The 137,100-nt window shown below is 51.3% G+C and overlaps 6 protein-coding genes across 10 annotated transcripts; 3 read left to right on the top strand and 3 right to left on the bottom strand.

Moving 5' to 3' along the window:
* Positions 1–40,170: 40,170 nt before the first annotated feature.
* LOC311157968 (fibronectin type-III domain-containing protein 3a-like) lies at positions 40,171–79,060 on the top strand. Of its 2 annotated transcripts, XM_084213049.1 has the most exons (27): positions 40,171–40,223; positions 44,809–44,899; positions 56,299–56,434; positions 59,537–59,612; positions 60,466–60,542; positions 62,057–62,294; positions 63,253–63,525; positions 64,371–64,426; positions 65,521–65,675; positions 65,936–65,995; positions 67,023–67,161; positions 68,000–68,053; positions 68,725–68,846; positions 68,936–69,110; positions 69,444–69,530; positions 69,856–69,994; positions 70,507–70,575; positions 70,877–70,995; positions 71,096–71,201; positions 71,757–71,932; positions 72,434–72,547; positions 73,071–73,220; positions 73,566–73,846; positions 74,342–74,554; positions 75,071–75,237; positions 75,856–75,977; positions 76,593–79,060. In XM_084213049.1, the coding sequence occupies exons 3-27, from the start codon at positions 56,339–56,341 to the stop codon at positions 76,908–76,910; spliced, it is 3,582 nt and encodes a 1,193-aa protein (XP_084069175.1). In that variant the 5' UTR covers positions 40,171–40,223; positions 44,809–44,899; positions 56,299–56,338; the 3' UTR covers positions 76,911–79,060. The 2 variants fall into 2 exon arrangements, with proteins under 2 accessions (XP_084069175.1, XP_084069176.1); XM_084213050.1 differs by lacking the exon at positions 44,809–44,899 and having other exon boundaries at positions 40,200–40,223.
* Positions 79,061–82,208: 3,148 nt separating this feature from the next.
* On the top strand, positions 82,209–85,935 carry TAF9B (TATA-box binding protein associated factor 9b). Its single transcript, XM_084213082.1, has 7 exons — positions 82,209–82,266; positions 82,353–82,434; positions 82,944–83,080; positions 83,643–83,777; positions 84,418–84,499; positions 85,075–85,188; positions 85,623–85,935. The coding sequence occupies exons 1-7, from the start codon at positions 82,216–82,218 to the stop codon at positions 85,781–85,783; spliced, it is 762 nt and encodes a 253-aa protein (XP_084069208.1). The 5' UTR covers positions 82,209–82,215; the 3' UTR covers positions 85,784–85,935.
* A 1,707-nt stretch (positions 85,936–87,642) lies between these two features.
* Positions 87,643–104,567, bottom strand: KIF4A (kinesin family member 4A; the record flags this gene model as incomplete). Its single annotated transcript, XM_084212914.1, has 30 exons — positions 87,643–87,819; positions 88,307–88,429; positions 89,057–89,173; positions 89,954–90,103; positions 90,755–90,856; positions 90,940–91,017; positions 91,204–91,311; positions 91,669–91,839; positions 92,509–92,638; positions 93,677–93,771; positions 94,325–94,480; positions 94,647–94,760; positions 95,412–95,495; positions 95,960–96,070; positions 96,499–96,643; positions 96,831–96,934; positions 97,306–97,488; positions 97,771–97,836; positions 98,479–98,584; positions 98,750–98,808; positions 99,249–99,384; positions 100,046–100,107; positions 100,608–100,783; positions 101,825–101,944; positions 102,120–102,214; positions 102,380–102,546; positions 103,091–103,180; positions 103,422–103,612; positions 104,253–104,367; positions 104,445–104,567. 30 exons carry the CDS (start codon positions 104,565–104,567, stop codon positions 87,643–87,645), a joined length of 3,654 nt encoding a protein of 1,217 aa, XP_084069040.1.
* Positions 104,568–105,141: 574 nt separating this feature from the next.
* On the top strand, positions 105,142–107,815 carry PDZD11 (PDZ domain containing 11). The gene is made up of 6 exons (XM_084213023.1): positions 105,142–105,255; positions 105,372–105,455; positions 105,924–105,980; positions 106,182–106,280; positions 106,366–106,426; positions 107,087–107,815. Exons 1-6 carry the CDS (start codon positions 105,169–105,171, stop codon positions 107,119–107,121), a joined length of 423 nt encoding a protein of 140 aa, XP_084069149.1. The 5' UTR covers positions 105,142–105,168; the 3' UTR covers positions 107,122–107,815.
* Positions 107,816–109,587: 1,772 nt separating this feature from the next.
* RAB41 (RAB41, member RAS oncogene family) lies at positions 109,588–125,372 on the bottom strand. 4 transcript variants are annotated; one of them, XM_084212857.1, is made up of 9 exons: positions 125,212–125,352; positions 123,770–123,828; positions 122,080–122,133; positions 119,973–120,072; positions 117,076–117,184; positions 116,253–116,364; positions 113,405–113,498; positions 112,278–112,344; positions 109,588–111,466 (listed from the first exon to the last, which is right to left on the bottom strand). In XM_084212857.1, exons 2-9 carry the CDS (start codon positions 123,793–123,795, stop codon positions 111,402–111,404), a joined length of 627 nt encoding a protein of 208 aa, XP_084068983.1. In that variant the 5' UTR covers positions 123,796–123,828; positions 125,212–125,352; the 3' UTR covers positions 109,588–111,401. The 4 variants fall into 4 exon arrangements, with proteins under 4 accessions (XP_084068983.1, XP_084068984.1, XP_084068985.1 ...); XM_084212858.1 differs by having other exon boundaries at positions 117,076–117,181; XM_084212856.1 differs by lacking the exon at positions 119,973–120,072 and having other exon boundaries at positions 109,589–111,466; positions 117,076–117,181; positions 125,212–125,372.
* Positions 125,373–126,233: 861 nt separating this feature from the next.
* Positions 126,234–132,296, bottom strand: ARR3 (arrestin 3; the record flags this gene model as incomplete). The annotated part of the gene is made up of 16 exons (XM_084212962.1): positions 126,234–126,333; positions 127,453–127,462; positions 127,858–127,910; positions 127,989–128,012; positions 128,272–128,355; positions 128,708–128,845; positions 129,352–129,424; positions 129,532–129,616; positions 129,697–129,832; positions 130,118–130,185; positions 130,422–130,481; positions 130,591–130,790; positions 131,069–131,113; positions 131,457–131,517; positions 131,847–131,877; positions 132,280–132,296. The coding sequence occupies 16 exons, from the start codon at positions 132,294–132,296 to the stop codon at positions 126,234–126,236; spliced, it is 1,185 nt and encodes a 394-aa protein (XP_084069088.1).
* Positions 132,297–137,100: the final 4,804 nt, after the last annotated feature.

Genomic DNA, 137,100 nt, shown 5'->3' with positions numbered 1-137,100 from the left:
CGCTAACCCTAGGCGTAACCCTAACCCTAACCCTAGGCAGGAAAAGCAGGCCTGGCCCAGGGCTGCTTCCAAGGAAAAAGCCGTGGAGGCAGGCATGTTGTGGCAGTTTTGCGCTACCCTTGGGATGCCTTTCGCAGCTGCAGCGTGCCTGGAGCTCTGGGCTTTGTGGTTTCCGAGACGCTAACCCTAGGCGTAACCCTAACCCTAACCCTAACCCTAGGCAGGAAAAGCATGCCTGGCCCAGGGCTGCTTCCAAGGAAAAAGCCGTGGAGGCAGGCATGTTGTGGCAGTTTTGCGCTCCCCTTGGGATGCCTTTCGCAGCTGCAGCGTGCCTGGAGCTCTGGGCTTTGTGGTTTCCGAGACGCTGACCCTAGGCGTAACCCTAACCCTAACCCTAACCCTAACCCTAGGCAGAAAAGCAGGCCTGGCCCAGGGCTGCTTCCAAGGAAAAAGCCGTGGAGGCAGGCATGTTGTGGCAGTTTTGCGCTCCCCTTGGGATGCCTTTCGCAGCTGCAGCGTGCCTGGAGCGCTGGGCTTTGTGGTTTCCGAGACGCTAACCCTAGGCGTAACCCTAACCCTAACCCTAACCCTAACCCTAACCCTAGGCAGGAAAAGCAGGCCTGGCCCAGGGCTGCTTCCAAGGAAAAAGCCGTGGAGGCAGGCATGTTGTGGCAGTTTTGCGCTCCCCTTGGGATGCCTTTCGCAGCTGCAGCATGCCTGGAGCTCTGGGCTTTGTGGTTTCCGAGACGCTAACCCTAGGCGTAACCCTAACCCTAACCCTAGGCAGGAAAAGCAGGCCTGGCCCAGGGCTGCTTCCAAGGAAAAAGCTGTGGAGGCAGGCATGTTGTGGCAGTTTTGCGCTCCCCTTCGGATGCCTTTCGCAGCTGCAGTGTGCCTGGAGCTCTGGGCTTTGTGGTTTCCGAGACGCTAACCCTAGGCGTAACCCTAACCCTAACCCTAACCCTAGGCAGGAAAAGCAGGCCTGGCCCAGGGCTGCTTCCAAGGAAAAAGCCGTGGAGGCAGGCATGTTGTGGCAGTTTTGCGCTCCCCTTGGGATGCCTTTCGCAGCTGCAGCGTGCCTGGAGCTCTGGGCTTTGTGGTTTCCGAGACGCTAACCCTAGGCGTAACCCTAACCCTAGGCAGGAAAAGCAGGCCTGGCCCAGGGCTGCTTCCAAGGAAAAAGCCGTGGAGGCAGGCATGTTGTGGCAGTTTTGCGCTCCCCTTGGGATGCCTTTCGCAGCTGCAGCGTGCCTGGAGCTCTGGGCTTTGTGGTTTCCGAGACGCTAACCCTAGGCGTAACCCTAACCCTAACCCTAGGCAGGAAAAGCAGGCCTGGCCCAGGGCTGCTTCCAAGGAAAAAGCCGTGGAGGCAGGCATGTTGTGGCAGTTTTGCGCTCCCCTTGGGATGCCTTTCGCAGCTGCAGCGTGCCTGGAGCTCTGGGCTTTGTGGTTTCCGAGACGCTAACCCTAGGCGTAACCCTAACCCTAACCCTAGGCAGGAAAAGCAGGCCTGGCCCAGGGCTGCTTCCAAGGAAAAAGCCGTGGAGGCAGGCATGTTGTGGCAGTTTTGCGCTCCCCTTGGGATGCCTTTCGCAGCTGCAGCGTGCCTGGAGCTCTGGGCTTTGTGGTTTCCGAGACGCTAACCCTAGGCGTAACCCTAACCCTAACCCTAGGCAGGAAAAGCAGGCCTGGCCCAGGGCTGCTTCCAAGGAAAAAGCTGTGGAGGCAGGCATGTTGTGGCAGTTTTGCGCTCCCCTTCGGATGCCTTTCGCAGCTGCAGTGTGCCTGGAGCTCTGGGCTTTGTGGTTTCCGAGACGCTAACCCTAGGCGTAACCCTAACCCTAACCCTAACCCTAGGCAGGAAAAGCAGGCCTGGCCCAGGGCTGCTTCCAAGGAAAAAGCCGTGGAGGCAGGCATGTTGTGGCAGTTTTGCGCTCCCCTTGGGATGCCTTTCGCAGCTGCAGCGTGCCTGGAGCTCTGGGCTTTGTGGTTTCCGAGACGCTAACCCTAGGCGTAACCCTAACCCTAGGCAGGAAAAGCAGGCCTGGCCCAGGGCTGCTTCCAAGGAAAAAGCCGTGGAGGCAGGCATGTTGTGGCAGTTTTGCGCTCCCCTTGGGATGCCTTTCGCAGCTGCAGCGTGCCTGGAGCTCTGGGCTTTGTGGTTTCCGAGACGCTAACCCTAGGCGTAACCCTAACCCTAACCCTAGGCAGGAAAAGCAGGCCTGGCCCAGGGCTGCTTCCAAGGAAAAAGCCGTGGAGGCAGGCATGTTGTGGCAGTTTTGCGCTCCCCTTGGGATGCCTTTCGCAGCTGCAGCGTGCCTGGAGCTCTGGGCTTTGTGGTTTCCGAGACGCTAACCCTAGGCGTAACCCTAACCCTAACCCTAACCCTAACCCTAGGCAGGAAAAGCAGGCCTGGCCCAGGGCTGCTTCCAAGGAAAAAGCCGTGGAGGCAGGCATGTTGTGGCAGTTTTGCGCTCCCCTTGGGATGCCTTTCGCAGCTGCAGCGAGCCTGGAGCGCTGGGCTTTGTGGTTTCCGAGACGCTAACCCTAGGCGTAACCCTAACCCTAACCCTAACCCTAACCCTAGGCAGGAAAAGCAGGCCTGGCCCAGGGCTGCTTCCAAGGAAAAAGCCGTGGAGGCAGGCATGTTGTGGCAGTTTTGCGCTCCCCTTGGGATGCCTTTCGCAGCTGCAGCGTGCCTGGAGCTCTGGGCTTTGTGGTTTCCAAGACGCTAACCCTAGGCGTAACCCTAACCCTAACCCTAACCCTAACCCTAGGCAGGAAAAGCAGGCCTGGCCCAGGGCTGCTTCCAAGGAAAAAGCCGTGGAGGCAGGCATGTTGTGGCAGTTTTGCGCTCCCCTTGGGATGCCTTTCGCAGCTGCAGCGTGCCTGGAGCTCTGGGCTTTGTGGTTTCCGAGACGCTAACCCTAGGCGTAACCCTAACCCTAACCCTAACCCTAACCCTAGGCAGGAAAAGCAGGCCTGGCCCAGGGCTGCTTCCAAGGAAAAAGCCGTGAAGGCAGGCATGTTGTGGCAGTTTTGCGCTCCCCTTGGGATGCCTTTCGCAGCTGCAGCGTGCCTGGAGCTCTGGGCTTTGTGGTTTCCGAGACGCTAACCCTAGGCGTAACCCTAACCCTAACCCTAACCCTAACCCTAACCCTAGGCAGGAAAAGCAGGCCTGGCCCAGGGCTGCTTCCAAGGAAAAAGCCGTGGAGGCAGGCATGTTGTGGCAGTTTTGCGCTCCCCTTGGGATGCCTTTCGCAGCTGCAGCGTGCCTGGAGCTCTGGGCTTTGTGGTTTCCGAGACGCTAACCCTAGGCGTAACCCTAACCCTAACCCTAGGCAGGAAAAGCATGCCTGGCCCAGGGCTGCTTCCAAGGAAAAAGCCGTGGAGGCAGGCATGTTGTGGCAGTTTTGCGCTCCCCTTGGGATGCCTTTCGCCGCTGCAGCGTGCCTGGAGCTCTGGGCTTTGTGGTTTCCGAGACGCTAACCCTAGGCGTAACCCTAACCCTAACCCTAACCCTAACCCTAGGCAGGAAAAGGAGGCCTGGCCCAGGGCTGCTTCCAAGGAAAAAGCCGTGGAGGCAGGCATGTTGTGGCAGTTTTGCGCTCCCCTTGGGATGCCTTTCGCAGCTGCAGCGTGCCTGGAGCGCTGGGCTTTGTGGTTTCCGAGACGCTAACCCTAGGCGTAACCCTAACCCTAACCCTAACCCTAGGCAGGAAAAGCAGGCCTTGCCCAGGGCTGCTTCCAAGGAAAAAGCCGTGGAGGCAGGCATGTTGTGGCAGTTTTGCACTCCCCTTGGGATGCCTTTCGCAGCTGCAGTGTGCCTGGAGCTCTGGGCTTTGTGGTTTCCGAGACGCTAACCCTAGGCGTAACCCTAACCCTAACCCTAACCCTAACCCTAGGCAGGAAAAGCAGGCCTGGCCCAGGGCTGCTTCCAAGGAAAAAGCCGTGGAGGCAGGCATGTTGTGGCAGTTTTGCGCTCCCCTTGGGATGCCTTTCGCAGCTGCAGCGTGCCTGGAGCTCTGGGCTTTGTGGTTTCCGAGACGCTAACCCTAGGCGTAACCCTAACCCTAACCCTAGGCAGGAAAAGCAGGCCTGGCCCAGGGCTGCTTCCAAGGAAAAAGCCGTGGAGGCAGGCATGTTGTGGCAGTTTTGCGCTCCCCTTGGGATGCCTTTCGCAGCTGCAGCGTGCCTGGAGCTCTGGGCTTTGTGGTTTCCGAGACGCTAACCCTAGGCGTAACCCTAACCCTAACCCTAGGCAGGAAAAGCAGGCCTGGCCCAGGGCTGCTTCCAAGGAAAAAGCCGTGGAGGCAGGCATGTTGTGGCAGTTTTGCGCTCCCCTTGGGATGCCTTTCGCAGCTGCAGCGTGCCTGGAGCTCTGGGCTTTGTGGTTTCCGAGACGCTAACCCTAGGCGTAACCCTAACCCTAACCCTAACCCTAACCCTAGGCAGGAAAAGCATGCCTGGCCCAGGGCTGCTTCCAAGGAAAAAGCCGTGGAGGCAGGCATGTTGTTGCAGTTTTGCGCTCCCCTTGGGATGCCTTTCGCAGCTGCAGCGTGCCTGGAGCGCTGGGCTTTGTGGTTTCCGAGACGCTAACCCTAGGCGTAACCCTAACCCTAACCCTAACCCTAACCCTAGGCAGGAAAAGCAGGCCTGGCCCAGGGCTGCTTCCAAGGAAAAAGCCGTGGAGGCAGGCATGTTGTGGCAGTTTTGCGCTCCCCTTGGGATGCCTTTCGCAGCTGCAGCGTGCCTGGAGCTCTGGGCTTTGTGGTTTCCGAGACGCTAACCCTAGGCGTAACCCTAACCCTAGGCAGGAAAAGCAGACCTGGCCCAGGGCTGCTTCCAAGGAAAAAGCCGTGGAGGCAGGCATGTTGTGGCAGTTTTGCGCTCCCCTTGGGATGCCTTTCGCAGCTGCAGCGTGCCTGGAGCTCTGGGCTTTGTGGTTTCCGAGACGCTAACCCTAGGCGTAACCCTAACCCTAACCCTAGGCAGGAAAAGCAGGCCTGGCCCAGGGCTGCTTCCAAGGAAAAAGCCGTGGAGGCAGGCATGTTGTGGCAGTTTTGCGCTCCCCTTGGGATGCCTTTCGCAGCTGCAGCGTGCCTGGAGCTCTGGGCTTTGTGGTTTCCGAGACGCTAACCCTAGGCGTAACCCTAACCCTAACCCTAGGCAGGAAAAGCAGGCCTGGCCCAGGGCTGCTTCCAAGGAAAAAGCCGTGGAGGCAGGCATGTTGTGGCAGTTTTGCGCTCCCCTTGGGATGCCTTTCGCAGCTGCCGGTGCCTGGAGCTCTGGGCTTTGTGGTTTCCGAGACGCTAACCCTAGGCGTAACCCTAACCCTAACCCTAACCCTAACCCTAGGCAGGAAAAGCAGGCCTGGCCCAGGGCTGCTTCCAAGGAAAAAGCCGTGGAGGCAGGCATGTTGTGGCAGTTTTGCGCTCCCCTTGGGATGCCTTTCGCAGCTGCAGCGTGCCTGGAGCTCTGGGCTTTGTGGTTTCCGAGACGCTAACCCTAGGCGTAACCCTAACCCTAACCCTAACCCTAGGCAGGAAAAGCAGGCCTGGCCCAGGGCTGCTTCCAAGGAAAAAGCCGTGGAAGCAGGCATGTTGTGGCAGTTTTGCGCTCCCCTTGGGATGCCTTTCGCAGCTGCAGCGTGCCTGGAGCTCTGGGCTTTGTGGTTTCCGAGACGCTAACCCTAGGCGTAACCCTAACCCTAACCCTAGGCAGGAAAAGCAGGCCTGGCCCAGGGCTGCTTCCAAGGAAAAAGCCGTGGAGGCAGGCATGTTGTGGCAGTTTTGCGCTCCCCTTGGGATGCCTTTCGCAGCTGCCGGTGCCTGGAGCTCTGGGCTTTGTGGTTTCCGAGACGCTAACCCTAGGCGTAACCCTAACCCTAACCCTAACCCTAACCCTAGGCAGGAAAAGCAGGCCTGGCCCAGGGCTGCTTCCAAGGAAAAAGCCGTGGAGGCAGGCATGTTGTGGCAGTTTTGCGCTCCCCTTGGGATGCCTTTCGCAGCTGCAGCATGCCTGGAGCTCTGGGCTTTGTGGTTTCCGAGACGCTAACCCTAGGCGTAACCCTAACCCTAACCCTAGGCAGGAAAAGCATGCCTGGCCCAGGGCTGCTTCCAAGGAAAAAGCCGTGGAGGCAGGCATGTTGTGGCAGTTTTGCGCTCCCCTTGGGATGCCTTTCGCCGCTGCAGCGTGCCTGGAGCTCTGGGCTTTGTGGTTTCCGAGACGCTAACCCTAGGCGTAACCCTAACCCTAGGCAGGAAAAGCAGGCCTGGCCCAGGGCTGCTTCCAAGGAAAAAGCCGTGGAGGCAGGCATGTTGTGGCAGTTTTGCGCTCCCCTTGGGATGCCTTTCGCAGCTGCAGCGTGCCTGGAGCTCTGGGCTTTGTGGTTTCCGAGACGCTAACCCTAGGCGTAACCCTAACCCTAACCCTAGGCAGGAAAAGCAGGCCTGGCCCAGGGCTGCTTCCAAGGAAAAAGCCGTGGAGGCAGGCATGTTGTGGCAGTTTTGCGCTCCCCTTGGGATGCCTTTCGCAGCTGCAGCGTGCCTGGAGCTCTGGGCTTTGTGGTTTCCGAGACGCTAACCCTAGGCGTAACCCTAACCCTAACCCTAGGCAGGAAAAGCAGGCCTGGCCCAGGGCTGCTTCCAAGGAAAAAGCCGTGGAGGCAGGCATGTTGTGGCAGTTTTGCGCTCCCCTTGGGATGCCTTTCGCAGCTGCCGGTGCCTGGAGCTCTGGGCTTTGTGGTTTCCGAGACGCTAACCCTAGGCGTAACCCTAACCCTAACCCTAACCCTAACCCTAGGCAGGAAAAGCAGGCCTGGCCCAGGGCTGCTTCCAAGGAAAAAGCCGTGGAGGCAGGCATGTTGTGGCAGTTTTGCGCTCCCCTTGGGATGCCTTTCGCAGCTGCAGCGTGCCTGGAGCTCTGGGCTTTGTGGTTTCCGAGACGCTAACCCTAGGCGTAACCCTAACCCTAACCCTAACCCTAGGCAGGAAAAGCAGGCCTGGCCCAGGGCTGCTTCCAAGGAAAAAGCCGTGGAAGCAGGCATGTTGTGGCAGTTTTGCGCTCCCCTTGGGATGCCTTTCGCAGCTGCAGCGTGCCTGGAGCTCTGGGCTTTGTGGTTTCCGAGACGCTAACCCTAGGCGTAACCCTAACCCTAACCCTAGGCAGGAAAAGCAGGCCTGGCCCAGGGCTGCTTCCAAGGAAAAAGCCGTGGAGGCAGGCATGTTGTGGCAGTTTTGCGCTCCCCTTGGGATGCCTTTCGCAGCTGCAGCGTGCCTGGAGCTCTGGGCTTTGTGGTTTCCGAGACGCTAACCCTAGGCGTAACCCTAACCCTAACCCTAACCCTAACCCTAGGCAGGAAAAGCAGGCCTGGCCCAGGGCTGCTTCCAAGGAAAAAGCCGTGGAGGCAGGCATGTTGTGGCAGTTTTGCGCTCCCCTTGGGATGCCTTTCGCAGCTGCAGCGTGCCTGGAGCTCTGGGCTTTGTGGTTTCCGAGACGCTAACCCTAGGCGTAACCCTAACCCTAACCCTAGGCAGGAAAAGCATGCCTGGCCCAGGGCTGCTTCCAAGGAAAAAGCCGTGGAGGCAGGCATGTTGTGGCAGTTTTGCGCTCCCCTTGGGATGCCTTTCGCCGCTGCAGCGTGCCTGGAGCTCTGGGCTTTGTGGTTTCCGAGACGCTAACCCTAGGCGTAACCCTAACCCTAACCCTAACCCTAACCCTAACCCTAGGCAGGAAAAGCAGGCCTGGCCCAGGGCTGCTTCCAAGGAAAAAGCCGTGGAGGCAGGCATGTTGTGGCAGTTTTGCGCTCCCCTTGGGATGCCTTTCGCAGCTGCAGCGTGCCTGGAGCGCTGGGCTTTGTGGTTTCCGAGACGCTAACCCTAGGCGTAACCCTAACCCTAACCCTAACCCTAACCCTAGGCAGGAAAAGCAGGCCTGGCCCAGGGCTGCTTCCAAGGAAAAAGCCGTGGAGGCAGGCATGTTGTGGCAGTTTTGCGCTCCCCTTGGGATGCCTTTCGCAGCTGCAGCGTGCCTGGAGCTCTGGGCTTTGTGGTTTCCGAGACGCTAACCCTAGGCGTAACCCTAACCCTAACCCTAACCCTAACCCTAGGCAGGAAAAGCAGGCCTGGCCCAGGGCTGCTTCCAAGGAAAAAGCCGTGGAGGCAGGCATGTTGTGGCAGTTTTGCGCTCCCCTTGGGATGCCTTTCGCAGCTGCAGCGTGCCTGGAGCTCTGGGCTTTGTGGTTTCCGAGACGCTAACCCTAGGCGTAACCCTAACCCTAACCCTAGGCAGGAAAAGCAGGCCTGGCCCAGGGCTGCTTCCAAGGAAAAAGCCGTGGAGGCAGGCATGTTGTGGCAGTTTTGCGCTCCCCTTGGGATGCCTTTCGCAGCTGCAGCGTGCCTGGAGCTCTGGGCTTTGTGGTTTCCGAGACGCTAACCCTAGGCGTAACCCTAACCCTAACCCTAGGCAGGAAAAGCAGGCCTGGCCCAGGGCTGCTTCCAAGGAAAAAGCCGTGGAGGCAGGCATGTTGTGGCAGTTTTGCGCTCCCCTTGGGATGCCTTTCGCAGCTGCAGCGTGCCTGGAGCTCTGGGCTTTGTGGTTTCCGAGACACTAACCCTAGGCGTAACCCTAACCCTAACCCTAACCCTAACCCTAGGCAGGAAAAGCAGGCCTGGCCCAGGGCTGCTTCCAAGGAAAAAGCCGTGGAGGCAGGCATGTTGTGGCAGTTTTGCGCTCCCCTTGGGATGCCTTTCGCAGCTGCAGCGTGCCTGGAGCTCTGGGCTTTGTGGTTTCCGAGACGCTAACCCTAGGCGTAACCCTAACCCTAACCCTAGGCAGGAAAAGCAGGCCTGGCCCAGGGCTGCTTCCAAGGAAAAAGCCGTGGAGGCAGGCATGTTGTGGCAGTTTTGCGCTCCCCTTGGGATGCCTTTCGCAGCTGCCGGTGCCTGGAGCTCTGGGCTTTGTGGTTTCCGAGACGCTAACCCTAGGCGTAACCCTAACCCTAACCCTAACCCTAACCCTAGGCAGGAAAAGCAGGCCTGGCCCAGGGCTGCTTCCAAGGAAAAAGCCGTGGAGGCAGGCATGTTGTGGCAGTTTTGCGCTCCCCTTGGGATGCCTTTCGCAGCTGCAGCGTGCCTGGAGCTCTGGGCTTTGTGGTTTCCGAGACGCTAACCCTAGGCGTAACCCTAACCCTAACCCTAACCCTAGGCAGGAAAAGCAGGCCTGGCCCAGGGCTGCTTCCAAGGAAAAAGCCGTGGAAGCAGGCATGTTGTGGCAGTTTTGCGCTCCCCTTGGGATGCCTTTCGCAGCTGCAGCGTGCCTGGAGCTCTGGGCTTTGTGGTTTCCGAGACGCTAACCCTAGGCGTAACCCTAACCCTAACCCTAGGCAGGAAAAGCAGGCCTGGCCCAGGGCTGCTTCCAAGGAAAAAGCCGTGGAGGCAGGCATGTTGTGGCAGTTTTGCGCTCCCCTTGGGATGCCTTTCGCAGCTGCCGGTGCCTGGAGCTCTGGGCTTTGTGGTTTCCGAGACGCTAACCCTAGGCGTAACCCTAACCCTAACCCTAACCCTAACCCTAGGCAGGAAAAGCAGGCCTGGCCCAGGGCTGCTTCCAAGGAAAAAGCCGTGGAGGCAGGCATGTTGTGGCAGTTTTGCGCTCCCCTTGGGATGCCTTTCGCAGCTGCAGCGTGCCTGGAGCTCTGGGCTTTGTGGTTTCCGAGACGCTAACCCTAGGCGTAACCCTAACCCTAACCCTAGGCAGGAAAAGCATGCCTGGCCCAGGGCTGCTTCCAAGGAAAAAGCCGTGGAGGCAGGCATGTTGTGGCAGTTTTGCGCTCCCCTTGGGATGCCTTTCGCCGCTGCAGCGTGCCTGGAGCTCTGGGCTTTGTGGTTTCCGAGACGCTAACCCTAGGCGTAACCCTAACCCTAACCCTAACCCTAACCCTAACCCTAGGCAGGAAAAGCAGGCCTGGCCCAGGGCTGCTTCCAAGGAAAAAGCCGTGGAGGCAGGCATGTTGTGGCAGTTTTGCGCTCCCCTTGGGATGCCTTTCGCAGCTGCAGCGTGCCTGGAGCGCTGGGCTTTGTGGTTTCCGAGACGCTAACCCTAGGCGTAACCCTAACCCTAACCCTAACCCTAACCCTAGGCAGGAAAAGCAGGCCTGGCCCAGGGCTGCTTCCAAGGAAAAAGCCGTGGAGGCAGGCATGTTGTGGCAGTTTTGCGCTCCCCTTGGGATGCCTTTCGCAGCTGCAGCGTGCCTGGAGCTCTGGGCTTTGTGGTTTCCGAGACGCTAACCCTAGGCGTAACCCTAACCCTAACCCTAACCCTAACCCTAGGCAGGAAAAGCAGGCCTGGCCCAGGGCTGCTTCCAAGGAAAAAGCCGTGGAGGCAGGCATGTTGTGGCAGTTTTGCGCTCCCCTTGGGATGCCTTTCGCAGCTGCAGCGTGCCTGGAGCTCTGGGCTTTGTGGTTTCCGAGACGCTAACCCTAGGCGTAACCCTAACCCTAACCCTAGGCAGGAAAAGCAGGCCTGGCCCAGGGCTGCTTCCAAGGAAAAAGCCGTGGAGGCAGGCATGTTGTGGCAGTTTTGCGCTCCCCTTGGGATGCCTTTCGCAGCTGCAGCGTGCCTGGAGCTCTGGGCTTTGTGGTTTCCGAGACGCTAACCCTAGGCGTAACCCTAACCCTAACCCTAGGCAGGAAAAGCAGGCCTGGCCCAGGGCTGCTTCCAAGGAAAAAGCCGTGGAGGCAGGCATGTTGTGGCAGTTTTGCGCTCCCCTTGGGATGCCTTTCGCAGCTGCAGCGTGCCTGGAGCTCTGGGCTTTGTGGTTTCCGAGACACTAACCCTAGGCGTAACCCTAACCCTAACCCTAACCCTAACCCTAGGCAGGAAAAGCAGGCCTGGCCCAGGGCTGCTTCCAAGGAAAAAGCCGTGGAGGCAGGCATGTTGTGGCAGTTTTGCGCTCCCCTTGGGATGCCTTTCGCAGCTGCAGCGTGCCTGGAGCTCTGGGCTTTGTGGTTTCCGAGACGCTAACCCTAGGCGTAACCCTAACCCTAACCCTAGGCAGGAAAAGCAGGCCTGGCCCAGGGCTGCTTCCAAGGAAAAAGCCGTGGAGGCAGGCATGTTGTGGCAGTTTTGCGCTCCCCTTGGGATGCCTTTCGCAGCTGCAGCGTGCCTGGAGCTCTGGGCTTTGTGGTTTCCGAGACGCTAACCCTAGGCGTAACCCTAACCCTAACCCTAGGCAGGAAAAGCAGGCCTGGCCCAGGGCTGCTTCCAAGGAAAAAGCCGTGGAGGCAGGCATGTTGTGGCAGTTTTGCGCTCCCCTTGGGATGCCTTTCGCAGCTGCAGCGTGCCTGGAGCTCTGGGCTTTGTGGTTTCCGAGACGCTAACCCTAGGCGTAACCCTAACCCTAACCCTAACCCTAACCCTAAGCAGGAAAAGCAGGCCTGGCCCAGGGCTGCTTCCAAGGAAAAAGCCGTGGAGGCAGGCATGTTGTGGCAGTTTTGCGCTCCCCTTGGGATGCCTTTCGCAGCTGCAGCGTGCCTGGAGCTCTGGGCTTTGTGGTTTCCGAGACGCTAACCCTAGGCGTAACCCTAACCCTAACCCTAACCCTAGGCAGGAAAAGCAGGCCTGGCCCAGGGCTGCTTCCAAGGAAAAAGCCGTGGAGGCAGGCATGTTGTGGCAGTTTTGCGCTCCCCTTGGGATGCCTTTCGCAGCTGCAGCATGCCTGGAGCTCTGGGCTTTGTGGTTTCCGAGACGCTAACCCTAGGCGTAACCCTAACCCTAACCCTAGGCAGGAAAAGCAGGCCTGGCCCAGGGCTGCTTCCAAGGAAAAAGCCGTGGAGGCAGGCATGTTGTGGCAGTTTTGCGCTCCCCTTGGAATGCCTTTCGCAGCTGCATCGTGCCCGGAGCGCTGGGCTTTGTGGTTTCCGAGACGCTAACCCTAGGCGTAACCCTAACCCTAACCCTAACCCTAACCCTAGGCAGGAAAAGCAGGCCTGGCCCAGGGCTGCTTCCAAGGAAAAAGCCGTGGAGGCAGGCATGTTGTGGCAGTTTTGCGCTCCCCTTGGGATGCCTTTCGCAGCTGCAGCGTGCCTGGAGCTCTGGGCTTTGTGGTTTCCGAGACGCTAACCCTAGGCATAACCCTAACCCTAACCCTAACCCTAACCCTAACCCTAGGCAGGAAAAGCAGGCCTGGCCCAGGGCTGCTTCCAAGGAAAAAGCCGTGGAGGCAGGCATGTTGTGGCAGTTTTGCGCTCCCCTTGGGATGCCTTTCGCAGCTGCAGCGTGCCTGGAGCGCTGGGCTTTGTGGTTTCCGAGACGCTAACCCTAGGCGTAACCCTAACCCTAACCCTAACCCTAACCCTAACTCTAGGCAGGAAAAGCAGGCCTGGCCCAGGGCTGCTTCCAAGGAAAAAGCCGTGGAGGCAGGCATGTTGTGGCAGTTTTGCGCTCCCCTTGGGATGCCTTTCGCAGCTGCAGCGTGCCTGGAGCGCTGGGCTTTGTGGTTTCCGAGACGCTAACCCTAGGCGTAACCCTAACCCTAACCCTAACCCTAACCCTAGGCAGGAAAAGCAGGCCTGGCCCAGGGCTGCTTCCAAGGAAAAAGCCGTGGAGGCAGGCATGTTGTGGCAGTTTTGCGCTCCCCTTGGGATGCCTTTCGCAGCTGCAGCGTGCCTGGAGCTCTGGGCTTTGTGGTTTCCGAGACGCTAACCCTAGGCGTAACCCTAACCCTAACCCTAACCCTAGGCAGGAAAAGCAGGCCTGGCCCAGGGCTGCTTCCAAGGAAAAAGCCGTGGAAGCAGGCATGTTGTGGCAGTTTTGCGCTCCCCTTGGGATGCCTTTCGCCGCTGCAGCGTGCCTGGAGCTCTGGGCTTTGTGGTTTCCGAGACGCTAACCCTAGGCGTAACCCTAACCCTAACCCTAACCCTAACCCTAGGCAGGAAAAGCAGGCCTGGCCCAGGGCTGCTTCCAAGGAAAAAGCCGTGGAGGCAGGCATGTTGTGGCAGTTTTGCGCTCCCCTTGGGATGCCTTTCGCAGCTGCAGCGTGCCTGGAGCGCTGGGCTTTGTGGTTTCCGAGACGCTAACCCTAGGCGTAACCCTAACCCTAACCCTAACCCTAACCCTAGGCAGGAAAAGCAGGCCTGGCCCAGGGCTGCTTCCAAGGAAAAAGCCGTGGAGGCAGGCATGTTGTGGCAGTTTTGCGCTCCCCTTGGGATGCCTTTCGCAGCTGCAGCGTGCCTGGAGCTCTGGGCTTTGTGGTTTCCGAGACGCTAACCCTAGGCGTAACCCTAACCCTAACCCTAACCCTAACCCTAGGCAGGAAAAGCAGGCCTGGCCCAGGGCTGCTTCCAAGGAAAAAGCCGTGGAGGCAGGCATGTTGTGGCAGTTTTGCGCTCCCCTTGGGATGCCTTTCGCAGCTGCAGCGTGCCTGGAGCTCTGGGCTTTGTGGTTTCCGAGACGCTAACCCTAGGCGTAACCCTAACCCTAACCCTAGGCAGGAAAAGCAGGCCTGGCCCAGGGCTGCTTCCAAGGAAAAAGCCGTGGAGGCAGGCATGTTGTGGCAGTTTTGCGCTCCCCTTGGGATGCCTTTCGCAGCTGCAGCGTGCCTGGAGCTCTGGGCTTTGTGGTTTCCGAGACGCTAACCCTAGGCGTAACCCTAACCCTAACCCTAGGCAGGAAAAGCAGGCCTGGCCCAGGGCTGCTTCCAAGGAAAAAGCCGTGGAGGCAGGCATGTTGTGGCAGTTTTGCGCTCCCCTTGGGATGCCTTTCGCAGCTGCAGCGTGCCTGGAGCTCTGGGCTTTGTGGTTTCCGAGACACTAACCCTAGGCGTAACCCTAACCCTAACCCTAACCCTAACCCTAGGCAGGAAAAGCAGGCCTGGCCCAGGGCTGCTTCCAAGGAAAAAGCCGTGGAGGCAGGCATGTTGTGGCAGTTTTGCGCTCCCCTTGGGATGCCTTTCGCAGCTGCAGCGTGCCTGGAGCTCTGGGCTTTGTGGTTTCCGAGACGCTAACCCTAGGCGTAACCCTAACCCTAACCCTAGGCAGGAAAAGCAGGCCTGGCCCAGGGCTGCTTCCAAGGAAAAAGCCGTGGAGGCAGGCATGTTGTGGCAGTTTTGCGCTCCCCTTGGGATGCCTTTCGCAGCTGCAGCGTGCCTGGAGCTCTGGGCTTTGTGGTTTCCGAGACGCTAACCCTAGGCGTAACCCTAACCCTAACCCTAGGCAGGAAAAGCAGGCCTGGCCCAGGGCTGCTTCCAAGGAAAAAGCCGTGGAGGCAGGCATGTTGTGGCAGTTTTGCGCTCCCCTTGGGATGCCTTTCGCAGCTGCAGCGTGCCCGGAGCGCTGGGCTTTGTGGTTTCCGAGACGCTAACCCTAGGCGTAACCCTAACCCTAACCCTAACCCTAACCCTAGGCAGGAAAAGCAGGCCTGGCCCAGGGCTGCTTCCAAGGAAAAAGCCGTGGAGGCAGGCATGTTGTGGCAGTTTTGCGCTCCCCTTGGGATGCCTTTCGCAGCTGCAGCATGCCTGGAGCTCTGGGCTTTGTGGTTTCCGAGACGCTAACCCTAGGCGTAACCCTAACCCTAACCCTAGGCAGGAAAAGCAGGCCTGGCCCAGGGCTGCTTCCAAGGAAAAAGCCGTGGAGGCAGGCATGTTGTGGCAGTTTTGCGCTCCCCTTGGAATGCCTTTCGCAGCTGCATCGTGCCCGGAGCGCTGGGCTTTGTGGTTTCCGAGACGCTAACCCTAGGCGTAACCCTAACCCTAACCCTAACCCTAACCCTAGGCAGGAAAAGCAGGCCTGGCCCAGGGCTGCTTCCAAGGAAAAAGCCGTGGAGGCAGGCATGTTGTGGCAGTTTTGCGCTCCCCTTGGGATGCCTTTCGCAGCTGCAGCGTGCCTGGAGCTCTGGGCTTTGTGGTTTCCGAGACGCTAACCCTAGGCATAACCCTAACCCTAACCCTAACCCTAACCCTAACCCTAGGCAGGAAAAGCAGGCCTGGCCCAGGGCTGCTTCCAAGGAAAAAGCCGTGGAGGCAGGCATGTTGTGGCAGTTTTGCGCTCCCCTTGGGATGCCTTTCGCAGCTGCAGCGTGCCTGGAGCTCTGGGCTTTGTGGTTTCCGAGACGCTAACCCTAGGCGTAACCCTAACCCTAACCCTAACCCTAACCCTAACTCTTGGCAGGAAAAGCAGGCCTGGCCCAGGGCTGCTTCCAAGGAAAAAGCCGTGGAGGCAGGCATGTTGTGGCAGTTTTGCGCTCCCCTTGGGATGCCTTTCGCAGCTGCAGCGTGCCTGGAGCGCTGGGCTTTGTGGTTTCCGAGACGCTAACCCTAGGCGTAACCCTAACCCTAACCCTAACCCTAACCCTAGGCAGGAAAAGCAGGCCTGGCCCAGGGCTGCTTCCAAGGAAAAAGCCGTGGAGGCAGGCATGTTGTGGCAGTTTTGCGCTCCCCTTGGGATGCCTTTCGCAGCTGCAGCGTGCCTGGAGCTCTGGGCTTTGTGGTTTCCGAGACGCTAACCCTAGGCGTAACCCTAACCCTAACCCTAGGCAGGAAAAGCAGGCCTGGCCCAGGGCTGCTTCCAAGGAAAAAGCCGTGGAGGCAGGCATGTTGTGGCAGTTTTGCGCTCCCCTTGGGATGCCTTTCGCAGCTGCAGCGTGCCTGGAGCTCTGGGCTTTGTGGTTTCCGAGACGCTAACCCTAGGCGTAACCCTAACCCTAACCCTAACCCTAGGCAGGAAAAGCAGGCCTGGCCCAGGGCTGCTTCCAAGGAAAAAGCCGTGGAGGCAGGCATGTTGTGGCAGTTTTGCGCTCCCCTTGGGATGCCTTTCGCAGCTGCAGCGTGCCTGGAGCTCTGGGCTTTGTGGTTTCCGAGACGCTAACCCTAGGCGTAACCCTAACCCTAACCCTAGGCAGGAAAAGCAGGCCTGGCCCAGGGCTGCTTCCAAGGAAAAAGCCGTGGAGGCAGGCATGTTGTGGCAGTTTTGCGCTCCCCTTAGGATGCCTTTCGCAGCTGCAGCGTGCCTGGAGCTCTGGGCTTTGTGGTTTCCGAGACGCTAACCCTAGGCGTAACCCTAACCCTAACCCTAACCCTAACCCTAGGCAGGAAAAGCAGGCCTGGCCCAGGGCTGCTTCCAAGGAAAAAGCCGTGGAGGCAGGCATGTTGTGGCAGTTTTGCGCTCCCCTTGGGATGCCTTTCGCAGTTGCAGTGTGCCTGGAGCTCTGGGCTTTGTGGTTTCCGAGACGCTAACCCTAGGCGTAACCCTAACCCTAACCCTAACCCTAGGCAGGAAAAGCAGGCCTGGCCCAGGGCTGCTTCCAAGGAAAAAGCCGTGGAGGCAGGCATGTTGTGGCAGTTTTGCGCTCCCCTTGGGATGCCTTTCGCAGCTGCAGCGTGCCTGGAGCTCTGGGCTTTGTGGTTTCCGAGACGCTAACCCTAGGCATAACCCTAACCCTAACCCTAACCCTAACCCTAACCCTAGGCAGGAAAAGCAGGCCTGGCCCAGGGCTGCTTCCAAGGAAAAAGCCGTGGAGGCAGGCATGTTGTGGCAGTTTTGCGCTCCCCTTGGGATGCCTTTCGCAGCTGCAGCGTGCCTGGAGCTCTGGGCTTTGTGGTTTCCGAGACGCTAACCCTAGGCGTAACCCTAACCCTAACCCTAACCCTAACCCTAACTCTTGGCAGGAAAAGCAGGCCTGGCCCAGGGCTGCTTCCAAGGAAAAAGCCGTGGAGGCAGGCATGTTGTGGCAGTTTTGCGCTCCCCTTGGGATGCCTTTCGCAGCTGCAGCGTGCCTGGAGCGCTGGGCTTTGTGGTTTCCGAGACGCTAACCCTAGGCGTAACCCTAACCCTAACCCTAACCCTAGGCAGGAAAAGCAGGCCTGGCCCAGGGCTGCTTCCAAGGAAAAAGCCGTGGAGGCAGGCATGTTGTGGCAGTTTTGCGCTCCCCTTGGGATGCCTTTCGCAGCTGCAGCGTGCCTGGAGCTCTGGGCTTTGTGGTTTCCGAGACGCTAACCCTAGGCGTAACCCTAACCCTAACCCTAGGCAGGAAAAGCAGGCCTGGCCCAGGGCTGCTTCCAAGGAAAAAGCCGTGGAGGCAGGCATGTTGTGGCAGTTTTGCGCTCCCCTTGGGATGCCTTTCGCAGCTGCAGCGTGCCTGGAGCTCTGGGCTTTGTGGTTTCCGAGACGCTAACCCTAGGCGTAACCCTAACCCTAACCCTAACCCTAGGCAGGAAAAGCAGGCCTGGCCCAGGGCTGCTTCCAAGGAAAAAGCCGTGGAGGCAGGCATGTTGTGGCAGTTTTGCGCTCCCCTTGGGATGCCTTTCGCAGCTGCAGCGTGCCTGGAGCTCTGGGCTTTGTGGTTTCCGAGACGCTAACCCTAGGCGTAACCCTAACCCTAACCCTAGGCAGGAAAAGCAGGCCTGGCCCAGGGCTGCTTCCAAGGAAAAAGCCGTGGAGGCAGGCATGTTGTGGCAGTTTTGCGCTCCCCTTAGGATGCCTTTCGCAGCTGCAGCGTGCCTGGAGCTCTGGGCTTTGTGGTTTCCGAGACGCTAACCCTAGGCGTAACCCTAACCCTAACCCTAACCCTAACCCTAGGCAGGAAAAGCAGGCCTGGCCCAGGGCTGCTTCCAAGGAAAAAGCCGTGGAGGCAGGCATGTTGTGGCAGTTTTGCGCTCCCCTTGGGATGCCTTTCGCAGCTGCAGCGTGCCTGGAGCTCTGGGCTTTGTGGTTTCCGAGACGCTAACCCTAGGCGTAACCCTAACCCTAACCCTAACCCTAACCCTAGGCAGGAAAAGCAGGCCTGGCCCAGGGCTGCTTCCAAGGAAAAAGCCGTGGAGGCAGGCATGTTGTGGCAGTTTTGCGCTCCCCTTGGGATGCCTTTCGCAGTTGCAGTGTGCCTGGAGCTCTGGGCTTTGTGGTTTCCGAGACGCTAACCCTAGGCGTAACCCTAACCCTAACCCTAACCCTAGGCAGGAAAAGCAGGCCTGGCCCAGGGCTGCTTCCAAGGAAAAAGCCGTGGAGGCAGGCATGTTGTGGCAGTTTTGCGCTCCCCTTGGGATGCCTTTCGCAGCTGCAGCGTGCCTGGAGCTCTGGGCTTTGTGGTTTCCGAGACGCTAACCCTAGGCGTAACCCTAACCCTAACCCTAGGCAGGAAAAGCAGGCCTGGCCCAGGGCTGCTTCCAAGGAAAAAGCCGTGGAGGCAGGCATGTTGTGGCAGTTTTGCGCTCCCCTTGGGATGCCTTTCGCAGCTGCAGCGTGCCTGGAGCTCTGGGCTTTGTGGTTTCCGAGACGCTAACCCTAGGCGTAACCCTAACCCTAACCCTAGGCAGGAAAAGCAGGCCTGGCCCAGGGCTGCTTCCAAGGAAAAAGCCGTGGAGGCAGGCATGTTGTGGCAGTTTTGCGCTCCCCTTGGGATGCCTTTCGCAGCTGCAGCGTGCCCGGAGCTCTGGGCTTTGTGGTTTCCGAGACGCTAACCCTAGGCGTAACCCTAACCCTAACCCTAGGCAGGAAAAGCAGGCCTGGCCCAGGGCTGCTTCCAAGGAAAAAGCCGTGGAGGCAGGCATGTTGTGGCAGTTTTGCGCTCCCCTTGGGATGCCTTTCGCAGCTGCAGCGTGCTTGGAGCTCTGGGCTTTGTGGTTTCCGAGACGCTAACCCTAGGCGTAACCCTAACCCTAACCCTAACCCTAACCCTAGGCAGGAAAAGCAGGCCTGGCCCAGGGCTGCTTCCAAGGAAAAAGCCGTGGAGGCAGGCATGTTGTGGCAGTTTTGCGCTCCCCTTGGGATGCCTTTCGCAGCTGCAGCGTGCCTGGAGCGCTGGGCTTTGTGGTTTCCGAGACGCTAACCCTAGGCGTAACCCTAACCCTAACCCTAACCCTAACCCTAACCCTAGGCAGGAAAAGCAGGCCTGGCCCAGGGCTGCTTCCAAGGAAAAAGCCGTGGAGGCAGGCATGTTGTGGCAGTTTTGCGCTCCCCTTGGGATGCCTTTCGCAGCTGCAGCGTGCCTGGAGCTCTGGGCTTTGTGGTTTCCGAGACGCTAACCCTAGGCGTAACCCTAACCCTAACCCTAACCCTAACCCTAGGCAGGAAAAGCAGGCCTGGTCCAGGGCTGCTTCCAAGGAAAAAGCCGTGGAGGCAGGCATGTTGTGGCAGTTTTGCGCTCCCCTTGGGATGCCTTTCGCAGCTGCAGTGTGCCTGGAGCTCTGGGCTTTGTGGTTTCCGAGACGCTAACCCTAGGCGTAACCCTAACCCTAACCCTAGGCAGGAAAAGCAGGCCTGGCCCAGGGCTGCTTCCAAGGAAAAAGCCGTGGAGGCAGGCATGTTGTGGCAGTTTTGCGCTCCCCTTGGGATGCCTTTCGCAGCTGCAGCGTGCCTGGAGCTCTGGGCTTTGTGGTTTCCGAGACGCTAACCCTAGGCGTAACCCTAACCCTAACCCTAACCCTAACCATAGGCAGGAAAAGCAGGCCTGGCCCAGGGCTGCTTCCAAGGAAAAAGCCGTGGAGGCAGGCATGTTGTGGCAGTTTTGCGCTCCCCTTGGGATGCCTTTCGCAGCTGCAGCGTGCCTGGAGCTCTGGGCTTTGTGGTTTCCGAGACGCTAACCCTAGGCGTAACCCTAACCCTAACCCTAACCCTAACCCTAACCCTAGGCAGGAAAAGCAGGCCTGGCCCAGGGCTGCTTCCAAGGAAAAAGCCGTGGAGGCAGGCATGTTGTGGCAGTTTTGCGCTCCCCTTGGGATGCCTTTCGCAGCTGCAGCGTGCCTGGAGCTCTGGGCTTTGTGGTTTCCGAGACGCTAACCCTAGGCGTAACCCTAACCCTAACCCTAGGCAGGAAAAGCAGGCCTGGCCCAGGGCTGCTTCCAAGGAAAAAGCCGTGGAGGCAGGCATGTTGTGGCAGTTTTGCGCTCCCCTTGGGATGCCTTTCGCAGCTGCAGCGTGCCTGGAGCTCTGGGCTTTGTGGTTTCCGAGACACTAACCCTAGGCGTAACCCTAACCCTAACCCTAACCCTAACCCTAGGCAGGAAAAGGAGGCCTGGCCCAGGGCTGCTTCCAAGGTAAAAGCTGTGGAGGCAGGCATGTTGTGGCAGTTTTGCACTCCCCTTGGGATGCCTTTCGCAGCTGCAGCGTGACTGGAGCTCTGGGCTTTGTGGTTTCCGAGACGCTAACCCTAGGCGTAACCCTAACCCTAACCCTAGGCGTAACCCTAACCCTAGGCAGGAAAAGCAGGCCTGGCCCAGGGCTGCTTCCAAGGAAAAAGCCGTGGAGGCAGGCATGTTGTGGCAGTTTTGCGCTCCCCTTGGGATGCCTTTCGCAGCTGCAGCGTGCCTGGAGCTCTGGGCTTTGTGGTTTCCGAGACGCTAACCCTAGGCGTAACCCTAACCCTAACCCTAACCCTAACCCTAACCCTAACCCTAACCCTAGGCAGGAAAAGCAGGCCTGGCCCAGGGCTGCTTCCAAGGAAAAAGCCGTGGAGGCAGGCATGTTGTGGCAGTTTTGCGCTCCCCTTGGGATGCCTTTCGCAGCTGCAGCGTGCCTGGAGCTCTGGGCTTTGTGGTTTCCGAGACGCTAACCCTAGGCGTAACCCTAACCCTAACCCTAACCCTAACCCTAGGCAGGAAAAGCAGGCCTGGCCCAGGGCTGCTTCCAAGGAAAAAGCCGTGGAGGCAGGCATGTTGTGGCAGTTTTGCGCTCCCCTTGGGATGCCTTTCGCAGCTGCAGCGTGCCTGGAGCGCTGGGCTTTGTGGTTTCCGAGACGCTAACCCTAGGCGTAACCCTAACCCTAACCCTAACCCTAACCCTAACCCTAGGCAGGAAAAGCAGGCCTGGCCCAGGGCTGCTTCCAAGGAAAAAGCCGTGGAGGCAGGCATGTTGTGGCAGTTTTGCGCTCCCCTTGGGATGCCTTTCGCAGCTGCAGCGTGCCTGGAGCTCTGGGCTTTGTGGTTTCCGAGACGCTAACCCTAGGCGTAACCCTAACCCTAACCCTAGGCAGGAAAAGCAGGCCTGGCCCAGGGCTGCTTCCAAGGAAAAAGCCGTGGAGGCAGGCATGTTGTGGCAGTTTTGCGCTCCCCTTGGGATGCCTTTCGCAGCTGCAGCGTGCCTGGAGCTCTGGGCTTTGTGGTTTCCGAGACGCTAACCCTAGGCGTAACCCTAACCCTAACCCTAGGCAGGAAAAGCAGGCCTGGCCCAGGGCTGCTTCCAAGGAAAAAGCCGTGGAGGCAGGCATGTTGTGGCAGTTTTGCGCTCCCCTTGGGATGCCTTTCGCAGCTGCAGCGTGCCCGGAGCTCTGGGCTTTGTGGTTTCCGAGACGCTAACCCTAGGCGTAACCCTAACCCTAACCCTAGGCAGGAAAAGCAGGCCTGGCCCAGGGCTGCTTCCAAGGAAAAAGCCGTGGAGGCAGGCATGTTGTGGCAGTTTTGCGCTCCCCTTGGGATGCCTTTCGCAGCTGCAGCGTGCCTGGAGCTCTGGGCTTTGTGGTTTCCGAGACGCTAACCCTAGGCGTAACCCTAACCCTAACCCTAACCCTAACCCTAGGCAGGAAAAGCAGGCCTGGCCCAGGGCTGCTTCCAAGGAAAAAGCCGTGGAGGCAGGCATGTTGTGGCAGTTTTGCGCTCCCCTTGGGATGCCTTTCGCAGCTGCAGCGTGCCTGGAGCTCTGGGCTTTGTGGTTTCCGAGACGCTAACCCTAGGCGTAACCCTAACCCTAACCCTAACCCTAACCCTAACCCTAACCCTAGGCAGGAAAAGCAGGCCTGGTCCAGGGCTGCTTCCAAGGAAAAAGCCGTGGAGGCAGGCATGTTGTGGCAGTTTTGCGCTCCCCTTGGGATGCCTTTCGCAGCTGCAGTGTGCCTGGAGCTCTGGGCTTTGTGGTTTCCGAGACGCTAACCCTAGGCGTAACCCTAACCCTAACCCTAGGCAGGAAAAGCAGGCCTGGCCCAGGGCTGCTTCCAAGGAAAAAGCCGTGGAGGCAGGCATGTTGTGGCAGTTTTGCGCTCCCCTTGGGATGCCTTTCGCAGCTGCAGCGTGCCTGGAGCTCTGGGCTTTGTGGTTTCCGAGACGCTAACCCTAGGCGTAACCCTAACCCTAACCCTAACCCTAACCCTAGGCAGGAAAAGCAGGCCTGGCCCAGGGCTGCTTCCAAGGAAAAAGCCGTGGAGGCAGGCATGTTGTGGCAGTTTTGCGCTCCCCTTGGGATGCCTTTCGCAGCTGCAGCGTGCCTGGAGCTCTGGGCTTTGTGGTTTCCGAGACGCTAACCCTAGGCGTAACCCTAACCCTAACCCTAACCCTAACCCTAACCCTAGGCAGGAAAAGCAGGCCTGGCCCAGGGCTGCTTCCAAGGAAAAAGCCGTGGAGGCAGGCATGTTGTGGCAGTTTTGCGCTCCCCTTGGGATGCCTTTCGCAGCTGCAGCGTGCCTGGAGCTCTGGGCTTTGTGGTTTCCGAGACGCTAACCCTAGGCGTAACCCTAACCCTAACCCTAGGCAGGAAAAGCAGGCCTGGCCCAGGGCTGCTTCCAAGGAAAAAGCCGTGGAGGCAGGCATGTTGTGGCAGTTTTGCGCTCCCCTTGGGATGCCTTTCGCAGCTGCAGCGTGCCTGGAGCTCTGGGCTTTGTGGTTTCCGAGACACTAAACCTAGGCGTAACCCTAACCCTAACCCTAACCCTAACCCTAGGCAGGAAAAGGAGGCCTGGCCCAGGGCTGCTTCCAAGGTAAAAGCTGTGGAGGCAGGCATGTTGTGGCAGTTTTGCACTCCCCTTGGGATGCCTTTCGCAGCTGCAGCGTGACTGGAGCTCTGGGCTTTGTGGTTTCCGAGACGCTAACCCTAGGCGTAACCCTAACCCTAACCCTAGGCGTAACCCTAACCCTAGGCAGGAAAAGCAGGCCTGGCCCAGGGCTGCTTCCAAGGAAAAAGCCGTGGAGGCAGGCATGTTGTGGCAGTTTTGCGCTCCCCTTGGGATGCCTTTCGCAGCTGCAGCGTGCCTGGAGCTCTGGGCTTTGTGGTTTCCGAGACGCTAACCCTAGGCGTAACCCTAACCCTAACCCTAACCCTAACCCTAACCCTAACCCTAACCCTAGGCAGGAAAAGCAGGCCTGGCCCAGGGCTGCTTCCAAGGAAAAAGCCGTGGAGGCAGGCATGTTGTGGCAGTTTTGCGCTCCCCTTGGGATGCCTTTCGCAGCTGCAGCGTGCCTGGAGCTCTGGGCTTTGTGGTTTCCGAGACGCTAACCCTAGGCGTAACCCTAACCCTAACCCTAACCCTAACCCTAGGCAGGAAAAGCAGGCCTGGCCCAGGGCTGCTTCCAAGGAAAAAGCCGTGGAGGCAGGCATGTTGTGGCAGTTTTGCGCTCCCCTTGGGATGCCTTTCGCAGCTGCAGCGTGCCTGGAGCTCTGGGCTTTGTGGTTTCCGAGACGCTAACCCTAGGCGTAACCCTAACCCTAACCCTAACCCTAACCCTAACCCTAGGCAGGAAAAGCAGGCCTGGCCCAGGGCTGCTTCCAAGGAAAAAGCCGTGGAGGCAGGCATGTTGTGGCAGTTTTGCGCTCCCCTTGGGATGCCTTTCGCAGCTGCAGCGTGCCTGGAGCTCTGGGCTTTGTGGTTTCCGAGACGCTAACCCTAGGCGTAACCCTAACCCTAACCCTAACCCTAACCCTAGGCAGGAAAAGCAGGCCTGGCCCAGGGCTGCTTCCAAGGAAAAAGCCGTGGAGGCAGGCATGTTGTGGCAGTTTTGCGCTCCCCTTGGGATGCCTTTCGCAGCTGCAGTGTGCCTGGAGCTCTGGGCTTTGTGGTTTCCGAGACGCTAACCCTAGGCGTAACCCTAACCCTAACCCTAACCCTAACCCTAGGCAGGAAAAGCAGGCCTGGCCCAGGGCTGCTTCCAAGGAAAAAGCCGTGGAGGCAGGCATGTTGTGGCAGTTTTGCGCTCCCCTTGGGATGCCTTTCGCAGCTGCAGCGTGCCTGGAGCTCTGGGCTTTGTGGTTTCCGAGACGCTAACCCTAGGCGTAACCCTAACCCTAACCCTAACCCTAACCCTAACCCTAGGCAGGAAAAGCAGGCCTGGCCCAGGGCTGCTTCCAAGGAAAAAGCCGTGGAGGCAGGCATGTTGTGGCAGTTTTGCGCTCCCCTTGGGATGCCTTTCGCAGCTGCAGCGTGCCTGGAGCTCTGGGCTTTGTGGTTTCCGAGACGCTAACCCTAGGCGTAACCCTACCCTAACCCTAGGCAGGAAAAGCAGGCCTGGCCCAGGGCTGCTTCCAAGGTAAAAGCTGTGGAGGCAGGCATGTTGTGGCAGTTTTGCACTCCCCTTGGGATGCCTTTCGCAGCTGCAGCGTGCCTGGAGCTCTGGGCTTTGTGGTTTCCGAGACGCTAACCCTAGGCGTAACCCTAACCCTAACCCTAACCCTAACCCTAACCCTAGGCAGGAAAAGCAGGCCTGGCCCAGGGCTGCTTCCAAGGAAAAAGCCGTGGAGGCAGGCATGTTGTGGCAGTTTTGCGCTCCCCTTGGGATGCCTTTCGCAGCTGCAGCGTGCCTGGAGCTCTGGGCTTTGTGGTTTCCGAGACGCTAACCCTAGGCGTAACCCTAACCCTAACCCTAACCCTAACCCTAGGCAGGAAAAGCAGGCCTGGCCCAGGGCTGCTTCCAAGGAAAAAGCCGTGGAGGCAGGCATGTTGTGGCAGTTTTGCGCTCCCCTTGGGATGCCTTTCGCAGCTGCAGCGTGCCTGGAGCGCTGGGCTTTGTGGTTTCCGAGACGCTAACCCTAGGCGTAACCCTAACCCTAACCCTAACCCTAACCCTAGGCAGGAAAAGCAGGCCTGGCCCAGGGCTGCTTCCAAGGAAAAAGCCGTGGAGGCAGGCATGTTGTGGCAGTTTTGCGCTCCCCTTGGGATGCCTTTCGCAGCTGCAGCGTGCCTGGAGCTCTGGGCTTTGTGGTTTCCGAGACGCTAACCCTAGGCGTAACCCTAACCCTAACCCTAACCCTAACCATAGGCAGGAAAAGCAGGCCTGGCCCAGGGCTGCTTCCAAGGAAAAAGCCGTGGAGGCAGGCATGTTGTGGCAGTTTTGCGCTCCCCTTGGGATGCCTTTCGCAGCTGCAGCGTGCCTGGAGCTCTGGGCTTTGTGGTTTCCGAGACGCTAACCCTAGGCGTAACCCTAACCCTAACCCTAACCCTAACCCTAACCCTAGGCAGGAAAAGCAGGCCTGGCCCAGGGCTGCTTCCAAGGAAAAAGCCGTGGAGGCAGGCATGTTGTGGCAGTTTTGCGCTCCCCTTGGGATGCCTTTCGCAGCTGCAGCGTGCCTGGAGCTCTGGGCTTTGTGGTTTCCGAGACGCTAACCCTAGGCGTAACCCTAACCCTAACCCTAGGCAGGAAAAGCAGGCCTGGCCCAGGGCTGCTTCCAAGGAAAAAGCCGTGGAGGCAGGCATGTTGTGGCAGTTTTGAGCTCCCCTTGGGATGCCTTTCGCAGCTGCAGCGTGCCTGGAGCTCTGGGCTTTGTGGTTTCCGAGACACTAACCCTAGGCGTAACCCTAACCCTAACCCTAACCCTAGGCAGGAAAAGGAGGCCTGGCCCAGGGCTGCTTCCAAGGAAAAAGCCGTGGAGGCAGGCATGTTGTGGCAGTTTTGCGCTCCCCTTGGGATGCCTTTCGCAGCTGCAGCGTGCCTGGAGCTCTGGGCTTTGTGGTTTCCGAGACGCTAACCCTAGGCGTAACCCTAACCCTAACCCTAACCCTAACCCTAACCCTAACCCTAGGCAGGAAAAGCAGGCCTGGCCCAGGGCTGCTTCCAAGGAAAAAGCCGTGGAGGCAGGCATGTTGTGGCAGTTTTGCGCTCCCCTTGGGATGCCTTTCGCAGCTGCAGCGTGCCTGGAGCTCTGGGCTTTGTGGTTTCCGAGACGCTAACCCTAGGCGTAACCCTAACCCTAACCCTAACCCTAACCCTAGGCAGGAAAAGCAGGCCTGGCCCAGGGCTGCTTCCAAGGAAAAAGCCGTGGAGGCAGGCATGTTGTGGCAGTTTTGCGCTCCCCTTGGGATGCCTTTCGCAGCTGCAGCGTGCCTGGAGCTCTGGGCTTTGTGGTTTCCGAGACGCTAACCCTAGGCGTAACCCTAACCCTAACCCTAACCCTAACCCTAACCCTAGGCAGGAAAAGCAGGCCTGGCCCAGGGCTGCTTCCAAGGAAAAAGCCGTGGAGGCAGGCATGTTGTGGCAGTTTTGCGCTCCCCTTGGGATGCCTTTCGCAGCTGCAGCGTGCCTGGAGCTCTGGGCTTTGTGGTTTCCGAGACGCTAACCCTAGGCGTAACCCTACCCTAACCCTAGGCAGGAAAAGCAGGCCTGGCCCAGGGCTGCTTCCAAGGTAAAAGCTGTGGAGGCAGGCATGTTGTGGCAGTTTTGCACTCCCCTTGGGATGCCTTTCGCAGCTGCAGCGTGCCTGGAGCTCTGGGCTTTGTGGTTTCCGAGACGCTAACCCTAGGCGTAACCCTAACCCTAACCCTAACCCTAACCCTAACCCTAGGCAGGAAAAGCAGGCCTGGCCCAGGGCTGCTTCCAAGGAAAAAGCCGTGGAGGCAGGCATGTTGTGGCAGTTTTGCGCTCCCCTTGGGATGCCTTTCGCAGCTGCAGCGTGCCTGGAGCTCTGGGCTTTGTGGTTTCCGAGACGCTAACCCTAGGCGTAACCCTAACCCTAACCCTAACCCTAACCCTAGGCAGGAAAAGCAGGCCTGGCCCAGGGCTGCTTCCAAGGAAAAAGCCGTGGAGGCAGGCATGTTGTGGCAGTTTTGCGCTCCCCTTGGGATGCCTTTCGCAGCTGCAGCGTGCCTGGAGCGCTGGGCTTTGTGGTTTCCGAGACGCTAACCCTAGGCGTAACCCTAACCCTAACCCTAACCCTAACCCTAGGCAGGAAAAGCAGGCCTGGCCCAGGGCTGCTTCCAAGGAAAAAGCCGTGGAGGCAGGCATGTTGTGGCAGTTTTGCGCTCCCCTTGGGATGCCTTTCGCAGCTGCAGCGTGCCTGGAGCTCTGGGCTTTGTGGTTTCCGAGACGCTAACCCTAGGCGTAACCCTAACCCTAACCCTAACCCTAACCATAGGCAGGAAAAGCAGGCCTGGCCCAGGGCTGCTTCCAAGGAAAAAGCCGTGGAGGCAGGCATGTTGTGGCAGTTTTGCGCTCCCCTTGGGATGCCTTTCGCAGCTGCAGCGTGCCTGGAGCTCTGGGCTTTGTGGTTTCCGAGACGCTAACCCTAGGCGTAACCCTAACCCTAACCCTAACCCTAACCCTAACCCTAGGCAGGAAAAGCAGGCCTGGCCCAGGGCTGCTTCCAAGGAAAAAGCCGTGGAGGCAGGCATGTTGTGGCAGTTTTGCGCTCCCCTTGGGATGCCTTTCGCAGCTGCAGCGTGCCTGGAGCGCTGGGCTTTGTGGTTTCCGAGACGCTAACCCTAGGCGTAACCCTAACCCTAACCCTAGGCAGGAAAAGCAGGCCTGGCCCAGGGCTGCTTCCAAGGAAAAAGCCGTGGAGGCAGGCATGTTGTGGCAGTTTTGAGCTCCCCTTGGGATGCCTTTCGCAGCTGCAGCGTGCCTGGAGCTCTGGGCTTTGTGGTTTCCGAGACACTAACCCTAGGCGTAACCCTAACCCTAACCCTAACCCTAGGCAGGAAAAGGAGGCCTGGCCCAGGGCTGCTTCCAAGGAAAAAGCCGTGGAGGCAGGCATGTTGTGGCAGTTTTGCGCTCCCCTTGGGATGCCTTTCGCAGCTGCAGCGTGCCTGGAGCTCTGGGCTTTGTGGTTTCCGAGACGCTAACCCTAGGCGTAACCCTAACCCTAACCCTAACCCTAACCCTAACCCTAACCCTAGGCAGGAAAAGCAGGCCTGGCCCAGGGCTGCTTCCAAGGAAAAAGCCGTGGAGGCAGGCATGTTGTGGCAGTTTTGCGCTCCCCTTGGGATGCCTTTCGCAGCTGCAGCGTGCCTGGAGCTCTGGGCTTTGTGGTTTCCGAGACGCTAACCCTAGGCGTAACCCTAACCCTAACCCTAACCCTAACCCTAGGCAGGAAAAGCAGGCCTTGCCCAGGGCTGCTTCCAAGGAAAAAGCCGTGGAGGCAGGCATGTTGTGGCAGTTTTGCGCTCCCCTTGGGATGCCTTTCGCAGCTGCAGCGTGCCTGGAGCGCTGGGCTTTGTGGTTTCCGAGACGCTAACCCTAGGCGTAACCCTAACCCTAACCCTAACCCTAACCCTAACCCTAGGCAGGAAAAGCAGGCCTGGCCCAGGGCTGCTTCCAAGGAAAAAGCCGTGGAGGCAGGCATGTTGTGGCAGTTTTGCGCTCCCCTTGGGATGCCTTTCGCAGCTGCAGCGTGCCTGGAGCTCTGGGCTTTGTGGTTTCCGAGACGCTAACCCTAGGCGTAACCCTAACCCTAACCCTAACCCTAACCCTAGGCAGGAAAAGCAGGCCTGGTCCAGGGCTGCTTCCAAGGAAAAAGCCGTGGAGGCAGGCATGTTGTGGCAGTTTTGCGCTCCCCTTGGGATGCCTTTCGCAGCTGCAGTGTGCCTGGAGCTCTGGGCTTTGTGGTTTCCGAGACGCTAACCCTAGGCGTAACCCTAACCCTAACCCTAACCCTAACCCTAGGCAGGAAAAGCAGGCCTGGCCCAGGGCTGCTTCCAAGGAAAAAGCCGTGGAGGCAGGCATGTTGTGGCAGTTTTGCGCTCCCCTTGGGATGCCTTTCGCAGCTGCAGCATGCCTGGAGCTCTGGGCTTTGTGGTTTCCGAGACGCTAACCCTAGGCGTAACCCTAACCCTAACCCTAACCCTAACCCTAGGCAGGAAAAGCAGGCCTGGCCCAGGGCTGCTTCCAAGGAAAAAGCCGTGGAGGCAGGCATGTTGTGGCAGTTTTGCGCTCCCCTTGGGATGCTTTTCGCAGCTGCAGTGTGCCTGGAGCTCTGGGCTTTGTGGTTTCCGAGACGCTAACCCTAGGCGTAACCCTAACCCTAACCCTAACCCTAACCCTAACCCTAGGCAGGAAAAGCAGGCCTGGCCCAGGGCTGCTTCCAAGGAAAAAGCCGTGGAGGCAGGCATGTTGTGGCAGTTTTGCGCTCCCCTTGGGATGCCTTTCGCAGCTGCAGCGTGCCTGGAGCTCTGGGCTTTGTGGTTTCCGAGACGCTAACCCTAAGCGTAACCCTAACCCTAACCATGTGTCACCATGTCCCTGCTACAGGGATACACAGGGCAGGAGTTTCACCATGTCCCTGCTACAGGGACACCCAGGACAGGAGTGTCTCCATCGCCCTGCTGCAGGGACAGCCAGGACAAGAGTGTCACCATGGCCCTGCTGCAGGGATACACAGGACAGGAGTGTCACCATGTCCCTGATGCGGGGACACCCAGGACAGGAGTGTCACCATGTCCCTGCTGCAGGGACACCCAGGACAGCAGTGTCACCATGGCCCTGCTGTAGGGCACCCAGGACAGGAGGTTCCTGCAGGTGTTTTGTCTGCCCAGCCCAGAATGCTGCAAAGGGCTGGCTCTGGGTTTGGGAGCAGTTATTGCAAAAGGCAGCCTGTGGCTGGACTGTTAGAATTGCATGTGTCCCAGGATGCCCCAGGATCAGAGAGGCTTTATTTCCTTTCTGAGTAACCCTGAGACAGCCCCTTCTCTCTGCCCTGTCCTCCCCACGTTACTCATGGCAGGAAGCTGCTTACGTGAGTGAGGGCTGGAAAATGCTGCACTGCCCTTTCACCTCGAATTTTCAAGGAAAACTGAATGAAAAGTTCCCCCAAACTGGCCTTGAGCTGCTGCCTCCTGTCAGCAGCATCTCCTCCCACACTCCCCATGTCCTCCATCACCCTGATCCACTGTGCCAGAGGGTCACAGGACTCCAGAGCTGCTCTGGGCTCCTCCTCATTTCCCAGGTGGGAAGGGCAGGGCAGCAGCTTCCCCACAAACCTGGAGCAGCATCCTCACCTCTGGGAAAGGGCTTGTGGAGAGGAGAGACTGGAGCAGGGCTGAGAGCCCTCGGGGAGGGCAGCCCAGCCCCAGAGCTGAGGGGATCAGACGTGTCCCAGAGCAGATTCCCAAGAAATGCCAGGCTGGGCAGGACTCCAGCAGGCAGAGGCTGAGCTCAGGTGGATTTTCCTCTGGGGATGCAGTGTGATGAGTCTAGTCAGGGTTAATCATATCCTGTGGGAGGAAAAAGAGCCCTCAAGGATGTGAACTAATGGAACAGAGGTGCTGAGGAACAGATGTCAAAGCCCTGCGGGATAGTCCTGCACATCCTCAGCTCCTGGGGTAGATCCTCCTGGGACCTATCTGTTCAGATCCTCCTGGGATCTATCTGTTCAGATCCAAATTGTGCCACTAACACCAGCTGACAGTCGAGTTTGCTGCCACTGCAATTAAAACTAAAACTAATCAATAGAATCTGAGGTTGTTGTGAGGGTCAGCAAACGTCCCTGGTGCATCTGCACATGGCAGAGGACGCTGGAACCACTGGGCAGTGCTGAGCAGGAGCCTCCAGAGCCTCAGAGATGTGGCACCAATGATTCAACTCAAATTAAATGTCTAATCATGATAACTGTCTCCCATGGTGGGAATTCTGCTGGTGAAGCAACCCCAGCAAATATCCAATATTCTACTGAGCTTATGTAAACTCAGCACAGCCTCCACGGCTTCCAGTGAGGTGCCCGAGCTCGTGGCCTCCTCCCCCAGCACTGACCCCTCAGCAGAGCTGTATATTTTGATTTTTCCCTGTTTATTTCCACTGGATGTTCCTCTGAAACAACTGTGCTCCAACAAGGACTGCTGGGGGAGGAGGCAGCTCTTACACTCAGGGAAGGCATAATTTGTGGCTAAACTGACTCTGAGAAGGAAGTTGGGGGAAGTAGAAATATGGCTTATTAGCCATCAAATCTAGAAAAACAACACAGCCAGGAAAATACTGCCCTCCTGTGAACGAAGGAGAGTGATAACAAAAAGTTAAAGCTGAAGTTTCAATCCCAAATGTAATTCAGTTACAAGAAAAAAAAATGTAAATTCTTCAGCCCCTGCTTTCCCTGGAAAACTGAAATTTCTACAAAATACCAGCTCTTTATCCAAACTACAAGAATTATGTCAATACAAACTGCAGGAGTTGTAGGGAGAGGGAGGAGATTTGGGGCTGTAATCAATTGGGGAATATTTTTGTTTCTTTCTATTTTATGTTAAAGTTCAGGGGCTTTCCCTTAAGTTCAGTGAAGCAACACCACAGCAGAGCATCACCTTTGCCATCCCAGCTCACACAAACACAATTTGGACTCCTTTTGGATGGAGGGATTTATATTTATTGATGGTTTTTGCTGGATTTTATATAGAAACACATAAATAGGAAGACCAGGGGCAGCGGTGAAAAGGCAACGCTGAGCAAGACCCTGACGTTGGTGAGGCATTTTCTGTCCCCCTCCCAAAGCTAAAGGGGTCAGGGCCCCCTAAGGAGGCACTGACAGCATTTCACCCACCAGAAGGAGGATTTTAACGCCCAGTAACCTTTGATAAGAGCAGGGATTAGCAGAGCTCCTGGAGTGACACCGTGACAAAAGGCCAGCCCTGCTGATGTCGCGGACGCTGCTGGCACCGCTGGGGGAGAAAAGATGAAGTAACAGCAAAGAGGGGAAGTGAAAAGGAGATTGCTTCATTTCTTTATGAAACAAGGGTCCTGTAGTTCTCTCAAAATGTGGGTTTGTTTCTGGAGAGACTGCTGGAACAGACACCGAGGCCCCACGTGTCACTGGGGGTGACCGGTCACAGGGGGCTGCTCACAGGTACAAATATTCCATGTCTGGAGGCTTGCCCTCGGCTCCAGTAGAAATGTTGAGCATGATTAAGGCCAAGGAGAGTCATTCCAAGCTTTTTATTGAAGGAGGTGCTTCGAACACTTGGCCTCAGGAGGTGTGAATGGGGCAGTGCCACTGCTGGGGTTCAGCCACCCCATCCCTCACCGAGGCAGAGGAACTCCAGGGGTCCCAAATCCCTTCCCAGCACACAGGAGCTGCTCACCCCCCTCTCACAGCTCTAACACAAATCTATCCTCATCCTGTCGTGCTTATCTCACCTCTTATCTCACTCCTAACAAGTGGGGACTCCTGACTGCCCTGGCAAGTGGGAAGTGACTTATTCCTGGTGCATCAGTGAGGCAGAGGGGCAGGGGTGGATGCTGGAGCACCAGGCCATTCCCCACCTCCTTTTCCAGCAGGAAAGTTCACCCTGAGCTCAGCCAGCTCAGGATGAGCAGCAGGGGTGGTGACCAGGAGCACTGCCCTGCAGAGACAGCCTCAAGGCACATCCCAGGAAATGTCACTCTGCTTCCACCCCTCTTTATTCCTGCTGCTTTTCTCACAGTGATTGGAAAATCCACTTCTGCAGCATCACAGACAGTCCCCACATCAATCCCCATGGATGAGCTCAGCTGGCAGCTGCTCCAGGCCCCATTTGCAGCCTCTGGAGCCACCAGCCCCTTTTCCAGAGCAGGGAAATAGCAAAGCCAGCACTCCTGGAGTGGAGCCTTTGGAAGGGATCCCTGAAATCCCCCACTCCCAGCAGCCCCCAGCACCAGGCACAGCAGCAGGGAAAGCAGTGAGGAGGATTTTTCACAGCAAGAGAAGATGGGGAAGGTGGGAAGGGGCCAGTTTGGGGTTTTTTTTGCTTTCTCTCCTAAAGTGTCCTCGATAATTCCACTTGCAGGTTCTCTCCCAGAGATCTGCTCTGCCAGCTGAGAAATGCTCCTTGTGCCACTGCCTCCCATGGAATATCAGTGCTTGGACCTTCCCTCTGAGGGTGGGAAACCAGATCCTTGCCAATCTCAAACTGGAGACCATTAGCCCCAAACAAATAAGTAGATTTCAGTAATGGATACAACGTGGAGGTTTCCTGGAGGAGCCAATATTTGAATTCTTCACAGCTGCATCTCTGCCTTTTGCTGAGTGGGTTGGGTTTTTTTTTTTTCCTTCTCTTTAGCCTGAAGTGCTCCCAAGTGCCTCATGCCATGTGGCTGCTTCTTATTTGCATCCCAGACCTGATTCATTGCTCTGCACTGATATAAAATCCAACAGATAGAAAATGCTGATTGGGGTAGGGAGAGTCCCTTCTGCAGTGCTGAGGACACTGATCTGATGGGAAGGGGAGTTGTGGCTGTAAGAGGAGACCCCAGCACAGAGCAGGGCCCCCAGGCCTCCATCAAGAGAAAAATAAAAAATAAAACAAAAAAAGGGAATGGAAACAATCACAAGGAATGGGCTTATTGTAGGAGAGAGCAAGTAAAAGAGGTTGTTTGGGGACAGGGAGGAAAATGCCAGATAGGAAAGAAATAGAGCTCTGAAGAGAGACAATGGAGAACTGGAGGGAAACAATTGAAGTCCCATGTGGACAGGGAGCAGGGAGATCAGGGAGCACGGGCAGCTTTTCCCAAAGGTGCTGCAGCTTCCAGCACTCTCAGCCCAGGGTTGGACAGCAAACCTCCATGCACAGGGAAATTTTGGTGCCAATGTGAAGGAAAAAGGGTTTTCATACCCTGAAAGTGAGGTGGGTGGAGTTAAAATAAGGGCAGCAGCCAGGAAAACAAGTGAACCTGTGGAAAGGTAGGAAACCTGCTCCAAGTGCCCAGCAGAAATTAAACAGCCCAAACAAAGGGATGAGCATCACATTACACCTGACACAGGAATATTTCAGGTTTTATCAGTCCTCCACTGCTGAGGGCTCACCTGCAGCTCCCCTAGATGTGCCCTTCAGAACAAGTTAAAAAAGAGATCAGCATTTCAACAACTGAACTCAGCCTTTTGTCTGATGGAAAAAAATCAATTCCAAATGTGGAGATTTCAATACAGGCTGTAATTTTGTTACAATTCAGATTTATTCTCCTTGCTTTCTTCCCTCTTTTTTTTCTTTTTTTTTTTTGTCCTTCCCCTCCTCTCTGTTCTCCAGACATTGGCTCTGGTGCCTGTTCAGCTCTCCAAAGACCTTTCTCAGCTGAAATCCATGCAGGGAAATGAGCCCCTGCCCAGGCCAGGGAGTGAAATCCCCTCTTTGGGATAAAACCACAGGATTCAGGTGCTTCTGCAGCATCCTGGGAATGTTCTCTTCCTGCAGAGCAGCAGGAAAGCACATTGGAGATGGTTTGTTCAGCAGCTTCAGTCTGATTTAGAAGAACCTTAGAAATGAACTTCTTTTGGCTTCCTCCTTTCATCACCAGAGCGAGGACGAGCATCTCCAGCTCTAACATGTTTAAATGATGGTTGCTTTGATTTCCTTGGAGCTGTGAGCACACTCCCAGGTGAGCAGACCTGACCCAGCCCTGGGTGCCTGTGAGTGGGTCAGCTGGAGAACGTCCCTGTACCCACCTGGCAGCAGCTCTGCTCCTGCTCCTGAGCCTTCCCTTGCTGACACGGCTGCTGCACCTTCCCTGGGCTCTGGGGATGCTGCAACACCAGGGAGAGAGGCAGGATGGGCTGCATCCCACAGGGAGATCCTGTTTCCTCCAGCTGAATGTTCTGCTCCAGAGCAGAAGCCCCAGCAGGTGCCACGTTGCTTCCCAAGGCCTCTGCTTGGACCTGCCCGTTCCCAACAATTTCTTGAGGCACAGAGTTCTTCAGCCTGTTTGGATTTGGGGTTTTTTTTCTGTCTTGTTTGCTTCTTGGCTTGGGGCGAGAGTTATAGATTTATGGCTAAACAGAGCCAGTGGTTGGAACTGGACTGAAATGAGATGTTTGATTCCTATCAGGGCCCTTGCTGAATAAATGAGGAGAAACGGAGCAGAAAGACCTTGCAGGAGGTGGCAGAGACCAGGCAGGTGTTCCACAGCCTTCTCCTCACATGGTGGTGGCAGCAGCTCCAGCCTGGGGCTGGGAGAAGTGAGGAACAACTTCCCCACTCCAGGATTTTGCCATTTACAGGTATCCAGTGGCAAGGTGGGAGCTCCAGCCCTCCCTCCTGCACGGCAGGGGGATGTGAGGGCGAGCTCAGCTTTTTCTCCCTGCTCACAGAAAGATCTTCAGTAGGCCAGGTTTTAATTCCCTTTTCCAAACAGCCCCTGTTGTGCTTGCAGCCTGCAGGATGGGGCAGAGGGAGGTGTGGAAGCAGCTCGAGGTCAGGACATGCAGTGTTTGCTCGCGGGCTCTGCCCCATAACGAGTGAAGGAATCATAAACCAGGTGTTCCCCAGCACTGAACTTCATCCCTGGCCACCTCCAGCAGCCATAAACACCAGCAGTGTTTGTTGTGGGCTGCAGAGGGCCTTTGCTTGGGTTTTTATAGTGACTTTGTGCCAGCAGGTTTGTGGATTTGGGGCTGATGTTCAGAGGGATTTTATGGGAGCAGGTCTGTGCCAGGATTCCTGGTTTGGAGTAAGGGTTCTTGAGGGGTGCTGGGTCCTGCTTGGAGAAAGAAGCACAGACAGCAAAATGTGGTGTCCACCTGCATTGCCATCCCCTGCCAGGCTTCCTTGCCTTCCATGCTGGCCTGTCCATACTGGCACACACACCTGTATTTTCTTTTTCATACATCTCTTTTTTTGCTATAAGGCACCACCAGAACTGAACCAGGACTGAAAACCACTGAGAGGGCAGAGAGTTCTGAGAATAGTACTGAACCCAGAAGAAAATCACCAGACTTGGTGTAATTTCTTCAATTAAAATGACTCAGTTTTAATGACTGGTCACCAGTGCTGTACCACCCTGTGCCTCTGCCAGTGTCACCTGTTTGATTAGTGGGTGTTCAATGACCATAAAGTGTTTCTGCTGGTGCTGATTTGCTTCTGTGGTTCAACATCAAAGAAACAGCCCTTGGATGGGGCTCGGAACAACCTGGGACAGTGGGAGGTGTCCCTGCATTGGCAGGGGGTGGAACTGGATGGGTTTTAAGGTCCCTTCCCACCCAAACCATCCCGGGACTCTGCGACTCCATGGAACGGGGATGAGGGCACCCACAGAGGAGCGGGTGTGTGACCTTTGAGGAAAACCCCCTCTCCTGATGCCCTCCAGGCTTTTCCCACTGTGCTGCCCTCCAAACCCGCAGCCCAGAGCGCCGTTTGCTCCCTGTGGAGCAGGTCCCACAGCTGGAGAGAACACTCCGGGCGTGGAGGGTTCTGCTGCAGGAGCTCTTTGCTCCCGCAGATCCCAGCACAGCTCCCTGCAAAGGGCTGCTCCAGGGAAGGTTGTTTGCCAGGCTGTCCTGCCCTGCTCCCTCCCGGAGTGCACGCAGCAGGAGTGTGTGTGGAGCCAGGGAAAGCCGAGGGAATGCGTTCCAAGCTCCGAGCCCGCGCTCGCAGCTCCCAGCGAAGGCAGGAGAGGGGAGGCTTTGCTGGACACGAGTTCAAACAACCAGAATCATTATTATTGCAGTCCAAGGATGGAAAAACAAACATTTTTATTATGGGCTGGAGCTAAAACTCCAGGATGGCTGCTAATCCCCCTGACAAGTGGGGTGTTGGCGTGGAGGGGGGTGTGTGTCCAGGTTTTTGTTATTCAAGCTCCCCAGCCCACATTCAGACTGGGATGTGTTGTAACTGCAATATTCCTCTTATCTTTCTTTTCTCCCCTCTTTGTCAAAGGGTTTTCTTTTCCATTTCTTTAATATTTTTCTTTCCCCCTGCCCCTTTATTTTTATTAAGTCACCTAGGGCAGTTGAATCAGCAAATTAAAAGAATTAAATTGCAATTCCAAATTTTCTAGTGGAAGAATGAGCATGCTTTTGGCACTGCCTCTTGCCATTGTTTTGTTAAGACAGACTCTCCTCAGTTCCCCTCTTTTCCATGTTTTTTTTCCATTTCAGAGCCTGCCCTTCCTTTATAAGCCCAGATTTCTTCCCATTTGTCCTCTCTTTCCTCCCTCCTGACTCATTTCCACTTCCCATATCTTTTCTCTTTCCCTTTCCTTTTGCCAAGTGTTCTTTGATGTTATATTCTGCTATTTTTAATCTCTCTTTCCCAGGCCTGGATCCACCCCCAACCCAGTGCCCTCTTCCTCTCCAGACTGAAAGGACGGTCTGGGCAAAAATTTCCTCAAAATCCAACTTTTCCCCATCCAGCTCCGCGTGTGGAACCCTCCATCCTCGCACGATCCTTGCGGCTCTCCAGGAATTTCAAAATAGAGTTAAAGCTGCCCTCAGCCTTGTTCCATGTAATTCCTGACCCATTTGATCAGACCTTCCTCCCAGGCAGTTTGGTCACCGCGCTCCTCACGCCAAATATTCCTCCCGTGCGGCTTTTCTGTCTGGAACATCCCGCCTCTGCCTGCAGCCTCACCTCCCTTCCCAGCCCAGCTGTAAAAAACAGCCTTCCCTCGCTGTCATGCTGGGTGTAGGCAGCAAACATTGGGTCATTTCTTTTCCACCGAGTGGGAATAGCTGTGGCACTTGGGGTTTGAAAGGAGCCTGGAGCCTGTGGGGTGTGGGCAGCTTTGAGATCTTTCACCCCAAGGCTCACTGGGAACCAGCTGTGACCCCAGAAGTTTCTCCACCACGCTGCTGGAATGAGCTTGTTAGGATATAAGATCCATTTTAAACGGAAATTTAAGGAGAAAATATTGATTTAAGGGAAAAGGATTTTTCTGCACTGCAGTATTACCTACAAAGGAATTCTTGCCCTTATCAAAGCTGGGGGGGTCTGGGAGCTTTCAGAGCAAAGAATGCTCAGCATTCCCTCCCAAGGACCTCCTTTATTCTGGATATCAGGCAAGGACATCACCACGGGGGATCACAGCCACCACTAGTCACAACTTGTGCGGTTTAGCTGGCAGTGGATAAAAACCCAGCCTGGGAAGTCAAAACAGTCCTTGAATCTCTGCTTCCAGCAGCAAAGTTCATTTGGTGCAGAGTGCTTCCGAGTTCCAAATCCCATCTGGTGGGTCATTTTCAGGAGATCTCCCAAAAATTAAGCCCAAATATTTCACTTCAGAATGAAATCCCCAGGGCACTGCAGATTAGGTAGGGCCCGTGGAGTTCTGAGATTCCTGAGGTGGAGTGCTGAAGATTCCAGGAATTCTCTCAAAGGTGAAATTATTAACCAACTTTTTGTTCCTAAAGCAGGTCTGCACTCACTGAATCCTGTGCTGGTCTGGTCTTCCACCTTTCCTGAGGTGTTCCCAGACTTGAATGGAGCTGGAATTAAGGAATTCCATTTGGGGTCGTCAGTGAAATTCAGATTTTAATATCAGGGACAAAACAAAGGAGCAGATTCTTTTTCCCCTGAATCTTTGTCTGAAGGTTTCAATCCAGTTAATAGGCAAATTTATAGTTTCTTATCAACCATAACAAAACATGGGATGTGCTGATCCAGGCTATTCCACAGGGAAAAGAATCAGGCCAGGAGTCACACATGTGCAGGAAAACTTGTGGAAGGGGTAGAAAGAAGAGGACTTTCAGTGCAGAGATTTTTACCAATTCTCTTGTTAAGAGGAAAAGGTTTCTCCTGCCTTTTCCACCTGGAATTTGCCATGGATTCAGCTCTAAAATTTTGCTTTTCTGATGCAGCAGATTTTATGTTCTTTCACTCTTTGCTCCCAATTAGAAGGGAATATATTCATCATTTTATGGGCCTATATGAGTAAAATTAATGGTAAAGTTACTCTGAGAGTTGGCCTTTATTTAACAAGGTGACCTATTAATTGCTTAAAAATTCAGCAGCCACCACCTCTTCTGGTCTTTCTTACCAGGGCCTGATTGTTTAAAAAGATGGATGGGAATTTATTTTAGCCCTGTCCAGCACAGGGTGTTCATTCTGGCAAATCAACCCCTTCCAGAGAGAAATTCTCTGACATTAAGGAACAATTTCTTCTACTCATCATAACATTTTCTATATTCATTATGAACATGTCTAAGATCAATCTGGGGGTAAACACAAGCCCATTCATTTTAAAAGGTTAGTCTTTCTATGTCCATTATATAGATTATATATACACATTTATTATATTGCATATAAATGTCAAGTGTGACCTTTTTCTGCTGTGATCCACAGTTTAGTGGGGCTTGTATAAAAGCACAGCTGTCACATTTATTTTCCATCCACATGGAGCTGAATTCCACACAGAATATCTCTGAAATCGCTGCTTTAAGCAAGTTTGAGGCACATTTTTTAAAACACATTAATGGAAATATATTGGTGTAAACTGCCTGGTGGAAATAAGCTGCAGAGTGTAAGATTAATTGGTACATTATTTGCCATGAAAAAAAATGGATGTGCCAGAGGGGCTCTGCAGCCCAGGAGGGTTTTGTTCAACCCCTGCCCTTGATCCTCTTTGCAGCAAGGCTTGGGATGCTCCAAAGCTGAACATGGGAACGGAGCTGCCTGTCAGGAGACACGGGATCATGGAAAAACAGGAATATTCAGCTTGGAAAGGACCCCCACGGAGTCCAGCCTTTCCCCAGCACTGCCAAGGCCACCAGTAGCCCACATCCCCGAGTGCCACATCCACAGGGATCTTAAATCCCTGCAGGGATGGGGTCCCCTCCTCAAGGGCAGGCTGTGCCAGTGTGGACAAGGATTCCCACGAGGAAATTGTCCTCAATATCCAACTAAACCAGCGATGGAACCTCTGCCTCATTTCTCTTTGCCCACTCAGCCGGGATCACCCCCTCACTTTCATGCTGCCACCATTGAAGCTTTTGGTGTTGTGACACGGTTTTAGGGTTCAGTTCACGGTTTTAGGGTTCAGTTCGCAGTTTTAGGGCCAGGGACCCCCAGATTGTGGGGTGCAATGTGCAGATGGGAAACCTCCCACTCATCCTTGTCTGGCACGGGGGATGGAGACTGGAGACCCCCGAGGGGCCGGGACACGGCTTGGTGACACAGGGGCAGCACTGGGGTGACAAACAGTGCCTGGGGGTGACATTGCCCGAGGGGACAGACAGTGACATGGGGATACTGATCAGGGGACAGTGCCCAGAGGTGACAGGCAGTGCCCGAGGGGGACAGACGGTGACCAGGGGACAGTGCCCAGAGGTGGCGGGCAGTGCCCGGGGGTGGCGGCGGTGTCCGGCAGGGACAGACAGTGCCCAGAGGTGGCGGGCAGTGCCCGGGGGTGGCGGCGGTGTCCGGCAGGGACAGACAGTGCCCGGACACGTCACCCGCCCCCAGGTGCCACCAGCCCGGCCCGCCGGGCCGCCCCCCCGCGCAGCTTTCGGCGGGCGCGGTGTCCGGCAGCCGCGGAGCCGCGCGGGTTGTGGTTGGCGCGCCCGCCCGCCCCCGGCCGGCGGCGGCGCAGGCGCTGTGCGCGCATTCCATGATGGCGGCGCGGGCGGGCGGCGGGCGCTGAAGCGGCGGAGCCCGTGGGGCAGACGGTCAGTGCCCGGGGAACGCACGGGCACCGCCGTCGGCCGCTCCCCGGGGCCCCTTCCCCGGGCTCCGCTGCTCCCCGGGGCGGCGGAGAGCGGCGGTGCCCAGCCGGAGCGCGGTGGGCAGTGCCGGGAGCGGAGCCCCGCGGAGCGGAGGGCGGGCGGCGGCGCGGAGCCGGGCGGGGGCGGCCGGAGGGACAGGCGGGACCCCGGGGACGGGAAGGGGGTTCTGAGGCGGGGGCAGCCCGGGCTGTGGGACACGTTCGGGGTGGACGTGGCGCAAGGGGCAGGTGGGGACAGAATCCAGGGAGATCCGCTGTCCCGGGACATGGGGTGGGATGGGGTGAGCGGGATGGGATGGGGTGCCCGGGGTGGGTTGGAGTGCCCGGGATGGGTTGGAGTGCCCGGGATGCGGGGCAGGCAGAGTTCAGGGTGTCCGGGACAGACGGCCGGGATCTGTCCGGTTGCGCTGCCTTACGGAGCGCGGGCATCCCCCCAGGAGACCGGCGGGTTCGGGGACAGGGGTTCTGGGGAGCCGCTCCTAAAGGGACCCCTAAAGGTGCTCGGGGGCCGGACCGTGCCGAGCCGAGCCGAGCCGAGCGGGGGCTCCCGGCTGAGCCCGCCCGGACGGGGTTGTATGCCAGCCCGCTCCGCGGGTCGCGCTGCCTCCAGCCCGTTCCCGCTCCGCTCCCCAGCGCACGGATTCTCCGTCTCCTTCTTTCCCTTTCCTCTCCTTATCCTCCGGCTCCGTGGGGCAGGAGGGGCTGCGATGTGCAGTCGTCCCCCCCAGGTCCCCCCTGGCCGCCCCCCCGTGCTCCCTCCCCGGCAGCCGCTGCCTGCGAATGCCACGTAGCCTTGGAGTTGTTCCCCTTGGCTGCTCCGCAGCTCCGGTCCCAGACACCTCCCCCGCGTCCTCCTGGGCTCGGGGCAGGGGGAGGTCACTCCTGTCAGCCCCTGCCTGCCTGCTGACCATCTTTTGCCCTCCCCCTTCCCGCTGTGTCCCCCTCTCCGTCTCGGGGCAGCGGCAGTGGGGACCCCACTGGGGTCACTCTCTGCCCGCTCCTGTTTATGCGTCTCACAAAGGGCAGGGGACTTCAGCAGCGGGTGCTTCCCTTCGGGGACAGTCCCCAGGGATTCTGTGCCCCCAGACTGAGCAGTCCCTCTGCCACCTCAAATCTGAAGTGTTTTGTGTGATAATCTCCGAAAACAGGGCAATAATGCATTGCTGGCAGGTGTATTTGCTCCCTTCAGAAGCTCGCCCAGCTGGTTTCTGAGTTTCGTTTCTCTGTTCAAAACTTGGTTGGAATGATGGAAATTTTCTGTAATTAATAATTGAGGTGTCAGTTTCTATCCATTCTGCTGCTACTTTGTTTTCTGTCTGTCCCATGCTAGTTAATTTTTTTCACACTGGCAGCCCTTCCTTGGCTTTCCCTGCTGCCTGATTGGGAATATTGACACACAGATAAGTTCCCCAACAGCCTGCTGCACGTATGTGATTCCTGATGTTTTCCTAAGGTATTTATCTTTACAGCACTGCCTTCAATAGGGAAATACTGTCTCAGTCACAGATGGAAAGACTGAGGCACCGAAATATTTATGGCCCAAGGTCGCACAGGAAGTATGTGGTGAGGCAGGGAATTGAATCTAGATTTCCTGAGCCTCAGATTAGCATTTGAACCAGGGAAGCATCCTCTCTGTATTTTAAGCCAATAAATTGACCTTGGAGTTAAGATGCAGTGTAGAAGAAAGTACTTTGTGTTTCAGTATCTGTGCAAGTAAGCACAGCCTGAGTTGCTTCCCACACTCACATTCCTTCCCTTGGTTTATGTAATTTGTGAAAGAGGATAAGGTGGTAAAATAGGAAAGATGTTGACTTTCTCAGGGCTCAGTGTGTGATCATGGGTGTTGAAAAGCAGCCAGCTATTACACTCTCCTCTCTCTTTGGGCTTTTTACCTTCCTGTTTCCAAATCTTGGAAAGTTTTGGAGTGCTGTTGTCTGGGAATCTTTTGTTCTCAGCTGGGATCAAATAAATCTCGTTTTCTAGAGAGCTGAACTGATTCACTGGATCCCAGATCTCTGTTTTGGATCCTTCACGGGGCAGCCTGTGGATAAACAGGGCTGGGACTGATGGCTCACACAGCTCCTGGAGCAAGCTCTTACAAGTTATTCACTCAGCTGTAGCTCAGGATTGTTGCAGCAAGTTTTTGGAAAACTTAGCTTCTGCTGGAATGAAGCAGCACTTTGACAATGCTGTGGAATAATTTCAGCTCCTTAGTGCACAAATGCCACCTTGCCCTGCTCTTCTCTTGGGACAGCTGATTTTTGGTGGTGATTTGGTTGTTCATTTTCTTCAGTGGTTTTGAGGAATTGGATGTTAGAATGGTTTAAAACAATAACTCCTGGTGGATTCACCTTGAGAGAGAATAAAGATAACTTTGTCTACACAAATCCATTTCCTGCCACAAGCCTTGATCACAACCTGCATCTCTCTTTGATGTTGCACTGACACCAAATCTGGATATAAATGTTCTGTACAACTCTTTTCATGACTTTTTGGTTGTCATTTTTGGAGGTTGGCATTGGCATCCTGTTAACTGTGGGGCTTGTCCCACTCCTGCCAACAATTGTCATCTTTTATGGTTATTTTTAGGAAAGGTTTGATGAGTCCTCAAAAAACAAATATTTCATATGGACTGTGCAGACAGGAAAAATTCCAGTATTCTGCTCCTGTTCTGCCTGGCCTTGGGTGAATTTCATGCAAATTAAAATTTATCTTTTAAGCTTGAAAGAGCAGCATTTTTATTTGGTGACTTGCTATTTCCACAATTGGGAAACTTGTCAGATTTAGAAGGAAATACGTGACTGGGAAGACATTCTTATAATATTGTTCATCAAAGTCAGGAGCTGCTATGAAATATTGTAAGAATTCTTTCCCTGGTTCCATATTTTCTTAATTTCCTGTCATGATTTCATTGAATCGGAGAAGAATTTTAAAATTATCTCTGAAAGCAGATGAGAAAACCTCAATATTAGCAATCCTGCAACAGGCAAGAGGCTTGAGGGAAAAAAATTACATTTCTCACTTCTAATTTTGGTCTGTCTGAAAGCATCAGGCCTGAACTCTCAGTATTTAAACGCTGGGGTTGCTCAAGGCTGGGGGATGTGGAAGCAGGAACCTGTGCATTTTTTCACCTGTTTTTTAGCACATTGTCATGAAGCTTCCCAAGGTCAAGATGGTTGGTTTTCAGCTGTTATCTTTGCTGCAAGCCAGACCTTCACTGAAAAGTTTTGGATTCCTGAGTGAGGAGCACACACTGAACTCTTTATTGCATTCTTGAAGAGCTTATTGTAAAAGCAGCGATAATTTATTCTTTCAGTGGTGCTAACACAATCCTGTCTGTGTATTGACCAGCACAGACAGACCACTGGCTCCCAGCCCTTGGGCCCTTTCAATCCTAATGTAAATCTCCCCTTGTTCCCAGGATCTTGATTGATGTGGAAAATGCCTCCTTTTGCCCAAGATTCACTCTGGGGCCTGATGCTTTATATTCTATATTTTTCCAGTGTCTCATTTAAAGTAGCTCAGGAGGAACATTTGTTAGGTTGTGACTTCAGAAGCATCTTCAGGTGATGTCATCAGTGTGACCTGAAGACAGTATCACCTTTTTGGTGACAATGACAATGGATTGCTGTGTGGGAGCTCCTCCAGGCAGCCTGAGGAGCCTCCAGGACTCAGATTTTTTTTTTTTTTTGAGCATTCCTGTAAAACTGCAGAACACTCTGCACCTGCCTGGGCCTTATCTTTAGAGGTTCAGCAGGATTTTCTCCATGGAAAGGGTGTTCAGGCATTGGAAGGGATGCCCAGGGAGGTTTGGAGTCCCCATCCCTGGAGCTGTCCAAGGAAGGACAAGGTGGTACTCAGTGCTCTGGGCTGTGACAAGGTGGGGTTGGGCACAGGTTGGAATTTATGATCTTTGAGACCTTTTCAACCTTAATAGTTCTGTGAAGAACAATACTGGGGATTGGCTGATCCCTGCAAAAACTTCCTGTGTTTGGAGCGCCAAAAGAGGGCTCAGTGTGCAAATATTTTAGGAAGTGTTTTAGTGCTGGATGCAGCTTGAGAAAGGTGATGATTTTTACATTATTAAATACAACATCTGAAGTGGTTTAACAACTCCTGGAGCTGTTCATTTCCTTCTGCTGGAGCATCTTTAGTGGAGCAGTTTCTAGAATAAAGCTTTGCTGTCCTGTAACAGCAAACTGGGATTGTATTTCCAGCTTAATGTACAGTTTATGTCTTTTTATGCCCCTTATCAGAAGGGAGATGTGTGCAGGACAATTTAAATTTGGGTCTGCTCAGAACCTGATTTTTCTGTCTTTATTGCCATGCAGAGGAGTAGAACAGGTATGTAGTAGGTAACTAAATAAATCCAGTTACATCCAAAGAACTCCCCAGTGGAGTTACCACTGCCTGTCCCCTCCTGTCTCCTGCTCCTTCCATGGATCTCTGGTGCTCCCTGCAGCTTGTTTTTCTTTGGATTTCATGTTTGCCAAGGCACTAACATGAAAATGTGGGTTTTTTGCCTGCAGAAAGAAGCCTGAGGACAGCACACGTTGCTCACTCTGCAGCAGGCACTGGAACACTCACCAGGAGGAATTCCAAGTCAGGAGAGTGACAACGGTAATTACATAGAATTTAGGATTCTCCTAGGTTTAATGAAGTGTTTATCTTTTCATTAAGTCTCTAAGTAACACTTTAAGTTGAAATGAATGTATTTGACAGACCTCTAAACTTAGGACTCTTTTTTTTCTGGAAGAAAGTTCTGGACAACTTCTTATCAAATGGAAAAAAAACCTAATTAGGGAAGGAAGAACTGATTGAGTTCTTGAAGTTAGAAGAATTTCAGGTTCCACAGGAACATTATTGATTTTGTAAGGTGGCAGCCTTATCTCTATTTTCACATTTCTTACTCTTTCTTCTCCCTTCACCCACTTAGCTGGAAGTTTTCTCTTGGAGGGAATTGCATAATTGGCTTTGGATAAAGAAAGTAAATTCTGTTTTTAGCCAAATGCATTTCCTGTGTGGAGAACAGCTGGAGTGGGTGATAGCATTCTGGTAGTGCCTCGCTCAGATCCTTTGGTTTTAGTTGGAGATCATGGAACTGAGTTCCTTCTCATGGAACTGGTCAGGTCAGAGAACTCATCTGCTGGAAAAGCAGAAGGGAATCTGTCAAAACCTTGGGGAGGAATGTTGGAAAGCAAAACATGATCAGCAGATGGATTTCATACAAGAGGTAAAGAAGGAAGTGATAATCATGCTGCATTCCCTGGATCTGTGCAGGTGTTTTTGGAGGAAAAGCATTTAACTAGGTGAAATCCAGGTTTATAAATTCAGATGAAGTTTTTTCATCTGCTTTTCCATGCCCTTTATTAAATAACTTCAGCATTAATATCCCTTCCATGGCAATAATTTGCTTACAGTTCTGCTGAGTGAGGTATTGAAGTTCCCATTGATGTCACTTGGGTTTGTCATCTCCAGTCAGGAGTGAAGGCAGTTTAATGTTTAATGGGATGAGTTTTATGCTCCCAAAGGACTTGCAAGATGTTCATATTGGTTTTAAGCAGACCCTGCTAGAAAACAGCTTTAATCTGGTTGCCCAGGTGTGTGTTTTTGTCCATTTCAGTGTGAGCAGTGAGAATTATTTAGAAGAACTATTCAGATTTGGAAGATACTATGTAAACAGCCTTTTGGTGTATTGTAAATTGTCATTTTGCTTTTTAATGCCTGGATTTCTTTAAATATAAACTTGATAAAAACTTACATAAACTATCATCCTTAGGCTCTTCAAAACTGATCATTTCTTCTTAGGCAGTTCCATAAAAATGTGATTCGATCCCCAAACTTCCAGCAGGGTCATTGATTTGCAAATAAATATTCAAAGCTCAGGTACAGAAAGGAATTATTTCCTTTCCTAGTGAGCTGCCAGCCATCAGCTGAGCTGTGGCAGTGATTCTGTGCCGGTCCTGGCCAGTCCCCCAGACTGAGGGAAGTGTTCCTGCTCCAGCCTCATGGGGATGATCTCACACTTGCATTTTTCCCTTGCATTTTCCATGAACTAAAAAAATGCACATGGTCTGATGCCACGAGACTGCTCAGCTGTGGTAATTGCAGTCATTTATTGGTGTGTTTTACCCCTGGGTTTAAGCATAACCTGTTCTAACCAGCCTAATTTGACCCAGTGCTCAGCTAAAGTGTTACAGCCCCAGCCTCTGGTGTTGTGCAAGGAAAAGTCTGCAGCTGCTGTATCAAAATAATTCCTCCTTGCTCAGAGTTTGCTTAATCTGCTCCAATTTGAAGAAATCCTTTGCTTTTGCTGGGGTTTTATGCTTGGTTTTGAAGTCCTGGTTTAAGAGGGTTGTTAAATGAGTGAGGCCTGTTTGTGCTGCATCCAACACTCTGGTGATTTGCAGACCAGAGCTGGGGGGAAATCAGCCTTTGCTTCCTTGGAGCCTGCAGAAACCTGGGAGCAAACTCCTGTTTGTTCCACCTGTGAAGTCCTGATTTTCCTCCTGTTTTGTTGGATTAGGCAGCAGCTGATTCATGGTGGGGAGCCTCTCCTGGAAATGACCTAGCTGCTCTTGGTTTTCATAGTCTGCATGATTGCCCTCCCTGAGCTGAGTTTAAAGTAAATAAATTGGTGGAGATGCAGAATGCAAGCATTTGGGAAAGAGCTTTTGGATAACCTCTGTCTCCTACCAGCTGTGTGTGTCTGCCATCCCATAATGCTCCCAAATTCATGGAGGTATCACCCGGCTCTGGCACTAAAAATGGCTCAGTTTTGGTTCTTTCCTGGCTCAATCCCAGGAGGTTTCATCCAGCTTTGGACACACATGGCACAGGACAAAGCAGAGCAGCCAAGCTCAGGGTGCACTTAAATTCTTCACTTTTCCTGGTCCTCACTGGAAGATTCTAAAAAAAGCTTTTACAATACTTTAATATTTATTCCTTGCCATGAGCTGGGTGTTCCTGGCTGGAGGGAGGGACTGGGATGAACAAGGTGCTGTGGAATGATGTGTTCCTGTTGGAGGGAACGTGTCTGCACACAGAGCAGCCATTCCTCTGGGTTGCTTCCAGGCTTCCAAACAGAACTTTTCCCCTGGAAGCTGGTAAATGGGCTGAACTTTTTTATTTTCAGGGAAAAAAGCTATCATAAAATGGCTTAAATTTTACCTTCCACTACAAGACAAATGTGTCCCATGGAGAGCAGCTGTGCTCAGTTATGTAGATCCTTCTCCTGGGTTTCAGAGCCTTGGGAGAGGGTGCAGCTCCCTGTAGGAACTTGCAGTTCCCAGCTGGCAAACCTTGGCACACTTGGAAACTCTTTGTTTCGTCTGCCCAGCTCTGTGGTACTTCCAGGTGGGAATTCCAGCTGCCTTTTTGCTGACCAGTTCAAGTCCAAGAGAATTCCAGGCACACACAAGGTTTTTGTTGTGTCTTGTGCCTCTGGGCAGAAGTTTTTTGGATTTCTTTTCCATGGACTGTGGTGTCTGTTGCTTCCATAGCTTCCAAGTGATTTAGAGAACCATTTGGATGTAGAATTTCCATAGTATATGGTTAATGTGTAAATAAACTGGTTTGCTTCAAGGCCTAAAAAAAAAACAGAATAATGTTTTAAATTCACAGTTTTACACTTGGAAAATCATATTTAAAACGAGCCCATTGTTAAATTGCATTTAATAAAGGCTTTTTCTAAGTTGAATTTTTTTGCTTTGTGTAGCATTAAGACATTAAAATGGGCACCTTGGCTTATTCCAGAAAGTGTTACCTTCCTAACATGTGGAAAAAAGGATAGTTTTAGGTTTAATTCTTTTTTCTCTCTCTTTTTTTTTTTTTTTTTTGTAACAACATTTTTGCAGCTAGAAAATTCCTAATCCCTTTATTTATTTATTGAGCTGAAATAAGAATGAAGCACCTTAATGGCTCAGTCCTTTGAGGTTCTCCATTCTCTGAACATTTGTAGAAGCAGGATTGGGATTAGGACAGGAATGGGACCTTTCAGGACCTCCTGGATTTTGGCTTATGGGACTGGTCACTTAGGAAGCAGCACACAAGTGCTCAGGATTCAACTCTGCTTTTCTGGCAATAACAGAAAAGCCATAAAAGAACTAAAACAACGAAGGAAAATATTTATCTAAAAGTCATGTCATGTTTGCATTATAGAAACTGTTATTGCCAATTCTACAGGCCTCCGAAATGAATAATTCTGAGGGCAGGCATGGCCTTAATGTGAGCATAATATTAAATAACAGCTCAAATCAAATGAATGCACTTTGGGCACTGGCAGAGCTTTTCTGCCCAGCTCTTCCCAGCGGAGTTTCTTTTAGGAAGAGCAGCAGGGAGTTGTGCAGCCCCTGGAAAAACGTGGGTGTAAGCCTGGAGGGTGGGCACAGGAATCCTGAGGGATGGAGTTTCAGGCTGGAAAACAATCCTGGAGTGCTGGGGGAGGCTGCAGGGGACAATTGTTTGGTGGCTTTCCTGGCACGCTCCCCCAGGAACCCGATCCAGAGCCGGGGTGAGCCGGGGTGAAAGTCGATCGCATCCCTGGGGCAGAGCTCCCGTGGCCTGGGTGGGTTGGAGCTGCTGGTTCTGGGAAATGAGGGATTCCATCCCAATCTTAGTCTTCCTCCAGAGAGAATTTTAGGAGAGTTGATGTCTCGTGGTGGCCTAAGAGATGAGCGTTAATAGCAAATTAAAAATCCTCCTGTAATCCAAGCAAACGCTTGGGGAAGAGTGTGGGAGCCTTGTCCTGGTGCGTGGGGCTGGGCTGGAATTTTGGTGGGGTCAGATATGGGGTCTGTGACTCCATATTAAAGTATTTTCCTGTTATATTCAAAACCTCTCTCCAGAAAGATCTCACACTGACTTTAAATGGGAGGAACACTGCAGACAGGCATGGATCAGCTTTATTCCACTCTCCAGAAAAGAAACCAAACTGATTTCATAAACAGTGAAAAACAAGTTTATAACCCCAGACAGAAGCTGTCCCAAAGCCTGGATTGTCATTACAGTAAGTGCTGGATTTAAGATGAGAAAGTTCCTATTCCAAGAAGCTTTCCTGGGTCACAGGCCTCACCTAGGTCAAAGCCACCCCAGATCAGGCTCTGAATAGTCAAAATATTTCACCGCATTTCTTGGGTAAGTCATGAGGGACATTTTCAGATGAGTTAACGGTATTCAGAATATTTGAGCCCATTTCTTGGATAAGTCATGAGAAACATTTTCAGGCAGGCTCTCTCAATATTCAGAATATTTGAGCCCATTTCTTGGGTAAATCATGAGGAACATTTTCAGGCTCAAGGCTGTGTTGCCCTCCTGGCTGGAAGCCAAACTTCCCACAAGATGCTGTGGCCTAATTCCCTTGGGGGCCGTTAGAAATTATTTCCAGGATTTTAATCAAAACATGGATTTAGTGGGGAACAGATGACTTATGGAGCAGGGGTGGTCCCTGCAGAGCTCAGGTTGTAACTGAGCTTCTGTTAAATCTCTCCTTGCCTTAATCTTGCTCAGAGTAAAGCCAGTCCATCCAGCAGGTCTCACGTGTGGTCCTGGGGCACAAACTATTTTAGGAGTGGGATGGTACCTTCCACACCTTGTTAATGCTGTTTATTGGAAAAATCTGGGTGGGAGAGGGCAGCTTGGGTCTTATTTTCCCAATTTTTTTCTGCTTTAGAATTGCATGGGGCATATCTGGGTTTTTTAGGAATCATAGTTAAGGTTGGATCTTTTTGACAAGGTTATTCCTTAGCCTGAGGTTGGGGATGGCTTTGGGATGGCTCTGTGGTTGTTCTTTTTAACAGCCTTTGGAGATGAGTGATGGAAAGTTGAACTGACAGAGTGGAGTGTAAAATACTCAGAGCTTCTGTTTGCAGGAGATCTGGATTTTAAGGCAGTAATAAATAATATTCTTTATCAGAGAACATGGGGTTTTCCCCCTGCTCAGAGAAAATATAGTTGCTATGCTTTTATATAATATTTATAATACTAATAAGTGATTCTGTCAGTATAAAAGGGTGTAAGTAAAGCTTTAGCTCTTTATACAATACTGCTTTTAGTTAAGAGCAGTGTTAGAGTAGTTTACTTCCTGTAATAAGTGAAAATTTAGGATCAGGCTGGCAGGTTGCATAAGGCACTGAACCTGGAAATCAGGAAGTCTCTGCTGAATTTCAGACTCTCCTTCCTGGACACATTGTCCTTTCTAACTCAGGCATGCTGTATTTAGAAAAAAAAATAAAGTCTCCATTTAAGTAATAAGCTCCTTGGAATAGGAACTTTCTCATCTTAAATCCAGCACTTACTGTAATGACAATCCAGGCTTTGGGACAGCTTCTGTCTGGGGTTATAAACTTGTTTTTCACTGTTTATGAAATCTATTTGGTTTCTTCTCTGGAGAGTGGAATAAAGCTGATCCATGCCTGTCTGCAGTGTTCCTCCCATTTAAAGTCAGTGTGAGAACTTTCTGGAGAGAGATTTTGAATATAATAGAAAAATACTTTAATGTGAGACAACAGGAACTTTGAAACTCGCTAAATCTGTAACACTGCAACACATTTGCACAACAATCTCACCGTAGATAACATGACTAAAGGATACAATTCCAATGAAAAAGGGGGTTTTTTTCAGTTTATTAAATTTTTCTTGTTTTTTTTTTTAATATTACTATTAAGAATACACAACCTTTTTGTTCTTCCACGTCCTGCAGGAAATACTGGCAAATTCATTGTCAGTGCCTAAAGAGAAACATGTCTGTAAATTGTAAATCAGTGCTGACTGCTCCAAAAACTCTTGATAAAACAGGACTGATGTGTTTACCCAGGAAGATTCTTCTGGCCAGAACCTTTCTTCCAGATATTGCTGTGACAGTTTTGAAGTGGCTTCTCCTGTGTCATTCAAGTGGAAGTGACAGAGCTGACACGGTGCCTCATCCTGAGCTGCACATTGGAAATGGCTAAAGGAGGCTCAGGAATGCTGAGAGCTCTTCCCAGGAATTTACAAAACATTTATGGAGTCATTATGGTTGGAAAAGACCTCCAAGATCCCCAGCTCCAACCATTTGTCTGTAACTGCCCCTGTGCCCTGGAATTACTCATGATTCCACTTGGGAACCAAATCATTGGGGACATTTGGGTTGGAGACAAGGGCATGGGCTGGACTTGATGATCTTTAAGGTCTCTCCCAACCTAGCCATCCTGGGAATTCTGTGAATTTTAGCATTGCCACCTGTCTGCTGTGAATCCCTGATGTTTTCCAGACTTGGGGTTGGATGATCCCGTATCAGCCAGCCCTCAGGAGCTTCCAGGGAGCTGCAGAGCCTTTTCCATGGAATCTGAGATGGAATCAATGAGCACCAAGTGCTCCTCGGGGGCTGGCCAGGCTCCAGGGGCTGTGCAGGCTGGAATTGGGGGGTGGCTGATGCTGGAGCCTTGCAGAGCTGGGCTGGAATTTGGGCTGGACCCAAGGGAGGCTGATGCTGGAGCTTTGCAGAGCTCAGCTGGAATTTTTGCTGCAGCAGGAAGTGAGGTCAGGCCCAGCTCTGTGGACAGGAATTGTTTGCTGCAAGGGCAGTCCTGGAGATTTTGTTTTTCTTAGAAGCTTTTGTAGGAGTGTCCCTTGAAAATGTTGCCTTCTTTTGGATATGGGAACAGGACCATGTTACATGAGATTGTTGAATTAGTCCAGAACACATCTCAGGGCCCATTTTTACAGTATGGATTTGGTTTATTTAGTTTAAAATATGTTCTGTTGTGAAAAATTACTGTATTTCAGGTTTTTTAATGTTGCATAATCTTTGAAAACAAAAGCTATTTAACTTAACTAACTCAAGCTATTTAACTTAGAAGTGTGTTTCCCACTATCACTTCTTCCAACTTCAGGTTTGTTGCTGAGATGATTAATGCAAATTATTTTATTTTTTTGTGGCTCTGTGGGCTGAATTCATCCCTCAGCTCAGCCCAGCCCAGGTTTGGGAATGACCTTTAGCTGATGTGTAATAGAAACCACTGCAAAAAAAGTGAATCAGGCCAGAAGTGCCCTTGCAAAATGTAACCTTTCTAAAATGTAATCTGTTTAATTCCATACTGAGTCAAAATTCTACAGTACAGGGTGACAAAACTGTAGAGACACCTCTAAAAGTTCTGCTATTGATTCATATTTAATGAGTCACTAAACTTCAATTTATTCCTATAAATTGCAAAATTTGCCTGGTCTTTAATGCTTCCAGATGGGATTTTTCTTGCTTATTTTTAGTCTAGAATGTAAGATTTAGTGTATTAGCTCATCTTTAATGTCAGTGCAGCCTGTGAATTCCCAGGACTGTACTTTTTTCCTTGTTTTCTTTTTTCCCCCCTGACCACTTGAATAGTTCCTGGGGATGATAAATCCCTCACTGCCAAGAGCAGACCACAGCAAAAGCAGTTTGAGCTGCTCTTCCTGAGATTGGCTGGAATAAAGTGGCTTTAGGGACCAGGCAGCTCTTTGATGCAGTTCTCCCTGTGGGTGGGTCCATGAACAACCCCCCCAGCTGCATTTGCCTCTCCAACCTGACTTGGTTTGGGGTAAATCCAAGGGTTTAGAGGAGGCCTGGAACCACTGACAGACTTTTAGGGATGATGTGAAACTTGGGAACTCAGGAGTGTTGGTGGAGGAGAGGCTGGAGCTGCCCTGGCCCCAGAACCCCCTGATTCCAGAGCTCATTCCCAGCATGGGCAGGAGGAACAGGGGAATTCTGCCCTGCTCAGGTGAGACCCCACCTGCAGAGCTGCCTCCGGCACAGGAAGGAGCTGGAGCTGCTGCAGAGAATCCAGAGGAGGCCACAGAGCTGCTCCAAGGGCTGGAGCCCCTCTGGAGCCAGGCTGGGAGAGCTGGGGGTGCTCACCTGGAGAGGAGAAGGCTCCAAGGTGATCCCAGAGCCTCTTCCAGTGCCTGAAGGGGCTCCAGGAGAGCTGGAGAGGGACTGGGGACAAGGGATGGAGAGACAGGACACAGGGAATGGCTTCCCACTGCCAGAGGGCAGGGATGGATGGATATTGGGAAGGAATTCTTGGCTGTGAGGGTGGGCATGCCCTGGCACAGGGTGCCCAGGGAAGCTGTGGCTGCCCCTGGATCCCTGGCAGTGTCCAAGGCCAGGCTGGACGGGGCTTGGAGCGCCCTGGGACAGTGGAAGGTGTCCCTGCCATGGCAGGGGTGACACTGGATGGGCTTTAAGGTCCCTTTTAACCCAAACCATGTTGGACTCTGTGATGCCTGAGTGTGGATGGAGGTAGGTTTGGGATCCTGGAGTCTCCTCTCTGCCCCTGTGCTGGCTGTCCTCCACCTTTCCCTGGGGAGCAGCCTGGCCCTGCAGGGAGGGCAGGACTGGATTCCCTGCTCCAGGCCAGTCATGGGAGGGTGTTGGGAAATGGCTTTTCAAGATAGAGCTCTGTCTTTGTTTTGTTTTGCAGGAAATTGTGCTGAGTATGTAATAACTTTTCAGGAATTCTCTTTTTATTTACCTAAATACCACCTACTTCCTTGAGTGAAATGGAGACTTTGGGGAGGTGAATCCATGGATTTATTTCCCTGGAAAAGTTTTACCTGTTGAAATGGGAAGGGGCTGAGTCCCACATTCATTGTGTTCCCTTGGAGGGCAAGGTGGTTTTGTTGCTCTTCTCAGTGTTTTCAAGGAATGAAGCAGTGCTCAGAACCCAAAATAACTTGGTTTTTTCCAATTTGTCAGGATGTCCCTCTTTGTCCTCAGTGTTCTGCTACTTGCAGCCACCCCAGCCCAGCTGCACAGGGAAATATCAATGTTCTGAGCCAGGTGAAACTGCCCCAAAACCTCTTCAGATGGTTTTGTTCCTGTCAATACTTCTGTTTTGTCTGACCATATGGCCATTGCTAGTAAGACACAAAATTGGCTGGTTTTGGAGTTTGTCATTAACAGTTTAAAACCAATTATTCCCTGATACACCAAATATTAAATTCTTCCTCAGAGAAGTGAAGTTCCAGCACTAAGCAAGCAGAAAGTGTTTGGAGGTGTCCATGTAAATTAAATCCTCCCTGTGTCATTAGGCAGGAGATGAAGGGTTCTAAAAACCACAGGGATGTTGGGCTCTGCTCTATAATTTGTCCTAAAGAGAGAATTAAATTCAGCCAAGGCAGGGAAAGAGCAGAGAAACTCTGAGCCTTTATTTGAAATTGCAGAGGATGAGCACAGAAACTCTGAACCTTTAAATAAAGTTGCAGAGGATGAGCACAGAAACTCTGAACCTTTATTTGAAGTTGCAGGTGCCTTTGGGTCCTGTTTCAGAACATGTTTTTCTGCAGCTGTTTATTTGGGGTAGTTGAATTTGAATGCAGAAGGAGTTGTCCTTTGGTAAAGGGTTTTCCCCTTTATTTTAACTGCTAATTTCTGTTTTCTTTGAGATTCAAGAAATTCATATGCATATATAAAAGAAAGAATTTTCCTTTTGCCTGTGTACAGTGAATTTCTGTTATGGTCTTAAGGCTTTTATCCAACCTCAAAAAATGGGAGAGGTGTAGAGGAAGAAACCTTTGCCTGAATTTTACTGTTCCAGGCAGGGGTTTTTAAGTGGAACAGTTAAAATTTGCATCCTTGGCAGAGGCAATTCCAAACCTGACAAAAAGGAGATTATTTTATTCAGGAAATAAATACCATGCTCAGGCAGTTCAGTGTATTTATTAAATGTATTTAGGCCAAACCTGATGCAAATTTGATCTTTGAGGTCCTGTCCAGCCCTTGCACCTTGCAGTGATGTTTGACTTCTTAAAGCTCTTACTGGAGCAACCCTGGAAAAGAATTCCCTTGTGAAAGGGGCTGGGTTTTGGGAAGCCTGGAGGAGTTTGTTGTGCTGCATTTTGTAGCTGTGTGATTGCATCTCTGATTTGGAGATGCTTTTGCAAAGGAGGAATGGGGGTTTTATCAGTGGATTCCACCAGCTCCTTTGCCTTCTCTTGATAACAAAGGAAAAACCTTTGTAATCTCAGCTTTGTTACAGATTTTTCTGTAAACAAAATCAGTTAAAACCAGAAGAAATTACATTAATTATATTTTATTTCTCCTACTGTTGCTAATCTGCTAGAAATACAGTCCCACAGGTACACAATGAATCAGTTTTTGTCTTTTTTCTTCCCCAAAAATTGCACTTTCTTTGCTGCTTGTGGAGAACTGAAGAAAGATTTGACACTTTCAAGCAGCCTGACTTGGTTCATGCACAGATTTAGGTGTTTTGTGGTTTGCTTTTTATTTTTAAGGAATTGGACCCTCCTAACCACATTTTGCCTTCTGGTTTATGGGAGGTAATGGGAAAGGAGCAGGAAGTGTCAGCATTTCCTGTATCCTGTTATCTTGTGCTTTTTATGGATGCTGGATTAACTATACACTGAAAATTCCCTACCATTGGGAGCTTGTAGCTTGATTTGCTCTAATTACTATAATTAATTTGTATCATGTGTATTTTGACTTGCTCTAATTACAGATTATTCTCTGGAAGCCCACAACTCTGCTGCACTTTTCCATTTACATTTCCCCATGGTTGTCAGTCAAAAATTTTGGGACAAAGCAGGATTTTGTGTTGTCTCAAGCTTTGCTTTTACCCTGGCAGATTTTGTATTGGAGAAATTGCATGGTTTAGGGGTTTTTTTTGATCATCACTAAAATGTAAATGTGGTGTGTGCATTATGTAGCTTAAAGCTTGGGGTCTGGAGTGGAAGCAGTTTAGGAATTTGAAGTGCAAATTTAGGAATAAATTGATGTATAAATGTAAATTCCTCTACTGTGTATTTGCTGCGCTGAGGTACCAATTCCAGCACTTCTGGCTGAATATTCCTGATAATTAAAGAGGAGAATTTGGGGAAAAGGACATTCATTGCTTACATGAAAGGAGTTAAAAGTGAAAAACAGCATCATGTTGGGCTGTTTGAGTGCACTTGGAGCTGGCAGAGCCGAGTTTGTCAAAAAACAGGGAACAATTTAAGGAAAGGAGAGCTGGATCTGACCTCCTCCCTGTGTTTTCTTGGAGCAGGTGGCTGAGGTGAGCAGGTGTCCATGAGTGATCCCAAGAAATGATGGCTGAGCAGCCGCCCCCCCTGGAAGCCACACCTCTGCTGAATGAAGTGCCACTTCTACCTCACATGGTCAACGGGGACAGCATCCAGCAGGCAAGTGAGCCCTGAACTGGGAGCACTGGGAGCAACTGGGATGGTGGCTCCACAAAAACCAGGCAGCTCTGCCACCACTCTGAGGGCTGGGGAAGGATGAGGTTGTGAACACTGACATCAGGAGTTAAACAGAAGTGGAGAGAGGAAAAAAATCACTCAGCTCCCAGGCAGTGGACAGGTGTGAAAAAAGGGCTTTGAAATGGAGCTACAGGCTCCAAAAATCAAAGGAAAAGTTGGGGGTTTAATAAAGGTTTTGAAACTCCTGTGAAGTGATGAATAAACATTAGCAAGGGATTGCAAAGGAAATCTATGACAGGAAAATGAAAGGAAAGACCTTGGCTTCCTGGTTTTAAGTGTCTTCATTAATAATTACAGTGCAGGGGTGAAACCTGAGTGTATGTAGTTGAAACTTTAGAGCTTTATAGGACACAACCCTTCAGAAGTCCCTGGTAGGATTAAAAATACAGATAAAAGTGGCAGCAGAACAATTTTCAAGCCCTAGTCTGTGTAAATTGTCAGTAAATGTGAATTTAGTGTTCAGCAGAAAGAGCTGAGTGCTTTGTACTACAATACTGGGAGCTCTTCCCATCCTTTGAGGTCTGGCAGGCCGTGAATGCTGAAAGTTTACATGAGATCTTTAATTTGTCATTGCTGCAGATAAGAAGGAGAAATCTGTGTTGTTTCCGTTGTATACTTGGAAAAATGGGCTTTTTTAAAGAAGTCCTTTTCCCTTTCTGCCTCAGACCCTGGAGGTGGAAGTGCAATGAGTATGTCTGGAAATGAGCAAAGTCTCCAAGGTATTTCTGAACTTCTGGCAGTAGAAGGTGAAATTTCAGCCCTGCCCAGCTGGGAGGTGGCTCAGGTGGTTCAGGTTTCAGGAGGAAAGGAGATCAGGTAGATTTAGTTGGCTCCTGTCCCCAGAGCTCTGTGTGTGGGACATGGAGGTGACAGTCACTGACATTTTTAGGACCTAGAGAAGAGTTTGCAATCAGGTGAGATTTAAAAAAAAAAAGGAAAATAATAGAGTTGTATTCTGGAGATGCATCTGAAGAGCAGATTTGAAGTTTAAATAGAATCTTTTAAAGAGGATGTTAACTTAGAATCTTTATTAATGGAGAGGATTTTAAATTATTTCTCTGCCAGTGCTGTGGAGGGCAGTGCTAATACTTAATTATTGTTGAGAGATTTGTTTCCAGAAACCAAACCTGTGTGTTTGGCCAGTGAATCCATTAGCTCCATTTCACTTGAAGCAAAAGTTGGAAGTTTTCTGGAAGGGTTTCTGGATCCAAAAATGTGTGAGCAGGGCTAAAGGCAGAGCTGTGGCTGAGCAGCTTTGGCTGTGCTGGTGCCACCAGCCCTGCAGAGGTGCTCAGGACCCCTGGAGGCCTTGGCAGCTCCTGGGCTCAGCACTCCCCTGTCTCACCTGGCTCAGATCCACCCCTCAGCCCTGCTCCAGCTTCCTGGAAATGTTCCTTGTTGGAAGGTGCCTGGGACTGCATTGGCTTCATTAATTCCAGTGAGTCACTGCTCTGAGGCAGGGCCTGAGCATTCCTGGCATTCCAGGCTCCCACTGCTGGGATTGCAGCACTGCTGGGATCCTTCCCTCTGCTCTGAGAGCTGCAGCTCATGGAAGCCTGTGCTGAGGATGTGTCACCCTCAGAGGCTCTGAATCTCTCAAACATTCCCTTTCTTGCCTCTGAGTTTTGCCTTTTCCTGAGGTCAGTCCCTGCCTGTGGAATCCTGGATCCACAGCAAATCTTTTTCCTGTTTCTTGTGCTCTGGCAAATCCCCAGCCCATTATTGTCAGTTTTCTTTAAACAATTGCCTCCACTTCTCTCCCTTTACCCCAAGAAATTTATTAGCATTGAAGTCATGCATTTACCTGCATTCTGAAGTGACAAATCTGCATAAATTTCATTATTAATGCAAGTTATGCCACTTTTAAAGGCATTCTCTGCCATCTCTCACTCTCCTGGAGCCATAATAAAAATTACTGAGTGCCTAAATGGCCTTTTCAGGGATTTTGGTGGCTTACTTATATCCAGAAACAAATCATCCACCCAAAGTAAAATTCTCCTGTACAAGGAGCATCAATTCTCCCCTACAAGGGAGGTTATAAAAAATAAAATCAAAGATTAATACACCAATATGCAGAAGCTGCAAAACCACTGTTAAAACAGCATTTATCATTTATCCTTGGAGTGTGATGAGAACAGTGAAACTGGTGCCTGGGGAGTTCAGGGAGCTCCAGCACAGAAAAATTCATTCATTAATGTCACGTGTCACTCATTTTGCCAGGAATTAAATGACCAGGTGACTTCTTGAGGTCCCATCTACCTGCTACAAATGTCACTCCATGAATAGTGCAAAAATACTTTATAAAAATTGAATGGAAGAAAATTACACTGATCTTCACAGCTGCTTTAACAAACACATTTTATTTCAATTTTTACATCACTGCCAGCTGTCACCAAGGTGGAATTTGAATTGTACCTGCAGTTCTTACCTGGCCAAACCCCCTTTTATTAAAGGATTAACTGTGGAATATCATGGATATTACAATAAAGTGCAGCTGCCAAAATTCCCCTGAGGCTGGGGCAGGATGGGGGGATGGTTTAGGATGCCAGCACTGCCTGAGGAGTGGTCCTGGCCCAGCTCCAGGTGGATCTGTGTGCAGGAGGACCAGAGGGACCTGCAGGATGTCTCTGGGGCCTGGGTTCCTTTCACAGGGAAAACTCACCTGGGCTCACAGGAGCTGCAGGGCAGAGGTGGTGGGAAAAGCCTGGAATGCAATGTGAATCTCAGGTCATCATTGCCTCATAAAAAGCAGAAAAATCAGTGTGAAACATGAAATTAAAAGCTTATTTCAGGTGTATCAAATGAGGCACTTCTGGGAGTAACTAGAGGGAAAATACAAGGATTTTATGTCAAAGTAGGAAGAAATACTTTCATTCTACCCATCATTCTACCCATTTTCCTGTTTTACTCCAAGCTTGCCAAAGCTCTGATGTTGTTTGTCTCTAAAGAGAAGGGGTTTTCCCCCAGAGAATTTCTAAAATTCAAAAAGCCCTCAACCCCTCTTCTGTGTTTTGTTTCCTGCAGGTGATTCTTGTCCAGGTAAACCCAGGTGAAACATTTACAATTACAACTGAAGATGGACACATTCAGTGCATTCAAGGTAAAGGGAGGCTCAAGTCCTTAATCCAAATATTTTGGTTCTAGGGTTTTTCCACCAGGTTTTTTCTGTGATGTCAGATGTGTTTTCTGCACTGCAATAAATCAGATTTTTCAGTTTGTATCCAAGCACAAATGAGGCAGCACTGGGAAGCTGCCAGGATTCCCTGAATCCTGCACATTCTCATTCCCAAAATATGGGTTAGCAATGTTCCTTGACTAAGTGTCTTCCCAAGATCCTAACACATGATTTCTGTGGTAATTATTACAATAAGTTAAAGGACTTTAAGGGGCACTGGGGCCTCCCTGTGCTGTGCAGTGGCGGAATAATTGCTCCACTCTGTGCCTGCAAATTCCATTTTACCTCCTGGGTGAGTGACAGAAAACCCAAGTCAGGGCAAAATATCTCCTGTAAGTCAAGTTGAATTTAGCAGTATTTCCATTTTTGGAGTATTTGTCACCATTTTATATGTTATTATATAAAATGTGTCCATTCTGCTTTCATCAGGTCCCCTACAGGAATACTTCCCTTGAGCTTAATATAAAAAATAATGTATTTAAAATTAATTTTTAAGTTCCTACATCAGCTTTACCCCAGTTACCTGCATTTGCTTTCAGTACTACAGACTTTTAACTGTCCCAAATGAAGAGCTAAAATTATTTATACAGATTTTTGTGCAATTAAAAAGACACTGCTGGCCAAAGCGTTGTGGCTGGAATAAAGCCAATAATCCACCAGAGAATGGGATGCAATCCCTGATGTTTCAGGCTCCAGGGTGTGCTCCCACCTTTGGCAAAAGGTGTCTCCAGATGGGAAAAGCCTTGCTTGTTAAGAAGTGGCCCCTTGTCCTTGCCAGGTCCAGCACATGTCCCTATGATGTCACCAAACGGTTCCATGCCGCCGATTTTTGTGCCTCCCGGTTACGTATCTCAGGTACGTTCGTTTCTCCTTCTCTTGTGTGTGGTTTGGGGGGAAATTTTAATAATTTTTTTATTATTTATGTGTGATTTTAGCTGTGAAAAAAAGCTGGTTTTTCCATTGAACTTACAAACTGTTTCACTTTATTGTGGGCTCTGTCCCTTCTGTTACTGAGTAATGTCTGATCCAGTTTCCAGGAATTTTTTAATCCTGCTCCCAGCAGTTAAAAACACTTCTGGTAACAAGGACAGCTCTGAATTGACTGTCTGAGCTCCATGAACAGGATCCATATGTTTATTTTTCATCAGTCCTGTTGCAGGGTGAAGCTGGGTCATGTGAACAGTCCCAACTGGCTGCAGGTTTTCTATTTAATATAAAAATTTATCCAAATTTTCAGTGCTTCTTTCTTGACCAGCCCTGATCTCCTGAAATTCCAGCAGAGCAGCACTGCTGGAGCAGAGTGTGCTGGTGATGCAAGCCCTGATTCCAGTGATGTGTTTGGGAAGTGAGCAGGGCTCTGGGCTCTCCCAGAGTTGCTTTTCCACTCCCGTGGATTTTCCACTCCTGGGTGTTGTTCAGGTCAGACCTGCATGTTGTTACCAGAGATACTCCCAGTTCCCAGTTTGATTTATTTCTAAATTGATGTGTTTTAAAACGAAATAATCAAAACCAAATGTGGAAACAGAACTTGTGTTGTAGTAATGTTGAAAATCAGGAGTGTTGTGAGTAGGTTTAAAACCTGTAACTGTGAGTTCTTGGGTTCTCCAGGCAGTTTCTTTTTGCACACAGCTGAATTTTGGGCTTCTGCTGTTCTTCAGCTCTGCAGACCTTGAGCAAAGATTCCCCCAGACAATTTCTGATCCCTCTGAAATGGATCCCTCAGGGCAAACAGTGGGCAAAGCCCTGGCAGCACTGAGCTGCTCAGCCTGAAAACCACATTTATTTGTTCTGTGTTTGCTGTCACCTGAAACCAGCAGGGTTGGGTTGTTTTCCCTTGGTTGTTGTGACAGGGATTGACAAGTTGGAAAGCAGCTTTAAATCAGAGCTCGAGTTACCTGGACTGCTCTTGTCAGATGAGGTGATAACTTTGTGTTCCCAGTGTCTGGAGGAGCCCAGGGCTGGTTCTCTTGGATTCTGCCAAAGTGGAGTGAAATAATTCAGGAGTGAACAGGTTGTGGACTCCCAGCCGTGGAAGTGTTCCAGGACAGGCTGGATGGGGCTTGGAGCAGCCTGTTCTGTGGAATGGTCCCTGGGGTGGGATGAGATGAAGTTTAAGGTCTTTTCCTACCTAAACCACCCTGGGATTCTGTGGTTGTTCAGCACTTTGATTGCTCAGACTGACTGCCTCAAACTCCGCTTCATCCCAGCAGTACCTGCCTGGTTTCCACTGGAATCCAGTCTGGTGTGCAAACCCTGCCTGTCAGGTCCTGGGTATGACCCAGAGCAGGGAAATAAATCCCTTGTTGCCTGTACAGTGTTTGATGGGATTCTCTCTGGCCTCACAGTCCATTTCTCCCGTTTCCCTGCAGGTGGTGGAAGAAAACGGAGTTCGGAGAGTGGTGGTGGTGCCCCACTCGGGGGAATTCCATCCTTCCATGCATCCCCCCCCTCCTCCCCCTCCCCCCCACGTGCCCCATTACATGCACCACCCCCATGCCCTGCTCCCACCCCCCCCTCACCCCGTGTTCCCCGCGGTGCCCGGCACAGGAGAGCTCCCACCTCAGTTCATGCACCAGCCCCCGCCACCACACGTGTTCCAGGAGCAAGGTGAGAGCCCAGAGTGTCCCCAAGCCCTGGGGACAGCTGGCCCTGCCTCCCCACACATCCCCAGGGGTCGTGTTATTAACTTAGGACATCTCTGTGGGTCAGGGACTCACCTGAGTCCCCAAGGAGTGAGTCCCTGAGGGCTCCCTGAGTGTGCAAAGTGTGGCTGTGTATCCTCTGATTTTTCTGTTTGGATCCTCTGTTTTCAAGGAATTATGCCAATTTGTACCTGAGAAATGTTGTCTTTTCCAGTGTTGTATTTTCCATGCATCCCTGCTTTTGCCACTGCAGTGACTCCTAAAACTCCCTTCCCTAAAACTCTGCACACTGAGTTTTGTCACAGCCTTGGCGTGAAGTTTATTAAAAATTAACTTAATTTGATACATGAATGTATTTTTTTTAGTCCAAAAATGACTGAAAAGTGAACAAAAACAACCCAAAAAATGTTGTTATCCATAGTGGAGGGTGAAGTGCAGACCCACTCTAAAAACTGACCGAAGCAATAAATCAATGAAGGACTAGGGTTGTGTTGAATTAAACCAAGCTCAAATCCTTATTTTATTATCAAGAATTAAACAGAAATTAGACTTAATAAGACTATTCATTGTCTCTCAAGTTTAAATTGAGTAATTAGGTATTTTGACTCACTCTGGGCTAAAACAGCATTCAGGATGTGTTGGAAAAATTCAGTTGGGTTCTAAATTGCTTAATTTTTTGTAAATGTGTCTGTAGCAGGGAAGAAAGGCAGCTGTGAAGCAGGATCTGGAGCAGCTGACAGGATAAAGGCACCAAAAATGTAGTTTAAAAATACCCCAAACTGCAAAATCCCTGCACTTCCAGACTGACAAAGCACAGGGAAGTTCCAGGGGCTGGGTTTTAGTGATTTTTCCAGCTTGTAGATTAGATTCAGATGTCAAATGAATAATTCAGAATAATGAAGTCATTTCTCCCCTCTTTGCAGAACCTCGTTCCCATGGGAGGACAAACTTCATCCAGAGGGACGAGAGGAGCCTCAAAATGCAGGAACACCTCAAGAAGAGGCTAAAGGACAGACAAGCCAGTGGTCACACCAACAATAAACTGAACAGCCCTCCCTCCTCACCACATAAAGTCCTTAATTCTTCCAGTGCCACAATTCCCAATGGGAATGGAAAGGGCCAGCAAGGGGCAGCTGGAGCACTAAAGCAGAAGCAGATAGGAAAAACAAAGGGCAGTCCAGAGGCAGAGATGGGAGGTAGGTGGCATGGACAGGGGAAATCTCAGTTGTTTTCTATAAACTCATTGCAAAACAGGTTCTGAAAAAGCTGAATTTATAAATTTGTTTGGCTCTTCAGGATTAGAGGAAGCCTGAAATCCATTATGGTTAGATTTTATTTTTTTTCCTCTAGGAATCATTGGAATATCAAGTTATTTCATTTGGTATTTATCAAATACAGTCTTCAGAAAGATTTAATCTGAAACCTTTTTACTTCCCTGCCATTTCTGAGTCAGGACTGATCAATATTCCCAGTGAGGGTGGCCTGTAGCCACTTCCAGAACTTCTGGTGTCAATAAACCAGGAGCCACTTAAACTTTCAAAAAATACAAAAATTCGAGCAGTTGTAGAAGCTGCTGTTTAAGTAGTTCTAATTTCAGCTTTTTAAAACCTGGTGGCTACTAAAAACCTTGTGCAGTGTCTTTTGAGACTGTGTCAGCCTTCTTCCAAACTGGGAATGTTTTGCCATAGAAATTCCAGGAAAACACATCAGGCAGAGATAAGATCTTACTGTCATTTTTTTTAACACCTCTCATTTTTGGAGGAATGTTTTTGTGTTGTCAAAGAAAACCTATTTCTGCTCCATTAGGAAAAGATCCCCTTTGTGCAGGATGTACTAAAAGGGTTTTTGTACCACTGTTGGTTTTGGATAGTTGGTGTTTCTGCCCCTCACGCAGCCAAAACAAACAGGGGAAATGAACTTTGCACAATCAGAACCATTGTTCAAGTCCTAATGAGGCCAACTCCATCTTGTGGTGGCCTTTTGGTAACAGCCTGGGTTGCTCTCAGGTTTTGAGATAATCTGGTTTGTGTTTAAATTGCAGAATCTGACACAGAATCCAGGAAATGTGATACTCACTTGAGCATTGGCAAGCCAGTCGTAAGTATTAGCCTTAAAATCCCATTATTTTCTGGGCCTGTGCTTCCTAGAAAATAACTTGTGTTTTATCAATCCCTTTTCCTTTGTTCTTAATGGTTTAATTTTTTTAATAGAAAAAAATAAATACTGTTTAGTTGTCAGAGTTCATAGCTGGGAAAGGGCAACCATGCTGGAAATTCAGTATTTCTCAGTTTGCCAGCCTGTAATCCCAGAATATTCCACTGTTGCAGTTTTCCAGTGTATGTGAGGGCTTTACCTTGCAAACCAGGGGCCTGCTGAACTCTTGGAAGCTTGTCCACTCTTGGAACCATCCTTTGCTCAGCAGAGAGGATTTAGGAGTGTTGAGGATCAAGTTTACACAAATAGATCCTCTTTTGATGCTATATTGAGAAACTGGAGCAATTATTTGAGTATTTAGAGACTTATTTAGGAAGTTAGAGTCTAGTGAGAGTAATTAAAATGTCTGTGTTTGATATTGAGCAAGTTTAATGAGCTCTTCTCTGCATTGTCCACACAGCAAACAGGGGTTGTGTTCCTTTGCACCAGCTTTTGAGGGTTTTTTTGGTCCTTTAGTACTTTTTCCCTGCTTCTTCTGACATCTGTACTACCCCAGGGCTGTGTTGCCTTGGGCAGAGAGAATTTGGAGTGTGGGAATTAAGCAGCTAAAAAAAATCCGACAAGAAATGTTGAGTTTTACAAGCAGAGCCTGTGCTGTCCTTGGGATCAGTGGCTGAATGTTGTGTGAGGGAGCTGTCAGAAAATGACAGTAAGGTGTCTGTGCCTAAATCTGATCTGGGCTCCTGCCCAAGACTCCCCAGCTGAACATTTGCTCCAAGTGAGTGATGGAAACCTTGATGCAGGAATTTTCTCTTCCTGCCCCACTGTGGTGTTGGTTTGGTGTTGGAAGGGAAAGCCTTTAGAAATGAAAAGAGGAAATCATTGCAATCCAAAGAATGCCTCTATATTCCCACTCCAAAGGGAAAGAATTCCTCCAGTGAGGAGCTTCCTAGGCCAATTAGCGACGCCATGTTATTGACTAATTAACCTTTTCTTGCAGAAAGCAAACTTACTTGCATTATTTATGCTTTTAATAGGTTTCTGATATACAAGCAAGATCAGCCGTTCTGTCCTGGAATCTCCCAGTTAGTTCACAGAATGGAGAGAGCCATAGTCATAGTCCAGCAGCATTTACATTTGAAGTAGCAATATCCAACAGTGGTAAAAATGGAAAATTTAAATCTGTCTATGTGTAAGTTTAGTTTCTTCCTTTAAGCACAATGTTTAAACCATTAACCAATCAGCAATCTCTCTATCAGGAGCTGTTTGTTGACTTGCAGACCTTCCTACTTCACATGAAATAAATTTTAAGTAATGTCACTAAAGAGTTATACATGGACAGTGGGAAACTTAAATGTGCACTACGTGGTTTTGCTTTTCAATGAGCTTTGAGCCCTGAGGTTTAAGGAAGAGATGTAACTCTGCTTTTTGTTTGTTTTTGCCTTTTCACAGTGGGGAAGAATTAACAATTACACTTCCTGATCTCAGACCAGCCACTGATTATCATGCCAGGTATGCTGCTGGGAAGGAAATAAAGCTTTGGGGGACATGGGCATTGCAGGATTATTGTGGCTTCATGGAAGAGAGGTGATACAAACAGTTCAGGAATACTCTGAAAAAGCACCATGCTGTGGACACTGGGTTTGCTATCTAAATTCCCATTTATCTTCTAACTTCATTAAAATACCACCTCATTTCCTTCCCTACCACCTTCTCTGTCTCCTCAGATTTCTCAGTTACAAACTTTAAAATATTCCCTGCTGATATTTTTGTAGAACAACACTCTGTAGATTGTTGTGGGCTGAAGTCAGTGGCAAATGAAATAATTTAGCCTTGAAATTGCATCTGAAAGTCTGACTTGTCAGTTTGATTTCAGAGATGCTTTTCTGACCTGCAGCAGTGCAAGCAGGGAGGTGGGATGGGATGATCAGGAGTAAATGATCCTGGCTGGAGGTGTTGGGCTGGCCAGGGAGAGAGCAGCTGCTAAACAAACCAGGGGAACACTGGGAAGAGTTGCACTCAGAGCTGGGGCACTGGAGCAGATGAGATTAAAGATTCCCTGGAGCAAACTCCTGCTCTGAAGCTGTGGAACAGTTCTGGGTGTGAGAAGTGCTGTGTTTTCCACAGAAAGAGGCAGGACTGCTGAAAGCATGAAACAATTCCTTTGAAAATTGTGATTTTATGATTTAGCTGCTTAGTGCCCATACTCCTGCACGAGTTTTGGCTGTATTTGAATTTTAAGGTGTTTTTAGCAGAAGGCTCATTTCTGCTCAGGTATTCTGTTGCCATTTTGGAACACCTGCCGTAGTTTTCATTCCCTATCCCACAAGTTTTTCAGCACTAAAATATCTCCACTGTGACAGAGAGTAATGGCAGAGTAAATGAAGGGTGAGAAATGGGGGTCTGGGCTCAGCAGATGAACTGTGTGACCCCCACCCTGCAGCCAGTGCTTGGGAATAAATCCCTGAAGCTGCCAGCTCCTCCCTTACATTTCCAGGTGCCAGTGCAACAGCCACATCATTAATTACCCTTTGTTTAGAGTTTCAGCAACCAGCAGTTCCATCAAAGAAACCATTTCAGAGCTGGTGAGCTTCACCACAGAGAGCTGTGAGCCAGACTGTCCAGCTGCCCCAAAACTGATAAACAGAACCAAAAACAGCCTGAGCTTGCAGTGGAAGGTAAGAGCCACACCTGGGGCTGAGTGGAGGGGAGCAGAGCACTCTGCTGGATTCCTGGGCACTGGATTGAAATCAGCTTTGTCAGGAATTCAGTGTGTGCTGTAGGTGTTGCCTTTTAAGTTGCTCAGTGAAGGTTGATAATGAAATAATAATTACTTTTCTTTTTTTTTTTCAATGTTTGCTGAGTTCTTGCCTGCAGCTTTAGTGTGACAGAGTTGGTAGCAGGGCTCTTCTCTTCTGAGCTGGCAGAGAGGAAAAAATGGATTTTTATTTATTTATATCTTTGCTTGAGGTCCTGGATGATAAATAGATATGACTTAATGTTCTTTTAGTTACTCTGACTCATTCAGATTAAATTTCTTTGGATGGTTTTCTAGAATCTCATTTTTGATCTGACTTTTGAATATAACCACTAGCTGTGAAGGCTTGTTGGTAGCTGTGTTTACTTGGTTTTTGATATTTTTCTTATGAGCATACTGAAAAATGGTTCCAGCTAAATGACTTTACTGAAATTATTTGTAGTATCTGTGCTTAGAAAATGAAGAAGTTCCCATTTCATGTGTCAGATGTTGCTTCTGTGAACCCTTAGATTGCACAGGCAGGTGGTGAGCACACAGTGCAAGGCACCAGGAAAAGATCTCTAAGAATATAATTTGCTTAATTTATACAATAAAACCATTTATAAATTCATATTCTAAACTATCAGAACTAAAAGAAGTAGCATAGCAGCCTTGTATTAAAAGGCAGTTGGAGTTTATTTAATGTGTAAAAGTATTTATAAAATCCATTTACAGTGACTTGATTTTAACTCTTTTTTTCATTGTTTCTTTATTTTCAGTCCTCAAATGACAATGGTTCCAAAATAACTAATTTTCTTTTAGAATGGGATGAGGTAAGAGCTTTTCTAGTACCAAAAAAAAAAATCATAATGACATCTGTAGAGCAATTACACTTAAAAATACCCTTTGCTTAGGTACAGCAGCTATTTTGGTGCAACTGTCCTGACAGTTTTAAAGAGACAAATGAACAGTGGGAGGGGACAGTGTAAAACTGCCTCATTTGTCATCCAGAGCATCAGTCATTCCTGTGTTCTCTTTAGATGCACGAGCATTTGGCATCTTTGGGTTGTGTCACAAATCTCCCTCAGCTCTTGAGCATCTTGCTGAGATGTTATGCAAAGGGATAAAATACTTCCAGAATGTGTTTTGTTTTCTGCTCCATGGTTTATCACCATTTTGTCGAATTCCCAGTACGAAAAGTAATCAAATATCTCAGTCCTAATATGGTTTATTATCAGGACTGCTCAGGATTACCATCAGCAGACTCAGGATGACCATGATTAAAATTTGCATTCTTGAGGCTCAGTAATTTTTTTTTTAATTACTGTTAAATGACTGAAATGACATTTCTCATGGAAGGTGTCCCTGCCCATGGAGCAAGATGAGCTTTAAGGTCTCTCCCAACCCAAACCAGTTTGAGATTCTGGGATTTAGGAAGATGTAGAGTGAGGAGGGTGGCCTTGGCAGGGATCAGGGAGTGACTCTGGATCTCCCTGTTTTCCAGGGGAAGAATGGCCCCTTCAAGGAATGTTACTACGGGCACCTGAAGCAGTACAAGCTCACCAAACTCGCTCCCTCCACAAGATACTCCCTGAGGCTGGCTGCTAAAAACGACATTGGAATGAGGTAACCGGGAGCCCGGGGGTACCAAATGCTGCATTTCCCCCTGGATTCCATCAGCTGCTGCTCACCCTTGTTCAAAATCTCCTCCCCAGTGGGTTCAGTGAGACGGTGACGTTCGGCACGGCCGGGGTGGTGCCGCCGGCCCCGGCGCCGCCCGCGCTGCTGGAAGCAGGAGTGACCTGGATGGCCCTGGGATGGAGCCCTCCTGCAGGAGGGGCCTCAGATGATTCCCTCACCTACAGCCTGGACATGGAGGAAGAAGGTTCTGTAAGTGCTGGGCTTTGTGTGGAAACTTCCTTCATAGTGGTGAAATAAAAATGAACTTTTTTTTATCTTCCGATAAATGGTCGGCAAGCATTGCATGGAATTCATGGCAGAGAGAGAAACATTGCATGGAGTTCATGGCAGAGAGAGAAAGCATTGCATGGAATTCATGGCAGAGAGAAAGTATTGTGTGCAGTTCATGGCACAGAGTATTGTGTGCAATTCGTGGCACAGAAATGAAGTTCAAGAGTAAAAAAACAGGATTTACCCGCTCTGGGTTTTGTTTCACCTTAAAAATCAGTGACTGTGTTCATCCTTATTTTCCCTCCTTGCCAGGGCTATGGATTCCAGCCCCAGTACAATGGAGATGAGCTCTCATGCACTTTAAGGAACCTGAGGAGGAGTACATCCTATAAGTTCAGGGTTTGTACCATAGTTTGTTCCTAATTTCATGTGCTTTCCTGGACTTTGGCATTTTCCAGCAAGTTTTTTAGCTTTATATGGAGACAGCAGGAATTCACCTGTTGTCCCCACAATTGCCTTTTGTTAGAGCAGGTTTTGGTGAAGTAATAATACAAACCAAATTTTTTGCACCAGCTAATTTTGGTATAAATGGTTGTCTTTATTTTGGTTGGGTTTTTAATAGATTTTTTTTTAATCACCAGCATGTTTATCCTCATGTATTATCAACATATATTGCTGTCATTAAATAACCTTTTATTCTCTGTTCTGTTCCCTCCTCCAACAGCTCTTTGCCTACAACAGTGAAGGAAAAAGCAGCCCCAGTGAGGTGGTGGAGCACAGCACCAAACCTGACAGACCTGGAGCTCCCAGCAGACCTGCTGTGAAGGGCAAGATCCATCCCCACAGTGTGAGAGTCACGTGGGGTAGGTGCCTTGGGGTGTCCCAGTGCTGCTGGGGTGTGGGCAGCCTCTCTGATTAAATGAGAGGGAACTCAGGCTGATTACTTATCTGCAGGTATTGTTATTTATTGTTATTGCAGGAGAAATACTCAACCTTACCCAAAAATGGTTTATTTTGGGGCTGTGGAAGCACACTGGTGTTGTTCATCCATTTCTGGGAAACACTGACTGCTGTCCTAAACCCCCCCTGTGGGTTTACTGTGATGTTTAAATAATTCCTATGTTCACTTGAAAAATAAGAGCTGACACCTGAAATTGGGAGTGTTTTCCCAGTTACTCTTCCTGGCGTAATCATGATTAATAATAGGAGGAAAATTGCTCAGAAAAATGTATTGTGAATAATTAAGTACACTGGTTGCTCTTGCTGGTTGACTTTTCTGTTTGAATGAATATTAATATGTTCACTGGAAAAGCTTATAACAAAATAATGCTTTTATATTAAATCTTCTGTAACTTAAGGTGTTAATTTCTTTCAGAACCCCCCAAGGATAATGGAGGATCAGACATCTCTAAATACTTTTTGGAAATCTCCGAGGCATCAGTTGGTAAGGAATCACCTCTGGGTACTAATACAGTACTCAGTCTCCATCCCTGGAGGTACTTAATTCACATTAAGATGTGGGAAATGGTTTAGACTTGGATTTTGGAGATGTTTTCCAACTTAAATGATGCTTTACTCCTGCAGTCACTTCTGATTTCACATGTGTGTGTGTTGCACATGTTCTCTGTATAATTAATCATTTCAGATTGATTCTCTGGCTCGACCACCTTAATAATGGTGTGAGAAAATTTCCAGGTGGGATTTTAGAAAGGTTTGAAAGGGTAAAGTGCTTTTCCTTCCCTCAGGAGGGAGGTGGGAGCCCATTTACAGCGGAGCCCAGCGGGAACACGTCTGTGACCACCTCAGGCCTGGCACCTCCTACAGGCTCCGGGTGTCCTGTGCCAGCAAAGGTGGGGAGAGCCAGGTGAGCAGCAGGAGGGGAAAGGTGCTTCTGTTCCATTTTTGTTCATGTTTTAGCAAAATGCTTTATGTCTGTGCTCTGCAATGACCTGTGTCCCTGGCAGGCCTCTGATGTCACGACTGTCACCACAGCGGCCGTTCCCCCCGGGCCCTGTCCTGCCCCAGCCCTGGTGGGCAAAGCCAAGCCTAAGGAAATCACTCTGCAGTGGGGTAAGCACCAGAGTTGGAGTAAAACACTGCTCTGATTTCACTCATCCTAATCAAAAATCAGTAGAACTCTTCAGGGAAAAAAAAAAGGTGAAAATAAAAATATAGAGATGCTGTCCGTGTCCTTAGGGGGTTTTTTGGGTTTTCAGGATGATTTTTGATTTGTTTTGTGGGATTTTTCTAAAATGACCCCACCTCTGGTAGGGGGATACAGTGAGACTTAAGCAAACATAAGTATTTTCCAGTGGGAAAGCTTTCTGTCTGCCCTGACAGACAATTGACACCTGCTTGGCAATTTAAAAATCTACTCTTGTTTTCTTACTGTTATCTCAGTAAAGGAGATAAGCAAAAATTAATGAAGAGACACTGTTTAGTGAAGAAAACAGGGAAAATACATGAAAAAACCCTGATGAAGGTCATCTTAAACTAAGTATCAGTATCTGGGGGGGGGAAAGTAAGCTTCATGAAGTATTTTTGCTCAGACACATGCCAAGAGCATGCCCTGACTCAGGGAATTTAGAAATTAGTAGGCAAATGCAACCTGTTTTTGTTTGCCAGGCCCCCCAGCTGTGGATGGAGGCTCTGAGATCACAGAGTACCTCCTGGAGATGGCCAGCTCGGAGCAGGACGAGCGCAGGGTGCTCTACCAGGGCCCAGCAGCCGAGTTTGGAGTGACCAACCTGCTCCCAGGGAGGAGCTACAGCTTCTGGCTCCGGGCAGGGAACAGAGTCGGGGTGAGCACTGCACTCTGCACACCTCTGACACCACACAGGGGACAGCAGGGATGCTGCTGAGGGCTTCTGTAGCCTGAGTGGTGTGAACCTCTTGGTTTTTGTGCCTTTGGACTTGTTGGATGTGTTACCCCGAGCTCGGGCTCTGCAGGTGTGGTGGGAGCAGCATCGTGTGGAGGGGAGTGGGTGCCAGCCATGCCAGGCTGGGAGAAGTGTGGGATAAACGTTGGTGGCATAAAAGTGTTTGTGAACAGTGCCCAGTTGCTGCTGGAAGGCAGATCCTGGCTGGGGGAGGGAGGAGTTACAAAACTCTGGCAGTGGGAGGAACTCAGATATCCTGTGGGAATGGGGCCAGCTTCAAGTACCTGCAAGGAATCTGAAACTGAGCTCTGAGCTCTGCTGTTTTCTTCCCTGTCAAGTTTAAAATAGTTTGTTTGCTTCACTTGAACATCAGTTCTTGCCCTGGTGCTGTTGCTGTGTTCATGCAGAGTTGTTTTCCTGCAGTTTGGCCCCCACTCTGAGAAGGCAGAGCTTTGCACTGCTCCAGGACCCCCTGAGCAGTGCTGCAAACCCCTGATAACCTGCAAAAGTGCAACTTGTGCTGTGGTTTCGTGGGAGGTAGGTGTTGATGGCTTCCAGAACCACCCAAATTAGTGTCTGGTTTTTACAATTGTAGTGACACATTTATGATACACAAAAATTTGAGAAATAATATGTGTAGAGGTGGAATATTTTAAGCCCATTTCTTTATAGACGTCTGTGTTGGGTTTGTAAACTTTGGGAGTTATTAACTGCAGTCTTAACTGGAAATATTGGGTGGCATTTAATCCTCCTCATGGTGTGGTAATTGATATATAGTGAATTAAGTCTTTTAAGTGGTAAGAGATTGTGGGGCAGTCAAAATTTTGGTGTGAACTGTGGTGGTGTTAAAGCCACGTGTCACCTTTTAACTTAAAATCCCTTGGAAGAGACCTTAGGTTTCAACCCCAGTGCTTCCAAAGGTTGGGTTTGATGATCTCAGAGATGTTTTCCAACCTTTTCTGTGACTCTCACCCAGTGTCTCAGTGTGACAGGGCTCCCCCCTGGGTGCTGGGGGTGTGTAAGTGCAAGAGCTGAGCAGAATTTCTCCCTCACCCCGCAGAGCCCGGCGTGCAATGGAGCAGAAATCACCGAGTACAGGCTGGACTGGGGCCAGGTGGAGGGGTCCATGCACATCATCTACACTGGCCCCTGCCAGAGCTATGAGGTCAAGGGGCTCACACCTGCAACCACCTATTACTGCAGAGTCCAGGTAGGAAAAGCCTTTTGGTGCCACTGGGCACTTGCAGTATGGGGACAAACTCCAGCTAGAGAGGAATAAAGTCATGTGCTGTCACCTGCTCATGCAATAGAGAAGGTAATTGGGAAAAACAATTCCCTTGACCCCATTCCCTCCTCATTCCCTGACTCTGGAAGAGTTTAGATCCAGTGTGCTGTGAAATATGCGCTTTACAGATGCTTTGCCCTGTTGACAAATTATTCAGGAGATTTTCCACTCTCTTCCACGTTGCTTTTAAGAACACACGGAAGGCTGTGAGAGCTCTGCCTGCCTGCTTGGAAAGCAGGGATTTGGTAACTCCTGTGTGGTGTCTTCCAGGCTGTGAACGTGGCTGGGGCAGGGCTGTTTGGGGACACGGGCGTGGTGACCACACCCCCATCGGTGCCCGCAGCCGTGGCCGTGCTCCACTTACTTGAAGAGGATCAGGTGGAAATTTCCCCTCCTTTCTCCACGTGCCTTGCAATCCAGTGGGAAGAACCCTGCTGCCACGGGGCAGAGATCACAGGCTACAACATCGAGTATGGGGAGAAGCAGCTGGTCACTGTGGGGAGAAACACAACCCATGTCCTTGAGAATCTGCTGCCTGACACCCTGTACAGGTAAGAATTCTACAAATTAAGAAGAATTAGTCTGCAAATCACATTTCTAGGGTTTAAAAGTCCTGTGAGGGTAGTGCTTTAAATTTTTAGAGCAATATTTCCTGCAGCTTACAGACTATTTGCCTAATTCATCCTGCAGCTCTAAAAAAACTCCTAAAATTGTCATATCCAGAGTCCAGCCATGATATTGACAGGAGTGAGATCGTGGTTGGTGTTAAGGTTGACATTCTGTCTCAAAGCCAAGACTTTAGGGTTTCTGGGTTTAGAATTTTTCATTGGGATTCTGAGGTGTGTGGTGAGAAGAAGATGGATGGACAGGTAAGAGCAGAGCAGGGGATCCTGTGACCTCAGTCTTGGTCGAAGCTGAGTTCAGATTTAATTTCTAACTGCATCTTAATTGCTTTACTGTTTGGAGTTACACTCCATACACCTTTTAACTCTTGCTTTGTTACCCAGCACTTTTTGTGACCATGTGGGTGCTCTCTCCCATCCCAGGATCAGGGTACAGGCCATCAACAGCTTTGGAGTCGGTCCTTTCAGTCATTCCATGAAAGCCAAAACCAAACCACTACCTCCTGACCCTCCCCACCTGGAATGTGTTGTCTTCAGCTACCAGAGCCTTAAACTGAAATGGGGAGAAGGGCCCAGCAGAGCTTTAATTCCCAACCCTACTCAGTTCAACCTGCAGATGGAGGACAGGTTTGGCAGGTGAGACCATTAAGGATCTTGTGGTTTTACGACTTCATGTCAAGTTTTTAAGCTGTTTTCTGTTATTCTCCCTTCTGTTTGCACCACTGAGTCATTTGAGCATCCCAGAGTTTGCCCTTCTGCAGTTTTGCATCCTATCTTTCAACCAGAAATGCTGTCAACAACTTGCATTTCTGCTGCCTGTAAACAGTAGATACTATCTAAAAAATAAAGACCTTACCACCATCCTGTGCTGGCAGGGTTATTTTTTGGACATTCAAGAACAAAGTTGGGCCTGCATATAAGAAACAGGGGTTGGCCAGTTGTTCTTTAACAGAAAATTTCAATTTATTTTGAATATTCAAGGGTTCTTCTCTTGATTGAGAGGAGCTGGGCTCTGCAGCCTCTGTGGGAAGAAAGCTGGGACACCCAGAATGCAGCATCACTTCTTTGTCCTTAAATCCGAGTGTTTCAGGTCTGATACCGCTCCAAACATTGGTGATTGCTGGGTAACTCTGTGTGTTCTGTGTCCCCCAGGTTTGTGACGGTCTATAATGGTCCCTGTCACACCTACAAGGTGCAGAGGCTCAGTGAATCCACCACGTACCATTTCCGCATCCAGGCGTACAACGACGCGGGGGAAGGAGCCTTCTCGGAGGTCTGTGCTTTCACCACCACCAAGTCTCCACCTGCACCTCTCAAAGGTGAGCTGCCACTGCCCTGGCTGCGAGCCACTGCTGGGCAGGATTGGATCCTACAAGCTGACCCTCAGCCAGCCTTTGCCGGGACAGAGACACAGACTCTCTCCGAGGGGCTCTGTCTGGGTGGGAGAAGGGCTCTTTTGTTGTCATCACCTCCTGCACTGCAGCTCTTCACCCCTGAACTGAGCATTCCTACCTTTGCTCGGCTGGAAAGACATTTGGCAGGGTTATCCATCAAAGCAGTGTGTAGGCAAATGGACGCACAGCTAATTCCTTTGATCTTCTCTTTTTAACATTGACATTAAAGGTCATCATTAAAGTCACTGTGAAGGTCAGAATGCTGAGTGCCTGAAGCAAAATTGATTGACTGGACCATGGTTAGAACATAATTTCAGCTCTGCACATGGGCAGAAATGCTGGGTTCTTTAGTGACTCACCCTGGCAGCTCAAAAAGACCAAGTATAACCTGCACATAGTAATGATTGTTTTTTAAGCTCATGTCATCAAATAAAAGAAAAAGAAAGAAACATATCTTAATTGCTTTATGTTATTGGAATGCATTGCCTCTAAGCATGACAGCTGTACATTTGTAGAGACCATTGTTCTTTTTCTATTTTCCAGCACCCAAAGTGATTCAGCTGGAAGAAAACACTTTTGAAATCACATGGGAGCCTCTACAGCCGATGAAAGGAGATTCCATTGTTTACATCCTTCAGCTTGCTGCTGGCAGAGAGTTTGATCAGGTACATTTTATACAGCTTCAGGAATATGAGGAGATTTTCCTGGGAAAAATTATTACCAAAGAAAGGTGTGCATATTTCTTGTGGAAGGTGTCCCTGCACATGGCAGAGGGTGGAATGCGATGGGCTTTAAGGTCTCTTCCAACCCAAACCATGCTGTGATTCCATGATTTGAAGGTTGAAATTCTGTTTGGGGAAGATGACAGGGAGACTTTTCATTTCAGAAAGTGTGAAGTGGGTGAGCACTGGTTTATCCTGTTCTGCCAACAATTCCTTTGGCTCTTGATTCTTAGTCCTTATGGTCTGTGGTACCACTGCCTCTGTTAATCAGAGAGTCCACTTTGCTGGAGGAGCTGTAGGGAAGAAAATGCAGGATGATTTTTTCTCCTTTCTGAGCCTCCCAGCCCAGGTGAGGCATTAGTGTGGGGGTGTAGCAGGAAACTTCAATGAATCGTGAATTGTCCAGAGATTTAAGCTGTGGTTTTACAAAGCTGGGGAGAGGAGGGCAACTCCGGGCTGTGCCCAGCACAACCCACACCCCCAGAGCAGGACAGGCAGTTGCAGGTGCTGGTGCTGAGTGCAGTGCTCCCGACTGAAGCAGCTCCTGTCTCCTGCCAGGTGTACAAGGGCCCTGAGCCGTGCTTCCGGCTGCCGGCCGCGCAGACGAACTGTGAGTACCGCGCGCGCGTCTGCGCCGGCCGCCAGTGCCACGACCTGCCGGGCTGCCCGGAGCTCTGCGGCCCCTACAGCCCCAGCACCGTGTTCTGCTGCCAGCGCCGGGAGCCGGGCCCCGCCGCCGCCCCGGCGGGCGCGGAGCTGGCGCAGAGCGGGAGGCCGCTGCACGAGGAGCGCACCATCGCCATTCTGCTGCTCTTCGGCTTCGCCGTGGTCGCCATCCTCTTTGCCGTGGTCATCCAGTACTTTGTCATCAAGTAGGGCAGAGCTGGCCCCGCTCAGCTGTCTGTACAGAGCTCTCTGGGGTATTTATGGGTAGTTCAGTGAAATCCTAGCTGGGAACCCCTCGCTCCGTGCGTTCCCGCTCCTGCTGCTGGCTGCCGGCGAGGCTGGCTCGGCAGATCCTTTCCAAATGCTGGACGCAGATTTCCTGTAGAAAGGGTGATCCCGGGGCCTCTGCAATCAGGGTGAGCTGTTAGAGAACAGCAATCAGCTGCCTTAGGGTGCACACTGGGGGGGTGTGTGCACGCTCCTCCTCTCTCCCCATCCCAGCCAGTTGGAGAGGGAAGGCATTGCTACAAAAGTCCTTTGCCAGCACCACCAGAGCAGCGGGAGGCGATGGCTGTTCCATCGAGTTTCGCTGTAGTTTGATATCCATGAAATCCAGCAGCACAAGTGCTTTGAGCTTAGAGCAGAACTGCAGAGCCTACTAGAGCATACCACATTTACTAGACTGTAGAAGGAAAGCAGAGTATTGACTTAGTGATATTACTACTTTACAGTTATTTTAATACTTGGGATTCAGTAATAATCATTTCAAGTGTTGGAGTAGAGGGTGCCAGGGTTTTTTAGGGTTTTAATCCAAACCAATGCCAGCAGGACGTGGCGCTTGGCCGGGATGCCCAGGAAAGGCTCTGCCCGGAATGTTCCTGCTGTCCTGAGCAGCTTTGGCCCAATCCACATTTCACTCTCAGTGCCTGAGAGAAAAGTAATTCCCTGTGCAGCGTGCTCAGAACAGCACAGGAGTTGTCTTTAAGGAGAAAGAGTGCATTTATGATAAATGTTACACTATTTGGCTCAAACTGAGCAAATGTTTTTTGTACTATTATTAACCTAAAAAATAAAAAGTTCAGCCTGCTTTGGGTGCCCTTCTAACTTAACCCCAACGAGCAAATTGTACGTGAGAGAACTCTTTTTAGATAACGTTTATACAATGTTTTAAACTTGCTATCCCAGTGGTAGCAGCTTCACATTCCATGGTTTTCCTGTTGGGAATGTTCAGCCTGCTATGAACTTGTCTGAAACTCGTCCTGGTCGGCTGGGGGATATTTTTGTGGACACTGTGCACTACATTTGACTGTTGTGTTCCATCTGCTTGTGAATCCCTGAGGAGGAGCCTGGCAGCTCCTGGCTCCGTTAGATCAAAGCTTTTGAAAGCTGGAACTCAAAAATTTCCAACGTTTCAGGATGGGTCTTGCCAACAGCATTTGGAACATGCCACAGAACGGTAGATTTAGGGTATTTTGCAAAGTCTGTGGCTTCACTTGGGCCATCAGAACGATGCACTTGTGGGTGGGAGGGTGGATGTGACAGAGCTACAGGCGATGTGTTTCCAGTAATTAATTAATCACTTTTAAGGGTCTTTCTCCTACAGCAGTTGAGGAATAACGTTGTGTTAGAGTTTGAGGCATTGTGTTGTATTTCAGATGTGGAAAACCTAAATTATGACCTAGTATCACTTAATCCTCTTCACAGTAGATCGATGGTGCAATCTGAAATTAATCTTTTCAAAACGTACTCTTCATTTTTGTACTCTATTTATTTTGATTAAAAGTCCTGGAAAGAAAACAAATGTATGTTTGAATGTATTGTTCTACTTGTAGCAGAACTTTAAGTTAATCATTTATTATATCATAGAAATCTCTCCCTCCAGTGTCAGAGTTTTATACAGATATTAGTCTCTAGTTTGCAGAAGAGTTTACAGTCTGTCTTTATTTTCCTCATAGTCTCCCTTTAGCAGATAAACTGCCTGCAGCAAATCTCTGTTGCCAAAGGGTTCTTTTTTAAGTCCTTAGAACCAACTTGTAGAGGTTTATTTGGCAATAATAGTCCTGAAATTAGGATTGCAAAGTAAATACTAACAAGTCACCACTGCTAAAAAATTAAATAGAATCCTTCTGTGATTGCCACAAAACGCTCATGTTTCCAGAAAATACCTGGGATTTGTACTGCAATATGGATTTTCCATCAGCTGTTGTCCATTCCAGAAGGATGTACCCTCGTGGCATTAATGTATTTTAGGTATCTTTGGTTTTCTTGTATTGTCATTTTTGAGGTATCTCAAGCGTATGTTAAAGCTGCCATGCATTGTATTACTAAATTGTAACTATCAAATAGATAATATATTTAATACAGCCAATAAATAATACAAATGTATTCAAATTTGACTCCGAGCTCCTGTGGTTTTGTGGGATTTAGTCTCACTTGTGTCATGTGTAGTGGAAGGGAAGGGAAGATGCTCAGTGTCATTAACAGCTGAATTAATTTGGGACCCTTGGAATATCACTTCCGTTTCTCCTCACACTGCAGGAAGGACCTGCAGTTCCCAGGTGAGGTAGAAGAGTTCTTTGATACTGGAAATGGAATTATTTGGGGCTGACTGCCAATTTTCCATCATTTTTTGTTGACTCAGGGCTTTTCCCCCTTAAGCTCTTCTCCAGCATTTACTGCAGATTGAGGAATTTTTTTAATGATCTGATAGAGATAAGATGGGAAAGGCTTTATTTGACCATCATTCCCAAAAAGAGACAGCTGGACACTCAGCCTGGGTAAACTTTCCACTTGAGGAACAATCGGGGTGAGGAGCTGGAAAATGCTGGGGTGAAGGAGGCAAGAGGAATGGGAGCCAGTGTGAGGGAATCCCAGGGGAAGACTCTGGGAAGCTGGAGGCACAGGGCCAGAGGGAGCAGGGACACCCAGCAGCAGGATGTGTCCTCACAGTCCTCAGAATTCCTCCAGAACCTGGGAATGGGGCTCTAGCAGAAATGAGAGAGGGCTCAGCTACAAAACAAACCTCCTCCTCCTCCTTGGAGCTTGGCTCTTTGCAGCTCTTCTGCTCCCAAGGACTGCTCAAATGCCAGAGTTTTGTGGAGCCAAATAGTGTGGGATTAGTACTGGAAAGGTCAGAGCTGAGCACAGGCACTGCATTGTCCAGCAAATCCCAGATCTGACGTTAAGGAGATTCCTGCTGCCCTTTCCAACAGGCAAAAGCTCTGGCTGGGGTTTTCTTGAAGATTTGGACACGTCCCAACAATAAAAGCTGTCCTTGTGCCAGGGCTCTGCATGGCTGCACCCTGAACACCTCAACAAATCTTGTCTGGGAAGAAATTCCCAGTGAAATTTCATAGAATGATGGAACGGGTTGGGTCGGAAGGGACCTTAAAGCTCACCTTGTTCCCCTCCCTGCCAGACAGGGACACCTTCCCCTATCCCAGGCTGCTCCAAGCCCCATCCATCCTGGCCTTGAACACTTCCAGGGATTTCAGATTTATGGGATTTAAATCCTGCACCCTGAGCAGAGCCACGTGCCCAGGCTGTGCTGCTGTTTGTCCAGCAGACGATTCCCAGCTGGCCACAGCTGCCCGGGATGAACGACCCGCGGCGGACGGAGGAGCCGGCGCCGGGCCAGGACACACCGTGACCCCATTTCCTGTTTTCCAACACTGCAAACAGCCCCAGTGCCTGAGCAGAGGGGAAGGGGGGCTGCTCTTCCATTGGGCCAGCGTGTGCTGCCCGTGGAATGTGTCTTTGTGCGATTATCATGGAGCAAAGGAGGCTCAGGGGGGACCTTGTGGCTCTGCACAGCTCCTGCCAGGAGGGGACAGCCAGGGGAGGCTCTGCTCCCAGGGAACAGGGACAGGAGGAGAGGGAACAGCCTCAGGCTGGGCCAGGGGAGGGTTAGGTTGGACATCAGCAGGAATTTCTCCATGGAAAAGGTTGTTAAACATCAGAAGTGCCCCGGGAGGGAGGTGGTGGAGTCCCCATCCGTGGAGGTGGCGCTCCGTGCTCTGGGCTGGTGACAAGGTGGGGATCAGGCACACCTTGGACTCCATGGTCTAGGAGGGCTTTTCCAACCCCAGGACTCCCAGCATGGCTGTGCCCCACAGGGGGGTCCATGGGGAGAAGCACCCACGGCCAGGAAGGCGTTTGTGACCTGGGGACAGGCGGCTGCCCAGGGGAGCTGGCTCTCCCTGTCTTCTCCTGCTGCTTTCCTCACAGGAATCCTGCAAGGAGCTCCTGGTTGTGCTTCCCAGCGTGGAAGATCACCTGTGGTGAGAAGGCGGCACAGAGAGAGCAGAAGAGTCCTGCACTTGTTTTCAGGATAAATCCCAAGCCCCATGGAAGTGCAAACCATCATTTTCTTTCCTTCCTCAGGAATCAACAGTGTGGCAGCCCCCAGCTCCATGTGCTGATCCAGCCTGTGGAAGAGCTGCTCTCCCCCTCTTTCCTAAAACAAGGAAAGAAAAGTGGGTTTAGTTTGTTGCAGAAGGTCAGTGTCTGGAATTCCTCCTCCCTCCCTCCTCCCAGGATGTTTTTGTGTAACACGCTCTGACTCATGGCAGTCAAATGACTTGGCCTCGGAGCTGCCTCAGCGCAGATTCTGGCACAGGGATCCCGTGGCTGCCCCTCGTGCTGGCTGAGGGTGTTCCAGCTCCTCCGGGCGCTGCTGGAGCCGTGGGGCTGCTCCTGCTCCCCTAGACCGGAGCAGGGCTGCGGTGTGTCTGCACCAGGCTGGCTGGTCCTGGTGCTGAATGCCTGCCTGGCTGTGGATGGGAGCGCCGGAGCTGCTGCTGGAACGTTCCGCAGGGCGGCTCAGAGGGTTTGAGCAGCTCTTGGTTTGTCCCCGTCCCTGGATGGGAGTCCCCAGCACAGCCTCTTCCTCCAGACCCGGCTGCAGTCGGAGCTTCCCAGATTGTAACGCATTGCAACTGCTTCTGCAACACTGCTGATCGCCTGCCTGACAACATCACAACAAAACTTTATTTTTGGTTCTGTTTTGTCTCAGAAAGTGAGAAACTTTGACAAAACTCGCATGGAATGGGCTCTCAGTGGCTTCCAAATCCAGTCAGCCGCCATGAAAACCAGCTTTAAAAAGCTTTTAAATTCGCTTCCAAAGTGGAACCTGTTATTTTCAGAACAGTGGGATCACACTGTCATTTTTACTTAATCCTGGGATTGCTGGCACTTTAAAAAGTGACTTCAGCGCTATTAATGAAATAACAAAACATCCCCTCCTGCATCACCACGGGGCAGATGGGAGGCACTGGGCTGTCTGCAGCAGAGGAAGTGGGAAAACAATCACTTGAATCCAACAGATTTGGTCTGTGCATCAGTTTGTCCTCATGAATATTTATGGTAAAATGAATTTCTGACCCGCAAGGCCGCATCTCCTTGGCAACCCCGCTTGGCCGCGTCTCCACGGCAACCACGCTAGGCCGCGTCTCCATAGTAACGCCGCCCTCCCGGCCGCCGTAGCCGCGCCCCCTCTGTCACATGACCGGAAACGATGGAGGCGGCCAAGATGGCGTCTCCCAAGAGCGCCCCTAAAGACGCGCAGGTACCGCGGGGCCCGGGGGGATCCGGGCGGGACCGGGCGGCACCGGGGGCTCGGGGGGCTGAGCGGTGCCTGTGTCCGCCCCGCAGGTGATGGCGCAGATCCTCAAGGACATGGGCATCACCGAGTACGAGCCGCGCGTCATCAACCAGATGCTGGAGTTCGCCTACAGTAAGCGGGGCCGGGCGGGAAATGCGCGGGGAAGCCGCGGGTGGAGCAGGGAAGTGAAGTGTGGTGTGGAGCAGGGAAGTGAAGTGTTGTGTGGAGCAGGGAAGTGTTGTGTGGAGCAGGGATGTGTTGTGTGGAGCAGAGAGTGCTCTGTGAGTCCCTATTTCCGCGGGGGCTCCCCTGTCAGACCCGGTGACCGCGGAGATCTTTTCCGGCTGTAATTCTGTGACTCTTTAATCACAGAATCACAAACACAGCATGGTTTGGGCAGGGGCTCCTTCCACTGTCCCAGGGTGCTCCGAGCCGCGTCTAGCTTGGCCTTGGACCCTTCCAGGGATGCAGGGGCAGCCACAGCTGCTCTGGGCCTGGCAGGGAAGAATTCCTTCCCGTTATCCCGTCAGCGCTGCCCTCGGGCAGTCTGAGCAGTACCCGCAGAGGTTTCGGTGCCAGCCGGGCGAGACCAGAGTGCGGCTGGGGACTATTTGATGGAACTCAGAGCCCGTTTCCCCCAGGATATGTCACCACCATCCTGGAGGATGCCAAGATCTACTCGAGCCACGCCAAGAAGTCGAGCGTGGACGCGGACGACGTGCGCCTGGCGATCCAGTGCCGCACGGACCAGTCCTTCACATCGCCCCCGCCCCGCGACGTGAGCGCCGCCGGCATGGGCGGGGACACGGGGCTGGCACCGGGACACGGGGCTGGCACCGGGACACGGGGCTGGCACCGGGACACGGGGCTGGCACGGGGACACGGGGATGTTGCTGGGACACAGGGATCTGTCTGGATACTTGGATGTGGCTGGGACACAGGGTTGAGGCCTGGACGTGGGGATGTCTCTGGGACAAAGGGTTGTGGCTGGGACACAGGGATGTCACCAGGACGCAGAGATGTCGCAGGAAACGGGGATGTCACCGGGACACTGGGATGAGACCAGGACATGGGGCTGTTACTGGGACTCAGGGATGAGGCTGGGACACGGGAGTGTGGCCAGGACATGGGGGTATCACAGAGACACGAGGATGAGGCTGGGGCACTGGGATGTCACCAAGACATGGGGATGTCAGTGGGACACAGGGATGTGTCCAGGACATGGGTATGAGGCTGGGACACGGGTATGTGACCAGACACAGGGATGTCAGTGGGGCACTGGGATGTCACCAGGACACGGGGGTGTGACCAGGCTCGGGGCTGTGGCCGTGTCTCTGCAGTTCCTGCTGGACATTGCCCGCCAGAAGAACCAGACGCCGCTGCCGCTGATCAAGCCGTACTCGGGCCCACGGCTGCCGCCCGACAGGTACTGCCTGACTGCCCCCAACTACCGCCTGAAATCCCTGCAGAAGAAGGTGAGGATGGCTCAGGGACTGGGGTTGCACCCCTGGGGGGGTGGGAGGGGTGTTAAATTGCAGTTTTTCATAGCTCTGAAAGGTGGGGGTGAATATTGGGCTGTGCGTGCCAGCTCGGAGGTCTCCAGGCTGGATTTGTGATTTTTTGTTGGTTGAGTTTAAATGGAAATTTTGAAACAGGGGAAATTTTTAATGTGGGAAAATTTAAGGTATGGGAGTATGGTAGTGTTAAAGAAATACTGCAGAATCCCAGAATCATTGAGGCTGGAAAAGCCCTCCAGGATCATCAAATCCATCCTATGCCAGGGCGTTGAGTGCCATTTCCAGTCATTCCCTGGACACCTTCAGGGATGGGGACTACAACACCTCTCTGGGCAGCCCCTCCAGTGCCTGCCCACCCTTTCTCTGAAGAAATTCCTCCTGATGTCCAGGAGGAGCTGTCAGGTTTAATGTCATGTTGTCAGAGGCACAAGTCAGGCTTTGGTGTAGATATTAAAGAGTATTTTTGACTTCCACCTCAGTTGTTTCTCCTTTAGAAGGAAAATATTTCCTTGGCTGGGAAGCCCTGAATGCCTCAGTGTGGGGGGACTTTCCTGTTTATTCCAGGCCATTCCCTGATTCCCTGGCTCTCTCCCCACAGGTCTCCTCCACAGCAGGCAGGATCACAGTCCCTCGCCTGAGCGTGGGCACCGTGAGCAGCAGGCCCAGCACTCCCACTTTGGGTAGGAAACAGCTCCTCAGGGGGTTCCCACCTTCATTTTAGGAAGGAAAAATAAAGAGGAATAATTTAAGACACTTTTCAGCCCCTGAGGGAATGTCAGGGACTGCCTAACCTTGTATTGACAGCATCAGAAAGTTAATTTCATAAATTGGTCTTTATTATTACAATAACATTTAAGTGTAAATGCATTACAGATGTTCTGTATTTGTGATAAAGTCTTTATTTAAGGGACTATTCAAGAATTTTACTTAAATTTAGGGTTATTTTCCTCAATGTCTGTATGATGCTGAATTACATAGCACTGGGGAAATATCCATTTTTAAAAGGATCTTAAAATTTACAGCTATGCCCTAAAAATTAGTGTGTATTTATAGTCTGGAATTCAGTAGGGCTGGGGTGAATGTAGGAAAATGAGCAAATGTGCAGCTCTGCCTGTAAATCTGATCCTTAAATCTGGTGTCCTTGCGTTCCTGTGCATTCCCTCTGTGTCTAATAACAGATTCCACTTGGGAGGGAGTTGTAGGAGTGTTTGTGGATTTATTTTGATTTATTTTGGGGGGTTTGTGTGGAACCCAGGTACCCCCTCAGCGCAGACCGTGTCAGTGTCAGCCAAGGTGGGAGCGCCGGTGTCGCTGGCGGGGCAGCGCTTCACTGTCCAGATCCCGTCCTCACAGCCTGCTGGCAAGTCAGGTACTGCTGGGATTCCTGGGGCTGGAAACAGGGATAACCACACAGCCACAGCCTGCTTGGGCTGGGGGGGAGAAGCTGCTCCAGTCCCACGCACTGCCATGGACAGAGACACCTTCCATGCTGCTCCAGGCTGGCCTGGAACACTTCCAGGGATGGGGCAGCCACAGCTGCTCTCGCCGACCTGATGGGGGAATTTCTCCCCCTCTCCCTCATTCCAGGAGCTTCCAGTGTTACTTCCCATTCCAAGCACTGCAGTGGCAGCCAGATCATGGCCATCCTGGGCAGCTCCCTCCCACCCTGGCTCCAGTTTCCCTCTCCCCCTTGTGTCCTCACCCTTCCCCCCAGCATTTCCCCATCCTCCTCCTTGGGATGAGCCTGGAATAACGCAGGGATTGCTCCAAGCTTTCAGTGACCCTTTTCCATGATTCCCACAGCCACTCCCACCACTCCCACGGTGCAGAACGTCCTGATCAACCCATCCCTGATCGGCCCCAAGAACATCCTCATCACCACCAACATGGTCCCGCCCGGCGCCGCCGACCCTAACCCGCTCAAGAGGAAGCACGAGGACGACGACGACTACGACGCCTTGTGAGGGCCCACAGCCCTTCCATGGGAGCCAGGGAGCCCTTCCATGGGAGCCAGGGAGCCCTTCCATGGGATTCACACGGACTCCAGGGGGTGGGAATGGGCAGGAAGGCCCCGTTTGGGCCTTGGGAGAGTGGAAATAAAGTGCAGAGTGTTTGTAACCCAGCCTTGGTGTCTTGTGCACACACATGGGGGAGGAGGCAGGGGGTTTTCTATATATTTATTTTCTATATATTTTCTATTTTAAAATGTATTTTTATATTAATTTATATATCATTTATATATGAACACATATATATGTGTTTCATATTTATAATATACACAATGTAATTGCCTTGTACACTCAAAACTCTCCCAGACACCTTTTAATATATATATATACACTTGTCTATACACATACATAGATATTTATATATTTATGTATATATGTATGTGTGCACACATACATAAAATATATAGAATATAGTGTATAGAGGGAATACACTAGTCAATTGTGCATACACAGAAACACTTCATATATAAATTGTATTTTATGTATTAGAACACATTCTAAAATAAACAATTACATAATCCTATGCTACATAATGTAAAACATATAACTATTTATTTTATATAATAATATATAGTATATAAATACTTTTTGGGACACTCTTCTATTAGGGCCTAAGCCCTGAGAACTTCCAAGCTCATTTAAATCACTTGGAAATATTTTACAGCTCTCAGGGCCTTCAGAGACTTGGAAAGCAGGGAGAGAAGTCCAGGGTGAGGGGGGATTTGGGAAGGAATTCTTCCCTGTCAGGGGGCAAGGCCCTGGCACAGGGTGTCTGTGCTCACTGTGGCTGCCCCATTCCTGGAAGTGTCCAAGGCCAGCTTGGACAGAGCTTGGAGCAGCCTGGGATGGTGGAAGTGGATGATGCTTAAGGCTCCTTCCAACCCAGACCATCCTGGGATTCCCTAAAGAGCCCTCCTCCAAGAGGTAAATAAAAAGGATTCTCAGGTCAGGGAAACACTGCCCAAATCCCACATCCCTGTGCATGTCCCAGGGGAGGGCTGGGTAACACCCATTGGCAGAAGAGGCAAATAAATTTAACAAAATTTACATTTATCAGCTTTTCTTCCTGCTGAGACACATAACTTAGAGCTGAGGGCACAGAAAAGCAGCAGGAAGTCGTTTGTAGTGTCTGGACAGAAAGACCTGAGCAGGTCCCAGTGACAACAACTCCTGGACTGGTTTTAAGACCAAATTTAAGTGCAGAGAGCCCAGGGGAGGCTGGGGTGTGTTGTGCACAATAATTCCAACTCCAAGCAAGGTTCCTTTAGTAACTCCTTTATTAAAATCACAAACCAGAGTTAAAATTCCTACATTATTCACATAGGTCAAGTTTCTAAGTTCATTGAATAAACACAGTCCAGCGGCCAAAGGGGCCAGAAAGCCTGAGCAGTTCAGAGCTGCTGCTTTAAGACTTCAGCCAGGGCCTTCTCACTCCATGGCTCTCCCAGGGCAGTGGAAAAGTTCCTTCAGGCTCCATGGGAAGAGGCAGGAGCAGAGCTCCAGTGCAGAGGCAAAGCTCTCTCAAGATTACAGGTGAAACCGTACCCAGCGTTCACAGCTCAGCAGGAGGGAGGGAGCTGGGAACACCCACCTGAAAAATCACCTCCATTCACTCCAGGAATTTCAGAGGAAAAATTCTTACCCCCCACACCTGGCCCCAACACACAAATATTTACAGAGACATAACAAAGAAAGAGCAGTTTGGCTCCCTTGCTGAGGGCAAGGAGCTGCTGCTCCAGCAGGAGAATCCAACTCCCTCAAAAGTCACCAGGAATGTGGCCTAAAGGGATGGGAAAAGCTCCAGGACAGGTAAACTACTCCTTGATGGGGGTGCAGCCCGAGAAGAAGCTGATGTTGCTGCTCAGCATCCTCTTCTTCCTCCTCCCAAAGGGGTTCTGGTTCTCCTGGGACTCCTCATCCCTCCCGAGCAGGGAGGCAGCAGTACTGGGAATCTTCAGGAGTGCCTCCTGCTCTGTGATATCCTGCAGGACCTGGGAGAAAGCAAGGGACAATCTTTGGAGTTAGTTACAGCTGGGGTGACCCACCAGAGTCAGCAGGACACCAAGTGCCAGGCCAACCTCAAGAGTTGCTTTTTTACTCAAGTAAGGAAAAAGACAAAATTTTGGACAAAATATCAAGTTGCAGCAGGAAGAGACAGCAGTTGGAATAGTTGGGTTCCTATGGGATAAGGGAATTTGTTTAGCTGAGGCAAAATGAGATGTGCCAGGTCAGAGAGGTCACTTTGAACATGGACAGACAGGATTTCATCCTGCAAACCCCTCACTTCCCCTCTCTCCTTGCTGAAGGTGCTGCAGGAAAAAGTGGCAAGCTCTTGACATCATTTCAGTGTGGGAACTTAGGAATTCAGCACACTCTCAGCTTCCACACGAGCTGCCTGGAGCTGTGCAGAGTTTTCCAGCAGCAGCTTCTTCCCTCCAAGACCCTGCACTCAGCAGCTCTGCTCTCCCCTGGGAATACCTTGGTGGTTGGAGTGATGCACACGGGCTGGAAGAAGGTCTCTTCTGCTTTCACCTCCGTGGGGTCTTCCAGCTTCAAGGACCCCTCCGAGTCCCTTTTGTGCTCCTCACATGTTGTGGTTTCCTGAGGGGCAGCAGAGGGTGAAGCTCTTGCAGAACATCCATCCCTTCCCTTCCCACCACAGCCCCCTGCTCTCCAGCTGGGAAGTTTTCCACAGTACAGGATGCTGCAGCTCAGACTAGGCCTCCATAAAACCGGCAATAATTAGAGCACTATGGGATGTCCCTGCTCCACATCTCTGAGATCCAAGAGCAAAATTCCCACTAGGAATATCAGTGTCTCATGGACCTTCCTGCTGCTACAACCCCCTCCCCCAAACCATCCCTTCCATTCTTAAAAAGAAATCTGGGAATGAGTCAGGGTTTTGTGTTGTCTGAAGCCAAAGACAAAACTTTAATTTACTTAGTCCAAAGGGAAAATGGAAACTGTTTATCCTTAGATTTGTGGATGCGAAGTGGGAACACAAAAATCTTTGCTGTGAATCTCCAAAATTCTGTCCTGAAAGGCAGAGTCTGGTCCTGCAGTGGAAAATTTTCCTCAGTTACCAGAGAGGGACTAATTAGTGACATTCACAGAGTTTCAGCAAGGTGCACCTGCTCTGCCTGGACAAACTATATTTGTGTGGGAATTATCCCTTCATCCAGCTTTGCTCCTGCAGCCCCTGTGCCCCCCAGAGCCAGCAGCACTCACCAGGCCCCGCTCCCTGTTCCTGCACGTGGCCGCGGCGCAGCTGCAGCCGTCGGTGCATCCCAACTTCTGCTTCCTGCAGCCACACTGCCTGTTCCCACAGCGGCCCTTGCACGAGCACTGTGAGGGAGGGAAGGGGAATCCAATGGCCAGGATGCTCCTGGAATGCTCCAGGTCCTGCCAGCTGAGCCATCTCAAGGACAGGGACACCCCCAAGCTGCTCCTTGTCACATTTCATTGCATTTCACATTTTGCTACATCCCAGCATAATTTTCCTCCTAAGATCCAGAATAAAATCCTTCCACCTACAAATCCATCTTCAGGATCTACAGGATAAGTACCTTCAGTAACTCAGTGCCTGACTTGAGGTTATGCTGAAGGATCCCAGTTTCTGTGCCACACCTACACAAAAAAAGGGAGTCCCCACCCCAAAAGCCTCAGGAATTTTCTGAGCCACAGGCTGAAGCTCCAGATTGACACAGATGGAAGCTGAGGCTCTGTCAGGACTGGAATGTGCAGGTTCCCAAAGGAAACAGGGATCCACAACAGGCCATCCTTTTTTTTGTTTTTGTTTTTTTTTCCCTAAAATTGGCTCCCTGGATGGATCTGGCTGCTGTTGGGGCTGTTCCTAAAGCAGAGGCCAGCTCAGACACAGGCAGCAGGACAGAACATGGGAGAAGGTGACTCGGACAGGGAAAACCTGTCCAGGAAGGTCTTGCTGACTGCAGACAACCTTTGCTGTGTCTGTAGGAATGCCCTACATATCCCCAGGCACCCAAATAACCCATTCCTGCCACTTTGAGAACAGTGGAGACACCGCACTCACAGCTCCATACCCAACCCTCGCACACAGCAAGTGATTCCCCAACAGACACTGGATCAAGGGCAGCTGGATCTTACCCCCATGAGGTTTTTCCTGGTTCCTCTGCCTGCTTTCCCAGGAAGCCAGTCAGAATCCTCCAGCTCCCCAGGGTCAGAGAGCAGCTCCTCCACATCCACCTCGGGGCTGGGTGCTCGGGGCTTGGCCGTCGTCTGCCGGCGGCACTTGGGCTGCAACGCAGGAGCACGAGGGGTTAGGCCACCAAAAATCAGCTCTATTTCATTAATAATATTAATAATGATTACATTTTAATATGGTTTCATTAGGGTTTTCAGAGTCCCTCACAGCCAAGAAGGTTGTGGGGTGAGGGAGGGAAATAAAGATCTAATTATCAGGATTGAAAATTCAATCAATTTAAACTATTGATGACAAATCCTTGGAAGTCTGAGTTGTTGACACATCACACGACAAAAAACAAGTGTCACACACTCCTGTCCAAAGAGTTTTAAATCATTTCTTCTAAGGTTTGGCTCTATGCAAAGCAGCAGAGTTGGTTGTGAAACATGTGCCTTGCTCCATAACTTAAAGACTGGGAATGCTACAGAAAAACAATCTGGATTGTGAAGGAGGATACAGTCAGAACTACAATGAGGAAACAAGTTTTGGGGTTTGTTTGCTTTTTCTTTTTTAACCAAAAAACTAACATAAAGTATTTGAGTCTTCTGGGAAGGACTGAAGGGGCCACTTCAATAAGCAGAACTTCAATGAGTAGAACAAGTGCCTGGCAAAAGCAGCTTAGGAGAAAGAAAACCACATTATCAACAGCCAAGATAAACTCTGGCACAGAATTCAGGTGCAACACAAACTGTGCAGCCTCTTACTTTGGGTGGAACATAATCAAAAGAAGAGTCTGGAGACTCAGGTGGCCTTTGCTGGATGTGCCGGAGCTTCTGGCCACTGGCAACTTGGAGGAGCAGCAGTTTCTGTCAAAAGGGACAAGAATTAGCTCTGCAAAACCCATCAAACCCAGCTGCCATGAGGCTCTGGTGTCTGTGCAAGGCTCTACCTGTTTCAGGTTGTCATTTTCCCGGAGGAGTTCCTGGTTCTTCTCACAGATCTCTCTCATTTTTTCCAGCTCTTCCTCCTGTTTGCAGGACAAGAGGAAATTTGTTTCATTGGAGATAAATAAGAGAAAATCCCCCAAGTTATTCCAGCCTGCACAGCAATCACCCCATGCAGGCTTCTGCAAAGGGAACACAGAATCCTTCTCCTAATTCCACACAATCCTCTCCTAATCCCAAAGGATCCTAGCCTCCCCCAGCCTCTGCACCTGGAACCGCAGTCGCTCCTGCAGTTGTTTCTCCTGCTCGTTCAGGGAATCTTCCAACCTCTTCTCTGCTGCTTCCTTCTGCTGGAATTGGCTGAGCAGGTACAGAACCTAAAAGCAAGTTGGAATAAACAGGGGTGAATTCCTGAAAGGAGCACTTGGCATCTAAGTCCAGGCTCAGGGAAATTTCCTGCCACTTCCAGCACAATTCCACCCTGATCTATTTGAAAAGTGATCTTGAGCTCAGGTGCAACCTCCTCATTTAAACAGGAGGAAAGTTACTGAATAAACTGTTTTGCACAGGATAAATACAGAGATTTCTTTGGCTTTGAATGAACCATCTGCAAAAATCCAACAGTATTTGAGCTGATATTCAGCACCAGCTTCATTTCAGCACATCCCCCTTTGCCTTTCTCTCTGAGCAGACCTGGAGATCAGACTCCAAGATTTCCATGAGCTGTGATTCACCTTTTCCTGGTGTTGCTGCTCCTGCACCAAAATCTGATTTTGGAACTCTGCCTCCATCTCTGCTATGTGGTTTCTCTCTTCCATCAGCATCTTCTGCACATCAGAGCAGCTGGCCTGGCTCTGCTGCAGACCACTCTGCAGTTTGCTCTCCTGCACTTTGGAGGAGACCAGCTGGAAAACAAGAGCAAGGCATGGCTTGGGACAGGGATTCCCTGCTGGGACAGGTGCTGCAGAAGCATTCCTGCAACTTCCAGCCACCCCAGGAACTGGAGCAGCCCTCAGCACCAAGGAAACCAGGAGAGATTCAGAGGCAGACAGTGTGGAAGTGCGAACCAGGGAGCTGAGGGTCTTGCTCACAGTTCTGAATTCACTTCCCTTCCTGCAGCACCTGGATATTTTCCTTTTCACCCTTCTCCTTTGATTTCTAAGCACCAGGGAACAACAGGCAATTCTGTCCTTCAGCTGCTCTTTCCCTGATCCCACAATACCCTGATTTTTCTTTTTCCCATCTCAGCACCAATTCCACTGCTTCCCTGCTTGTTCAGGAAGTATTTTAGATATTTCTTCTTCTCTTCTACTTTTCAAATTTGCCTTTTCCCTTTCCTATGCAAGCATTTAGCTGGCATCTCCAAACCCTCATCTATTCCACTCCTCTCTTCCCTGCTTTTCAGATTTTATTCCCCCATATAGATTTCTTTAATCCAAACTCGAGAGGGGAATAAACCTCATCCACTACAAGAGGGCTCCACTCAAATTCCTTTGGTCACTTCCTGTTATTTGTGGCTAAGCAGACTTACAGCCTTTGTTTTCAGGGATAAAAGAGGAAAATGCAGGCTTTACCTCTCCCAGGAGATACTTCAGAGCACATTTGGCCTCCAGGATGGTGGCAATGCTGTCCCAGCGCTGCTTGGCCCGATCTCCATTGTCTGCATCCAGGAGTTTCTGCTGCAGATCTGCTATCTGGGCACTCCTAGGGAAGAATCCATGGATTTGGGGTTACAACACAGGAGAAAACCAGGGCTGGTTTCTGAACTAATGTGACTGTTTCCAGAATATTAAATAAAATAGTATAAATTGAGATTTTTGGTGCTCAGTAGAGTGCCTGGAGCCTGCAGTGCCTCCCTGGGGAGTTTTGCCTCCATATTTATCCCAAATAAAAGTGGAGGTTTTTCCCCCAGAGGTGATCACTAAGAGCTCAAAACACCCAGTCTAAGTGCCTGAGTATTTTCCCCACATTTTGAAAAAATTCCAGCTAGGAAAACCCACTGAAAGGGGTTTGGGGGTTTCACCCCCTGAAAAGCCATTTTCAATTTGTTTGGTCAGTTTGCCAGTAGATACTTGGCCAATACCAAAAACCATTCCTCCACATCTCCCACCATTTGTTATAAATCCCTCTGATGGATAGGGTGTTGGGACCAAATTCCTTCCTGAAGCATCCTTTGAACCCCAAGAACTGGAAATTCTTAGTTCTGTAAAAATGGATTTTTGCATCAAATTTGGCATTTTTGGGCTTGAATAAAACAAAGACAAAACTTCAGATGTCCCTCCCTATCACCCAGGGTATCAAGATGCAAATTCTTGGTGTAATTATACCTCAGTTCTGTTTCCAGTTACAATTTACCACGGGGGATGTTTTTCATCTGTGGGGACAGAGCTTGGCCACCCATTCCACCAAACACCAAAGGTGGCCCATGTAGCATTGGAAGGCTTTCTTTGCTGACACCCAGTGTAAATATGATTAAAGGCCATTGATGCAGAGGAAAAAGGTTTGTCCATCAGTATGACTCAGACTGTAAAGATGATTTTGAATCTTGGAGCTTTGGAAAAAGATTTTCAGCATCTGTATTTTTACCCCAATTTGATTGGCAGTGGCTCTAAAACAATTAGATGGGTTAGGGTGCTGGTTAAAGAAGCACAGCAATGCAGCTTCTCTTGTACTGGGTGAAAAGGCTTTCCCTCCTCATTGCAGTGTCAGTCTGTGTGGATGAGCATTGTGGCAGTGCCTTACCTGAGCTCCATCTCTGTTTGCAGGCTCTCAATCTGCTTGGAGACCGAGAGATCCGTGTCCAGAGCCTGCAGGTCAGCCAGGCAGTACGTGCGCCTCTGGAAGCACAGCACAGGGATGCAGGGCAGCAACAGGGGAGGAAATCACACATTTACAGATATTCCAGCCAGGAAAGCCTCCACGCACCTCCCCACAGCTTCAGTTCCATTGTTCCTCCCCAAAAGCCTGTGCTAAGGGGAGTGAGTCCCTCACATCCCTCAGAATCCTTGAGGTTGGAAAAGCTCTCCCAGAGCGTTGAGTCCAACCATTCACCCAACACTGATGGGTCACCCACATCCCCAGGTGCCACATCCAGATGGTTTTTGGACACTTCCAGGGATGGTGTTTCCACCACTTCCCTGGGCAGCCTGTTCCAAAGCCTGACTGCCCTTTCAGGAAAAAAAATTCCCAAATTCCATTAAGTAACAAGTTCCTTCAGCACCTCTTGTCCCTGACAGGTCAGAGGATAAAAATATCAACCCCTTCTCCCAGAAAGGGTGGGATCCATCCCCACCTTCTGAGGGAACAGGTTAAGGAGGAGAGAGAATAATCAATCCAGTATTGCTGAACAGCCAGAGGAGTGGGGTGGGAAAAGAGGAATTTCCCTCTTACCCGCAGCTTTGGAGGGGGGTTTTCTCCAGCATCTTTCTTCTCTTTCAGCTGAAGGAGCTCTTTTGCCAGGATTTTCCTATCCTCCAGCAGGTCTGCCAGGTGTCTTCGAGCTTCCTCAGTGCTGACAAGAACCTCGACTTCATTTGCAAGCCAGCTCTGGAAAAACAACACCCCAAACCCAGTGGCTGAGCTAAACTCCAGAACTGAATAATCACATTTTAATTCCCTGGTCCTCCTGCTGTGCTTCAGCCACCAATGCCAGCAGCACCCACCCCAAATCCCAGTTTGCCCAGTGTAGGGATGCAGAGACACTGTTACCCACTTTGACTCGTGCAGCAATTCCTTCCATGCCCCGATTTTGGGTCTCTTTCCGTTTATCCGCCACCTCCTTCTGCCTCTGCAGGGCATCCTTGAGGCGTTTGTTGGCAGCTGCTGCCTGGAAAAGATTCCACAAGGAGCTGAACAGGGACTGCAAATCATCTGCTACAGCTGGAAACACCAGGGATTCCCAGCCCAGGGCAGGCACTGGGACAATGACAGCACAAGGTTAATAAATCTCTAGTTATCCTGGTTTAACTCAAGGATTCCTGCCCTTGATTTATTTTCTTTTCTTTAAAGGAGGAATGGCAGCAAAGCTCCTTCTAGGCCTGAAGGTAGAAGAAAACACCCAAAACGAGGGGTTGAAGATGAATTTCTTTTACAAAGCCATCCTGAAAGGATTTTGAGCTGCAACCTGTAGATCCATCACCCAAACTCACTCCCCACTTCTTACCTTGGGCATCTGCATGGATTTGGCACAGGAGCCTGGCACCCAGAGCCACCTGGGACCCCAGAGCCACCCGGGACCCCAGAGCCACCCGGGACCCCAGAGCCACCCGGGACCCCAGAGCCACCCGGGACCCCAGAGCCACCCGACCTTTAAGGATCCCTCAAAGGCAGAAATGGAGATTTCTCTACAGAGATAAATTTTTTTTCCCAGCCTCTAAACCTCCTTTCAGAGGTTTCTGGGTATTCTGCTCCTTCCTCCAGCCCCACTTGGCAGACTTTAGGGATTGGTTGGGATTTCCAGGAGATGTTGGCTCCTCACCTCCTCTGTTTTGCGCCGGAGGACGTTGGCCTGCTTCTGGAAATCCCTCTCCAGCTTGAGGAGCTCATACTGTCTCTTACGGTCCTGCAAGGAGAAACAGCTGCAAAAGTCACATTTTTCATGACAAAGGAAAGGTTGCAGCCCCAAGATTCCAGCCTGAGCACCCCAAGGCATTGAGGGGCAGGAATGGCTGTGACACCAAACTCCAGGTGTTTGCTGGCCATTGCACTCAGCAGCTGGATTTTATTGACCTGCAGAGCCAACATTTCTTCTGAAGTTTAAAAATCTCCCATGCTGAGGCCAAACCCTAAACTGTAAATCCTTCAAATATTGGCTATTTTTGCTTTCTGCTGTAGAGCAGAGTCACAGCTGTGGCAAGAGCTTGAAGATCTCCAGCCACAAACAAGTCCAAGGGGTGAAAAGTGGCAGCCACATGAGCCAAGCTTCTCTTCAAAGCATCCCCAGCTCTTCTAAGATACTTTCCCATTAAAGAAACCTTCAGGCAGCCCTTTGGAGAGAGGAATAGTGTGAGGGGCTTGTTTGCTCACCTTTTCCTTCAGCTGGATCACCTCCTTGTCCTTCTGCTGCTTCCACTGCCTGAATTTCTCAGTGTCTTCTTTCATCTGACGCATCAGCTGCACCCTTTGCTGCTTCATTTCCTGAAAGACACCAATAGCTGGAAGAATTATCCAGGATTTACATCCTAAAGAGCTTCAACCTTCATTTCTCCCTGTGCCTGCCAGGTGTGGGGAGTGGAAGATGGGAAATCTTACTGTGTTCCCACTCAGGGACACTCTCAAAGTGCTAAAATACAGGGATTTTTTTGGCATAAGAGGAAGACCAACACAGGCACAATTTAGAGAAATCAAATTATTTGACTGAGGCAATAAATTAGAAATGCCAGAAGGTACTTTGGATTTATTTTCCTCCCAAATCTCAGCAAGTCACCTGCCTATTGTGGTCATGTAGCCACAGGAATTTTCAGTCTGACTAAAGAGAAAGTGGTTTCCTGTTTGGGATTTCTGGGATCCCTGCCTGGGAGCTGCTTTGCCCACACTGGCTCAAGTCAGAGGTGCTTGTTGGTTACCCTGATCTCCTGGTTCAGTTTGGACACTGTGTGCTCTGTGGATTCCTTCAGCTTCAAGAGCTTGGATTGCTCATTCAGCTTCCTCTTGAGCTCAGTAATTTGTGCTTCCAACTCCTGGAGCCTTTTCCGGCGCCGCTCGCTCAGCCTGGAGAGGAACAACAACAAATCCAAATGTCACCTCTGTCACCTCTGCTGCTGCTAGAAGCCCACAGGAGGCACATTAAATGGATACTTTTATACTAAAAAAGAGCTTTTACAGATCATGGAAGTGCAAGACATTGGATTTTCAGACACATGGACAGCCCCCAGAGCTGCAGGCAGAGCCCTCTTACTTGGCCTGGTTGATGTCCTTCTTTGCCATTTGCAGAGCAAGGATCAGCTCCTCCTTTTCCTTCTGCAAGTTGCTGACCTCCAATTCCAGATCCCTGATATTGGTCTAGAAAGGACAAGAATAAATCTCCAAATAAAAACCTTGGAAAGACACCCTGAGACAAAGTGAAGACTGAGAAACCTTGAAAAACCCCATTCCTTCAGAGCAGGCTGCTAAACCACCTCATCCAAGAGCAGTGTCAGGGTCACAGGGGCTGGCCCAGCACACTCTGGAGCTTTGGTGGGCACAGAGTCACTGGGGCCACATCCTGACTGAATCACTTCAGGGATGGGAGATCCCAGCACAGCAGGGACACTGCCCAAGGGAGCAGGGACCCAGCTTAAGGAACAGACCCAAATCAGAACAGGCTCCTGAGGACAGATCTCCTCCCTCCCCATTGGGGAAAACAAACTGACCAAGGAGGATTTCAGCTTTACCTGGTACTGGGACTGAATGGGCCCAAGCTGAGTATCATTTTGAGACATTTTTTTGGCCAGGGCCTCTTTCAGAGTCAAGGCTTTGTTGAGCTCCAGCAGCTCCCTGGAGAGCTGTGCCTGGCGCAGGGCGTGTTGGGTGCTGAAGTCAGAGGCTCTCTTGGATTCCTGGCCCACTTCTGCTCCCTGCAGGAGACACAGCCATGAGAAGAGGCCAATCCAGAGCTCCTGAATCACACCATCTCTGTTTTCACAGAGCACTTCAGATTCATTTTTATGTAAAAATCAGATATTCAGAAATGAGAACAGCTACTTGACCATGAACACATTGAATTTGAAACAGCACAGACAAGGGTGATGATTTATCAAGCATTTGGGTTAGAAAATGAGCAGGAGGGAGCAGATAAAAGTGATGAGGAGATAAAACCATGCCCCAGTGAGGTGTGCACTGCTGAACCCCTCACTTACACCTGGAGAATCCTGTTCAGAGTTTGACAGCTCTGCAGAAGCTTCTGTGGCAGCAGCGTTTTCACTCTGGTGGACAGAGAGAAGAAAATTTGGGTGAAAAGGGAAATAGGAAATAAAATGAAGGAAATAACAGCATGTTGGCACATTATGGCAAAGCACAACATGATTGTCCTCTGGCCAGAACCTCTTTGGAAAAAGGAGACCATCATCCTCTTCCTCAAGGAATGTGGGGAAACTCCTCCATGTCCAGTTGGAAAAGCCATTCCTTGAAATCTTCCCTCAACTCCAGCACTGGAGAGAACAGGAAGAGGAGGAGGAGAGAACAGAGGAATGTCCAGCGAGGGGGAACTGAAATTCCTCCATCAGACAAAAGCCTGGAAGCTTCCATTTAACAATTTCAGACCCCTGCAATTTACACTGTCCATAAAAATCACCAAGTTTGGAACACTCCATCCAATTTAGGGACTGCAAATCCATGCCAAGCTCCTGTGTCAGGTTTTTCCATGTAGACTCCTCCTTCCCTTCCCCTCAGGAGCAGCACAAGTGGCCTTTCTGCAGCATTACAGCACAACAGCACAGTTTTGAAGTGGATCTCAAGAGTCATTTCACATTTCAATTGCTGGGCTCCTTGAGGGAAGCTGCTGGAGTGGAATCCCAGGTTTCCTGAGTAAATTGTCACAACTCCCCCCTCCCTGGGTTCAGCCTTACCTGCAGCTCAGCCAGCACCTGCTGCAGGTTCCTGATCACCTCCACATTTTCCTTCAACTCCTCATCTTCCACAGTCTCCACCAGCTTCTGCAGATCCAACTTGCACCTGGAAACATGGGAACAAGTCCATGCTGAGTTTGTGCCAGGGAAGAACAACCTTCCCCACTCAACCTCTGAATTCATTCTGGATGAACAAACTCCAGCTGATTTCCACTGAAAACATTGAATTCCCAGGGACATTATTCCAGAAGAGGGGTGTGGGGACACTTACACAGCGTGGTGCTGGAGCTGCTCTAGTTTTGCATACATCTTCTCATTTTCTTGCTCTGTCTAGAGAAATCAGAATAATATTGAATTGTAGAAGATAAGAAGCCAGAAATCAGCAGATTAATTTGCAGCAAAAGATTGGCAGTGTGAGAATCAATGCACTGAAAGATAATTCATGGTTAGGGCCATCAGTCTGGATTTCACAGCTCTTTTTCAGGCAATGGGAAAAAAGCAGGGTGGGGAAGGGAGAGCACAAGTGTGCAAGTGCTCTTTAAAATATTAAAACAAAATATTTAAAGTACTAAAAAATCTGAAATATTCAGGTCTCCTTTTTCCAAAAGGAAACTAAAGACCAACAGATTCAGGCAGGTTTTTGGTTCTGACTGGTTTGGAATCAACATGAAAGAAACATCTAAGAGAGATTCTCAATATGTCATAAATACAGGAGCAGCTGTTGATTCACTCACAGCAATTTAGAGTTCTCCTGGGATAACTGAACTTACCAGGATGATCCTCTCCAGCATCTGTGCTGTTTGCCCAGCAGCCTCACTCAGCCCCTGGCTCAGCTTCTGGTTCTCCTCCTGCAGGGATTGGTTCTTCTCCATCAGGGATTGGAGGCTCTCTGAGGGGGCCAAACCACTGCAACAGAAAGGAGCAGCTGGTTGTGACTTTGGCCTTTGGGACAGCACTGAAGTTACCTCCAAAATGATTATTATTCCCTAAATAATTTAAAATAAATAGCCCAGAATGGCTTGGGAGGGAAGGATCTTAAAGCTCATCCAGGCCTAACCCTGCCATGGGCAGGAACACCTTCCACAGACCAGGCTGCTCTAGGTTCTGTCCAAGTCTTGGACACTTCCAGAACGCAGGAAAAACCTCCAAACAGAGGTTGTGAATTCCAGGTTCTTGGTTTTGGAACACCCCCAGAACACAACACCTGCACAGTCCAACTCTGTCCCAGATTTTGTGCTTTTAAGGATAATGGAGGTGAAACTGCCCCACATGTTGGGGTAGAGCAGTGAGGAGAACAGGGATGGGTGGGTCTCAGAGACAGGAATTTATTCAGGAGGTTGTTTCCTGCTTCATCTTTTACTTCCTGCAACAAATTTTTGCAATCATGAGGTGTTTGCTAAAAACTAAATATCTCAGGGAATTCCAGTAAGGATGACAAAAAGAGGGGGGGAAAAGCAACCAATTTGTTTTCCCCTCACTCCACAGCACTGCCCAGAGCTAAGAGATCCAGAGACTTCTCTGGAGTGTGACAAATACACATTAGAGGACATTAAATAACAAATCTTACTTGAGAGCCACAGGCAGAGTCCCTCCGTGGGCCTGGAGCAGCAACACCTGGAGCTGCTGGACCTGAAAAGACAAATAATTATTGCTTGTAAATGTAACAGCTCCATGGATCCTTGGTCTTCCTGATCCTCTGCTCCATAATTCCCCTTTTACCGCTGCCTGGGGAAAGGAGTGGTGTTGTTACAGTACTCCAAGTCATTAATTCCTCAAATATATTCCTCAAATTTATTCCTCAAAAGGTTCTTCACTTCCCTCTGGGATCAGCCCAGGGAAAACCCTTCCCTTCCCACCATGCTGGGCACAGACAGGAGGTGTCAGGAGGGCACCAAACCACCTCTGTATTTCTAACTGTGCCTGTAGCTCAGGCAATGATTTGTTGAGTGGAAGGGAAATTTAAATTACACCAGCACCACTTTTCTCTGGCTGCAGGAAAACGCCAAGAAATATCCCCACATCCCCTTCCCAGCCACCTCCAGAGACAGAGCAATGCACATTAGGGATATTTTGTAATTTTTGTGAGGTTGTGCCTTCCTTTGGGGTTTGCTGAGGGGTTCCCCCAGTACCTGCTGCTTCAGCTGGTGCAGCTCAGCTGCCTGGGGGTCCACGTTGACAATGGGTTTGTTTTTGATCTTCCTGGCCCTGTCAGCATAACGCAGAGTGTTCAGGGTCTCCTCCAGGTTGGAATCTGCTGGGCTCACACAGGCAATCATCAGCGTGTGGCTGTTCCCACCCAGGGAGTCTGGGAAGGAGAAGAAACAATGTCAAAGCTGTCAGAGCAACAATGACAGTGAAATGTCATCCTTCAAGGGTTCTGACCCCATGAATGTGTCCCCAAAATGCAGATTAAACAGCTGGATTTTGGTGCCACTGGTTATTTCCTCCTCTGCACACTCAGGTCTGTTTTAAAGTGGGTTTTTGAAAGCCAAAGTCAGGGTTTGAAACCAAAGGTTTCACCCCAGAAGCCCCAGTTGTTGCCCTAATAAATAATTTCTTTATGACATTTCTGGCCTGGTTCTTTCAGATCTGCCCCTCCCTTGTCCCCCCCCCCCAGTAACAAGACCTCCATGAATATCCAGAATTTTCTCTAATTTAAGGAATTATTGGCTAAGAACAGACCACAAAGCTGCATGGTTTGTATAAAACCTTTTGGTTTTATACTAATTGGCTCTTAAAGCTACTGATCAGAAAAAAAAAAAAGAAAAAAGAAAAGGGGCCCCCATCCAGCCCAGTCCAGGTTTTAATTAGGCACTTTCAGACATGGAAAATCCTGAGGAGCTTTTGCAGCAAATTATGTAATTACCATAGAAATCCCAGTAATTCGTTACTAAAGCTGTGCCCAAATTAAAGGGTAACTTAAATAAAATGCATTGAAAGACAAATCCCAGCTATTGAAAAATAAAGACCAGATATTCAGACTAAGAAAACAAATCCCAAGGAAGGCACAGACAGCTGGAGCTTCATTCTGGCTGTGACATCACCCAGGGAGTTGCTATAATTAAGGTACAATAATAGATCTCTGCCCCCAGACTTCTCCTCACCAAAAATATGCCCTGATTTTGTCTTGTTTCCTCCTGTCACACAAAGTGCAGGAGAGCAGGACTTGTTTTGAGCTCATCTCACTGCATTTGCAACCTAAAATAAGAGTCCAGGAAAGGCCTAAGTTCAGTGAGGAATTAAACAAACAAATCCCTTTGCAGCAGCAGCTCTAAGCTGGGGGGTTTTCTCCTGCTTTGTTATTTAAAAAGCACCTGCAAGTTTAGGCTTTGTCATCATGTCTCACCTTGCAGCAGCCTGGTTAGCTTGGAGTCTCTGTAGGGGACAAACCCTCCCTTTTTATTCTCTTCTCCCAGAGCACTGATGACATTCCCCAGGCACAGGAGGCCTCTGTTGATGTTGATTCCTGCAGACAAAGCTCACAGTGAGCACAGCCACCTCAACAGCTCCAAACTCCTCATTTCCTGCCCTTATTAAAAATTTAACAAGGTCAAAAAAAGCAGATTAAAGGGTTAAAGAAGTGCTTTGCTCTTTTATTAAGTGAGAAGAAACCCAAACTCCACCAGTCCAAGCCCAGAGACCTTCTTTGAGTCTGTCTCCCTCAGCCTTGGTCTTCTTTTGTCTTTCAGAGCCAGCAAGATCCACCAGGTGCAGCTTGCAGTGAAAACTGCAACTCCTAGGGCAGAAAGAAACTGTTTTACCCTCCCAGGTGGAAAAGGAGCAGCCCAGGAGCTGAAAACTCAGAGAGCCAAAACCTGAACTGCCTTGAGAAGCACAGCTCAGGACCAGGGTGAGGAAATTTTGGCAAAGTAACTCTTATCAGCTGCACAATGACACTCACTTGTCCTGTTTCTTCTTCTGATCAATGCAGATGGTGAAGATGGCATGGGATCTGGAGGACTGGGAATTCATGGCTGTGGATCCCACAGTCCTGGAGTTGTTCCCCTGCTCCAGGCAGGACACGGTCTCTTGGGCACAGGTGACATTTCTTTCTGTCAACCCCACAATCTGTAGCCAGGAAGGAAACATTGTTTATCCTCTGCTTCCTCTTCATCCCCTGGGATCAGAAAAATCTCCCTGCACCTCAGGCTGTGCCAGCCCCTTCCCAAGGGGCTGGAATGGAAACTCCCAGGAAAAACTGGTTCTGAATTTCACTTCAGGAACATGGAACCACATCATGATGCTGTTCCTAAACACCCCCCAGGTTCCTCTGCCTGCTCCAGATCCAGCCAGAGTTCTTCAGGGCTCCAGGGACAAATCCATGGATATCCCAGGCCAAGCTGGGAACTGAGAGCCCTGCCAGTCACAGGAAGGGGCTGATAGGGAGGGGATTTGTGTGAATAAAGTACTGCAGAGGCAGCTCAGGGGATGAGCAGGGGATGTGCTCCTTGGCAAGCTGTGCTTTCCCTGAGCATCCCACCCCCTGGATCTCTGTGTGCTGCTCCCAACACATGGAGGAGCCCCACCCCAGTGCTTTAGGGATGACAGAAACTCCCACACAAACCCCTTCCTCAGTCCCCAGCCCTGCCAGCCCCTCCCCAGCAGGGCAGACCTTGATGCCTTCCTTGGGATCCTCCCGGATGCTGATGGGGGAGCGCTCTCGGGAGGGGCACAGCAGGTCTAGGATGTCCTCGTTGTAAATCTGGAGGCAGCAGAGGAGCAGCTCAGAGTTACCAGCCAAAGAAAGGAGCAGTCATGCTGAAATTAGGGCTAATTTAGCACCACATTTTACTCATTTCACCTTTAGGGAAAGATGCCTTGGACCAGAAAGGATAACAAAACCTCCTGGAATCTTAGGGGTTGATTTAATCAATATCTGTTACCTGAAGGAGGTGACCTCAAAACTCCCTTTATTCCTAACTTGATAAAAACCAAACTTTTACCTCCAAATAAGAAACTTTGAGGACGAAGTCCCAGTCCTGCCTTTGCTGTTTCTCCTCAAAGAGCAGCTTGATGACCCTGGGGATGACCCCCACGCTGGACTCATACTCCTGGTTGGCAGTGTAGGTGCCTCCCATGGAATAGGTTTTCCCTGACCCCGTCTGTCCGTAGGCCAAGACAGTGGCATTGTACCCTGAGGGGACAAAGAACACCCGGGTGAGTCACGTGGAGACTGAAAGCTGCATTTTTGAAAACCACCCTTGCAGAAAATCATCAGCTTACACCAGCTTTAAGCATAGGTCACAGTCAGGAACATTGAGGGGGGAAAAAAAGCAATGAAAACTTCATAAAGCACAGAAAAAAAGATTATTTCAGCTCCTTTTTAAGACCGGATGTTTTATTAGAGCTAAACAGAAACACAGTACAAATTGTCTGCCATCCCAGCTCCACTGCAGCATCCTGGAACAGGATGTTAATCAATTCATTGTGTTATTCTTAGGGAGGGAGAGAGACTTTATAATGGCTTGGAGTCACAGGACAAGGGGGAATGGCTTCCCAGTGCCAGAGGAATATTGGGAAGGAATTGTTCCCTGTGAGGTGGGGTGGCCCAGGACCCCTGAAAGCGTCCAAGGCCAGGCTGGACAGGGCTCGGAGCACCCTGGGCTAGTGGAAGGTGTCCCTGCCCATGGCAGGGGTGGCACTCGATGGGCTTTAAGGTCCCTTCCGACCCAAACTCCTCTGGCATTCCATAAAAACTGCCTCACACGGGCAGCCTCAGAGAACACACCCGCCTCGTTCTGCGGAGAGGAACGGGCTCCAAACCCGGGACAAACCTTTGAAGATGCCTCGGACCAGAGGCGACACCGCGGTGTTGAAAACCTCCTCCTGCTCCACGGACGGGTCGAACACGTAGTCGTAGGTGAAGGCTTTGTCATTGCCCACCACGACCTGCGGACGAGAGGGACGGGGCAGCGCTGGTAGCGGCGCCCGGGCTGCGGGGTCCCCCGGGGGTACCCGCGGCTCACCTGCGGCTCCCCGGGCACGAAGGACAGGCACATGCGGCAGCCCTCGCTCGTCTCCTTGGGCACCAGCGGCCGGCAGCGCAGCGCCACGCGCACCGGGATGCCCTTCTCGTCCTCCCGCACCATCACCAGCCTGCGGGACACGAGCACCGTGAGCCGGGCAGGGGACGGAGCGGGGCTCGCCGCGGCCCTGCCCGGGCTGGGGGTGGAGCGGGCGGGAAGCGGCCTCAGCGGGGCTCTGGGATGGAGGGGGAGGTGCAGCGGGCCTGCCGGGGCTCGGGGATGGAGCGGAAGCCCCGGGCCGGGAGCGGGGCTGGAGCGGGGGCGGAGCGGGCCCGGCCTGGCCCTGCCCGGTGTAGCGGGGCGGCCGCGGGACTGACCTGGAACCGCCGCTGCCCGTTCCAATGGCGGCGCCGCAACGGCCGCCGTTCAAACCGGGCCGCGCGCCGCCACGGCCAATCACCGACAGGATCCTCAAGCGGGGCGGCGCCACAGCCAATCGCGGGGCCGTGCGTCGCCGAGAGGCGGGGCTGCAGCCAATCACAGAGCGGTGCGTCACTTAGGGGCGGGGCCAACCGGGGGTGGGAACGGGACCGCGCAAGGGGCGGGGCGAAGCCAATCGCGTGCGGGTGCGTCAGGCAGGGGGCGGGTCTCGGAGCGGGTCTCGGCCAATCGCAGCGCGGTGCGTCGCGCTCGGGGCGCGTCCCGGGCGCGGCGGAGCGGCAGCATGGAGGGCCGGGTGCCCTACGACGACTTCCCGGTGGTTTTCCTGCCGCCCTACGAGAGCCCGCCCGCCTGGGTGCCGCCGCACGAGGTCAGCCCGGGACGGGGGGAGCGGGGGCACGGCCCGGGGGCGGCGGCGGCCGCGGGGCCCCGCCGGGCGGGGGAGCCCGGCCCGGCCCCGGCTGAGCCGCCGCGCGTCTCCCGCAGCGCGTTTATCACCCCGACTACAACAACGAGCTCACGCAGTTCCTGCCCCGCACCATCGTCCTCAAGAAGCCGCCCGGGGCGCAGGTGAGGCGGGCGGCGCCGGCCCGGCGCTCCTGGGTGCGGTGTCGCGTTCCCGGAGCGGTTCCCGGCAGGAAAGGCGCTGGGATCGCGATATTCCCGACTGGCAGCGTCCTGGCGCAGGGAACTGCTGTCACAGGCGTGGGACGGGCAGGGTGGCTGATGCCAGGGCGTTGGGCAAGGGAAGGGGTTGTTCCCGATGTGGTATCTTGGGATGTGGAGCCGCTGGAGGATGGGAGCGGGTCCCCTCAGGTGTTCCCGGTGGCGGGAATTAGGAGAGAGGACCTGGCGCTGCTGCCTGGCTCAGCACCCCAGCACCCACGCCTTGGATCCCTCCAGGAGGCAGGGCAGAGAGGGGGGTCCTGGGGAATTGGAAGGGCCCTGAACAGGGAGAAGAATCCTGGGGAATGGATAAAGAACTGGGCCACAGGAAGGGTCCCGGTGACTGCATTTCCCTGCTGGTTTTTCCCACAGCTGGGCTTCAACATCCGAGGAGGAAAAGCCTCGCAGTTGGGAATCTTCATCTCCAAGGTGTGTCCATCCTTGCACCGTTCCTGCCCGGATCCTGCATGTGCTGGTGGGAGCAGCTGAGCCCCAGGGAGGCTCTGGCTGCCTCAGAACATCCTGCACCACTCCCTGGTTTTCTCCCAGCCCCTGGAATTGCTCCCTGGAGCAGTGTGGGAGGGGAGCTGTGGGAGATCCCCTGCTGCCACCCCTGCTCTCCCTTCCCAGGTGATTCCCGACTCAGATGCTCACAGGGCCGGGCTGCAGGAGGGGGACCAGGTGCTCTCAGTGAACGATGTGGATTTCCAGGACATTGAGCACAGCAAGGTGAGCGCTGGGATGGGGAATGCACCTCCTTGCAGCCTCTCAGCCCAGCACAGAACCCATGGAATGCTCTTTCCTCATTTTCCAGGCCGTGGAGATCCTGAAGACGGCGCGGGAGATCACGATGCGCGTCCGGTACTTCCCCTACAGTACGTGCCCGGTCCTGGGCGGCTCTTTGGGAAGCAAACTGCCCTAAATCCCTGCCCATTCCAGCCCAGTTTAGCAGCCCAAGGTCACTGACTGTTGATTTGAGATCAGGCACCACATCAGGATAATGAGGCCTGGCTTCATCTGCCCACGTAGGAAAACTCGGAGAGCAGGGAGGTGGGATGGTTGGGAATGGAAAAGTTAATTTAAAGCTCATGACTTTCAGCTAATTATCCTCAAATAACAGAGGAATGAGGTCTGGCACAAGTGCAAATGGTGGATATCCCTCCCTAAGGATGTTTGAATTGTGAGTGAAGGGAAGGACTGGGTTAACTCCCAGTTTCTCCTTCTGCATCTATAAAGTTCCAAGATTTAAGGGATAAAAAAGGGGAGAAGTCAAGCCAAACAAGGATTCTTCATAGAATGGAAAGTGGCCATTAAGAAGAAAAAGAAAAAGGAGTAAGGGAAAGAGGGGGTTTTAAACAAATAATTTCAAAGAAAGCATTTTGTTCTGAATGCCCTAAAATCACTTGAAGTGACTGGAGGGGGTGCACTTTTAAAGCCAGAGGGTCTCAAACCCTGCCTCCCCTTGGGAATGTGTGTTTTCCTGAACATTTTGGGTGATTCCCCCTGGCCATCCTCTGCTTGTCCCTCTCTCCCAGATTACCAGCGGCAGAAGGAACGGACAGTTCACTAACAGGGAGCTTCATCCTGCCAAAACCTCTCCACCCCTTCTTCCCAACGTCTGAGATGACTCCTCACGTTTCAGCTTTCACTGGAGGCACCACTGGCCTGCACGGGATCAGCTCTTTCCCACGTGGGGAGATGCCAAGGGGCTCATTTGGCTGGAAGGTGGATGGGGATTGAGGCTGTGCTCCTGGGAATGGGAGTTGGGAAAAGCTGGTGTGAAGTGGGTACTGGGGGGCAGCTGTTCCAGCAGGATCCAGATTTTAGCAAGACTTAATTTAAGTGAGTTCTGGGCTCGTTCTGGATCCCTTGATCCTGGATCCCTGGTTCTTGAGCATTCCTGAGCAGAGCACAGGCATTGTCCTCCAGGAAATTCACCTGTTCCACTCTCTTGTGCCATGGAATTCTTTCCTTCTCCTCTGTCCCACCTCTGCTCTGCATTGCTGGGTTTGCTGGCAACTCCAGGAGTAAAATCCAGCCCCAGTCCATGCACAGCTCTGGCTGTTTGTGCCTCTTTGCTGATAAAACCCCCACTATATAGGACTGGGATGTTTGGAAATGTTAATTACCAAGGAAATTATCAGCAAATCCAGGGGCAATTGCCTGGTAGGATCACGTTGTAATGGCTTCAGGACAGCCCTGGCTCTGACTTCTCTTCCTTGTGGGGTTTTCCACTTTTTCTGTAAAAACAATCAATAAATCAAGTACAGCAGCCTGAGTTCAGCTTCTTCCCACTCAGGACGTCTGTGTGGCAGTTGGGATGTACCCACCATGAGCACCACTCCAAGGAAATGCTGGGACAAGGCTCAGCTCCAGTCACCCTTGCAGCCTGCAGGAGAAGATTTGGGATCTGCAGCTGTTTCAGGGCCTTTTTCCACTGACTCTGCTGGAAAGCAGTCCCTGATTAACTTGGAGGGTTCCAGCACTGCTGGGAAGGAGTAAGGCAGGATTGTGGCTGTGGTGGCACCAGCACAGCTCCAGGAGCAGGGCAAGACACTGAGCCAGGCTGGGAATGAGGAAAAGACACTGGAAAAGAGATTTTCACTCAGAATTTAAAATTAGCTTTTCCACCAGGGGAATGAACATCCTGGAAGCCCCTGCAACACTCTGGGAAAGGGAAGGAGAACTCTTGTAGCACCTCTCTGATTTCCCACAACCTCTGTGTCCCATAGGGAAGGAGGAGCTGCAGATTTCAAGGTTGAATTTGTCCCTCCTGCTTCAGAGCATTCCCTGGCAGGAGCTCCAGGAAGGTCTCACCTGCCCCAGGCAGCTCCTCCCAGGGAATGACTCAGGTGTTTTCCTGCTGACCTGGCTGACAGGAAAGAGTGGATTCTTTCCCAAGGCACATTCATGTTTTGGGTATGTTAATTAGCAAAGCATTAAGGCCACCAGAGTCTATTTCATCCTCCAGAATTTGAGCAGTTGCTGATTCCTGGTGGGAAAACAACAGCTCCAGCAACACTGGATTTTTTTACTGACAAAACTGGGTAGTGAGAGGCACAAATTTATAAAATCATGGAATGGTTTGGGTGGGAAGGATCATCCAGTTCCACCCCGTGCCATGGGCAGGGACACCTTCCACTATCCCAGGTTGCTCCAAGCCCTGTCCAACCTGGCCTTGGATACTTGCAGGGATGAAGGGAGCACTGCCAGGGGTTCAGGCTGCAGGTCTTTCTGGAGCAGCAGGATCAGTCCCAGGAGTGTTGCAGGGCAGGGCTCACCTGAGGGCTCCATTCAGAGCCATTCAGAGTCACATTTGCATCCACAGGGTCCTGTTGTTATCCCAAAATAGGGATCCTTCTTCCCAAGCTTTGGTAACCTCCCCCAGGGCTGAGATCATTCAAGCATGTCCAGCCCTAACCCTCAATGAGGCAATTCCATCCACAAGTCACTTCTTCCAACGCCCGGACATCACTTCCAGTTCATTGCCTCCTCAATTTCTTGGATTAAATACCTTTTCTTTCCTGATTAGGCTTGAAAGTAACAAAGATCAAACATCAAAGAGATGTCCTGAGAACATTGTTATATATTCCACATTTTGCAACAACATCAGCAAAGTCCTTTCTCCCTCCTCCTCTGTCCTTCTGCTCCATTCTTCCTCCCTCCTCTGTCCTTCCTTCTCCATTCCTCCACCTCTGTCCCTCCTCCTCCTGTCCTTCTTCATTCATCATTCCTCCTCTACCCACCCCTCCTCCTCTTCTTCCATTTCGCCTCATCTTCCTCCTTCTCCTCCATTCTTCCTCTTCATCCTTCCTCTGTTCCTCCTCCATCCCTGCTCAGGACAGGAATGTCAGCTCGGAGCAAAGCCCTCTTTCCCCCCAGCTCGCCGTGGCAGCAGGAGAGCGCAATGTTGGTGAAATAACTTTATTTATTTAGTGATACACTGTGGCTGTGTCACACAGTCCTTACTCAGAGTTACAGTCACACTTACTCGCTACAGCTACAAGACAGCGGGGCCGGACACACGGCAGGAACACATCCAGAAAAACAGTGGGAAGGGAACTATTGGATTCCACTAATTACCCCCCGCCCCTAATTGGGGTCTCCCCCCTCCCGCCCCGGTCCGTGACTCGAACAACACAAGGGACAGCAGAGCTGCCTGGGGAGGGACAGCAACACCTGTTCTACAGACACGGACACCGACACCAGCAACTCCCACAAGGGGCTATGTACAGGGAATGGGATCAGCTTCCCGAGGGGGGGACAGGACTCACATCCCAGCTTCCTCCTGCGGCCAGGGGAGGGGACTCTGGGCACCTCAGTGAGCTGCTGCCAGGCCAGGGCTGCCACATCCCAGCCCGGGGCTGTCCCTTCCCCTCATCGGGTGTCAGGGACCGAGGGACACCCTGCCAAGGGAGGGGAGGGAGTGCCACTGCCCCCCCACCCCCACCGTGGTCACTGTCCTACCACAGCATGCTCTGTGTCCCATAGGCCAGGTGGGGAAAGGACAGCGGAATTCTCCTCTCTGCTGACTTTTTGTGGACCCAAAACCCCAGGAAATCTCTGAAAAGCTCTATGAATTAATTCCAAACCAGGGGCTGGGGGAAAGGAGGCAGCTCCCAACCTCCTAGGTTGGGGAGTGACCCCAGATTTCCCTTCAGCAGCATCCAGTCCTCCAATCCTCCACCCACTGTGACAGGAATCCCCTGCCACTGCTCCCCTCAGCTTTGGCAAAGGTTGAAACTCACCCCAGGAGTCAAATGGCTGCTGGTCCCACCCCAGAGCTCTGCTCCAAGGGCAGAGGCAATGGGAATGATTCCATCAAGCAACCTGGGAATGGGAGTGGAATGTTGCCCTTCCCTCTGCTATGGCTCTTCTGCTCTGCATGAAATAGCTCCCATGACAAAAAACAGGAGAATGGAGATCAGGGAAGGAGCCTGAGGAGCATCCATGACTCCCAGGGCAGGTATTGCCCCTGCAGTGATGGATTCCAGGTCACTCTTTGCTTCCAGAATCCCTGAGGATCTCTCCCCACCCAGCCTCAGGCTGCAAAGCCTCTGTTTCCTCATCCTCCCCCACATCTGCAGCCAACACTCACCAACATCCTCTGGATGGAAAGAGATTCCAGCAGGCTCTGGGATGTCCCTGCCACAGAAATGGGAGCAACAACCCAAAGCTCTCAGAGTCTGGGGCTTTCCAGGGCCTGTGTGACTCGAGGGGCAAAACTGGGAAGTGGTGAGCAAGAGTTAGCCAGGATCATCCACAGAAAGGAGAAACCAGAGAGCTCATGGGATGTGTGCCCTGTGGGAAGCAAAGCCTGGGAACCTGCAGAGTCCAAAAAGGCAAGTCCAAGTGACTGGTTTAAGTTTAAGGAGCAGCCTTTTACCAGAGGAAGTGGGGATGCAGGACAGAGGGCTGGAGAAGGCAGGGGGAGGATGCAAGGCAGGAGGGAAGGCAGAAAACCCACCCCCCAAAGCTTCATTTTTGTCTTCCCTAACTCGGCAGCTTTTCCATGGCATTCACAAGATACATCTGAGCAGGGAGGCTCCAGGTGGGAACAGGGGGGAGAAAGGGAGGAAGAGAGAGAGAGAGGGAGGGGGAGAGAGAGAGAGAGAAAGTGTGAAGGGCACCGTGGTGCCAAAGTGCAACAACATAAAAAAATAAACTCAAAAGACAGGACACTCATTCTGCACTCAGGGCTCAAACCATGCAGTGAGAGGGGAGCCGGGGCTGCTCCCCACCAGTACCCAGGGGTTCATTGCTCGCTTGGGGATGGTTTGGCAGCCCCGGGGGCGATGAGCGCGACGGTCTCCGCCAGCCCGGCCGCCGGGGCTGCTGCCGCTGGGGCTGTTAGCAGGAGCACCCGCTCTCCGTCACTGGCTGCTCGGGGGGCTTCTCTAGTTTGATGTCAATCACTGCAGGGACAGTTAAGGAATCACCCAGGACAGGATCTGGAAGGGTTGTGTGGGGTCTTTCCACAACCTGCCTGCACAGGCAAAGCCAGGCACGTGGTGAGACCTCGCAGAGGAGGGACAAAAAGAGTAACGAACTTTGGTGTTCTAAAGGCGTGGAAATTTCAGCCTCAGTTCGAGTGGAGAAGCAAAACTCGTGCTGGTGATTAGTTGTGTGTATTTATACCTGGCCCACGAACAGGGTCATACAATCCCAGGGTGGCTTGGGTTGGAGGGGATCTTAAAGATCACCCAGTGCCACCCCCTGCCCTGGGCAGGGACAGCTTCCACTGTCCCAGTGGCTCCAAACCCCATCCAACCTGGCCTTGGACACTTCCAGGGATCCAGAGCAGCCACAGCTTCTCTGAGCACCCTGTGTCAGGGCCTCACCACCCTCACAGGGAAGGACTCCTTCCCAATATCCCATCTAACCCTGCCCTGTGGCAGTGGGAAGCCATTCCCCCTTGTCGTGTCGCCCCAAACCATTGTAAATATTCTCTTTCCATTTTTCTTTTTGGCTTCTTCAGGTCCTGAAGGCCCAAATTAGGTCACCACAAAGCTTCTCTTCTCCAGCCTGAACAATCCCAATTGTCCCAACCTTTCCTCACGGCAGAGCTGCTCCATCCCTCTGCTCACACTCCAACAGCTCCACGCCCTGCTTCAGCCACATCCCTGCAAACCCCAGCAAGGCCATCCCCACAATGTGCCATAGAAAGTCAGTAAGCCAAATTTAACACCAGATAATTGCCCAATTCCACAGGAAAAACAAGGATACTGTCTTCTTTGCTCTTCTCTGGTGTGCTGTCCATCCCAGGTAAGGCAGCAGCCACACGGCGGAAAAGCTGGAAAGCAGCAAGAGAGAAGCTCAAGGCTTGTCAGAAACAAGTTCCTGTTAAAAACACTGTTTCACAGCAGGACTCTGAGTCTGAGTTGTACCAACTCCTTAAGTGGGTACTTTAGCAAGCAGAGCAGTGATCAAAAATGCCACGAGAATTTTATGCAGGATATTGAACAGGTTTTAAAGAGCTTATATTAAAGAACTTATCAATGCCTACAAAAAACCAGTTTATTTTACCTGTTCCTCCTCGAAGAGAATGTGGAATTAATTAGTAACATCTTCCAGGGATTCATGGAACTCCCTCCTGCACTTACTGAACATCATTTACCATGTTCAGCCTCTGCTTGTGCACAAAGGGTGCACATTTGGGGATTTCTGATCACTCAGCTGGCACTAAATATTCCTCTGTGGAACAACAGAGCTTTTAGAGCCCAGCCCTTCAGATCAGTCCTGCTGCCAAAGAGCCATTCCTCAGCAGAACTGCTGGTTCCAGGGAGTTGCACTTACACTGGGAAAGGCTCTGCTACCCCCAGAAAACCTGGAAAATGGGTTTGCATCACTCCTCAGTCAATGTTTGGAGCTCTCCCTGCTGCCCTCACACAGCACAGACACTGCCAGGCTGCTGAACTCTGCTGCATCAAACCCCAGAGCAATCCCTGCTGCTGCTGATTTCCCTCCTCAGCCACCCCTCAAAGGGTGCTCCTGCAAAACCCAGGTTCCAGTGAGGTGCTGGGGCTTGCAGCCTCCACATCCCAGCTCTCCTCACAAACACCCACTGGGCAAAGAAGGCAACAGGAGTCAAAATCCACCACTAAAGTGGATTCAATCCAGAACAGCCACAAAAACTGAGCCCAAAGCCTCCCAATCCAACTGTGAGGTTGTACCAAGCTGCTTTGACAGGGAATCATGGACTCAACAGGAAAGCTGCTTGCACTACACAAACCAAGACACATCTCAGGGGCTGGCATTAAACACAGGGAAGTTCCTGCAGGATCCCAAATCCACCCTGGAGCAGACCCAGAGCAGTGAGATTCCTGACTGAGAGCTCAGCCTGGAGGTTTTACCTGTTTCACATTGTAGCCAGTCTTTGCACTGGTCTCAATGAACATCACATTCAGCTCTTTGGCTCTCTGTTCCCCTTCCTCTGTGGTGATTTGCCTGCACAAAGGTGGAAAAGAGACACAAGGAACAGAAGGAAGAGTTAGAGATGGCTGGCAGGGAGCTGCTGCTCCCCCTCCAAGAGGGTGCAGCCCACCTCAGGACCCTGGAGGCTTCACCAGCCCCAGGTCTTCCAGCTGGGAGTGAAAACACCTCAGGAAAACTCCCTAGGGAGCCCCTGGAGTTGTGGCAGATGCACAGGGTGAAGTTTGTGCAGAACACCTGAGCCTCACCAACAGCATTCCAGGCAAGGAAAAATCCCCACACTGAGACAGGGAGTTTCCCAAATCTGACAGAGGGAATGCTGAGAGGTGACACAAAGGCTCCAGAAAGGCTCCAGCAGCAGGGACAGTGCAGCAGCTTGGGGACAAGCACCTGGAATTGCCCCTCTGTGTCCCATTAAGTCCTGCTTTAGCACTGCTTTCAACACACAGCACATTCAGCTCCTGGGCTTCTCCAGTAATGAGAACAAATCACAGAGCAGAAAAACCAAACCAAAGCAAAAGAGTCCAAAAATGAGAGAAAGAAAACTGCAAGGAGAAAGAAAAAAAAAAAACAAACAAAAAAACCAAAAAAACCAATAAAAAAAAATTAAAAAAAAAAAACCCTACCAACTGAAGCAACATTGCCTTACCAGGCTGCACTGAACAGGAACAGGGCTATTTTTAGTGCTGCTTTTTGGCCTCAGAACTTGCCTCATCCCTGGTTTTTATCAGAGGATGAATGGCTCCCCTGTATTCTGTCTCAAAAAATAAAGCCACCTTTGTGACACTAAAGGTGGCTTTATGCAGCCTTTACAGGCCCAGAATTTCAGCCTCACAAAACCCCAAGGTCCTTTGAAAAGAAAGGCAAGGCAGCTCCTGCTACTGACACCTGGATATTCCCTTCCCCATCATTCCAAATTCCAGCCCACACCAGGACTACTGTCACATTCAGCTGCCAAAATAAGAATTTCCAGTGCTGCATGAACTTCAGCTGTAGCTGCTTCAAACAATTCTTCTGGTATTTTTAATTCTTCCAGCAGTGCTGGGCCAGCTGTTGTGCACCATCAGGAAATACTCCAAGGCTGAAATGATCCCATTGGCCTTTCTAGTTTCATATGGAACTGGATTTTGAGAGGAATTAGAAATGCCAGGATATTCAGCCAGGGAGCTGCAGTTATTCCCAGCTGCCAGGAGGGCATGGGAGAGGCTCAGTGGTCAGAATCCAGAGCTGGCTCAGGGACAACATCTTGGATTTTGCTTTTGTGAACGATTTCAGGGACACATCATGAATTCATCACACATGGAATTCTTAAGCAAAATGAACTGTACATGTTTTTATCGTATTCTTGAAGCTCTCAGCAGCAAGTTTTAGGAATATTTCCAAAGTGCAAGGCATGGGACACCTCAAAATGCTTCCCAGTGAAGTGGGAAAAGCCAAAAGCCAATCCCTGCTTTTCCTGCTGGGCATGAATACTAAAAACCTGCAGGACAAACAGCCAGGGATGTTGGGACACAAAACCACCAGAATGACAGGAGAAAATCCACATCACAGCCCATCCTGAAGGTGCAGGAGTGAGCAAAGCAGGGCTTAGAATTAAAAATGTGGGAATGCCCCACAATGGAACACTCAGATCAACCTGCCCATCGTCCCAAGAAACAGAGTAAACTGATATTCAAAATAAAAGCCAAGACATTGCTGAGAAAACATTCATTTCATCTATGAATTGTTCTCCTTTGATAAGGAAAATCTTGTGAACAGCCAAAGTACAAGAACTTGATTTTTCAAGACTTTGCTGTCAGATCCAGGTGTTTCCCAGTTCTACCTTCCTGAGGTGATTTTCTGTGCATCAGACCAAAAACCCCCTGTGGCTTCAAGCCCTCACACACCTCCTGACAGCCAAAGCCCACATTTCTGGGATGTGTGAGGATGTCTCAGTTGGAAGGGCTGGAACTGCCTGGTTCAGTCCATCTTCCCTTTGCCAACTGCTTCTGGCACCACCCATTAAAATAAAAACCTTCCCTTATTGACACTGCTCCTGATACCTTCCTAAGGAACAAAAATCTCTGAAAATATTCAACAAAATCACTGTTAAATCAACAATCCAGAGAAGAATTTAAAATAGAAACACAAAGTAAAGCCTGTGCTCTTCTAAGAGCTCATTACATTGGCTGTTTTGGTTGATGTGCTGTAGAATTAAGAGTTTTAAAGCAAAATGCTTTATGGCACCTCCCAAAACATTAATCTGTGTCATTTTCGGATAGTCTAATCAAATTCTTGGGTCTGTCTTTGGGGGAAGTTTGGGTTTTGCTAATTTGATTTCCTTTCACACATCCACAAGCTCAGTGTGTGTTATGTATGACATGAAATTTATACTCAGAGAAATTCATACTTTTAGATTAATCCTACAAAAGTTTGTGCTGCTTCTTAACGAGGAGAAATTGTGCCATGAACTTCCAGCTGCACGTGCAGAGAGAGTGGGGGTAATTAGTGGAAACCAGTGAAAATCAGCTGATTTCCTTGCTTTCACAGGCAGCTTTTAGCCTCTACCTCAGTGTGAAAAGAAAAATCAGACAAAATACCCTACTGAGATAATGGTGCAGAGCCACTTAAGCAATTTTTTTAGGTGGGTTTGTTTTAACTATTTTTTGGACAGCAAAGGGAATAACTTTTGCTAAAACCAGAAATGAGAATTTCCTGACAAGCAAACGATGTTGTGTTTAAAACTAAGCCTTGTTTTAAGCCCAGCCTGACCCCTGGGTCCCCTGTTACCTCTTGTCTGCCAGGTCGGTTTTGTTCCCCACCAACATGATGATGACATCACTGCCTCGCTCTGTCCTGACGTCATCGATCCACTTGGAGGTTTGCTGGAAAGAATTCAAGTCTGCAGGGAAGAATGAAATAGCAAAGCTGAGGATAAAACTCCTTTATGACAGGCAAAATGCTTCACTGGTACTCAGGTGTGTTATAGTATTTTTTTTTAGTAAGGTCTAATAAGCTTTTGGAGGTCTATAATACATTTAAGATAGCTCAGCTACTTTTGGAGGCAGGATGGCTTCTGTTGCAGTGTTGGAAACAAAAAGGTTTAATAAAAGGCAAAATAACAAACAGAGAAAAACTGAGCTAGGTGCAGGAGATTTTTGCTTTTGGCAAAACACTTTACAAATGCGATTAGTTTCTTTGTTCACTTCTTTTTCTACTAAATTGCTTAGGTGGGACTTTTTGATAGATTAGATAATCCTATCGAATTAGCTATGCTTAAGTTTGAGGTGAAGTCCTTTAGACTTATGAGGTGGCTTTTTCACCAAATCCAGGAGAGAAACTTCTGGGCTTCTTTCCTTTTTGAGGGGACAAAGGACAGTTTTGGCACTCTCTCAAGAGGGGGCACATTCCCATACAGGTGCTTCTCCAAACCTCCCCGCCCCACATCAATTATTTCCCGCCCAGACAGAAAAACAAGGAAGGTGTGAAAACATCTCCGATTTTAATGATGTTTTTGCAGAACTTGTGGTTGTAACTTCTCAGTTCTGCTCATGTGGGGTGTTTCTACCAAGGACACAGCAGAGCAGCCCTGCCCTGAGCTGCCAGCACTCACTTGTGATGTCATAGACCACGACGGCGATGGTGGAGTCGCGGATGTAGCTGGGGATGAGGCTGCGGAACCGCTCCTGCCCCGCCGTGTCCCAGAGCTGCAGCCGCACCTGCTGGGGCCAGCCCGGCCCACCAGGAGAGGAGAGAGAGCAGGAAAACCTTTTAGGGAAAAGGCCACTTCCACACCCAACTGCAGCAGCTGAGCTGACCGTGTCATCTCGCCCCAAATCCAACCCCAGCAGAGCCGTTTCCTGGATCTGTTTGTCAAGTGCTTTAATTCCCTCCTCTGCTTGCCCAGAGATCCTGCTACTCCCAAACACCTCTAGGATTTGGCTCCCACCTCATTACTGGGGGTAGCCAACAGTACAGCACTGATCTCCCAGGATTAAGGATGGGATCTCACAGGACTCATAGCCTGGAGCATCTCTGATCAAAGCTTTTGGGGCAATTCCCACAGGACAGACACCAGGCAGGAAAACAGCATCCAACCTCCAGCATGGAGCATCCATGTGATGGCAGTGGGGATTTTCATGTGATATGGAAGCAATGATAATTTAAATTCCAGCAGAAATGAAAGCAAGTGTTACACACTGCAGGGTTCAGGTGGTGCAAAGGGCACTGGGTTCTCCCTTGCAGAGCAGCACAGGAGTCACAAAAATGCTGAAAGAGTTTGACCCCAAACACAAACTGTTATTATTATATATTATTATATTTGACAGCTCCAAGGTCTGGGACCTGTCTGGCTGAACACCAGCACTACTCAAAAACTCCCCAAACAAAAAGCTTTCCACACTGGGAGTCCTTTTCCTTCACCCTACAGTGCCTGAAAACAGGATTGCTCCTCCTTCCCAACAGTTTTCTGGAGGCACCCACTGGTTTCCAGTTTACAGCCACAAATAATCCCAGCAGGGAGGCAGAGCACTGGTTAATGAAGCAGCTCATCAAGGAAAAAGCAGCTTCTTCAGGACCAATCACTGCTTGTTTAGAAGAGGAAGAGAAGCTGATAAAGCACAGGGCTGCAGTTAGATTCAAAACAACATCTTATCTCCATCAGGGAATGTCGAGCTGATGCCCTGGGGCTTAAGGAAGATTAGGGTTTATAGTTAAAGCAATTAGCTCTTGCTTCATTTTGACGGCAGACTTGATTACAGGAGCAGAAGTCAGGACTCTTCTCCATGCCAGGAAATTCAAGGTGACAAAGTGGGAGCACCTGGGCAGTGTCACAGCAGAGCTGGAAGATCAGGCTGATCCCTACAGCTCCTGGATTTTCCAAGCTTCCACACCCTCCCTGGACAGTGCTGTCACACTGGAATATTCCCCAAGAACATTCACTGAACCATCCCAAACCTTCAGACTCACAGCAAAAGGCAACTGGAGGAAGAACCACAGAGCTGGCCCAGGTAATTTGTTTAATTTGTTGAATTTATTTAATTTTATAAACTTGTTTAATTTGTAATTTGTGCAGGGCAAAGTTATTTGAGGGAAGATCTCCTGTGACCAGGTACCACACAGACACCCCCGAAGTGGCCCAGGTTTACTGCATTCCTACAAGTCCAGGTTTGTGTGCATCCATTTTAGAAGGGAAAATACAGATAACCACTGTGGGACACCAGGAATGAGCCCAGCCCCCTTTAGGAACAACCCTCAGGAAGGGCCTGAGCTGAGTATGGACTCCCCTCATGGACCTCTCCACCTGCATTTTGGGATGTCCAGCGCATCAACAATAGCTAAACAATTCCATTGTTCCCCCAGAAGTACCTGGGCATGTCCCTTCTGCAACACAAGAAAACTTTAAACCTCCCAGTCACTAAGAACTGTGGAAAAAATGAAATTATCTGCAAAGATCAGCCCGTTACTGAAGAATTATGAGATCAGCTGTCACTTAATTTCTTCTGACATGGTTGGGAGCTGTTAAGAACAACTTGGACTGGCAAAATGTTTCCAGCTGCTTGGACAAACAGCATCCTGTACCTGCACAGTGGGAAAAATGATGCCAAGCTGTGCATCCTGCCCAGCTGCCTCAGCACAGGCCACCACCTGCACACCTCTGTGCTCCCCAAACAGGCCAGTCAGACACCATTTGCACCAAACCAGGAGTTCCCCCAGAATTCTCTCCAGGACTGGAGAAATATCAAGAAATTATTTGCCCTGAATAGTGAGGATAAATCACAGCCTATTATTTGTTAAGCACTTCAGCCTAGCAGAGCAAAACAAACACCTCACTCCAAACTTGTTTGTAACAGAATAAAGCTGGGCCAGACCTTTTCTGCCTGTGCTGTTTTCTTTACTGAAATTCATATAATGCCTGATACTGTAGATTAACAAAACCCCTACCAGATCAAGTGGAATCAATAACAATGAAATTATTCTCTTCATAACTTCCTATCCTGTATTTAAACATTCATGTCAAGAGTTACAGAGAATTTCCCTGTAAGCTTGTTTGTTCTTTAGAAATTGTGCTTGTTGCATCTCTCCTCTTTCAGAAGCTCTCTTGTGAGTCTCCCGGTTTCTTTTCCAACAAAATGTGAATCTTGAATCCTCCTAAGTCACTCCACAGATTTTGTTTAAAAGGGTCCTATTTTGTTTTACCTACTCTGACAATCCTCCTTTGCTTTGGCACCTGAAGCTGTTACTTGTATAACCTCTCTCCTTACCCAGAAATGAAAAAGAAAAATAATTTTGAAGTTAGAAAAATAAAACAAAACAAAACAAAACAGAAAAACAGTAAAGCTTTCCAAAGGCTACCAAAAACCAGCACAGACACAGGAACTCCCAATCCCTGCCAACACCCACAGGTGACTGATGGGCTATTTTAGCTCTGTTTGGGTACCACCACCACTTCCAGAATAAAGATATGTGTTAAAAGCAAGGTCCCTGGCAGAGCCTGAGCTCGATACCTACTTGTGATGTCAAAGACAATGAGAGCCACAGCAGAGTCACGGATGGAGCTGGGAATGAGGAACCTCTCCTGGCCGGCTGTGTCCCACAGCTGCAGCCTGATCTGGGAAATGGAAAAGTGCAGGGCAAGGGGAAGGGGAACAGCAGGAAAATGGAGAACAAAACCAAAACTCGAGTGAAATCAAAATAAAGAAATAAAAATAAGCTGCAAAGCAAAACTAAGGCAACAAAAAGGAAAGTTCAAATGGAACAGAAATGTGAAAAGAGGCAGCGGCACTTCCCGAGGTCTGGGAACATCCCACCCTCCACACACCCAGGAATATCTCACACATTCCAACCCCTAAATCCCTCCTCATGGCACCAGCTAACAAGGGAAATGCACAGCCAGGCCTCAAGGGCCCTGCCAGAACAGCCACACAAGCAGCTGACCAGATGTGGGACTCTTGACCCTAAGGACCACCTCAGCCCAGCCTGGATGATCCCACTGGAAAAGCAGAGGTGGTGGAACCCTCAAGAACAACCACCCTGCAGGCTGGCTTCCCCTGCACTGCAGTCCACCAAGGCTGGGAAGATATGGACAAACAGAGAAGGAGGAACTGCTCAGTCTGTCAGGAATGAGGGGAACTGGCACATGAGGGATGTGGCTCCTGACAGCCAGGACTGAGGATAGGGCTTCAGGTGGCTCCAGCTCACTTAATGCAACACATCCCAATGCTGGGAATGTCACACAGCTGCCCTTCTGGAGATGGTTTTAAAGAACCAAACTCCACGTGTTTCATGGAATCCCAGAATGGTTTGGGGTGGATGGGATCTTCAAGCTCATCTCATTCCACCCCTGCCATGGGCAGCGACACCTTCCACTATCCAAGCTTGATTCTGTCCCTTCCAGGGATGAGGATCCCTTCTGCTGGCTTTTGCTGCAAGGCCGTATCAAAACCACCAAAGCACACATCCCAGCTGGAGGCTCAGCATTCCTCATTTCCAACCCAGAAATCAAAGCCTATTGCAAAATCCAGCATTAACCACATCTGAGAAACTATTCCAGTGTCTGAATTTTCTCAGCTTGTTTGCTTGTATTTGTCCCTCCTCTTATCTACACTCCACACCTCTGTTATCTGAACAGGCTTTATGGGCTCTGTGAACCCCTTACATAACCAGGAAAGCTCACAGCATTCCAACACTGAGATGAAAATGGGATTTTCTGGATAGCAGAGCAGCAGATGAATGACATCCTGACTTACACAACCATGAGGAACCCACATCACTATAACAGCACACAGGCATCCACAGGTGTCCAGCAGCAATCCCAGGATCTTGGCCTTAAACCAAGGTTAAAGAAGGACTTTTCTAAGAGGGAATAATTGCTAAAATGGCAGAGAAATTCTCAGGAAATTCAGCACACACAATGGGAAGAGACTTCTTTGGAAGCAGGAGGCCCAAAGCTCCACACAGGAGTGTTCCCTGCTCCCCACAGCTCTGTCACACTCCTCACACAGCAGTAAAATGGGAACAAGGCAAACACTGGCAAAACATGAGCAAACCCACAAATACTGAGAGGAAATCCAGGAGAAGGGAGTGAGAGGTCTCTGTGCAAACAGGAATCTCATGCAGGCTAAATCCCAATTTGCTTTATTGCAGGAGGTCAGAGCTGTGTTACCACAAGAACTTCCAAGGAGGAGGAATGAGGTCCAATCATGAAGGACATCAAGACTTGGAAAACCAACTCCTTCCTTGGCTTTTTATTGGCTTCAGGAGCTGCACTGCATGAGCCACGTGGTCCTTTCCAGCTCAGAATATTCTGTGCTACCTGAGGTCTGCTCAGCCCTTTACATCCTGACAATCCCAGAGGCAGAGCTGCAAATTCAGGGAACAAACTGCACCTAAAGCAGGTGCACACAAGAGGCAGCACATTCCCTGGGATGTGGCCCTTATCCGGCCCCAATTTTCCATGGAAGATTTTGACTTCCTGATAGAGGTATCAGATCTTGTACCAGTGATGGGATTCAGCCAAGGCTGGTTCTCCTGGAGGCTGCTGGGGGATTCCAGCAGCTGCTGGAGGAAGGGCCAAGGGAAAGAGCCCTCCCAGCCATCCCAGCCCTGCCCCACTCACCGTGCGGTCCTCCAGGTACATTGTTTTGGACAGGAAATCAATTCCAATGGTTGCCTGGAAAGAGGAGAAGCATTAGGAGCTGTGACTTGCCTTCCAGCATCCCCTTGCTGCACAAACTCTCACAAATGTTCCCAAACTTGTTATGAAGCTGGTGAAGTGATTTGCCTTCAATTGCCTTCAACTGAGGTGATGAAACCAAAGCAATCTGGGAATCTGCACCAGCTGTATTTCACAGCATTCCTCAACACTCAGCTCCACAAGAACCTCTGAGTGTGGATTTTAACCTCAGACATTCCTGTATCTCCACACAGATTGTATCTGAGCTGGCAGCTCCTTCTGGCCTGCCCCAATTCAGTCTGGTAAGAATTATCTGGTTAGAAATACCCAAAAGGTAGAACAAACGAGACGTATAAAATATGGGCAGCTGAAAACTAAAAGGCCATTTTTATCCAGGCCTTTCTACTTCAGAATGTGCTTCCCTTCCAGTGACATTCAGCAGCTTCATTTCCCAGGCAGGTCTGCATTCACTCCCATTCCCACTGCTACAGCAATTCCAGCACAAAGGCATTTAAAATAGTGCACTAAGTTAGGTGCACTCCCAGGCACTTCAATCAAGGAGCTGTCCCAGCTCATCAGAACCCCAGGAAAGAGCTCCTGATGTACCAGATTTGAGTGTTTTAGGCAGATTATCCCCATTCTTAACACTCAAAGCTGAATGTGTACCATTGGATAATTGTAAAGTGCAACACAGTCAGTTTTGGGAGGGAGAATTTATTTCTGGGAGGTCTACTTTCCAACCAAGCCATGGTTTATACCAACTACAACAAGCAATAAAGAAATCTATGAGAGCATCTTACAAGAGTCAGGAAAAGAAAGGAAGCACAGGAGAAGAAAAAGCACAGGAAGCACAAGAGGATCCAGTTCCAGTGGGTGACCTGTCCTCGACTTCCAATCACCCCAATCTAACACAGTAACTCTTCCAGGCTGAATTAAAAGATAAAGTCCTAATCTCATCTGCTTTACAGGTATTTGATATTCCCATGAAATACTTCTGAGTGCTTTTGATGAAATTAATTCTTCCCCAAACCTTCAGGCCTCTTACACATCTTCTGCTTTTTATCTGCAGCCTCTTTATCCCCACCCCCCTCTTTGCCTGCCAAGACTTCCCTGGCTTTTCCTATCTTTAGTCCTTTAGTCAAAAAATAGTAATAAAAAAATTGAGAGACAAAATATACCAAGCTGACTTCTGGCAGATCCATCTACACACTCCAGACTCAACTATTCTGAAATGGAAGCTCTAAAGATAACAGAGACTAAGGATGTCAGAAGATGTTGGGTTTTTATTAATTCTCCATTTCCTGAGGCTCCCATATTATCCAGCACCAGAAATCCTGACCATAAAAAAACGTTCTCCCCATTTTCCTCAAGGCTTCTCACAGGCTCTGTCCCACATCCAGAGGGGATCTAAACCTTGCTCCCTTTCTGGATACAGCACTTCCTGACATCACACTGGATGCTTTGATTTACCATTTCACAGCACATTTTAACCCATTATCTGATCTTGAACTGACACCTCATGGAGAAATGGGCTCCCAGGCATCAATTTGAGCAGCAGGGCATAGATTAATACAAATATATTTAATATATTAATACAAATATAGTTAAAAAGCAAACAAATACAATCACATACCTGGTAAGTATTGTCAAAACTGTCATACATAAACCTGGTGATCAGGGAGGTCTTCCCAACTACAAGAGAAGAGAAAAATTACTTTCAAGCAGCAGTAGAGGGAAAAAAAAAATAGCACTGCTTTGGGAGTGGCACTGATCTGAGAGCAGCTGCCAATCTCAGCCCATTCCAGCTACACCTTCCTGGGAAACAGCCAGCTGGAAATTTCAGTCCCAAAATGACACAGGCAGATCAATCTCTGCAGGTCCAAACTTAATCATGGAGATAACCTGGCCCTCAAATCAGGTGTGTTGATAACAAAGAACCGCTTGTTTGCTTTGGGCAAGCAATAAATCTGCTTTGTTACCCTGTTCTGCTCCTTATGTAATCCCCAAGTCTGGGACATAAACATCAAAACAAAGCAGGTGATATCCCAGATGCTGTTCTGCTGCCTCTGGCTGCGTGGAAAAGCAATATTCCACACTCCCATCCTTCCTTTGTAACAAGATTTTAGATACAGAGCAAACTCTGGTGGTTTGTTTCAAAACTTTAAATTTACATCTCCAAATATCATCACAAGACAAAGTGCAGAACTGACAAGAAGCGAAAAACAAAGATAAAGCTCCAATTCTGGCTCAGGAAGCTGGAGGAAGCCAAGAAAAATTCAAAGGACATGGATAGAAGAGGAAAGAGGAATAAACTGCCTAAAAAGGTTGTGAAATTAGGAACATTAGAGAGGGTAAAAAACACATTAGACAAATGTGTATTAGCAGCAATGTCAATCCTGCATTGGAAAAGCTGGGAAATTAGAAAACTCCTGGAAATCCCTCCAAGACCTCCAGTTCCAGGCTCCAGGAGAAGGTGAGGAGCAATAACCCCACGATGGTTTGGGTTGGAAAGGACCTCAAAGCTCATCCATTCCACCCCTGCGGTGGGCAGGGACACCTTCCATAGCCCAGGCGGCTCCCAGCCCCGTCCAGCGGGCCCTGGACACTCCCAGCGACAAAATCCCACGATTCCAAGGAAATCGCACAACTCATCCACCTACCCCCAGGGAAGGGGCACAAAAGGGAGGCCATCTGAGGCAAAACAAAACCCCCGCGGCTGCGAGGGAGGGAGGGAAGGAGGCCGCGGCCAGAGGGGCAGCGCAGCCGCCGGGAGCCCCCGCAGCTCTGGGGCCGCCTCCCCGCACGGGCTGCGGGCGCACTGCGGGCCCGGGAGGGCGGAACGGAGCCCCGGCCGCTGGGAAGGGTCGGGCACGGAGCCCCGGCCGACGGGAAGGGCCGGGAACGGAGCCCCGGGCCCCGCCTGCCCCGCCCGCGGAGGCCTCAGGCCGGGCCGCCCCTCCCCGGGGCGCGTCCCCCACCCCGGGCACGGCGCGGCCTCGGCCCCGCACGGCCCCGGGCGCTGCCCCCGCCCCGCCGGCCCCTCCCGGTTCCGCCCGGGCCAGGCCCGGCGCTCACCGCTCTGCTCGCCCAGGAAGACGAGCTTGAACTTCCTGAGCGGGTTCCCGAAGTCGCCGCCGCTGCCGGGCGCGGACATGGCGGCGCGGGGGGGCCGAGCGGGAGCCGTGATGGGGACAAGGAGACAGCGCCGAGCGCCCCGGTACCACCGCCCCGCGCGTCACCTCCGCCGCGTCACCGCCGGCCCGCCCCGCGGGGAGGCGCGTCGCCACGGCCACCGGAGGAGGGACGCGGCCATGGCAACGGCGAGGGCGGGGGCCGGGCTGCCGGGGAGGGCGGTTGCTATGGCGACCGGAGGGGGTTGCCGTGGTGATGGGGAGGGCGGTTGCCGTGGCGACAGGGCGGCCTCCGGGACGAGGATGCTGCGGCGTGGAGCGGGATGTGCCCGGGCTGTAGCGGGGGTGTTTTAGCAGAGCCGGGTGTAGCGGGACGGATCCGGCTGTAGCTTGGCTGGAGCCCTCTGCAGCGGGGATGGTTGTAGCAGAATGAGTCTGCCTGTACCGGCGTGGTTGTACTGGGATTGGACTGTAGGATAGATCCTGCGGCTGTAGCAGGATGCATTCAGCCGTACTGGGGTGGCCCGGCCGGGAGTAGCTGCACCAGGTCCTGCAGCACCTCGTCCTCCCCTCCCCTGCGCGAAGACAGCATCTGCTCCCCCCCAGCACAACACAGAGTCTGCACCGGGTCACCGGGTGGGTTTATTGGTATCAATGTCACAGAGCTGTGCACAACATGTCACGGGCAGGTGACAGCCACGCTGGTGACACGCTCAGCTGGGGCCATTGCATCCCGCCCTGTCCCTGTCCTGGCACCCATGGGAACAGGGAGCACCGTGGGGCTTTCCAGCATGGCAGGCCCGGGAGGAGCTGCAGCAGCTCTCACCACCACTACCAGGGCTTGGAGTGGGTGAGGAGGGGGCACCTATGGGGACTGTGGGGGGCTGAGGGGGCTGTGCCAGGTGGGGCACAGTGGGGACACTACAGGCAGGTGTGTCCCGAACTGGGGCGTGGGGAGCCAGCAGCTTAGCTCTCCTCTTTTTCAGCTTCCTCCTTCTCATCTTCATCATCCTTCTCTCCCTTGAGCTTCTGGCGAGCAAATTCCTCGATGACAATGTCCTCCTCGCTGGAAGGGAGAGCAGAGCACAGTGAGCACACAGGAGGAGGGGAAATCCCTGCTGAGCCCAAACTCTGCTCCTGATGGGGACAGCTCAGTGGTCACCCCAGCCCTGTCACCCCACTCACAACACTCAGGTCACTGTGAGGCACAGCCTGGCCCCAGCACACAAACCCAGGTCCCATCACTGTGAGCCTGCATGACTCAAGAAGTTGAGTCTGCAGCTTCTGGTGGTTTTTCACACAATATTTCACATTTCCAAGGGAAAACAAGGAAAAGAAAACAAAGAGCTGAGTTACCTCCTGGAGAAATGTGAGCAGCAAGTGACAGCAAGGAGAGCGCAAAGTGAAAAGTGGGGGAGAAAACAGGGGAAAAAAATAGTCAGCAAAAGAGATTCCAAAAGCTTGGGAATGTGAAATGATTTGGCAAAACCTGCATGGAGCCATGGTGGATAAAGACCAAGAGATTTCCTCTTTGGAAGTTTACATGTTCCCACTGAGCTGGGAAAGGGATGGTGGGAAAGGGGTAAGTGTGAAAGCCTGGAGTTCCACCCTGGTTTCCTGGGCCCCAAATCCCAGTGCTCACATCCTGCTGCAGGGTGTGACCAGACACAAAATCTTTGGCGGGGTCATGGTGTCAGGAATGGGTTTGGCACTGCAGCTTCCCAGAGGGAAGAAGTCCCAGCTGTGGCTTCAGCTGGAAGAAGCTGATTTGGGAGGAGAAGAGGCCTCTGGTGCTGGAGACTGTGCAGGGGCACAGGGATGTGGCTTCCAGCAGCCCAGGGAACTCTGTGTAGGGACCAAGACCATGGAGACATCTTGTTCAGTAATGGCACTTGTGGCTGGAAGACACTGCCAGCTGCCTCAGAGGGACAGGGCAAGGCCTGGCCTTGCAGCTGCTGCGGCTTCAGCAAAAGGGGCTTGTCAAATAAGCCCTGGGAGTTTGCAGAACACATCCCAATCTCAGGATTTGGTCTCTCCTGCTGCCTCTGAGAGCGGCTTCTGTCACACAGGCTCAGGGTTTTGAGACCTGGGTGGTTTAATTCAAGGATGTGACCTCAAACTGGGATGTCAAATCCCTCTGTGATGGATCTGTGTGGTTTGTGTGTTAGAGGGAACATCTCTTTACCTTGGCTTAGCTGTATTCCAGTGATAAGCACAGGGAGAAAGGGATGGGGAAGAGAAAAGATGTGCAGGTTAATACAGAAAGGACATTTCAACTGACAGCTCTCCTCAATGCTTGATTGTTTTCCTGGAAAGAGGGACAGTGGAAGGATGCTATGGGGAGGACATGTCCCACCCTTCTCCAGGACACAGGGTGGGTGCAGCACAGCTGGACAGCTGTGCCCATCCCATGGGAAAACTGCTCCCACCCTGCCCCAGGACAGCTGGACAGCTGTGCCCATCCCCCAGAGGGCAGAGCAGTGCCCTTGGCACTGGGGCAGCTGCACCAGAGTTGTTTTCACCAGCTCCCCCCTGAACCAGAAGTGCCTCTTTCCCTCTGATTTTTGGCAGCATCCCACACTCAACTCACAGTCATCAGGCTTCGGGTGCATGAGGATGACGGGCATCTCTACCCCAACATCACTGGAAGGAAAAAGCAGCTCTGTCACGGATCCTGCCCAGCACTGCCCCACACTCAGCCCCACAGGCAGCTCCCCTTACCTGGCAGTGAGATCCCCCAGGATGCTGTGGCAGCAGGAGAGAAGGGACAGAAATGAGCCAAGGCAGAGGAGGGGAGGTGTTGGGCTGTGCTTTATACTGAGGTGGAAGATGGTTGATAATAGGGGTGGTGGGGTGGGGGTCAGAGAGCAGCCAAATGACCCCAGGGCACCAGGGCAGGGATGAGGGGGCCCATGGTGTGAGTGCCCTCTGATTTCCCTAGGGCACAAAACCCCCCAGCACAGCCCGAGCTGATGGCCCCTGATTGCCCTGCCCACAGTCTCACCCTCCTCGGGACACCACCAGGTTGACCTTCACTTTGTAGGACACCAGGATGCCCAGCACCTCCTTGTCCATGCCAGGTCTCAGGCTAGGAAAAAGGCAGAGGGGGACAGTGAGAGGGCAGTGCTGCCTGCAGACCCCATCCACCCCCCATGGCAGTCCCAGGGGTGCAGTGGGGCTTAGCAAGGGAGGAGAGCAGGAGAAGAGAGGGGAGCACTTGGGTGAAGTCACAGAGCAGCTTCTGGAGGCCCATTCCAAGACCCAGCCCTGCAGAGGGATTCAGGAGCTTTGAACAGCATTGGAACTGGGAAGCTACATCTCTACTACGGGATTGAGAGGTGACTGTCACAAAATCTCTACATTTTCCAGCCGGGAGCCCAGAGCAGGGGGAAGTGGGGGAAGGCATGGTGGGGAGCAGGGGGAGCCCACACAGCTCTCACATGGTGGTGGAGGCCAGGTTGGTGTCCTCGTGCTTGAGCTTGCCATCGAGAGCGAGGCCTCGCTTCTGGCGGTTTGAGGAGAGCAGGGGGGTCACCGAGTACGTTTTGGAGAAGGTGGAATTGGCAGCCACAGTCTCACTGGTAGGGTGGGAGAGAAGAGCTCAGAGCCAGCTCAGAGCCTGGGGGAGCTCAGCATCACTGCAGATACCTGTGCAGGGCCAGCCCTGCCCTCCCCATGCAGCTGCTGGGCCATTTCCTCCTTTTGTTCCCTCCTCTCTTTCCCCTCTACAACCACTTCTTTTTTCTCCCGACCACCTTTCCTCCTCCCTCCTCATTCTCAGGGGGGTAGAGGCTGTTTCTGGCCTCAAAAATGCAAAGTGAGGAGAAGAAGAGGCTTGGGAACAGCTGTGCACCTTCCCCAGGGACCTCCCCAGCCAACACTAGCTTGTGCTGGTGGGACGTGGTCCACAGCCTTCCCTGTCCTCTGCTTCCTCTGCACCTGCTCTTCTAACCCAAACATTTTGCTGCTCGGTGTAAAACTGTCACATCCTCTGTCCCCATCTCTCTCCCATCCTCCTCCTCTTCCTCATTTCTCTTCTTCACTCCCAGAAATGCCACTTCACCTCCAGCCCCTCATCCCTTACTTTATCTCCTCCGTGCACACAGTCTTCGTGTACTTATCCAGGGAATACAGGACCACGTCTGTGATCTGATCCACTGGGGACAGACAAGGGGGAGCCATGTTGGTGACGTGGCAGGGGCTCACAGTCCCCATCTCTGTCAGTGATGGGTGCTGGGACGTGTCCCTTCTGCCCCTCTCTCACCTGAGATCTTAATTTTTTTCACAACCTTGTTGGTGGTGTTGTTGATGTTGACGGTCACATTGATGGGGTCTCCGTGGTAGTAGATCTGCAAGGGGAAGAGGCTCAGTGATGCAACCAGAAATCCTGGTCCCCATCCCTGGCAGAGGGGACAGTGTCCCTGCTGACCTCCCTGTCCAGGGAAGCTTCAAGGTGCAGAGGCTTGTCTGACATCATGAACTGCCGGGTGGTCTCGGCTCTCGGGGCCGGCCCCGTCTGCAGCGGGGCGAACTGGACCTTGCGGATGATGAGGCGCACGGAGTTCCTGTGGGGACACAGGTTGCACCCCCAGTGTTCCCCATGGTATCAACATGGGGTCACAGGGACTCTCTGGGGACTTCACAGCGCCTCCAGCCAGAGGGTGAACGTTTCACCTGGGTATAAGGATGTGACACAGGGACCACTGCCCCAGTTTCTGGCAGAGTTCCCCATCCAAGCATGGCACAGGCTGACGGAAGGCCCTCAGCCTGACCCCTAAGTTGTCACCCCAAAAAGATCCTGTGGTTTAGTTTTAGGGCAAAAAGGGGGAAAAGGGATCCCCTGAAAATACCTCTTGTGAATTTTCTCCTCCAGATTTTCAGCACAAAATCCTTTGACCTCGAAGTCCACGCCACAGGCCTGGGGGAATGTATGTGGTCACTGAGCAGGAGGGGCTCAGAGCTGCCTGAGCTTTAGGTTCCTTATCTTCCTTCCTTCCTCCACTGCGTTCCCAGAGATCCTGGCTTTGATTCCAGCCATCCTCCCTTCCCACCCCTCACCCCATGGGCCATGAGAATCAATTCTCATTTTTGGCACCCCACAACTCTGCCCAGGGAGGATGGTCCAGGGGACACAGGCTGGGGAGAGCAGCTCACCTTTCCCACATCATCTGGCCCGGGTTGGAGGGTGATGGAGCAGGGCAGGTTGGTGGCAATCTGGGCAGAGCAGGGAAAGAGAGAAAAAAGGGAATAAAGAGCACGTCCAGAGCTGAGCCCTGGTGACACCACAGAGCCACATGGCTGGGAGGGGCTGAGCAGCCCCTACCTCAAAGGTGAAGGGGTAGGCGTTCTCCCCAAGCTTCTTCATCAGCTTCTCCTGCAGAGGGGTGAGGGTTTTGGGGGCCTGGTCTGGCACAGGTGGGTACAGCTGGGTGGTCAGCACGTAGATGTCCTTCCTGAAGGTCAGGCCGATCACGTCGAGGTCATCGCGGCCGTAGCGGAAGGCGCAGGTCAGCGTCACATACACTGGGCCAGGCAGGACAGGGACGAGGGCAGGGGAGGGAAGGCACAGGGGGTGAATAAAAAGGCAAGAGAAACTGTTCATAAACTCTTCAGCAGAAATGAGGCTTCCTCAGACACTAAATATGAACAGGATCCCTCAATGTCCTTTGCTGCCGTGGCCCCAATGGACAACGAGCTGTAGGTGACACGGAGCAGGTCTGACCTGAGCACAGCCCTGGGCTGCTGCTGAGCTTTGGGCTGGTTCCATCCCCTCCCCTCATGCTGTATTTCTGTATCAATACCTTTCCTGTCCTTTAGGTACTCCGGGTCGATCAGGCAGACACCATCTGCAAACAAGCAAAATGAGAAGGACCAGTGAGCTCAGCTGCCTGAGAAGATCTTTGCTAAAGCACAGCCTTTTATACCCAAATAATCCACTTTGCAGCTGGAAGGTGACAAGAGGAGCAGCTAGCAAAAGGGATGGTGATGCCTCCTCCAGCAGTGTGGCTGGGTTGTTTTGCAAAGGGACTTTTTCCCCTTCCCCACTATTTTTCCTAAGGATACTTGCAGGAAAACATGGCCTTTGCTCCTCCAGAGCTGCTCCTCCTGCTCTACCAGCAGCCTGCAACACTGGAGCTGGCCTCCCCAGCCTGTACTTCCCCCTCAGTGCTGGGCAACTGCCCCACTCACCAACAGATTCCACTGAATCCACATTATCCACATAGTCTCTCTTCCCCAGGTACAGGGAGAGCTGGAAGCAGCACATGGAGAAAGGGAGGAAGGAAACAAGTTAATGCTTGCCATGGAATTGGCCCAAATTTCAAAGCCCTGAGTTGTGTCATGGGGTTTGTCACCAGGTTGGACCAGAATCACCTTGAAGGGGTCATAACAGGGTATTTTTTAATTTCTGTTTTGAAAAGCCAGTCCTGCAGTGTCATCATGGCAGGTCCAGGAATCAATCAGAGTTTGAAGGGAAGGCAGACCCAGCCTGGATCCTGTGGGCAGATCCAGCCCAGAGGGATCCCAGCACAGCCCAAACTTCGGGCTGGCCACATGAAGGGACAGGGCACAGAGACTCACCTTGCTGTTGGGGCTGGTCTTCTTGAAAACCCTGTGGAGAAAAGAGACAGATGTTTGGGAATGCCTTGGACAAGGCTGCCTGGGGCACAGGGAGATGATGGGCTGCCCTACAAATGTGCTGCATCACCAAGAGCCACACCAGGGTGTCCGGTCCCTGGGGAATTCCATGTCCTGCAGATTCAGGGGCCAAACCCACGCTGTGTGGCTACCACAGGTGGGCTCCTGAGCTCAGGGTGACCATGGAGGAGAGGGGGGATTCTGTGTCTTAAGGACAAGTGAGAAAGACCAGCAAAGAATTCCATGACAGCTCCATGGGAGCTCACATTCCAGCCCCTGGGAGAAGCAGCTGGGTCGAGCTGGAGTCTCACTTTTCTCCTCTCCTCCTGCCTGCTCCATCCCAATTCCAGGTAAATAAATCAATAAAGATACTTACTTTGATCCATCTGCCATTTTAACTCAGTGCAGGATTGTCCACAAGGAAATCTGTGGGGAGAAGCAGGGAAAGCACTGGATGAGGTGCTGGGGAAGAGACAATCCCAGCCATGGCCACGATCCAACATCCTGCACCTCCAACAAACTGCAGAGCCCTCGGGATAGGGCACTGCCACCTTTGCAGAGCTTGGGAGCTCCAGGTTTGGCTTTGGGGCAGCACATGGGAGCTGAGCCAGCTCCTTGTTCCCAGCCAAAAAGGTGAGGAAGTGAGAGAAGGTTGCTCCGGAAAAGAGGAAGCACAGGGGTGATTCCCAATGGAGCAGGTTCAAGACTGGGAAAGGCAAGAAAAAAGGCCTTATAGAGTCTCAATTTTAATAGTTTTTCCTGGAAATTGACTGTCATGGCTCAGTGGTAGGAATGGGCTTGTTTTGTCCTGTCACTCACAGGAAGATGAGGAAAACCCAGGGAGCAGGGTCAAGGGAAGCTGAACTACGCATGGAAAGGGGGGCTCAGGGCACAGGATTCCCCCATTCCCAGCCCTTTATGCAGGGAGTGGGGCTGGAGCTGCCCAGCCCTGCCCAAGCTCTGCTAGCTCCAGCCTGTGTCCAGGAGGAACCTGTAAAGATCCCACTGATCACCAGCTGATTCTCTGGGATATTAAATGGGATGAGCTCAGCCTCTTAGGGATAGGCAGCTCTGACATGAGCACAGCTTAAGCCTGGGCAGGATTTTAAGCCCCAGGAGCACGTGGACAGTGTTGCCTCTGAACACAACCTCAGGGAAGCTGGTGAGAGAGAATAAATGGCCATGGGAGTGAGGGGATTATTCTCTTTCCTACAGGAAGACAAGAGATTAGTCCCAAGCTCAGGATCTTTGAGGTCCTTGGGTGCTGTGGGATGTGAAGTCTGGGAATCCTCAGAGGGTGAGAAGGGTCAAAGGGAGTGGGAGCTGAGTTTGGCTCCCTCCAGACCCCAGGAATTGTGGATGAGGCAATGAAAGGTGGAGGGAAGAAGAGCTGAACTCCTGCTCTGCATCTCCCAAGCCCCAAAGAGGGAACTCAGACCCTCCCTGGCTTGGCTCAGCTGTTCCATGCCACCACCCAACCCCTCCACCACATCCTTTGGCCACACTGGTGGCCAATTTTGTCCACATTTTCCCCATTTTTCAGCTGTAAACCACCCTCCTTCCAAACACAACCCAGCACCAGTGTCCTTGCCCTGTTTTCCAAACCCTCAGAACCCCAGAGCCGTGGCAGGGCCCAGGCAGCAGAGCAGGCAGCACTCACCTGGCAGGTGGATGGATGGATGGATGGACAGACACTCTCCTCTTCCTCTCCCAGCAGCTCCCAGTGCCACCCAGTCACTACAGGCTGCTCCCAGTGTTGCAGCTTCTTATATCCCCCCTGGCTGTCCCTCCCCTGGCATCTGATCTCGCCCACACAGCCTTGGCTGGGCTGGGGGGGTGTGTCTGTGAGTGCTCGGGCAGAGGGACTTGAGGGAAGAATCCTATTAGTTGATTAATTGGGGAGACGCTTCATGAGTAAGAGTGGGCTATAAATACATCTCTTGCTGGAGCCCTGGGAAAGCAGCTTAGAGGGATTAGCAAAGAGGGCTTAGGAGCAAGGTGATGGTAATTGAGGTGGAAGCTCTGCTCCTGGTGGGAAGGAGTGTAGATTCCCACAGGGGTTCTCTGCAGCTGCTCCCGTGGCAAGGGGAAATGGGATGGGTCTGGGCACGGGGCTGGATGGAGATGGCAGAGGAGGGACCAGCCTGGAGTTCTCCCTCCCCTTCCTGGCTGGATAAACAGAAGGATGGAGGCACAAGCAGCTCCCTGCATGGCCAAGGTGCCCATGAGGTTGCTCACCTAGAGGTGACCTGCCATGGCCCAGGGCACAGAGGACACCCTCCCCACGGGGACACTGCTGTGCAAGAGGATGGGGTGAAGGCAGGATTCACCCTCCCTGAACCAAGAGGGAAGGACCAGCCACCCCTAGTGTGTGGGACACAGAGCTGCCACTGTCCCCAGCCCAGCATCATTTCATAACTCCAGGCTGCCCTTGCCTGACCCAATTAGTGCATCATTAACTCCAGGTTTGCTGCAGCAAAGAGGAGACTGTGGAAAGCCCAGAGTGGCTCTACCTCATGGCTGCCAGGCGAGCAGAATTCCCACTGCCACCCTGCCACAGCCATTGTGTGGGATACCCTCCTGTGGAAATGGCTCTAGGGATGGGGCACAAAGACAGCCCAGGGAAGCTACAAACTGCTCCAGCCATGCCCCATCCACCCTCCTCACCTCCAGCACCACTCAAGCCCTTCCTTTGGGGCTGCACTCAGTTCTGTCTCAGCGCCCAGAGCTGAGCACTGGGATCAGGATATCCCTGTAGGAGCTGTGCCTCCTCCCAGGCCCCTAAGTCAGCTCAACAACATTTATCACCTGGGTACCAACTCCTGCCAAACACAGCTCACCTGTTCCCCCAGGGCCACTGCAAGCTGCCATGCCATGCCATGCCATGCCATGCCATGCCATGCCATGCCATGCCATGCCATGCCATGCCATGCCATGCCATGCCATGCCATGCCATGCCCAGCAGCCCCACTGCCAGGGCTTTAGCTGCCAGCACACGTTCCCTGGGGCCGAGACTTGTGATCTCTTTAATTGCACACAGGAGAGCTGCTTAGGTTCCAGATTAACGGGCGCTATTTCTGCCACAGTCAGGGGGACACGTGAACTGTGACCTTCACACTGGCAGGTGAAAGAGGAGGAGGAGGAGGAGGAGGCAGCTCCACTTGGACACCCTCAGCCTGGCCAGGGCCCCCAGCACTGTGCCTGGGGCACCTAATCCTGTGCTTTGTTTGTGGCTCTTCGTTACGCTCTTAATGAAAGCCCTGTGACCAGGGCCACTCACTGGCTCTGCAGGGTCTGCACAGTGTGGTGAGGTGGAGAGCAGGGCTCACCTTGGGTCCCTTCAGCTCAGCCTAATTCCAGCTGGGTGGTTTTAGCCTTGCTCAATCTGGGGAGCAGATAATTCCCCTGCCCAAAACAGTGGGGAGATGGACAGAGCCCACATCCCTTCCCACGCTCTCCTTCTGCTCCAAACCAAGCACTGGGGAAGGAAGCAGAGTTCAAAATAGGGAAATGAAAGAGGCTTCTTCCTGTGCAATGAATGACCAGAGGTTCCTCTTATCTCCTCATCCCACCATCCCTCCAGGTACATGCACAGTGTGAAGCACAGCTCAGCCACTTCCAGAGGAGCAGGACACCAGTGGGTGTGAGGCTGCTGGAACATGATGGCTTCATCCCTCTGTCCCAATGAACAGTGCCCTGGAGTGTTCTGCATTCCCAGGGAAGGGCCACGGGGTCTCCTGCATCCGCAGGCTCTGGAGGGAGCCTTGGTGCAGGCAGAGCCCCCAGCAGCCTGGCCCTGGTGAGCCCACATTGCCTTCCCAACCTCACCTGTGCCCAGGTGCTGCAGAGCTGCCAGGTGCCTCTGGCTGGGTCCCAGCTCCGCCTCTGGCACTGCACACCACAGCCACCTTACATAAACACTCACAGCCGGCACTGCTGATTTCCCAAAGCCCTTCAGAGCTCCTGGGCTTTCTCCCCTGATCCGGATTAAGCGGCGTGGATGGCATTAATCAGGAGACAGGCACCTCCACGCCTGCCAGGAATTACTGCCGTGCTGTTAAGTAACGGGATGGAGCACTGCTAGGACTGGGGCTCCAGCAGGATGGGTGTGTCCAGCCCCACACAAACCTGCCCCCTCTGTGTGTCCCCACGGCAGGGCCTGGGCAGAGATGCACTCTCTGCTGTGTGACCAGAACGCCAGCACAAAATAAACCGGGTGGCCCAACTTCTCACTGGCCTGGCCACAGGTTCCTCTCGAGGATGGGAGAGCAGGAGGAAGCCTCACAAGGGTTTTGGCACCTCTGTGCTGGAGGGCTGGGGCAGGACGTGGGGGGAGCAGTCCCTTAGCACTGGCCCCGGGCTGCAGGGATGTGCAGTGGTGGCAAGGGTGGGGAACAGTCAGGAGTGTGGCTTGGCAGAGCGCTCCATCCTCATCCTTATCCTCATCCTCCTCCAGCAGGAATCTGCTTCTCCATCTATCTCCTGAGCAGCTCTGGAGCTGCCAGGCACTTGGACAGCAGACGGTGACTGCTGCTCATCTGTAATTAATTGCTGTTAATCACCCTGGCAGCTTCAGCCACCACAGGCATGTGGGCCCACTCGCTCCCAGCCACGAGGAGTAAAACCTCTGGAGCTGCACCCAGAACCTGCGGTGCTGTCCGAACCCTGTCCTGCTGGGAAAAGTCTCCCTCCTTCCCGACCCCTTCCTGGGAACCCCTGAACCCAAATTCCCTCCCCGCTGCAGGCAGGGCACACACAGGGGTGGTGACGTGAGTGCCACTGTGGCTGCCCGGCGCCCGCAGCTCCGTCTCTCCCTGCCAAGGGCAGAGCTCGGCCGCAAGGCGGGCAGAGGGTCCCCAGGAGCGGGAAGCTCAAGCCCTGCCCACCACCCCAAACATATTTCAAGGGCTTTCTGCCATCCTGCACCGCTGGCAGTGTCTTCTCCCAGGGTTCTGCGTATCCCGCATCCCCGGGGAGGATGTGCAGGGAGCAGGTGGAGGCAGGGCACGCCGGGGGGCTGTCCCCGCTGTCCCCGCCGTGCCGAGCCCCCGTTGCCGCTGCCTGGCCCCGGTAGCGGGGCTGGAGGAGGGGCGAGGAGGCCGCTCTGGGGCCGGGGAGAGCGGGGCGCACAGAAGGAGGAAGAGCGCGGCCGCCGCGGTGCCGAGCGGGAGGGCGGCCCGTGGGACGGGGACCGAGG

Source organism: Fringilla coelebs (assembly GCF_963513975.1).
Source record: "Fringilla coelebs genome assembly, chromosome: 11".
Taxonomy (NCBI): Eukaryota; Metazoa; Chordata; class Aves; order Passeriformes; family Fringillidae; genus Fringilla; species Fringilla coelebs.
This window is presented reverse-complemented; position numbering and strand designations above follow the sequence as displayed.

Bases quoted from the DNA above. Each gene is read 5' to 3' on its own strand.
- RAB41 (XM_084212856.1), bottom strand. From the start codon at position 125,290: ATGTCCGCGCCCGGCAGCGGCGGCGACTTCGGGAACCCGCTCAGGAAG. The intron at 123,829-125,211 runs GTGAGCGCCGGG...CTTCTCTTGTAG, and splicing joins CTTCCTGGGCGAGCAGAGCG to TTGGGAAGACCTCCCTGATC. The intron at 117,182-122,079 runs GTGAGTGGGGCA...TGGCCCCAGCAG, and splicing joins TGTACCTGGAGGACCGCACG to GTGCGGCTGCAGCTCTGGGA.
- LOC311157968 (XM_084213049.1), top strand. From the start codon at position 56,339: ATGATGGCTGAGCAGCCGCCCCCCCTGGAAGCCACACCTCTGCTGAAT. The intron at 62,295-63,252 runs GTGAGAGCCCAG...CCCTCTTTGCAG, and splicing joins ACACGTGTTCCAGGAGCAAG to AACCTCGTTCCCATGGGAGG. The intron at 74,555-75,070 runs GTGAGACCATTA...TGTGTCCCCCAG, and splicing joins ATGGAGGACAGGTTTGGCAG to GTTTGTGACGGTCTATAATG.
- PDZD11 (XM_084213023.1), top strand. From the start codon at position 105,169: ATGGAGGGCCGGGTGCCCTACGACGACTTCCCGGTGGTTTTCCTGCCG. The intron at 105,256-105,371 runs GTCAGCCCGGGA...CGTCTCCCGCAG, and splicing joins CCTGGGTGCCGCCGCACGAG to CGCGTTTATCACCCCGACTA. The intron at 106,281-106,365 runs GTGAGCGCTGGG...CTCATTTTCCAG, and splicing joins AGGACATTGAGCACAGCAAG to GCCGTGGAGATCCTGAAGAC.
- TAF9B (XM_084213082.1), top strand. From the start codon at position 82,216: ATGGAGGCGGCCAAGATGGCGTCTCCCAAGAGCGCCCCTAAAGACGCG. The intron at 83,081-83,642 runs GTGAGCGCCGCC...GTGTCTCTGCAG, and splicing joins CATCGCCCCCGCCCCGCGAC to TTCCTGCTGGACATTGCCCG. The intron at 83,778-84,417 runs GTGAGGATGGCT...CTCTCCCCACAG, and splicing joins TGAAATCCCTGCAGAAGAAG to GTCTCCTCCACAGCAGGCAG.